General features: G+C 37.1%; 4 protein-coding genes across 5 annotated transcripts; 2 read left to right on the forward strand and 2 right to left on the reverse strand.

The window, feature by feature from the left end:
- Window positions 1-4,736: 4,736 nt before the first annotated feature.
- On the reverse strand, window positions 4,737-16,066 carry LOC128207537 (UPF0696 protein C11orf68 homolog). Of its 2 annotated transcripts, none has more exons than XM_052910516.1 (3): window positions 16,010-16,066; window positions 6,336-6,575; window positions 4,737-5,619 (listed from the first exon to the last, which is right to left on the reverse strand). In XM_052910516.1, the coding sequence occupies exons 2-3, from the start codon at window positions 6,554-6,556 to the stop codon at window positions 5,052-5,054; spliced, it is 789 nt and encodes a 262-aa protein (XP_052766476.1). In that variant the 5' UTR covers window positions 6,557-6,575; window positions 16,010-16,066; the 3' UTR covers window positions 4,737-5,051. The 2 variants fall into 2 exon arrangements, with proteins under 2 accessions (XP_052766476.1, XP_052766475.1); XM_052910515.1 differs by lacking the exon at window positions 16,010-16,066 and adding an exon at window positions 8,937-9,271.
- A 5,895-nt stretch (window positions 16,067-21,961) lies between these two features.
- Window positions 21,962-71,048, reverse strand: LOC128209486 (probable methyltransferase TARBP1). The gene is made up of 27 exons (XM_052913533.1): window positions 70,894-71,048; window positions 65,459-66,605; window positions 63,007-63,079; window positions 62,615-62,763; window positions 58,202-58,254; window positions 53,549-53,646; window positions 50,829-50,964; window positions 50,554-50,650; window positions 48,893-49,094; window positions 46,326-46,568; window positions 44,243-44,352; window positions 43,713-43,859; window positions 40,814-40,995; window positions 39,575-39,776; window positions 39,175-39,351; window positions 37,673-37,845; window positions 37,450-37,521; window positions 36,902-37,133; window positions 36,379-36,528; window positions 33,665-33,748; window positions 27,928-28,115; window positions 26,332-26,413; window positions 25,974-26,151; window positions 25,429-25,620; window positions 25,033-25,157; window positions 23,437-23,573; window positions 21,962-22,216 (listed from the first exon to the last, which is right to left on the reverse strand). The coding sequence occupies exons 2-27, from the start codon at window positions 66,548-66,550 to the stop codon at window positions 22,048-22,050; spliced, it is 4,743 nt and encodes a 1,580-aa protein (XP_052769493.1). The 5' UTR covers window positions 66,551-66,605; window positions 70,894-71,048; the 3' UTR covers window positions 21,962-22,047.
- Window positions 71,049-75,789: 4,741 nt separating this feature from the next.
- LOC128209201 (microtubule-associated proteins 1A/1B light chain 3C-like) lies at window positions 75,790-84,676 on the forward strand. Its single transcript, XM_052913133.1, has 4 exons — window positions 75,790-75,948; window positions 77,048-77,103; window positions 78,229-78,335; window positions 81,648-84,676. Exons 1-4 carry the CDS (start codon window positions 75,894-75,896, stop codon window positions 81,805-81,807), a joined length of 378 nt encoding a protein of 125 aa, XP_052769093.1. The 5' UTR covers window positions 75,790-75,893; the 3' UTR covers window positions 81,808-84,676.
- An 8,073-nt stretch (window positions 84,677-92,749) lies between these two features.
- LOC128209227 (membrane progestin receptor alpha-like) lies at window positions 92,750-94,711 on the forward strand. Its single transcript, XM_052913167.1, has 2 exons — window positions 92,750-92,866; window positions 93,629-94,711. Exon 2 carries the CDS (start codon window positions 93,638-93,640, stop codon window positions 94,613-94,615), a length of 978 nt encoding a protein of 325 aa, XP_052769127.1. The 5' UTR covers window positions 92,750-92,866; window positions 93,629-93,637; the 3' UTR covers window positions 94,616-94,711.
- The last annotated feature ends 34,103 nt before the right edge of the window (window positions 94,712-128,814 follow it).

Below are 128,814 nucleotides of genomic sequence, written 5' to 3' on the forward strand. Positions count from 1 at the left end.
TTCAAGACCCATAATCCAGGCATGCATGGGATGATCTGGCTGATTTTCGAAAGGAACCGAGCTCTAATGGATATCTAAATACTGTACAAGTTTCATCGAGATACAATCAAAACTGAACACTGTATCGTGTTCACAACCAATTGTTTACACAATAGCATTTTTTTATACTATCAAGGGCCATAATCTTTGGCCAGTAGAGCTAAAAACAGACAAATTATGTGTAAACATTGATGATTACAACTGTAAATCTATGAGTGAAGACATATATCAAAACAGGCAGAAATCAGGGGCGCTTAAGGGTTTGACGTTAGAGGGGTTGTAACTTTTTAAAGGGGCATAATTTTTTAACTTGCGACCCTCCCTATAATTTAATTGGTTTAAAGTGTTTGCAGAGGGGGGGAGGGTGGTGTCAGTGCGCTCACCCAAGAAAATGTTATCAATTTTTTGGGCGTACTCTATTGCATTGTTCTCTCATATTGAATTAAACAGTTAACTTGGATGATTATAGGAGGGGAGGGGAGGCACCCCACCTGGACTCGCTAGGGAAAAAATAACATTCTAGTTGTATGGAAATGTTTTTTGTTTCTCAGAAATTCAGAAATGAAAACTATGTGTGCAGAATTAGACATTCCATTTACTACCTTTGATATAGTTAAAGGCTTATCAGAATTATATCTAGGGAAACGTGGGAGCCCGAATATAATTAACAATGAATTATTGCATTAAGAAATCTTTTTAATAAAATATTAGAAGTTGGCTTACCCCTTAATCCTGGGGAGAAGGCCATATAGTGCCAATATAAAAGGAAGGACGTGTAAGTGAAGTTTGTGATTTTAGAGGAGAAATCTTATTAAGTGTTATAGGAAAACTGTACACAAAAGTTATTATAACTCACCTCACAGAATGTGATGGGAATTATTATGTGTACGTCGAAACTCATGCAGGTTTTAAAGCAAAGATGGACGCTGTTCACATTTTTTAAATGCATTGATAAATCACTTTTTAAATGATAATTACAAACTATATTGTTTTTTGTGAATAAATCAAAGGCATTCGATTATATTGTTAACCCAAATATTTGGCAAAAGATATATAAAGACTAGGTAGTATAGGAAAATTATTTAATATAATAAAGTCAATGTTTAATACTGTTAGCTCACGGGTTAAATTACTTGGTAAATCAGGAGAAGCCTTTGAATGTTAACTCGGTCTCAAGCAAGGTGAAAGTTTAAGTCCTTTTCTTGTTACGTATCTAAACGATTTAGAGGAAGAGGTTTTGACAAATGGTGCGAATGGCCTTGATGTAAACACACTACAATATTCTTGTTGATTTATGCAGACGATGTAGTTATTTTTTAACTTCACACTAAAATATGCAATCAAATTGAGATATTCTGCAGCAATACTGTAAACGCCGGATATTACTTGTTAATATAGATAAATCTAGAGCTGTCACAAGAGTGACGAATACCCCCAAATGCCGCCTGGACACAGGAATGGCAAACCATTCCTTTGAAAAGAGGTCATAACTCCAAGGTTACTGCACACTGCATCTTCTTTTATCATGCATGTATTGTTTGTCCGGAAACCGTTTTTCTATTTTCGTAACAGTGCACAAAAACCTTTACTCCACTGGCCCCATTTCCAATCACAAGCATTGTCTTCACAGAGGCTGCCTATACAGCAAGTTTCATCACAATATCTCATGCCCAATTAAAGTTATGAAGCAGAAACCATTTTTCTATTTTTAGTAACAGTGACCTTGACCTTGACCCCACCAGCCCCAATATCGAACTTGACCTGTATCTTCTGATGTTACACCTGTGTACCAAAAAATGTTCAAATCTGTCAAGCCTTTCATGAGTTATCGTCCGGAAACCATTTTTCTATTTTTAGTACCTGTGACCTTGACCCCACCAGCCCCAATATCGAACTTGATCTGTATCTTCTGATGTTACACCTGTGTACCAAAAATTGTTCAAATCCGTTTAGCCTTTCATGAGTTATTGTCCAGAAAATGTTTTTCTTTTTTTAGTAAAGTGACCTTGACCTTGGCCCCACCAGCCCCAATATCGAACTTGACCTGTATCTTCTGATGTTACACCTGTGTACCAATTTTTTTTCAAATCTGTCAAGCCTTTCATGAGTTATCGTCAGGAAACCGTTTTTCTATTTTTAGTAACAGTGACCTTGACCTTGGCCCCACCAGCCCCAATATCGAACTTGACCTGTATCTTCTGATGTTACACCTGTGTTCCAAATTTTTTTCAAATCTGTTAAGCCTTTCATGACTTATCGTCCAGAAACCGTTTTTCTATTTTTAGTAACAGTGACCTTGACCTTGGCCCCACCAGCCCCAATATCGAACTTGACCTGTATCTTCTGATGTTACACCTGTGTACCAAATTTTTTTCAAATCTGTCAAGCCTTTCATGAGTTATCGTCCGGAAACCATTTTTCTATTTTTAGTAACAGTGACCTTGACCCCACCAGCCCCAATATCGAACTTGACCTGTATCTTCTGATGTTACACCTGTGTACCAAAATTTTTTCAAATCTGTCAAGCCTTTCATGAGTTATCGTCAGGAAACCGTTTTTCTATTTTTAGTAACAGTGACCTTGACCTTGGCCCCACCAGCCCCAATATCAAACTTGACCTGTATCTTCTGATGTTACACCTGTGTACCAAAAATTTTTCAAATCTGTCTAGCCTTTCATGAGTTATCGTCCGGAAACAATGAAAACCGAAAGACCGACCGACCGACCGACAAGCTCACTCCTATATCCCCTCAAACTTCGTTTGTTGGGGTATAACAACGATAGTGGTGCTAAGGAAAGGTGTTACACTGCCTTAAGATTTTTACTTCCGTTATGAAGGTTGTAATATTGAGATTGTTAACAAAAAATGTTATCTGCATATTTTTTCACGCCTGGTGATCTGATGGTTCGTTTCAAAACATATGCAGGACATTAGCTTGCTTTTTTTCAAGTTAAAGAGATATTAAATCAATTTCACTAGATCTTGACAAGCTGTTAAAGTCTATCTAAATTTATGGTTATGAAGTTTGGGTTTACGGATGCATTATATATATATATATATATATATATATATATATATATATATATACTTTATATATATATATGCACTTTATTTTGCAAATCAATATTATTTAAAGTGGAGATGGAAAATCTACGTTTTATATCTTTTTCGGTAGATTTTAGTTTCATTTCATACTTAAACATTGTAAATATAGATAAATACAGAACTGGTGTGTCTCGGTTAAGACTAAGTTCCCATCGTTTACTTGGTCTTATGGAGACAGGAAGATGGTCAAATGTACGAAGAGAAAATAAGATCTTCAATTATTTCAATCTTTGACCTATAAATGACCTTGACCTTTGAAATACAGATCTGGGTCTTCTGCATGACACACAGTCTCATCATGGTGAAAAACTCAAGGAGTCTTTTTAAAATCCTAGTATGCATGGTAAAGACCCTTACTTTGACCTTTGACCTCTAAGCATGACCTTGACCTTTGAGGTGAAGATCTGGGTCTAGTGCACGTTGTGCCGCCTCATAATGGTGAACCTACATGGTGAGTTATATGAAAATCCAAGAATGCATGGTCAAATTACTGCCCGAACAAGGATCATTTCAATTTTTGACATCTTACCTGGACATTTGAGGTCAACCGTTGAGCTCTAAGCATTACCTTGACATTTAAAGTGTAGACCTCGGTGTTTTGCAGGACACGCCGCCTCATTATGGTGAACCTTCATGGCAATTCTTTTAGAAAATCCTTTAAATTATGGTCAACACAGCCTGAACAAGAATCATTTCAACCTTTGACCTGTAGGTTTGACCTTGACCTTTGAGATACAGATCTTGTGCTCAATACGCAACTGTATCATAGCAAGTTTTTGAAAATTATACTATGCACGGTCAAAATACTGCCCCGACAAGGATCATTTCAACCTTCTAACCTTGACCTTTGATGAACAGACCAGTGTTTTGAGTGTGACACGCCACCTTATCATGGTGAAACTTCATGGCATGTTGTTTGAAAATCCAAGAATGCATGGTCAAGATACAGTCCAGACAAGGACCATTTCAAACTTTCATCTCTAGCATTGACCTATGACATACAGACCTGGGTCTTGTGGGTACACGCAACCTCATCAAGGAGAACCTCCACTGCATGTTGTTGTTTTTAAAATCCTATAATGCATGGTCAAGATACAGCCAGGACAAATTTAGTCGGAAATGGCTGTTATGACAAAAAATATCTCGATTACCGCAAGCAGACTCGACAATAAACAACCAACCCTCTTTAACAAAGGCAAGGGGAGAAAAAGCAACTGCACTCTCTGATTACGGGATGTCTCTCTTAAACTATCAAGTTCACCTTTTTAACAAAGGCAAGGGAGAGTAAAACAAAAAAATAACTGCACAATCAAAAAACAGGTTGTTCCTCTTAGACTGTAATTTTAAAATTGGCTACAATAGTTATTTTGATATTTGAAAAAGCCAAAATCCAGTCATGCATTTGCTGATCTAGCTGGTTGAAGGAACCAAACTTGAATGGATATCTTACTACTGTGTATGTTTTATTGAGATGAAATCAAAGCTGAAGACTGTATCTCGGTCACAAGCAATTGTTTAAGAGACGAACAGTAATTCCCCTAAGCAAGTCGAACCAAATCTGAGATTGTATGGAAATAAACAGCGTTAAACAAAGGTATTTGCTTCCTGTTTTCTTACATGTAAAATAAATAACCAAAAGAATATTGTACAACAAGTTATTACAGTTTGTATATTTCTCTCTCTTTTTTCGGACCGTTTCTTTTGTGATCTTTGTATGTCAGAAAGAGTTTCCGTTTATCTTTTACATATTCTTTTTCTGCACACAATCCATTTTAGGTATTCAAAATACACATATCTGTGGGTGGAATTTCTTATAACGGGATATTTTCTTAACACTTCACAGTACACATTTGCTTATATAAGTTTAATAAGTAAGAGTTCGTATAGTTTCTGTTATAAAGTTACTCTAAACAAATGATTGGATAACAGACTCCTTTTTTAAGATGTCGTAATCACTGATAAAGATGTGTGGTTTTATGTTCCATGGGTTTTTCGCATACACTCCACAGTGGGTAAAAAGATCCGGTTTGTAGAAAAGCCGTCCTTTAATGCCCATTTTACGAATAGCTTGCTCCGAAGACATCACTTGTTCATAGTCTGTAAAGTCAATATTGTATATACATACTACATGAGTATTGGTGACTTGTTGCATATATTTTGTTTGGTAAGACCGCCTTGTGCTCACCTTAGCTTCAAAACATGGCAGCTGTTGTTTCATAATGCAAGAAGCCACTTTTTGCCACAAATGGTCGATCTTGCCCCCAGAGCTGGCCCAGAACATCCACTTTCCAGAGCATACATAGTGGTTATGTGCCAGCTCTGTCAGTGAAGCATAATTAACGGTTCTCCCAGACTTGATGAAATTCTCCCAGGAGGCACTCAGACCGTCCAAGTCTTTTCGTTGAAACCCAATGATGCTCCGTTGGGATAAACAGGCTTGTCTGTTGAACACCAATACCCACTGATATCCTGATCTACAAAAAAAAGCTAAATTTATGGCAGGAATAAAGTAAACTTAATTTTGTTCAAAGTAAAATAATTGAAGAAGTTATTAAATGAATTTAAAAATCTTCAATTTGCAAATGAGTTGTTATACTAGCACTTGACAATAACGGTTCGGTGAGTGAATGCTTTTGAGCCTTTTCAAAATATGAAATTTGCTCACAAAAGAATAATGCTCTAATATCAGACTCTCTTTTTTAAGATGAGTACAGTGAAACACACTTTACCATGCAAATAAGTTATCAATTCAATTTAAATTATGGCATTTCAAATGGTATGATCACATGTACAGTTATTTAAAATCTACATAATTACAAAAAAGTTCTGCAAAAAAGGTAATATTTCTCAGGAACAATTCACATAAAGCGTGCATTTTTAAATACTGCACATGGTGGCTGAAGTTAGTTTTTAATAAAGCATACATGGTTTGGTAATTGTCAAAAAGAGCTCATTATGACAATTACAATATTAAACTATTATTAAAACATTTTAATTTTACAAAACAGTTGGGGTTTTTTTAAATTGTGTATGGCATCGATTCAAACCTGCTATAAATTCGAACATTTCCAATGACCAGGTCTGAGACGGCCCATGACTACAATTAAACTACAATACACGTATAGACTAATATATAACTTGAATAAATGAAGGGAACAACTTAAGTGTTATCAAGAACTGGAGTACATACTCTATGGTGGTATTTGATGGCAACCACTTTTCGATCCAGTCATCAAAGCATTCCGTTGTTGATCCGTCCCCAAACACAATTGCTGGCTCATCATCACTGTCATCTTCATCCGTACTATCACTGTCCTCACTGTCCGTACTCTGATTGATAATGTCTTTGGATTCATTTACAGTTCTGTCTAAAGCTTCATTTTCGGCGGAGGTTCCAAAATCAATTTCCATATCTACTGTGACTCACGTGCTGCAACAAAGGCCACCAAAATTAAAGAGATTGGGAAAAAGAATAAAAAAACAAAGCACAATAGTTGACATTATAACCACCTCATTTAATACAAGTGCATCAACACCAAAACAGTAGTACCCTGCCAGTACTAGGCCTTGTCATTATTCTTAAATACTTTATACAAGAGGCCCAAAAGTGCCTATGCTCTACTGGCATGGCTCTTGTGGTCATTTTCAATCCAGAGCATGTACGTTTGAGTAATACTGGCAACAAATATATAGTTCACTTTTAGTGTTTGAGTTAGCTGAAAACGCTGCACGTTCAACATCTAAGGACAGGAAGTGTTGTAAGCAGATTAGTTGCATGAACTGTTTTAATATGTGCCAAGTAAAGGTAATCTGAGAGTAAAAATATTTGCTTTCAAAACTGTACTCATCGTCAACATTTCATTTCTGTAGCTTTAAAAATAAAGTCGGTCAAAGGTCAAAGTCAAGGACATCCGAGGACAACATTAATGCTTGTTTGCAAAACTGTTCACATGGTCAAAATTTCATTACTGTAGCTTTAAAAATTAATAAGTAAGTCAAAAGGGGTGGGGCCAACTTTTGCCGAAGGGGAAATATTTCAAATGTTTTCAATTGCATCATATGCTGCTCCACAACACATATCAAAGGTATGGGCCTTGTGGTTTGAAACAAGAAGGTTTTGAAAATATTTCTTAAATAAGTCTCTATGAAAATTGTGACACCAAGGGCAGTGCCAGTTTTGACCCAAGGGGCATAATTTGAACAACCATGGTAGTGGACCACTAAATGAAGCCTTGTTCAAAATAGCAAGGATTTGCATAGTGGTTTCAGACAAAAAGGTTTTTAACATTTCCCAATTCAAGCGGGTGGGAGTCCGTCCCTTACAAAGAAAAGAGAACTCTTCCCTGGGCTTCCGCCAACGTCGCCGAGGTTGTTTGCATTTGTCGCAGTGGTCCCTTGCGGGAAAATCTCAATGGGGGGAAGGGGGGGGCAATAATGACCCCAGGGGCATAATTTGAACAAACCTTCACAAGCAATTGTGACTTTACATGTAAACTTGGCTAAAAATAGACTTCGCTCGTGTAGACTTGGCTAAAAATAGACTTAGCTTAAAATAGCATTTTTTATACTTTCAAGACCCATAATCCAGGCATGCATGGGCAGATCTGGCTGTTTTTCAAAAGGAACCAAGTTATAATGGATATCTAAATACTGTACAAGTTTCATCAAGATACAATCAAAACTGAAGACTGTATTGTGTTCACAAGCTGGTATTTACACAATAGCATTTTTTTATACTATCAAGGGCCATAATCTAGGCAAGCATGGGCGGATCTGGCTGGTTTTCGAAAGGAATTGAGCTCTAATGGATATCTAGATACTGTACAAGTTTCATCGAGATACATTCAAAAATGAAGACAGTATCGTGTTCACAACCAATTGTTTACACAATAGCATTTTTTTATTCTATCAAGGGCCATAATCTAGGCATGCATGGGCGGATCTGGCTGGTTTTCGAATGGAACAGAGCTCTAATGGATATCTAGATACTGTATAAGTTTTATCCAGATACAATCAAAACTGAAGACTGTATCGTGTTCACAAGCAATTGTTTATAGACGCACGGACGCAAGAACGCACATACTACGTAAACATTACCATTGCATAAGCTCTTCTGGCCTTGGGCCAGTAGAGCTAAAAAACTGATACTCGTTTCAATAAGTTATCATAACTGACATTGACAAGAGACATGGTGTGTTCTATAGAATAATCTTGTTTGGCATTTTGATAATTTCCATTACCGGTACCATAGCAACCACATCTGTCCAAAGAAAAACATCAAATGATATGGAGTCTTCACCAAGTTCAATGAGCCTTACTGGTATACTTTAAGTGAGGTATGTTAAGTAATTTAGTTGCCATAGCAACAATATTCTTTCGTCAAACAATTCATTTGAAATAATGGACATAATCTCATTATAGTTCTCTTAACCATAACTACGGGAGAGTGATGAAGCACTCTCAGAGTATGTATGTACTAAAGCACCGAGTAAGTTAACATGGTCAATAACTTTGGTAATAAGCAAAACTGAGCAGAGAAGAATTATTGACTAATGTATGTACAGCTTCGTGCATAAATGCCACATACCGTAACTATGGTGTCAACGGTACTTCCTTGTTGAATGGACCACACTATTATTTCTAACAATTAGTAACAATGTGACAATTACTGTGATGAAAGATTTTCATTGGTAGATTTTGAATAGTATATATATTGTTTTAATAGGTCATCCAGTAAAACTTGTACAATACAAAATGGACTTGCATGAAATGATCATTTTGTCTAGATTACCTGGCTCTGTCGATCATAACAGACATCCATCGGAACTCCTCTGCCATTTTCCATCCAATACAACCTCAGATGTATGCCAGTTCATCCAAAGAAGTAGTTTGTAAAATTTTAAATAATAGAATTAATTGTAGTGTTCTATTTTGTATATATCTAAGTTTAAATTGCTTGCCAGTTAAGTGTTTTAATGCATAAATAATTCAGATTCACAAGAGGAAAGACATTAAGTTTAACTGCTAAATTTAATTCACTACACAATCTACTTGCTGAGAAGTTTAATATAAAGATATCTGACATTGTTAATCATCCATATACATTCAAGGTTGTTTTTGATGGAAAATGGCCGACCTGAAGTTCTGAATGAACAAACATACATTATAACTCATTGCATGAATGCACTTCACCGTCCTTCTGTCTGTATATCAATGATGACGATGATGATGATGATGATGATGATGATGATGATGATGATGATGATGATGATGGACACTGGAATGCTGATAAATAAAGAGATTGTCCACAAATACTACCAAAATGTATTCCGTTTGATTTTACACCAATGATATGTTTCACTGCAATAATTGGAGAGTGAATGAGCCATGCAACCCTGACCCTTTTAAACACTCTGTAATACCAAACAGAACTGGCAGGCCATGAGTATGCAGCACACAAGTAGCAGTGGCAGATAAAAGTCCTGATAACCCTTTGTTTATGTAGATAGATATCTAATTGATCTTATAGCAATGTGAATAGCATATGTGAACCTGATTGTCTTATCAGAGCAAACATGTATGAACCATTTTAGACTGAAATGAGGCAAATTATTCTTCATGGAGGACCCCCAATCCCCCTTCATATGTTTACAGCCTGTTTTGGGAGCTCCATGGTAAGGGGACACAAGCTCCCAAGGTACATCCATAATGTGCACCCCTTCTAACGTCAAATCTTCCACTTTGAAACTGTTTTCTTTAAAAGGATTGTCATTGGTGCATCAATTCCTGATGCTTTAAGACAATTTCTTTACTCAATTTTCCATAACAACAACGGCTTTCATCCTGACTTATTTTGCCTGCATTCATAGTATCTGTTTCGATTGAAGTACTTCAAAGAAACATCAAACTTTTTTATTTATGCTCCATAAATGTAGCTAGTTGAGATATTGATATGTTAACAAGCAAGTAATTTCAATAATGTACATGTGTTATGACACCATAATGGTATGACATAAAATTTAGTATTCAAATTGCCCAATACATGTTCTTCCTTGTATCTTACGCAATTTAAGAGATATCATCAAGACATTTTTAGTATTGCATCATGAAAGGTCCTTTAACTGGAACACCTGTGAAACAATTAAATCAAACGTATGTCCTGGCAGAGTCCCAAAATTACCCGGTGTGATTCATTTCATACATAAGAACAGAGATTTCTGTTCAATAAATCAATTGAGATTCACACTTAATGCTATATTGCATTTTCTCTCAAAAGCCAAATATCAGTGTAAAATGTGTATGAGAGGAATGGTAACCATGACCAGCCACAGGCGTGACCAGCCACAGGCGCAACCAGCCACAGACGCGACCAGCCACAGGCATGACCAGCAAATAAATGATATGCATCAAGAAAAATCTTAACTGTCAAGTAATATGTTTAAAGAAGATTTCAGATTTCAAAATTTGGTCAAGTTCGTTTTACTCTTTCAATGATGTCAAAGCGCAATGCATGCTCTGCCATTCAACTAATATTCAGGCGAGTAGCTAAGGCCAAATAAGGATTACACAGATCAATGTTGTCGGGGTTGGTGTGGGAGGGGGTCTTTTAAATTTATAATTTTTGGTATGACAAAAACTTTTGACCTGTCAAAACTTCATTACGCAACTGCGTGTTTGCTTACAGTCAACTACGCACCTGATATTATACCTGAGTAATGTTTAATTTCAGTAGGAACTATAAGATTTAATAGAAGTTATATACATCAACACATATAGATTACCTGTACAATATTCTAGAGTTCTGTGTAAAGGACACTTAGAAGTTCCCGTGTTTGCCAAACAGGTATGGCAGAAATTTCTCTAGCAGTTGTGTTTTAGAAGTAATTGAGAAGTGATACCTAGTGTTTTGTCATGTAACTGACGTTACAGCTTGATGATAGGAGCTAAACACATTTATAAACAAAACAGTCCATTCAGCCAAAATTCCTTGTTACGTATAATACCATAAAACATAAATCATCTCCATAATGCATCATAAAGATGATAAATGTGTTACGATATGTAAAAGGGGGGAGTTCAGGCTGGATGGACCATTTCGTTTTAACACTGTCTCTTAACAGCACTTATTTTAGTCTAATAAATCATTAATGTCTTTTTTGTGCAAGCTGATCAAACAAGATCTAGCAGTTTCAACATCTTTGGCCAGTGAACAAGATCCTGTGGGAGTTGATTCAACATATTTTCAACATGGGAGGAAAAATGATGTAGATTAAATGTGGTTCTAGTCTACACCTTCATCAAACGGTTAAATTCTCAAGTAATAGTAAGTAAAACATGAATTATTATAAATGAATGTATACAAGTTTATAGTTTGACAAAATAATGTGTAGTACATCAAATGTGAGTGTTTTTTCTTGGTGCAATTTACTGCCTTCTAAAGCCTATTTCCCTTTAAAAGTGTCCATACTTTCCCATATCTTTTCAAATATTTTCAAAATAGACGGTTCCTGTGGATCAATAAACAAGAGGATCATGATGGCCCTAAATTGCTCACCTGAGTGAAAGTGTTTGACCTTTGTATTCACTACAATTTGTTATTTGTTCTCAAACATGGGCCAAATTTCAAAACTGTAGCCTAAAAAAATAAGAAATTAAGTCAAAAGGTCACCTGACAATGTCAATATTGATACCTGTTTTTGAAACAGTACACATGCTCCAAATTTCATTACAGTAGCTTAAAAAATAAGCAAGTAGGTCCAAAAGCTGAGTAAAGGTCACCCAAGGACAACATTGGTATCTGTTTTAAAGCTGCACTCTCACAAATTGAACGTTTTGACTTTTCTTTTTTTTTTGTCTTGGAACCGGCCAATTTTTGTGAAAATCCATAGAAACCAGTTATATACATGTGTATGACTGCTGACAAAAAATTAGATTGCAGATTTTTATATTTAAATTCAAAAATTGATGTTTTATGCATTTTTCTTAAACTGTTAGTAACGGTTTACGCCATAAAACATTAATTTTTCAAACAGAAATATGAAACTCTACGATCTGATTTTTTGTCAGCAATCTTATATCATTGGTTTGAAGATATTTACACAAAAAATTGCTCTTTCCAAAACAAAAAATAAAAAGTCGTAAAAATAGTATCTGTGATAGTGTAGCTTTAAACCTAGTACAAATGGTTCAAATTTCATTGCTATAGCTTCAAAAACAAGAAAGTAGGTCAAAAGTTCACAGTCAAGGTCATCTGAGAAAAACATTAATATTTTTTTTCAAAACTCTACACATGGCCCTAATTTCATTGCTGTTGCTTCAAAAATAAGGATGAAGGTCAAAAAGTCACAGTCAATGCCATCCAAGCACAACATTAATATTTGTTTTCAAAATTGTGAAATGCTGCAAAAATAAGAAAGTAGGTCAAAAGGGGTGGGACCAGCTTTGACCGCAGGGGCATAATTTTCACACAATCTTGGTAAAGGACCACTATACGTTGAAAGTTACAAATTATTAAAGGTCTGGGCCTAGCTGTTTCAGGCAAGAAGATTTTCAAAAATTACCTACCATATTTAACTCCACAGAAAACCTCAGGGCATCCCAGTTTTGACCACAGGGACATAATTTGATGTTCATAAGCAGTTGTGTTAAGTACAGACACATGAACGACAGACAGTGCACCATCCAATAAAATCAACACATTGCTTTTGATTTGCAGGACTTGTTAGATCTACACAATAGTTAGATAAAAATATAACTGTACCTCCAACATACACAACAAAGTTTCATTATACATAAATTAACTTCTTGTTTATAATATAAGATGTATTAACTTTCAATGCAAATTATTAGATTGTAGCTAACAATGGTCTAGTTTAATGGAAAAGTCTAATTATTAAATTCATTATTGAGTAAAAAAAATTCTTTACCAAAATAAAGAAATATAATACTAACATTAACCAATAAACGTATAAAAAAACAATAATAACCCTAGAAGTGTCTTTTTTAAAATCTATTCCCTTGTTTCTTAAAACAGACAATAATTCATCTCCAACAGCAAGGGAGACAATATAGCAAGATTTGCTGCCCTTGCTTCAAGGGTAAACTTTACATAACTATCAGTTTTTAACAAGATGGGGTTGGGCCAATTTTGACCCCAGGAGCATAATTTGAACAAACTTGGTAGAAAGCCACTAGACAATGTTACACACCAAATATCTAAACTCTAGCCCTCATGGTTTTTGTCAAAAAGAGTTTTGAAGTTTTTCCTTTAGGTTGCCATGGCAACCAGAGTTCTGCATAAAAATCATTTATTTGAACAATTTTGCAAGAGCAGCACCCAAGGAATTTTCCTATGAAGTTTCATCAAAATTGTCCAAGCCGTTTAGAAGAAGATGATGTTTTAATGTAATTGTTGACGACAGACGGCAGATGTCGGACATAGACCAATCACAATAGCTCATCTTCAGCACTTTGTACTCAGGTGAGCTAAAAAGTAGTGTTCTCTTGAAAAACAAACAAGATTTTTAATCTAATTTTAATCACCAGTTTATTTATTTATTAAATCTTATATCATGTATCTATTCAACTTCATTTTACTTGACTATAAATTTACAATGGTTATGTACTGTGATAACTTTATAGTAGATTATTATTTTTCCTTAATGTATAAAGTAGATTGTTGACATGTATATATATCATGTATATTTATTCCTATGCAGTGAATGTTATCTATCGATCTTACCTTGCCTTTTATGTATTTGTTCATAGTTTTTAGTATAATACTAAAAAACATATGCATTATGGTAATCAAGGTAGTTGATAACCATGTTTCCTTTTGGCTTTTATCAAAAAAATTGTAATTCATGAAGTCATTTTCTCCCATGTACAGTAATTGTTGTCGCAGTTCACAGACTGTGGTTTCACTTTGTCATTATTGCCTGTTGTAAAATATTCCTAGATTCTTTTTGTTTTTTTGGCATTTTGGGATATGGCATGCATGACTATTATGAATATAAATATGTCAGGGACTACAAAAAAAGTCATGTAGCTCATGTTTTGAAAAAGGATTTTTTTATGACCAAATCAAGTGTGGCAAATCATTATGATTGTTAAACCTATGATACTGACAGGACGAAACCTTCAACAAAACCCTTTTCATTGTTGTCAGTTAATAATTTTTACATTTTTCCAATTTTTTCTTGACTACCTGCATGAGTTTGCTCCCCACTAAACCAGGTTGTTTTATTTTGTTTAATTGTATTTTTTTCTGCAATTTCGGTATGAAAGAGTCAAACAATTATAATATATTAAGTGTTTTCAGATGCATAACGGTGAAAAAAAATAATGATGGTCCAAAAACATGAGCAAGTCCCTTTTTGTAAAATGCACTTTTTTTGTATGATCAATGAAATAAAGTGTGCCACATCATTAGAAGCATTAAGACTTAGATACCAAAAGCTGGAACCCTTTAGCTAATGCTGATATTTGCTGAAATATGGTCTTTAAAGAGCACATTTTTCATTAGCATTTACAAAGCTCCTAATTATGACTTTGCTGTTGTGTGATTGCTTGATTTACATATCACTTGAAGTTATCAATGTTTTATTATTAATGCACCAGTTAAATGTACCATGGCCCCCGGGTCTGGGGGTAAAGTATATTCTATACTGAGGATAGTAGCGGAAATGGGTCGTATTTTTACATTCCAGGTGGCCCCGCAGTGCCTAATGAATGCAGTGGTTTTGTTTATGCTTAGAAGGGGGGGGGGGGGGGGGGGGGGGGGGGGGGGGGGGGGGGGGGGGGGGGGGGGGGGGGGGGGGGGGGGGGGGGGGGGGGGGGGGTGGGGGGGGGGGGGGGGGGGGGGGGGGGGGGGGGGGGGGGGGTGATTAAAATTTACTGGTGTATAACTTATCAAAATATGCACTAATTTTGTTACTGTCCTGGTGGCCTTGTGGTTAGGTTTAGGGGTGCGTTGGTTATCTAGTTATTCTTGACTTGTAACCGGCGCGAGTTCGCACCCAACTAAAACCAAAATACCTTTTAAACTAACACTGTATTTTTTCCTGCAATTTTGATATCATAGCGTTTTATAATATACACTACTCAAACAAAACGATAGACAATACATGTAAGTTAAATTGCATTACAATACATCCCTTTAATCATAAACTCTATAGCATGTAATGTTTATTATAAACTGATGTTGTACACTTTCATAGCACTTGTTTATCAGACTTCACACAGTAAACATGTAACTAAACCTTGTGTCTTTGTACATCTCACATCAATCCCAAGGAATACAACAATGGCAATACAACAAGTAAAATAATGATAAGATGAGTGTTAGTCAGATACATTACCTGAAAAACTAAGTTTGGTCCCAAGACATGAGCGAGTACCTTTAATATGTTTTCCTCTATCTAGCTGTTCTATTCATCTGTTGTTATTTTACGTAATGTTAAAAAAAGTCTGTTAAATAAAGTTCTGCAAGCTTATATACATGTATATATATAGATATGTTTATCTTATCTGCAAATTTATCCTCTCATATTTGATATATCATCTAGGCCACCTAAATGGCCATCAACGAGTCTTTTGACGATTTTTTACTTTTTAGTAACTCAAGACAGCAATACATATGAAATGCCAATTTTTTTCCCCTTATCGCTCATTATTATAGTAATCTATCATCTACACTAGTCTACAGTAGTACAACTGACTAAGTCAAAAACAGACTAGAGTCAAAAACAGTCCACACATGTACATTATTTACATTCCAAATATTGTCATAAATGTGTATCATAACAATTGAGAAGGCACAAGCAGTGTAGAAAACAATAATATACAGTGTGATTAACTCTGTACCTTATTAAGCTAGCTCAGCTTCCCCGTCTGCGTCTGCAGGTGCCTGCAAGCGCCTTCACGAAACAGATGTAAAGGCATAACGGACAATGGGGAAACGGGATACCAGTGGGAGCTTATACAATAATAATGAAGCCGAACGGTACAACAACATAATTAATCAAAGCGCGAGGCGCTAAAAGACTATCTCCGGGCCAAAATGTGAGAGTTAGTTGCAAATTTTTTTGAACTATGGGAATGGGTGAAGGGCACATAGATAAAAGTGAAAAATGTTTTGAGGGCCAAGAGCGCTTGTGCCCACTGGGCGAGGTAACAAACATGTCTATATCTATTTTATGGCGTCTTGTGTCATTTTGTTTATGTAAATGTCACTTCAATCGTCGTAATCCCCCATCTCCATGTATTTAATGTTACAATGCATGCCCCTTTCAATTCTTTCTAAAGGTTTTCGTTGCTTTGGTTAGATATATCATACGATAGGAAATACAATACATCATATAAATCATTTCCTTTTATGAACATACACGTTTTGTTTAAGGAAAATCATTTATTTACAAACAACTTCAGCAATAATTCCTTTAAAAAAGCACAGTTTATCACTTCAGTCGACGTATCCCCAAGTATTTAAGTAACAATGCATGCCTCTTCCAATCGCTTCTAAAGGTGTTTCGATGCTTTGATTAGATATCATACGTTAGGCAAGTTTTATGAACATACACGTTTTAAAAATGATTTTATTTCACGAGCAACTCATATAAAAATGCAGAGCTTATCAGATGGTAAGGACAAACATGTGGTCAGTTGAAACTATTTTTAGATTATCGGAAATTGTCTGTTTCTAAGAATGGGAATATGATTGTGCTTTTTCGAGTTTTATTGATAAAGAAATGTTATTAATGTTTTATGTAAGTATCTGTGTAAAAATAATACTAGTGCTGTTATGAATGCTTCATACTCTTTGGATGTTTTACAGGTTAAATCCGAACTACTTTGCTTCATCAAACGTATGCATAACTCACTGTCGTGTCAGGGCATGTGCGTTAGAATAAATTGAAAGCCTAATGTCCAAAACTATGCCAAGAATACACCGGAACGAAGCTTTTACGCAAACAATGAAAACATCTTAATAGAAAAGTATACGCCTAAAAATCAAAGAATGAATAGTTTTTTTTTGTTATTGTATAGCAGGCAAATAATAGCATTAGCATCGCGAAACCTAAGATACAACTATTTTGACTTTTAGACAATCATTTTGTTTCTTATCTCATAAAAGTAATATAAAAAATACACCATTACAAATAAGCGTGCTTCGGGGTCACACCAGGTCATAATAACAAACCCTGCAGGCGATGGGACAATTGTGGACGGAAATAATTTTAGAACATATTGGGCTAAACTCAGAGTGAATAAACAGTATGTTACGTTCCTACCAGAACCTCCATTATTTTGACCCACATTAATCTTATAAATATAACGATCTAAAAATAGTTATATTCTGCTAAATATTAAACGCCGGGATATAGAAATTAACATTCAGTGATGTCAGTTCACAAGTCAGTTTTACAAGGTGAATTTATTGTGTTAGTCAACAGTTCTGGTTTGTGTTTAGTTTTTCTCCTTTTAAATTCTTCTTTATTTTACATGCAGGATTTTTGTGATTGAACCCAATGTGCCAAATAACTTGAAACTGTTAGTTCATTTCTGGATTGAAACGCTGCTTTATGTCTAAGCAATATTGCTATACTTGAATGTGTAGATGCTCTTCATGTTCTGTTTATTAGAATTGTGCAGCTTTCGATGTGTGTATTATTTTAAAACACATTCGTTAAAGCATTCGGAGCTCCTCGGCCATTTTTATTAAAAACAACCTAGTGTTTTCGATAAAAATAGCCGAGGACCTCCGAATGTCGTTAAAGCATTTAAAATGTGTGTTCTATTACATGCAATTTTTAACAAGCTTTTTCAGTTTGACAGCTTTACTTAAGTGACAGATCATAAAAAACAATAAAACGAAGTTTAGACTTATTTTTAAGTTATTAATTAAATTCCCATGTATACATGTACTACATCTTTTTAGCTTGGTGTTGTCAAACCAAACTGAAAAAATATACAGCCCACATATACCATGTGGGACCCATATGGGTCCCATATCAAGCCCGGTTCAAAAACCCAGGTGGGGCACATATAGGTCCTAAATCAAACCCTGTTCCAAAACCCATGTAGGGCCATATGGGACCCACATTCAACCTATTTGGCTTGCCCATGGGACCCACATGGAGCCCTGTTGTACAACCCATGTGGGGCCCAGATGGGTAGCCCACATAGGACCCGTATGGTAACCCATGTAGGACCCATATGTTTTGCTGGTTGGGATGTTTATCATTATTAACGTGTAGATGTTCAAATAATGACCATTTCTATAAATATAAATAGATAACAGTGTACATAATTAAGCACATACGTAATTCCGTATGTTCGTAACCTCTTTGCCTAAAAGAACGGCAATTGTCTGAAATGTGTTATTGGGACCTTTGACAATTATTAAATGCCTTGAATAGGTCCCTTGAAGGTAAAACAAGCTGATTCGTTAAATTGATATCCCCCGCCTTATAAGGGAACGATAATCGGAATGTAGGGCAGTTTCTCCTTTGGGTATTCAAGATCACATTCAATAATAAAATTATCTTTTATCTTAAAGTATATTGGGTCTACCCTTCTAAAGTTACCTGTAGGGAGTGGTCATAGCCCATCCATATACATAATTTGCATCAAGGTACATTATGTACTTATTATCCTCATTCACATTATAATTACTCATGTACTTATTATTTGTTTTTGTATATCTGTTAGAGATGTAGCTTATGCCGCCGCGTAGTCCTTTTTCAATCATTAAATGCATGTCAATATCAATAATTAAATCGAGTTGCACATTTGTCATTTTTAGACATCCCAAGCAAGGCCAGGAGAACTGAACTAGTGACATGAATCTAATTAATATAACTCAATACAAGTCTTCCTAAAGTTTTAAAATACATCTGCTAATAAAAGAACATCTGTTTGTACATGTAGGTAAAGGTTATAATGATCTCCCATTGTCTTACAACTAAATAATCTCCACACATTATTTGCATGTTTGTAGTTCTTTATCGGATAGTTTGGAATAAAAAAATGGTGGAAAGTGGGTATTATTTAACTTTTTAAAATCATTCATATAATCATATGGGTAAACTCCTTTTCATTAATACAAAGTCATCTTGAAAGCACTGCCTTGTAAAAGTGAATGCCTCTGAAGCAAGGTGTCCAACGTGTTTTTTGTGTTCCGAATTTTAAGTGAGGGAAATGTGTGATGCGGAATGAAATGGCGATGTTCGAAGGGATTTTAAGTGTTGTGGGGGAATATTTTCACCTGGTAAGATAACTTTTTTTTGTCTTAGAACGAGTGAATTTTTGCGAAAATCCATGGAAACCAGTTATATAAGACTGCTGACAACATTAGATCGCATATTTTTTTATATTTAAGTTAAAAAAGTAATGTTTAATGCATTTTTCTTAAACGGTTTAAGCCATAAAACATTAGTTTTCGAACGGAAACATGCAAATCTGCGATGTGATCTTTTGTCAGCAATATTTTATCATTGCTTTGCAGATATTGGTAAACGCAAAAATTTGCTCTCTCCAAGACAAAAAATAAAAAAAAGTTGTAAAATGGTAAATCTGTGAGAGTGCACCGTTTAACAAAAACAATATTAAATGTATAACTGAACGATTACTTGTTTACAAAGTGAAAATAGAAAATTGCGCGACTTGAAACTGTGTTTTTATTCAAAGTGTACCATTTTTTTTACCTATTTTAGCTATTTTCATTGAATTTGTGCATTTTATTTTTTCGGCGGCTTGTGCCATACATGGGCACTGTACGGCCGATTTTTGTACGTTTAAACACATTTAATGTTGGGCAAGGAAGTTTTATGCAGTTTTTGTGTGATGCAGAATCAGAATACGCGTGCGTTAATAAAGGTGTACCGGTAATTAAGACGCAAGCTGTAAGACATGTTAATATTTATGAAAAAGGTATATATATATATATATATATATATACAAAAAAATGTTACCCAATAAGAATGTACCGCGTATTTGTTATGCAAAATAACCTACCAGATACACTTGTACACTATCCTAGCCATTTATATATATGTCTTCATTGTATTAATAATCTTTATATCAATGTACGAACTTTTGATGTAACACGAGCGTCTCGCAAGAGGCAAATAAATGAATGTAACGGTAGATTATAAACTGGCTGTGCAAGAGATTGATTAAGAAATTGTAAACTATCAATAACACTAAATTACTCACCATGCATGCCATGTATCTTTCTACTTTGTTTGGAATTACATTTTTTTATTTACTCCTTTCTCTCTTCAAACTTCAATTGTTTTATAATGTTATTAAGTTGTTCTGAACTATGTGGAAATTAAGTTCTTCTATTTATTATTTATTTTTTAATTGTTCTCTTCATTTTTCTTGATTATTTTACCTATCACATGCATAATAAAGTGACTATATCATATCCACGTAAGTTACGAAAAACTTCTTGGATCTTTTTGGTTAATCTGTACGATCTATTACAAAAACTGTTCGTAGACCCTCTGTATAACCCTATGGCATGACAGTGATCTCTAACTGGCCTGTGCTTATCACTCCCATAGTCTGATTCTTTGTACTTCTTTTTCCAAATATGACAAGGTGTGGCTTTCTTAAAAATAATTCTTGTTTGGTTATTATATTTCTTTATTAAAATGATCCTTCATTATTTTGGCACAATACTTTTCTTCTTTTAACATGTTCTGTATGATACGATATATTGACTGTTAAAAGTCCATGATACACTTTTACGGGCTAGGAATTTTTTCTCATCATAAATACAAACTAATTTTCATCCATATCCGCGAGCAATATTAGTTTGATAAGCAGTCGTTGAGTTTCCTGATGTTTTATTAGCTGGTTTTCGCCTCAAAATCAGGAAAAATGACAAATAAATTCATTCATTGCTTGTGATAATTCTCAAACCTTGGATTATTATTCCCTGGAGTTGGTAATTTGATCTTTTGCGTACCATTTACAGCTAAACAAACATCTGTATGAGCTTTAAGTATTCTTTCTTCTGTGAAGTGCTGGATGCAGTATTTACAAAAGAAGTTCCATGATGATTTCTTGACCGTGTATTCATTTAAGGAATGAATCGGGAATTATGAGAACGGATTTTACGAGGAGACCGGAAAATAGTATCGCCCCACATGTGAAAACCCCGTTGAAGTCACGTGATTCCTCACCCTGAATATGCTCACTGTCAAAAATGAAACAGCATGTTATACCAATTTGAATTTCTAGATCTATTTCAGTTTCCATTCTGCGTTTTAAATTTCATAATTATTCCCACCAGTAACTGAGTACCGGTTACCTCATAGGTGACCATGGGACAAAAATAGGGAATTAAAGTATTGATATCTTTTTATCATGAAAGTTTTAAGAGTTAGCCCTTAAAAACGTGGTCTATTTACTTATGCCCACAAAACGAGACCTCAGCTTTACATTGACGCCGATATCATGTTATCGTGTGATTGTATGACATGTTTTGGCAGTTCATGTTTATTTTCAATGTAACTTTGTTGCTGTACATTCACATTTTTTACAAATTTCATCAGCCATACATAACATGCAGATAACCAAAATTTATCAACATTAATTTAAGCACGTTTTGACATGAATTGGACAATTGTTTATTTAAATAGCAGGGTTTGGGCATCGTGTGTTTGAAAATATAATAAGTTAGGATAAGAAAAGGGGATGTTATATAAAATGTGGAAATGGCTCAAATACCTACTCAACTGTTTTCTGAGTATTCGGTTTTATTTGATAAGTTTGTAAATGAGGAATGACAATAAACAAATGCTCCAACATATAGCTAATTTATTATATCCAATGACCAAACATTATCCAAAACATTTCATGAAGCTAGTAAAACACTTAAAATATAAATATCATGAGGATGATGATGTTTCCTTCATGAGTTGCTGGCGGCGATACTCCCAGATGAGTATTGCCCCGCTGACATGCACATTCAGGGAGCGTATGACGCCTTGTTGGGGGATCTCCACACACACGTCCAGCTGTGAGATTAGATCCACAGGGATTCCCTCCTTCTCGTTACTGAAATAGTAAATGTACTTGGCAATCTGGTTATCTAACTTATCTTAAATGTTGACAGTCTACATGCACAGGAAATGCTCTTTAACTTTGATAACTTTAACAACATACATGTGATTAACTCTATACAAAGGATCACAATTTTTTTGCATTGCCATAAATATATCAGATTCTTACTTGCTTGCAAAAATCACACATGATCATTAAATGTTCAAGACAAAACCTCATAAAGCATTTTACCATAATAATTATGAAATAATTAAAAAACAAAAACACTGAGGAAGGAACACCAATGCTTGTTTGTTTTTTTGTGTTGTTTTTTTTTTAGTAAAAAAATGGGGCATAACAAGACAGACATTAGAGTCAGAGTTATGGGCATTGCTGCGTTGCTTCTCGTGCACATTGTCGTTAGTAATAAGTCTACAAGGTTTCATGTAATGACCTTGAATGGTTATTACTTTATTGCCAAGTTACAGTTTTTGCATGGTCACAAAATACCATATCCCCTACCGGATGATGTACAGTATCTCCTTCGCATTTCAACAAAGGATTGGAATCGAGGACAAAAGCTAAGTATGAACATGAACAAAGACCATTCACTAAATAAAAATACCTCCAGCACTGCGCTTCTTCACAATATGATCAATCTGTATATGAAGTTTGAAGAAAATAACTCATAAGACTCCTAGTCATGCTCCAGACAAAAATGCTTAGGACATACCCATGCAGGTACAGCAGGGGATAATAAAGTCAGAGATGTAAGCCAGAAAGATTGTATAGGGAATATGCCTGCCATGTTTCCATGGAATAACTTTTGACTGGAATGTATTGTCTTCAATATTCAATCAATACTATCCATAAAGCAAGTGTGTTTTGGGTAGGAATGGGTAGTCTAAAATATATATTAATATTCCCCTAGGTGCAGGTGTTATATGGTTGGAAATGTATAGAATAAAAACATGTTATGAAGGTTACCCCAGGTGCATAATCACACTAGAGTGTTTTGGTCTCAAACCAATGGCATCATAAGTGACATGATGCTGAATCACTCTGATATAAATGTTCATAACTGTTAAACCAATGGAGGAATTTTCTAGAATCATAATAATCTTAAATAAACAGAGGCATGTGGGTTTGAATTCAACATATTCCTTTGTTAAACCAAGTACATGTAGAGTAGACATGTAGGCTGGTCAATATCAGATTTCTGTGTCATCAGTTACCCTAGAAGCAAGAGTGTTTTTGTTGGGAATGTGTAGTCTGTGAGGGAGACACTGTTTGCCGTCTGCTCCACGCCAACAAGGGTGTAGCCAGCCTGTCTTCTCTGCTGCAGGTAATCACTCAGGTCGGTCTCGTGCACCTTGAATATGGGAAATGTACAGTATGTACTCCATTAACTATGGTGTGCCTTAACATTAAATCATTGAATGTCAAATATGGCAACAATTAAAATTATTGTAAATTTATCAAAAACAAAACCACTTGCAAGGTCATCCCTAAATAAATATTTTTTGTGGCTTGACCAACCATATAAGGCCCTGGACTGGTATTCATAAAAACACTTCAAGGCAATTCCTAACATATATTATTTTCCTGAATTAAGTATCTCACCTGTCATTGTATTTACTTTCTTAATAATATCTAAACTACTTTATTTTTATTTATTTTAGTTGATATACTTTATTTTAGTTGATATACTTTTATTCTAAAATCACTCATAATTTACATTCTATTTGAATATGAACATTTTAAGAAATTGACATAAGTTAAGAAATGACTAAAGATGTTTAATGAATACTGGTACTGGAAAGCAATATCAGGGGTATATATTGTAATAGGGACTCGTATCTAATGGGGATCCACTTGTGAGCATTGATAGAAAGCTTTGCAAGGTCAGAAATAGAGAGTGTAAATTGTATCTGGGACTCCTCTCAGTGATCCACGTATGGGCACTGACAGAGGCCCTGCAAGTTCAGTCCCAGGGAGTGTAAATTGCATTTGGGACTCCTCTCAGTGATGGGGATCCATTTATGGGTACTGACAAACAGGCCATGCACGGGTCAGTCCCAGGGAGTGTAAATTGCATTTGGGACTCCTCTCAGTGATGGGGATCCATTTATGGGCACTGACAAACAGGCCATGCAAAGTCAGTCCCAGGGAGTGTAAAATTGTATTTTGGCTCCTCTCAGTGATGGATGGGGATCCATTTATGGACATTGACAGAGGCCCTGCAAGGTGAGTCCCTGGGAGTGTAAATTGTATTTGGGACTTCTCTCAGTGATGGGAATCCATTTATGGGCACTGACAGAGGCCCTGCAAGGTCAGAACCAGGGAGTGTAAATTGTATTTGGAACTCACCACAGTGATGGGGACCCATTTGTGAGCTGTCAAGTAATGACACAGAGGCCCTGGAAGGCCAGAACCAGGTGTAAACTGTGTATTAGGATCTCAAATAAGTTATTTGGATCCAACTTAGGGGTGACTTGAAGGCCCTGGAAGGCCAGAGCCATATAAAGTGTATAAGGACCTAAAATAAGTGATTGAGATCCACTTGTTAGTAATTACATGGAGGCCCTGGAAGGTTAGAGCCATATAAAGTGTATTAGGACCTAAGTAAGAGATTGGGATCCACTTGTTAGTGGTGACATGGAGGCCCTGGAAGGCCAGAGCCATTGGTATAAAGTGTATTAGGACCTCTAACAAGTGATGGGGATCCACTTGTTAGTGGTGACATGGAGGCCCTGAAAGGCAAGAACAAGGGCTGTAAATTGTATTAGAATGGGTAGAATCAGAGGGTGTTTAGGGTGTAAGGGTTTTACCTCAGTGATGGGGATCCATTTGTGGGCAGTGACACTGAGGCCCTGGAAGCTTGTGTCCTCGACATACTGTAGCTTCCCCAACACATACTCAGACACACCAAATATCTCACTGGTTCGACACAATCCTTCACAGAAAATATACTTCATACTCATCAAGGAAATTGGTTGTATCAGCGAACATTTATATATATATATATGTCTTTCAAGCCTGTGAACAGGACTGTTGAATTGTTTGCATCATTTATTCTTACAGTAATGCAAGACACGGTCACTCCCTATATTATTTATTAATATTATGACATTTACTGTTTGAAATACCCGGTATATTATTAATGTTAATTGCAAAACAATTATATAATAAAAAAAAAAAAATAGAATACATAAAATTGGTAGTACCTCCCAGGTTGGGAACCTTGTTAATGAGGGACGTAACAACAACCAGCCCATCAGTAGGGCCAACCTTGACTCCGTGATCGACCTCAGACACAACCTCCTCCTCCAGCAGCATCTGTCGCCATGGCATTATCTTCTTCTGAACGTCCCGCTCCCCGCCACCCTCCTCAACCTCTGCCTCAGCCAACTTCAGGGCTGGAAACATATAACTTATAGAAATATATTTGTTCCAGTTTCAAGATGATGCAACACTCATTGGTTGTCTTGGTTCAAAATCACAAGCTAACAGTTTCATTTGCATATAGCATTCTTCAAGAATTAGGCTAATTAATTCATACTCTCAACAGCATAAAATGATGACAATATCCACAGAATGATTTTAGTTCTCTTATATAATTATCCAAGCTACCGTACATTAACTGTTATATCAGTAAATGAATAAATCTATATAAACTGATCTACATTCAACATTGATCTCATCGGTCTTTTCCAGCCAAATTGTCAAGAGGGAACTAATAAAAGCATACAGTTGCTTGTGTACTACTGACTTGTGTATTTCCACAGTGAAGGATCACACTTGTCAAACTGGTTAGGGGGGTTACGGATGTTGATGAAGGTGGGGCCACTCCCTAAGGCCCAGGCTGGGCACGTCATGGGGAACAACTCCGGGGCAATCCAGTCCTCTTCTGACAACCCCGTCATCTGGGGCATCACCTTATACAATGTCTAAAATGGGAAAAGTGCTCAACAGGTTCATTTTCATTTATCATATAACACATGCAAGCTTTACTTCAAGAAACAGATTTATATATATGTAAGACATAACATTCAAAACAGATGATTCCTTCCTCTTAACAGAAACAATAAAAACATCCTACATCTTAATGCACAAAAGTCAAACTTTACCTCGAGTGAAAAATCATCTTTGAAGTCTAGGAACTTGAAGAAAAAACTGTCCAGCAGTTTTCTGACATTTTTCGTAGAATTCCTGAATTATAACAAGCCAAGTAAAACAGGTGATTTAATAACACTACATATTTCTACCAATGCAATGAGAAAGGCTGAAGAAAACCAGCAATCAATGCAGAAGTACTAAAATTGTGAACAAATCACTCTTGATTTCTGCTTTACTGTCAAAAAATCTGTTGAAGACTTTTTTAACTCAATCACGCACAAGGGGAACACCTTATCAATGAGCATCTGAAAAAATATCGTAGGATCAAGAATTTCATTTAAATATAATGTTCATGTTACTAATTTGAACAGCAAAATCAAACAAGACGCAAACAGGTGGTATGCAGAGTCTGTCGAAAGAGCCTCTGACAAAGGCATATTTCAACCTTTGACCTATAAGCTTGACCTTGATCTTTTAGGTACAGACCTTGGTCTTGTGCGTTACACCTCATCATGGTGAGCATTCATGGCAAACGGATGCACGCACATACTCAGAACTGTCATTGTTGCAGCTATGTCTTTCTCACTGCACACAGACTCGACATTCATTTAAACTTTCTTAAAATGCATGGTAAAGATTGTTTGGAGAAGGTCCAGTCATCAACAGTAATCCTTTCAACCTTTGACCTCTAAGTATGACTTTGACCTTTGAGGTACAGACCTTGGTCTAGCGTGACACACCACCTCATTATGGCAAACATTCATGGCAAGTTTCTTGAAATTTTATAATTTGTGGTAAATATACATCCCGGACAAGGTATTCTGGACCCGAGTCCAATCAAGAGTATTCAGTTTGACATTTAGCCTCTAAGTGTAGTGTAAGCAAACAAATTTGGACACGCTGGACATTGTGTCTGACATCTTTAAAGTCCATGCAGGACATTTTCATGTTTCATAAGACATTTTTCAGTAAACATGTTAATACTAAAATTAGTTGCAGTACTGAGTTATTAAACTAACATATTTAAACATGTTCAATATCTTGACCTGACATCTATGGAAAAAAAAGGCATTAACCCTGAATCAATAAAGCTCATAAACCCTAGATGTTCGTGGGACAGACAGAAGATTCCTATATCAAGAGAAAGCTTACTTGAAGTTTGCAAGTAAAATTCCATACAATTTGCGATACTACCATAATATCCACATGAAATTCTTGACCTTACAACATTTTGTTGTTCATTCGTTTGTTGGTAAGATGGCCTGAAGATGATTAAGTAATCATCATGGTAGGATCATAACCTTTGTAAATGCATAAAAAATTCCCTCTTCAATGACTGTATTAATGTTAGTCAGTACTTACTACTAAAAACAAAACAAAACTGATAGGTTGTCACTCGTTAGTCAATCAATACAAAGTGGCATTGACAAATATGCAATTAACAATCAATATCATCAACATTTATTTAAAGGCCATGTCCACAGTTTAATGATCATAAATATTAACAACATTTATCTATTCACCATGTCCACAGTTTAACAATCATGTGTATCTGCTTATGGTTAATGTGTGTGTAAATGCCTGAGAATGTGATGTAAGGCTTTGACCTGTTCTCCTGGTTGAAGTCTACGATGGTCTGGAGGATGGGGTTGGCTGTGTGTATGGCTGTGAGCCCGAGGCGACCAGCCTGGGCCCACAGCTTGGAGAGGACAGCCTGGGAGTAGAGTCGTGTCTGAAAGTGGTGTGCCATGCACCACGGTAACACATTACCCAGGGCTTGCCTGTAGAACACCTCCTGAACAAACCAATGTACCAATAATGATATAAAGTTAACTGGATAAAACGAAATGATTCTTTTTTTTGTGTGTCTGGCCCAAAATAAACAAGAGCTGTCACAGAGACAGCGTGCTCGACTATTCGGCTTTTCAGTGTAAGGCTTGAAAAGTTTTGGCGAAACATGCATGGATCACTGTTAGATTAGATTTCAATGCAATACATGATGTACAGAGATATTAACATAAATGTGGTTACATGCAAAATTTTAACCAGAATTTTTAAGTGTAATAATAAAGTGCCATTATTTGCAAAACACAGTTAACTAACTTGATTATTCAATTAGGTTGGGTGGTTGAACACCATTGTATAAAGTCTCAATGCAATACATCAAGTAGTTGCTGAGATATTATCCTATGTGTGCTTACATGCAAGACCTTAACCAGAATTTCTAAGTCGCATAATAAAGGGGCAAAAATTATATAATATGAAAGATAGAGTTATCTTACTTGATTAAATAAGAAGGTTAAATGGTTGGGAGCCTGTGTGTAAAGTTTCAATGCAATACATGATGTATTTGCTGAAGCATTGACTTAAAAGTGGTTACATGCAAAACCTTAACCAGAATTTCTATGTTGAATAAAAAAGGGGCCATTATTTGAATTTAATGCAAACTATAGTTATCTTACTTGGTAATTTAAGTAGATTGGATGGTTGAGTACCATTTTATAAAGTCTTGATGCAATTCATCCAGTAGTTGCTGAGATATTAACCTGTGTGCTTACATGCAAAACCTTAACCAGAATTTTTGAGTCGAATAATAAAGAGCAATTATTTGCATTAAATGCAAACTAGGGTTATCTAACTTGGTAAATTAAGTAGGTTGGATGGTTGAGTACCATTGTATCAAGTCTCAATGCAATACCTCAAGCAGTTGCTGAGATATTAACCTATGTGTGCTTGCACACAAAACCTTAACCAGAATTTCTAAGTCAAATAATAAAGGCCTATTATTTGCATTAAATGCAAACTAGAGTTATCTAACTTGGTTAATTAAGTAGGTTGGTTGGTTGAGTACCATTGTATCAAGTCTCAATGCAATACCTCAAGTAGTTACTGAGATATTAACCTATGTGTGCTTGCACACAAAACCTTAACAAGAATTTCTAAGTCAAATAATAAAGGCCTATTATTGGCATTAAATGCAAACTAGAGTTATCAAACTTGGTTAATTGAGTAGGTTGGATGGTTGAGTACCATTGTATCAAGTCTCAATGCAATACCTCAAGTAGTTGCTGAGATATTAACCTATGTGTGCTTGCACACAAAACCGTAACCAGAATTTCTAAGTCAAATAATAAAGGCCTATTATTGGCATTAAATGCAAAGTAGAGTTATCAAACTTGGTTAATTAAGTAGGTTGGGTGGTTGAGTACCATTGTATCAAGTCTCAATGCAATACCTTAAGTAGTTGCTGAGATATTAACCTATGTGTGCTTGCACGCAAAACCTTAACCAAGGGGTGATGCCGACGCTTGGGTGAGTAGTATAGCTCTCCTTATTCTTCGAATAGTCGAGCTAAAAATGTACTTCAAGTCAATACTTATAAAGAAAACAAGAGCTGTCAAATGTGACAAACGCCCCTGAAAGGCAATGTTGGACTATATCTAGCATTCATTCAGCATCAAACCTATTTTCATGATGACCTTTCCTACCTTCCCATGATGTTTGAAAATATTGATCACTAACATTTTAAACGAGCTTGGAGATGTATGTACAAGGAGATGATAAGATGATGCAAGCTTGAGTGGATGAGAATTCAATAGGTATGTGTCTGTTTACATGTACTTTTAAATGCAATTGTTGAGCATTATCAAACATCTGTATATATGTGTATGAAATTTTTACATACTTTTAGATAATTTTTTAAAATGATTCAAGTTTTTAATGAAAACCTAGATTAGAAAAAATGGTTTGAAAAACACACATTTTTAGGTTAAAAGAGAATGAGGAAAAAACAACAAGCACTGGATAACTTTTAAGATACTGATGTGGATAAACGACTTGGTCATGTTCACCATATTGATATCCTAGTATCTTTTATCACGTTTTTGACCTGGCTTACCACATAATCAAAAAAGTTCATCTGGTTGTCATTACTAATGCAATACAGCAAGTAGTTGCTGAGTTAATGACTTATATCTGCTTACATGCAAAATCTTAACTGGAATTTCTAAGTCAAAAAATGAAGGGGCAGAATTCAAATTATATGCAAGATAGAGTCATCTAACTTGATTAATTAAGAATGTTGAATGGCTGGAAGCCCTTGTATAAATTTTCAATGCAATACATGATGATTGTATTTGCTGAAATATTGACTTAAATGAGGATCTCTAAGTAGAATAATAAAGGGCCATTATTTGCAAAATACAGTTATCTCACTTGGTTGAGTTTGGAACTGGTTGAGTATCATTGTATAAAGTCTCAATGCAATACATCTAGTTGCGGAAATATAAACCTATATGTACTTATTTTTCCATACAATACATGTTGTATTTGCTGTGATATTGACTTATATGTGGTGACATGTAAAACCTTAACCATAATTTTTAAGTTGAATAAGAAACGGCCATTATTAGCAAAATAGAGTTACTTGGTTATTTAGTGAGGTTGCATGGTTTAGTACCATTGTATGAAGTGTCAATGCAATACATCAAGTAGTTGCTGAGATATTAATATGTGTGCTTACATGCAAAACCTTCACCAGAATTTCTAAGTCAAATAATAAAGAATAAAATAAGTGTTATCTAACTTCATTAGTTAAGTAGGTTGGATAGATGGGAATACATATCTTAAATTTCAATGCAATACATGAGGTATTTGCTGAGATAATGACTTGAAGGTGTTTACATGCAAAACCATAACAAAGGTATGAAGCTGACCCTAGGGTGAGTAGTACAGCTCTCCTTATTCTTTGACTAGTCAACTAAAAACTATACAATATTGCAACAGTCAATTTCTCTTTTTTTAGCACAATTCAAGCTGGCTTGAGCAGTTCACAAGTCAAAATTGTCTTTATAATAACATTAGAGGATTTTATACATAGATATCAATGAACCGAATAAAATTTAATAACAATGCAGTTACAGTTCATTTAAGGTCTCTAAAAGGAAGTAAAGCTAAAATTTATATATTATATAACATATTTATACATAATTTTTGTTGGAGTGAGAATGGCAGGTGAATTGCTTTGATCATTATCTTTTGGTTGTATGAAACCTTAGATCAGCCTCGTTATTGTCTCCAAAAATTTTACAACTAAATTACAGCACTAAAATTTGACATTTGTAACATTTGTGCTTACAAGTTTTTTACGTTATATAAATTAGTTTGCTATCAACACATTGGTTATAAGAAATTACTATTGTACAACAGACTCCAGATACAACAAACTAATTTGAAAAGTCCCAACCAGTTCATAAATAACAGAGTTTACTGTTAACATATAACATACTTTATACTCTCAAACCCAAACTTCGAGGAAGATTATTTCACGGTATAAGACAATTTTGTTAACATTTTTTTGTAAATAATGAAATATGATGAAAAAACTAGAACTCCGCGAGTCAGATGTGTCGCCTGACAAATTATTTACTGTTGACATTATAGCTGTTAGATTGGCATTTTATTCATTTATAGACAATGATGTTGAAATTTAACTTTTAAGTGTAGGTGGCATTTGAACTGAAGGTAACAACGTTAAGCCTTACAAAAATTAACAACAAAAATTAACAAAGGGAAATAACCTTAACTAGAAATGTGTCCATAGGACACGGATGCCCCCACTTCGATTTTTTGTCACAGAAAATAAGCCATAATGATTATTCAGGATAATCTGAGGGCCCTAACTCCTAAATGATTAAAGCGATTTCCATGGCTATCGAACTTGATCAAGATATTATGGTCACAAACATGTGTTAAAAGTTTGGTGAGGATTGGACAAACAGTTTTCAAGAATTAGATCGGAAACAATCTTCGGGACGTATTTTTCAAGCCTTTTTTTGCAAATAAAGGGCCGTAACTCCTAAATGACAAAAGCGATTTCCATGGCTATCGAACTTGATCAAGATATTATGGTCACAATCATGTATGTAAAGTTTGGTGAGGATTGGACACATACTTTTCAAGAATTAGATTGGAAACATATATTTTTGAAGTATTTTTGGCAAAAAAGGGCCGTAACTCCTAAATGACTAAAGCGATTTCCATGACTATCGAACTTGATCAAGATATTATGGTCACAAACATGTTTTAAAGTTTGGTGAGGATTGGACAAACGGTTTTCAAGAATTAGATCGGAAACAATCTTCGGGAATTTTTGGCAAAAAAGGGCCGTAACTCCTAAATGACTAAAGCGATTTCCATGACTATCGAACTTGATCAAGATATTATGGTCACAAACATGTGTTTAAAGTTTGGTGAGGATTGGACAAACGGTTTTCAAGAATTAGATCGGAAACAATCTTCGGGACGTACGTACGTACGGACAAGGGCAACCCTATATGCCGCCACTTTGTGGGGGCATAAAAATATGGAAGCAAGAGTTACGGTTTTTGTGTACTGAACATGTCCTCAATGAGATCTATCTACCTATTAAGTTTCAGGTTGATACCTCTTATAGTTTATGACATATGCCCCTGACAACATTTAAGCTTGAAAATTAACAAAGGGCAATAACTCTAAACATATAGATGCAAGAGTTACTTCAAGATATGCATCGGACAAAACTTTAAGCATGAAAATTAACAAAGTGCAATTACTTTAAAACTAAGAAAGCAAGAGTTACTGTTATTGTGCACTGCACTTGCCCTCCATGAGATCTATCTACATATGAAGTTTTAAGTTCATACCACTAATAGTTTACAAGATATGCCCGGACAAGTGAAAACAGGACGTGGACACCAACAAAGGGAAATAACTCTAAAAATATGGAAGCAAGAGTTAGGGTTCTTGTGCAATGCACTTGCCCTCAATGAGATCTATCTAGCTATGAAGTTTTGAGTTGATACTTCTTATATTCTTTAAGATATGCCCCGGACAAAACTTTAAGCATGAAAATTAACAAAGGGCAATTACTCTAAAACTTAAAAGGCAAGAGTTACTGTTATTGTGCACTGCACTTGCCCTCCATGAGTCCTATCTACATATGAAGTCTCAAGTTGATAACTCTTATATTCTAAAAGATATGCCCTGGACAAAACTTTAAGCATGAAAATTAACAAAGGCAATAACTTTAAAAATATGGAAGCAAGAGTAACAGTTCTTGTGCTCTATACTTGCCCTCAATGAGATTTATCTACATATGAAATTTCAAGTTGATACCACTAATAGTTTACGAGGTATGCCCCTGACAAGTGAAAATGGGCCGCCACCGCCGCTGCTGCCTACAAAAGAAACCCCATATATGTTGCCTAGTCAGGCGACACATCAAAATGAATGACTCTGATTCCCTGGCTATATTTATAAGCTTTACACAGGGTTACTATCCACTGTAGTGTTGTTGAAGATTACCTGCTCTTCCTTGGGCAGTTTGGGTCCCAGATGTATTACAATGCACAGAAGTGAGCTCATGGTCAGGTGTTTGGTGTTACGGTACTGAAATAGACATACAAAAATTAATTTATGTCATCAAAAAAATTGAGTGACAGAAGACAGTACAGTCAAACCTGGCTGAACGGTCACCTGCTTTAAATGGCCACCTGCCTTAACGGGCCACTCCAAATTCCCCCCGTACGTTTTTACTATAAAGTGTACGTGCATTAAGCGGCCAACTGTCTAACGCGGCCACGGCCACTAATTTTTGTCCCCATGAAGCCATATTATCACTAATTAGCGGCCACTAATCCCTTGTCACTAACACTTCCGCTTATAAACTTTTCTAATAAACAGCTTTAATTGCGGATAGAAGTTTACGGAAAAGAACGACGGCCTCGGGTATCTCCGTCATCCAATAAAAATGAATATTGCATCACACGATTGTCATGCGTGTTTACTCATCAAGAAATCATGTTTATTACACGTCGGCGAATGTTTTGATCAGAATTGACACAATTAATGACGCAATTAATACGATAATTAAATAATTAAGAAGTTAATTGTTAAATACCGACAAAAACACCGGTTAATATGAATTCACAGTTTGCATTGTCATTTGACGGCGTGAAACGAGTTACGATTTTTATTCACTTCAATATTATTTTTCAAAGTGCATGGATTTATATTTTTATATTTACAATGCATTGTTCTTGATATGTTTTTTAACTTTGATTTTGGCTGAAAAAAAGACTAATCGAAAGTGTTTGACTCTAAAAGAACGTGTCGAGTGTATAAAGTTATTAGAAAACGGCCGTAGTGCAAGAAGTGTTGCCAAGGAATTTAACTGTGGACGGACTCAAATCAATTTCTTACTTAAGTGTAAGCGTGAAATTGAGGAGGAATATGAAAGCAATGGAAATTCAAACGCAAAAAGACAGAGAAAAATTACAGGAAATGTGTATGCACATGTAGTTGTGTAAATGTGTAGACTGATCTGTGGTGTGTTTTGTTTATGCTATGCATCAACATTTATTTAATGTACAGACTACATGTACTTTCAAAAGTGAACTAAAAAAGGTGTATGTACATGTAGTTGTGTAAATGTGTAGACTGATATGTGGTGTGTGTTTTTTATGCCTTGTATCAACATTTATCTAATGTATTTTATTTATAAATTTGAAATAAAGTTATTTTATCTATACAAAATTTATTTGTATTCAACCTTCTTCACTAATATTGATACAGATGTTATTGATTTTGGTGTGAGGTGGTGGTTAAGATACATACTCCATCTCTGAATAAAGCTAAAGTGGCGAAAATGCCAAATCTGGATTAAGTGGCCACCTGTCTTAAGCAGCCACTTTGATCATTTCCCAAGGGTGGCCACTTAATACAGGTTTGACTGTATTGCCTTCAACGCACCTTTTTACCTCATAACCCTAACTCAACTTATACAATTTTAAATTTTATATTCAAATTCTAATTGGGTGTGTCCCAAAATATTACAGACAAATGTGATTTTTAAAATTGTTGACGACTGATTTCTATAAAAATGCATCAGTATTATGTTCACTTGCTTACGAGTCAAACAGCCACTTATTTGGTGGATTGAAAGACAAATACAATGATATTACAGGACATTCTAAGGACACAAAGACCAAGACAAGGAAATATAAAAAACACAAATTTGACAGCAGTCAATGACTGACTGTTAGTGATGTAGTAGATCGCTGTCTTTTTTTTATCCCTGATATGTTCCTCATCTCATTCTGACATTGCAATATGGACATCTTGCTCTACTATGGATTTGACAGTATTAAAATAGGCCGACCTTTTTATTTCCTACCTCAAACAAGGGTACCCATCTTGCAATCTTGCAACAGTTCGGTGTGGAATAGCCAATTCACCTTCCACAATACCTAGATCTGTTTTAATTTCTAATGCGCTTTTACCCAGTAATTTCATAATATGCTCTATAAAAAGTACTACGTTGTCTTTAAAATTGCATTAAAATACTTGCAATGGACAACCAGTAAATTAGGATAGGCTTACAGAACCAACACTGTCCCAGGAAGGGAAAAGGCCTTGTTTGACAAAAAGCCATTTTGTGGCCTTCCCTACCTTCTCATGCAGTGTGGAAATATTGATCACTAACATTTTTAAAGAGCTTTAAAGTATTAACACAACGACAATAAGTCACTGCAAGATGGAGTGTATGTCAATCTGTGTCAGTACTTTTAAAGAAATTGCTGGGCATAATTAAACATATATGTCTGTTCACTATAATAATAATGTAATTTTGCGAGGATTCAAGCTTTTCATGAAATTATGAGGTAAATGGTTAATCAATAGTGAAGGAAAGTGTCAAACAGCTATAGCCTCTTTATATTTGGGTTTTCCACCAACAAAAACAAATGGCAGTAAAAAAAGGAAGCCAAAATCATAACATTTAAACTGTTAATCTGTCTATAAGTTACTGGACCACAAGTCCAGCTCTCAAAAAGTAAAAGATTCAACCTTCAGTACTCAGAGACCATGGTTTAGCAGCTAAGTAGCCACTTCTAATATAAGTTGAACTCTCATGATTCACTTGTTTTGCAATAACAACTTTATATGATACTATAACTTTTTGTGAGGGAGTTTGCTTAGCAGCTTCAGGTGACACTAGTTGTGTGACAATGGCCATGTACCTTGTCAAAGATGCTCCAGAGTTGTAGTCGCAGGTGCTGGTGTCTGTGAAGAGCCCAGATTATGACCCACTCGAGAATGTGGCGGACAGATGGCTGGGTCTCCACCTCCAGACTCACCCACATCTCTGCCCAAAGCTCATCTACATAATCCTTGAAAACATTGAACAACTTCAGCACATTACATATTAGTCAAATATCTAGACCAACATATTTTATTGACACCCTTGAGGCATATGTAATTTTATCATTGTTTGATTACTAAATAAATCTTGCCGTTGACATAAAATAGTTGATTTGGTATAAAATAATAAATATTAAATGGCTAGTAGAGTGATAGTGAAGGTGTCAACCTTGGCATTGCCTCATCAGCTGACAAATATTCATATAATCAGTTTAAAGACATCAAAAGTGCTCTCAGAGATTACCAAAAGTTAAATATACAATCAGTAAGACTGATACTTTTCCGCATTTATCCCATGAAAATCCAAGACAAACAAAGCTTTTGAAACATAAACTTCATTACCTTGGTTACAAGACCTTGGAGGAGCAGCACAGTCTGTATGAGGCGATGTCTTTGACGGTGAACGAGGCTGTTAGAAAACCGGTTAGCAGAGCCCTTAGACACAGCAACATACTTCTTCAGACACTCCTTGACAACGCTGGTTGCTAGGTGGCAGTGGGAAGGGTCACTGGGGTCAAGGTGACACAGCAGGGAGATGACCTTCACCTTTACCTCAATGTCTTCATTCTTCACTCTGGTGGAAAGGAAAAGAGCATTCTTCTAAAATGTTTATTGTAACATTTAAACATGACTTTTTTGTCAATTGATTTTACACTTAGTGGCAAATCAGTCATTGCATGTGCTGATGATCCTATGTCAAAATCTATAAGAAGCTGAAAAGAAGTGTCTGCCTTTTAGATATTTAAATTCAGCATGAATGTGAGTGGTGTCAATGTTTGAGATAAACACAATCTGCAAGCCCTGCAATGGTAAAATTGGAGAATAGTACACATTAATGCTTGTTGATCCAAAAGTCTGATTCAAAGACCAGGTTGTATGTATACACTTACATGTTGAGTCGTGGGTTGTCTGGGCAGTGTTCTCGGGTCATCTCCAGGGCTGCACAAATATCATACACCTGCCTGAAATACAGCATAACAAACGTAAATCCAACATTGAAAATAAAATGCATAATGATCAACATTTCAATTTCAGATGGACTGATAACTACTATTTCATTTTTCTTGTCATGTTACGTGGCAACTGTAATCTTAATAAAAAGTGTCCACTCACCTGACACACCTCTGGACGAGGTTGCCAAACATGCAAAGCTGGACGATGAGCGGGACAAACTTGCTGGCATTGATTATCATGCCAGGTCCAGTGAGGCCCGCGTACAGCTGGTCGCACATCGCGTTCACCACACCGTTCTTGTCCTGGCCCAGCTCTAGCAAACCCTCTGCATACTGAAATGTTTGCTTTATTTACATATGGGAATCAAACTTAAACTTCAATCAATTTTAAATACACTTTTTGCTAATCACCTGTAATAAATGTCAATCAATTCGATTTACCACATTCAACAGTGAAAATGCAGCAGGCATTAATGCAAAATCCCTCATATCACTCTATTGTTATGCTCTTATCCTGTAATATGCTTGAATCATTACTCTGAAGCTATTTTTCACAGCATTTCCACTCATCATGCTTGACCAAGGTATGTTGTATAGATAAAATCCATTGAGAAATTTAGAAGTAAGGCTTCTGTTAAGAAACAGTAACAATGTGCAATAACTCATTAGCTGAAATAAGAGTCATGGTTCTTCTTGTTCACTGGAATTCCTCTCATTGTGCTTTACCATTGTATGAAGTTTAATTCAATTCCATACAGTAGTTTTCAAGAAATGCTTCGGACAAAAATATATGAAAGGCAGTAACTTTGTAATAAGCTGAAATAGAGTTAGAGTTATTGTTGCTGTACACTGCACCTCCTCTCATATTGTTTACCAGTCTATGAAATTTAACTGAATCCTATCTATAAGTATTAAAGTTATGCTCCGGACAAGGAGAAGTTACAAAGGGTAATAACTCTGTAATTAGCTGAAATAGAGTTATAGTTCTTATACACTGCACTTTCTTGCATTCTGCTTTACCATTGATTGATGTTTAATTAAATTCCATCCAGTAGTTTTCAAATTATGCTCCAGACAAGGAAAAGTAACATAGGGCAATAACTTTGTAAGTAAAAATAGAGATATGGTTCTTGTCACTGCATTTCCTCTCATTATTAGATCATCGTATTAAGTTGAATTAAATTTCATCCTGTACTTTTTAAGTTATCCTCCAGACAAGGAAAATTGACATGGTCAGACAGACTGACCACAGGGTGACTCAAATATACCCCATTAAAACTTTGTTTGTCGAGTGTAAAAATAATCTATCCGCTAATTTGTGTTTTAGAAATTTAAGAAAAAGCACCAAGTCATTGATGTCATTGATTTTTTACGACTTATCCTGAAAATGTTGTGCAAAAGCTAAGTGTAGTTTTGTTGGTTGAATTAACAACAAAATGCTTTTAATTGATCAAAGAAATCATCTACCTCTAATAAAATATTATGAATGAAAGAAAGATTTTGTCAAACTGCATCATGTCTCATCCCGTAAAAACATGCATCAATTGTTAACGCACTCAACTCCACTTGGTACAGGAATTCAGAAAACATTGTAACATCCCTTTTATATTCTACTTGAGGGATTTTTAACTGGTTTAGCATGTATTTTGTAACAATACTCACAATGTTTAGTTTGGCGATGACAGGTGAGTTTTTGGGGCTTACAAGCAAGGCAGGGTGGAAGGCAAGGCAGGTGAAGGCATCCAGTACATCCCAGAACGTGATGGTGCGACGGGCCCCCTGCAGGCACATCCAGCTCCCATCCAGAATGTCACAGAGAGCTTCTTCACCAACAGTGTTCTACAGTACATGTAATAAATGTTCCTACAGAAGAATGAAGCTGACATGTAAGGTACTGGAAATGACTTAGTTGTTTTAACTTTAGAATCGCTTATGACCAGCATATCTATGATGACAATAGATCATTACCAATATATGGTTTTAATCAACAAACAACCAGTCCATCAAACAATAGCCAGATAAATTTAAATATCATTAAAGTTTCCTGAAGTACAGTATAAACCTTTGAAATGGCCAGCTTGAGGCACTTTAAGACAACAATAGCAGTTTCCTCCACCCCTACGGTGAGGGCTTCCCGTGCCAGGGGCAGTAACTCTTGGATGTCAAGACAGGGTCCACAACTCCTGTCCAACACGAGCTGCACCACCTGCCATTGGCTGGTCAGGAACTGGGAACTGAACTTGCCCCACTCCTGCTTATTCACACTGAAACACAGAAAAATAAACTGTTTTGGGTATTGATGTATTCTGTTTGTATGACAATAATTTCTTTCCGGGTATATTTGCCCTTGGAGCCAGATTTGATTTTCTGGTGTGATTTTTTCACGTTCAGCGCCAGGTGAAACTAATATATGTCCCATTCTATGAATGGGCTTATAAAAGGTCAATAATCTATGATGGAAAAATACATCATTAATATTGATAAAGTTCTTATGTGATATATTTCTATTTAATGCAATTATATTTCAAACAAATATAAAGAAATTAATATAAAAGTGTTGTGTCCTCTCATTTTATTTTGGTAAGACTGTCAGGAATATATACCCTATATAACAAGAGCTGTCACAGGAATGTGACAAATGCCCTCGAAAAGCCTTTTTAGACAGATAACTAATAATATTTGGGCCTGTATGGATAGATAGTCTTGAGTATGTAACATATTTTCATGATGACCTACCCGACCTTCAAATGAAGTTCAATATTCAATATTGATCTAAAACATTTTTAAAAGAGCAAATTTTGTACAAGAAATGATGAGTCACTGCTAGATGGTTTGGATGTCTATGGGCCTAAGCATTTTTCAATTATTGATTGGAAATGGATAGTCAGCTTAATGTCACTACATCCTTGACCATTGACCTACTAACCTCAAAAAGTTTTTTCTAGTGGTCATCTCCAACCTGCCTACAAAGTTTGAGGTCCGTGAGCCAGTGTTCTCCAGTTATTGATTGGAAATGGAGTTTCAGCTCAAGGTCACCACAACCTTCACCTTTAACCCACTGACCACAAAATGAATAGGAAGACGGACAGTCGGATTGCAATATGCCGCCCTTTTTTGGGCATAAAATAAAAAAAATACTGCTTTAAGACTTCAAAAGAACAAAGTAAATGTTGAATGGAGTTTGGTTACTTTCAACTTATTGCATACTGAAAGGGCTTTAAATCAAAGGAAAAAATCCTGGTAATCTTTAGAAGACATCCATGATCATTATAAAAATATGTATCAGTACCCCTGTATCTACCTTATGTCCATGGTGGGTTTATTGAAATTAGTAATAATTTTCCACTTCTTCATGAAGTCACTTAATTGACCAATCAGATCACTGCAAGCCTGTGTTGCCGGACTGTTGGACAGAAAATTGGCCACAGTTCCCAAAACGCCCATACATCCAAGCTGTTGCAGCTTCTCATGGAGACCAGAACTCTGCAACAAACAGTGGTTAGGATTACCGCCAATAATAAAAGTATTTTGTTTCCGTCAATTCAATATCTAAAAAAAATCAATTGTATGAATCTGATAATTAGCAGTAAAACATCTAAGCTTCTTTTAAGAAAAACAGTAAAAGCGCTGCAGAGTAAAAGCCAATGCTTTGTTGAATTACAGTCAAAAAAGGGGCATAAGTCAATAAGGATAAAAGTCTGATAGGCTTTGTCTTGCAGAGACTGGAAACATCTTTCATTTGAATATCTTGAATGGGTATTTAGTAATTGCTTAAGGCTAAATATTTTGCTGTTTGATGCTGACGATGACAATAACTGGACTTTTTTCTTTGAAAATCAGAAAAGCTTAACTACCGTACTTGAAATAGTCCAGTCATATTGTGAGAAAATTGTGCACATTGGGTTAAAATCTTGAAACTTGGTATACATGCAGAAAATGTGAATATGATTTAAAAAAGCTCAGGACCCACTTTGGATTCATCCAATATGGCCGCCAAAATCCAAGGCTTTATCAGAAAAGCACATGTGTTTGCTGGTTCTGAAATGGGATTATGGTTGACAAAAAGAAGTTATTTGGCACTGATTACGCTTCATTAGAGTTGTCCATGGGTTTGATTCGCTCCGAATGGTTGTCAAAATGTGGTCAAAAAGTTTTGCTCTGAATGGGCTTCATTGTTGCCTAAATGTGGTCCATTTGTTACCAAGGCGGCTGAATATACGATTTCTTTACACTAAAATGATCTAAAATGTAAAAAAATGATCTAAAATGTATCAAAACAATTATGTATTGTAAAATCGATAGAGCGCCATAGAGCCATCTTATTATATTAGTTGCAATATGGACTTTGAACACACAGTGTACGTAAAGGAGGAAATCTTGAGCTCTTATATGGTTTGAGGTACTCAGTGGACTAATAGAAACACATTTTGCTTTCTAAATACTGATTAGACCTGGGCATAAATATTCTTGTTGTTTTTTTGTACTACAGTATTAACACATTATGGTAAAAAAGCACTGGATAGACTTGAAAAGTGATATTCTCTGCTGGTGGATAAGCTTATTTGAAACGCAAATAAATATTTGTTTATGCAACTTGTTAAGCAGTGTATGGGCTAATTTAGGGACACATTATGGCTAACGTGACTTGTGTGTTGGAAAGAGGTAAACACAATTCATTTTGTTATTTTGTGTGTGTTTTTATAAAGTTTGACATTCAAAAGATTTTGACCTTAAAGTTTTGAAATGCTTATTTTTGCATGTCAAAGCAAAGTACATTATAAAACATCTACCATCTGTTCATATATATATATATATATATATATATATATATATATATATATATATATATATTGCATCCAAACAGTGTTACATGATAACCTCGGAAAGAGCACTTTTATGGAGATTGCCTTCGATAGTATTTATTTGGAGAAGCTCTAGTTGCTTGGAGCTTGCGTACTATATAAGAAAACGTTCATTGATTGGGTAAATTGAGGTAAATTGTGATAGACAAAAATAGATAATAGTATACAATTGCTTGTCTCATGCACTTTAAATAATAAATTATTGACCCGACTGTCACTCTACTATCATTTCTAGTCATTTTAAATGATTATTATAAGCATGAGATTAATAAGCTTTTCGTTTCTATGGATTTTTTTTAGGATTCTTTTCAACAAAACACACTTAAAAGAATGTTGAAAACATTTACATTTAACTTGTACATATGTACAAACTGTTTTCACAGAAAAATTAAAGAACATCAAGAAGTTTACAGGTTTGGGTAGATTAACTGGCGGACAAATTTGACTTTTAGGGGAAAATGGTTGCCATGGCAACAAAAAGCTAATTCTGTATGAAAAAAATGTTTTTGTTTTATAAAGTTTTTTCGTAAGATTTAATGAAAAAGTAAATACTATGTAAATTATGTATTTACTGAGGTCATGTCACAATTTATTTACTAATAAAATTCCTCTTTACAATATTAAAGGTCATGGCGGCCATTTTGGATTTTGGCAGCCATCTTGAACGAAATTGAGATGGGTCCTGAGCTTTTATTAACCTGAACATTCATATGTATCATTTGGTAAAGTTTCATAATTTTAACCCAAAGTGCACAATTTGGTGTAATTTTGTCACGATATGACTGGACTAAAATGCTACCAGAGAGTCTAAGACAATTTTATAGTAAGACTCAATCAACTCATGTTTAAACTTCAGACAGGCTTGTTTTTGAAAATATTGGGAATAACAGTTTGTTCAAGTATCTCTTTGGATAATCTTAACTTCATTCTTTTGGATTGTCCATAAGGACTAGTGTATAAAAATAAAACACATAGATTGTGTAAGCCAAGATATAAGCACAAGAAAGCCAAACTTCATACAAGATCAACAATAATAATCATATTGTATTTGCAAGTTACAGTAAGAAAGTACATTCTAACATTATACTCACCAGTGCTGTGCCTATGATATAGATGTTGTTATGGAGGAATAAGGTTACGAAAGAATAATTTAAATTAGTCTCATTTATTCTTAATTAGTGCATTACTGTATTTCATAAAAGTGTGTCTTTGCTCATTTAGTTTCTGTTGCATGAAGATGAATAATGGCCTGTTATCTGTCCAAAAGACAAAAAAATAGTGTCACAGAAGCTGTGGTTTGGTAAAACATGACAATGTTTTGTCAGCTTGTGTGCTGACCTGAGTGAACTGGAGATTAAGGAAGGGTGTTATACAGGTTTCCAGGAGACGATAGAGATCTGCGCCCTGCCCTGGGTGCCCGCCTCCAGCCTTGCCCAGCATTGACACACTGTCCATGTACAACTGTATCCTCCACACATCTCCCATCTGAAAAATGAAGTACATGTTAAAATGAGAAATGTAAAATGAAGGTTAGTTCTTGCATACCAATAAGTGTCACATTAGCGACAATAAGTGCTGGAAATATCATGCTTACCCAATGAGACAAGTGCAAGAATGCGCCGAGTAAACATATTTTTACTCTTGACAGTTTTAAACTTTGATTTCTAACTTTGTGAACTTTGAAAAATCATGGTTTGCTAGGAATCAATCATGTGTTACTATTAAGGACACACTGAATAGTAGGTCACTTAGCTTGCCTCTTAACTTGTATTTGCAATTGCCCTAAATGGGTCAGATTTTTCTATTCAGACAAATACAAGTAGATCTCTCACAACTGTAGCAGTTAGACATTATGAAGTAAAGAGTACCTGTGTGCATCCTTGGATGATCTGTGTTGAGATGTACCTCACCATCTCCCCCTTGCAACGATCCACTGTTCCCTGCAGGATCACACTCACTGGATCATCACTACTCCATGCTGATTTTAATAAGAGGTCACAGTAAAGCTCAATGTCTTACTTTTTAACATTAGAGGTTTATTATTATGCGTGTCTGCAGGAACAAATAGTTTTTAAACAATATGTAACAAAATTAAAATGAAGGCAGATGAATGCACACATACACCACCTGAATCTTTGAAGTAAAAAGTGTTGTTAAAGGTATGCATTTTTTCTCTTCAAACCCAGACCATTTTTTGCAAGATTGCATACAGTACAAAAAGGGGTCCCTCACCAGTAAAGTAATAAAATGTTTTGGGCATTTTTCTCTCTCCAAAACTTGGGCCCAAATGATGATATTCTTAAGTCTAAGTTTGCGACTCAGACTCAGAAATGCAAAATCTAAAAATTGTTGTAAAAACTGCAATTATAGAAGCAAAGATGCTAAAAATTGCGGAACCTTCAACAAATTATCTCAATCTTAGATTCAAGACCCTGGTCATTCTTTGCAGTGATTCCTTACAACTTTGTAAAACATATGCAACTTTTCTCCTTTAAAAACCTTGCCAAACAACTACCATGTAACACCTTGTTGTTTGTTTATAACTAAAAGCCAAATTTGCTTATTTTTTTCACTTATTTTGATCCACATCCCCCTTTTGATGATTTGGGTTCATGAGTAACGTGTAACAAGGGGTCCTATGATAGCCAGATTTTTCATTTTGACAAGGTGTTTGTTAATAAGATGTATTGTTAGTGGGCAGTAATTAAAGTTGCATTTTACTACTATTCACTGTACCATTGGAACAGTACTATAGGTAATTTTTTATCTTCAATTCAAATGTATGTATAATACCTATTTATTATATAATATAGGTATTATATGTGTCTAAAATATCATGCAAAAAAACACTGTACAATTAAGATTTATAAAAAATTGACAAAAAAAGTTGAATATATGATGGGGATCTTTCTTCTTTTAAGATTTGACCTAGTGACCTAGTTTTTGACCAAGGTGACCCATATTCATAATTGTTTTAAACAACATCTTTGCTAATTAAGCATTCGTCAAAAAGCCTCCATTTAAAAAAATAAATAATATCATTCCCCCCCCCACCATTTCCTGAATTTCTTTTACCTAGAATGAAAATCTGCAAAGTTAATTTCGCATTTTTATTGAAGTTACTTCCATTTTACACAACCTTTGCTAGAAAACTTTCAGAGAATATCTGTCCTTGCATCTGGTAAAAACCTGATCTGGGTAACCGCAAAATAGCTGATATTTGTTTACAGTTGTTGTTCACCTTTCAGTTTTAATTTTCAGTTTACTTACAGTTTTTAGTATTGTAATATACATGTACACGTTACATGACAATTAGTGTCAGAGTCAATGTAATAATGTTCTGACAGTAATCAGCAGGCCCCAATTTCTCGAAACTTCTTAAGCTTTACAGGCTTAAGCCGCTTATTTCAAAAAGCCAAAATACATACTGAAAATGGATTTTGACAAATGAAAAATGGTTCATTCTGATAATCATACAGAATATTCCTACATAATTTCTAAAAATTCTTGAAGAAGTAAATATAACACATTTTATAAAAAAACAAAAATAGTAAGATTAGCTTAATCCTGTAATAAGGGACTTAAGAAACTTCGAGAAATTGGGGCCAGCAGTGTGTCTTGAATTTATGACATGGAATGAAAACTTAAACACAGAGTTGTCTTTAGCCATTCTATAACCCATATTTTTTCCATGAAAAAATCTAGCTAAAAATTGTCTACAAAAGTAATTGTTCTGTCAATTGTATTTTTTGACATTGGACATGTAAAAAAACCATCTCAGCACTCTCAAATAAGATAAGTCTGGTTTTAAGAAGTAAAATGTGCAAGGTTTTTTTATGCATCAGGCTTTTCCTACATTGAGGAGAGTTAATATGCGTATGTCATTTACTGGTATGTAGCTTGTACATATTAATTGTTCAGCAGGATTCAATAAATACAGGGCATGCCTACCAGAGAGACCCATTTCATCAGCGAGCATGTTGAGGAGGAGTAGAGCCTTGTCTGCCAGGTGTGGGGACATATAGACGTGGGAGTTGATGGAGTTGACCACAGAGATCACCTGCTCACACACTTCTGCAACTGTCTTACACGGAGACTCCTCCATTTTGGTTGCCATGGTGTCTGTGGAAGTCAACATCACCAGCCTGGCAACTGTCAGCGCAGGAACACTATCTGCAGTGCTATATTTGGAATCTGAAATCAATATACATAACTATCTACTAAAAAAATATGAAATGATACAAAAAAACAATGTCTTTATCTTTCTTGCATACATTTGAAAACAATGTCTAAAACATCTTAATAATAGATACTGTAACGTGCGAAAGATGCAACAGATCCCTTTAGAGAAAAGCATGCTGGACCCTAACATACATGCCATATTTTCTGGAGACCATTCAGGGGGATTTGTTATGAAAGGCTGAAAATTCAGGGTGATTTTGGTAGGATTCAGGGGGATTTTTTAGCAAGTTTAAGTTGGCGAAATTTCAAAGTAATTTTAGATGCAAGTACGAAAAAATGTATTCACATATATTTTACTATGAAAACTTTTTCATTTATTTCATGTCATGATTTATCATATTCTTATGATACACTGTCATGTCATACTGTTAATTAAATTTAACTTCCTCCAAAGTCTTTTAAAAAATTCTGCTTAATACCATCAGCTATGATGATGCTCAGACACTAAAAGCATGGAATAAAAATTATTAATTTCTTCCTTTTCCAAAATAGTAATATTTCTTTGCTTTTGATCATTACTTCAAATTAATTTAATCACTTGTTATTAGGGATGGCAACGAGTACCCGAGTACTCGATCGAACTTCCGAGTACTCGAGTACCAAATCACTACTCGAGTACTCGGAAAAAAAATCAAAAAAATCTATAGAAAAAAACAAATACACGATTTACAGACAAAATATCAGATCTGGTTAGTTGCCAAGAGGACAATTTACGGTCCCTCTAATCCCCTGCGTGTACACAATTGACCTCAATCAAATAGTTGACAGTTTTTTGTAATAGTTGCAATCTGTCAACAAAAGACCCCTATTTCAAATTAGCACTGATGTCAATTAGCTAAGTTTTGATAGTGGTACATTCACCTACACAATTCTATTGTATACCAATTAGAGACCTTTCACCAAACAATGGACGCTAACGAGCGAAATAGTATCGACCGTTACGAGAATTGATTTGTTAATGGGCGTATTTTAACTATTTTTGCAATTATTATCACAATTGATTGGTTGATATTTTAAATCAAGAATTATGAATATTAATGAGGTAAACAACAATTACACAGTACGAAAAACTATCATTTTAAAAAATAATTTGTAGAGTAAACAACTGAACTTCGTATTGAATTTCGTTCACTATTTTTACGTATGCTATTAATTTTCGTTCATTGTAATTCTGATTGTTGTTCATTTCTGCAGTGCATACTTCTATAAAATGAAACGAATAAGACAAATTAAAAGCCTGAAACAACATTTGTTTTCTTTTTATATCATTTTTTGTTAAAATACGTAATGAACGTTTACTTTAAAGGTGAAAATGACCAATAATACGACCAACGCACAATAAACGTCATTAACGATACATGTATGTATACACAATCTTGTCTTCGCGAACACATATTCAATTTTTCCGAGTAATCGAGTACCCGAGTACTCGATCGAACGATCGTCCGAGTACTCGAGTATTAATTTTACTACTCGTTGCCATCCCTACTTGTTATTAAGGTTTCCTTTTGGCATTTATCAAACCTTTTTTAAACAGTCATTTCACCCTTGCAGAGTTGTTTCAATACATTCAGTTTCACTCACCTACTGTGGTTTCACTTTGTCATTATTGCCTGATGTAAAATATCTTTCTTTTTTTTTTATTCTGGGGGATTTTTTATCTCCCGCCGGGAGACCGGGGGATGGTTTGAAATTCCGGGGGATTTTCCCCCCGCAGGGGGATATGGCATGTATGCCCTGAAGGGGTCCGCTGGTCTTTATATACAGTAAATTCTCAATCCACACAGAGCCCGGGCTTTGCTAATTTGCATATTACCAACCTAGTAAACATACATACTATGAACATACTTCCCTCTATAATGGAATGTTATACTATGAATGCACATCTGCCACCTACAGCTGACCGTTACATTACTTTCCCATCCAAAAAGACATGTCTTGGCCTATGAAACTCATGGGTAAGGCAACTCCGATTCGGCAGTTGTCAACATCCCACCGCTGCCACCATTTGTAACGTGTGACATCAAAGACACAACAGTTTCCTTCAGAGAAAAGCATGCTTGACCCTGAAGGGGTCCGCCGGTCTTTATATACAGTAAATTCTCAATCCATACAGAGCCCCGCATTTGCTAATTTGCATATTACCAACCAAGTAAACATACATACTATGAACGTTCTTCCCTCTATAATGGAATGTTATACTTTGAACGCACATCCGCCGCCTATAGCCGACCGTTACAATACAATGTAAAACCAATGGAATAAAATGTTCATACCAATGCTAGTCTCAAGGTATTGTTTCAGAATCTTGTGTATGTACATCTTTATTCCTCTTCCTGACCACCCTGATGTGTCATCCTCCACTGGCTGTGCCAGGAACTGCACACAGTCCTGCCAGACTACAGATCCCCTCACCAGACATTCATCCCGCCCTACAAGGCTCAGAATCTGGAGTACCTCTTCCAGTGGCACCAGTGTCTGCAATTACATTGCTCTATAATAACATATGAGAATAAAATTAAAGTTAGTCTTAACAAGTTGTTTGAAATGTCAAAAATGTTTAGCATGCCACTGTCACAATAATGAAACATATTGAGAAGTTGTTCATTGACTTGAATGCTACCTATTGATGGATAATTGTATGACAGCGATGTCACAAAAGTAAAAAAAAAAAATCTGACCAATAAGTGTGATCTTGACATTTTAACTTGTTTTAATGTTCTAGGATTGTGAACATTTGTAAAAAGTTATTTTAAAATCCCTGATGCATGGGTAAGAATTGTTTTGGACAAACGATATCCAAAGAATTTTGACAAATGAAACTTAGGAGTAAACTTGATCATAGCAATCTTAGACTGACGGATATTGGTCTTACAAGCGTTAAATGATGCTGGGAGATATGAAAATTTGAAGTGGAATATTTTAACAAAAGTTTCATAAAACCCCAAAGAGTTTGGGTGATATGAAGCCAAAATGAAATCTATGGCTAAAACCTTTTACCTTAAAATGTGACCTTGATTCTGAGCTAGTGCACCTGAGGTGTTAAGTAGATATGGAGTGGACATGAAATCTTTTAATTTTGTAAATATTGATTAATATTGGGACAAGTGTGAGGTTATTGCCATGATAAACGCTTGAAACAAAAACAGCAGGACATACAAAAAAAAGTACCTTGTGTGATCCTGACCTTGAACTGAGCTGGTTGTAACATGCCTTATGCACATCTCAATATTTGATGAACATTTGTGGGTACCGGTAGTCAGTTCAAATTCCTTCCAGCGGTTCCAGAGATATGGAGTGTACACAAAATATAGTCACATTATAGTCACACATCCTTTGACCTTTAAGTGTGATCTTCTCCTTGAACCAAGCTGGTTAAAACATGCAAAGTTCACATCGTTTCAATATGGTGAACATTTTTGGGCATCTATTTCAAAAACCTTCAAGCAGAACACGAGATATGGACAGACATGAATTGTGTTGGACAAATAACTTGGACAAAAACAACATGTATCTCAATTCATGTGGGAAGACCTTATAATAAACTTTTGACCTTGATCTTGAGCCAGCACCCCTCTACATTTGTCATTATATAGTGAACATTTGGCAAATAGTTTCATTAAAATCTTTCAAGGGGTTTATATGAAGCAACACAAAAATTTTGCTAAAACCTTTGACCTTGAACTACTATAAGTGGAGATGGCCGTGTGTGAATGTGGTTTCTGTCATCTCGATGTGGTGAACATTTTAACTAAATTTCACGAACTCATTCAAGGTGTTTTGGAGATATAGAGAAAGTACAAATGCGTGACAGACAAACGGACATACATTCACACAAAAAACAAATTTCTTCCCTTGCACAGCTCTAAAGGGGAGACATAACTATTGACAAATGAAACTATTATGATATTAAATTCTGTATATTTTCAGTCTGTACCTTGTCAATAAGTTTGGTGAGAATTTTAACGAAGAACACCTGAATCATTCCTCGGTAGAACGAATACATGGAAACAAGGTCTGCTGTCAACCACTTCCTAGAAAAGATGTTATAATTAAGGCACACATAAAAACTCTGCAGGTTATCACTGATGCTATCAAAAGACTTTGGAAAGGATATAATTTAAATTGCTAAAAAAAATTCCAAAGTAAACTCATATTTGAGACTAAATTTGCTATCCATATTAGACTGTATAAGTCACAGTTAATGACCACCTGGTAGCACGTAGCGTGTTGGCATCGAGGCAGGGTGCAGGGGGCAAGGCAGCCAGGGCACGTAAGGTGAACAGGAGCGGGATCGGACCCCAATCCCCCCCACAAAGCGTCTCCACTGTTCCACAGAAATACACACCTGAATTAAAGATACTTTGTGCATGCATCAAGTTTCACTGTCAATGTTTCAATGGCTTATTCCAATGTCAACAGTCATATATTCTGAAATGGCCTGCCACAACAAATAAATGCCAATTAATTGTAAAATTTAGCATAAAATAAATCTTTGTTTCCTAGGAATACAACCAGAATAAACCTATTTAGACACTCAGTCCGGCTCATCCCAACCCAAACCCCAGCCCAAATCCAAACATCTTTATTGCAAAAAACTATATACATAATAAGTGGTCAAAAATCTGGAAAACATCCTAACATTCAACATAAATCCATGTGAAAACTGAAAAAATCATTCAAAAACAAATAAGAATTATTACAAAACAGAATCACTATTGCAATGGTAACAGAGCACCAACTATCATAAATACGCCAGGACCGAATTTAACTACTTAAAGGGAAATAACTCTTAAGTGTCCCAAGCAATATGGCTGGTTATCAAACTTGTTCATGCCAATAAACAATGGTGATGACTGGACAAAGGCTTCTTAAGTTATTGATCAGACAAGACTTATTTTAGGTTATTTCTTGAATTCAAGGGGTGATAACTCTTGAGAAACTAAAGTGATATGGCTGGTTATCAAACTAAAAAAATATTATACTTGAAAGATAATGGAATTCATTCAAGTGTAATATTTTTATGAAAAAAGGAAGAAACATGTTCATATGCCATTTTGTATTTTGCCTTTGTTGATTACTCCAGTACTCCCTTTCATAGATTGGATGTATTAAAGATTCACAAATCGTCTTTTATAACTATACAATTTCTACAAACTCCTTTATTAGTGGTGTGCATTTCCAGTAACCAGTTTCAATGTGGGATCTATGGTTTATTGTTCTGAAATAATCTACAAAATGTAATTATCTGTTTATTTATTAATGCAGTGCAAGTTTAAGTTAAATTGATATATCAGTCACCAATTTAACCACATCAATATGAAATCAAACAATCAAGCTTGTAATAAACTAACAACTATTCACTACCTATTAAAATTCAATCACCTTAAATCACCATTTGTGTCAAGATAAAAGAAACTTTTGTCAGTTTTAATGATCACCACTGTATCCAGTACACAGTTTGTCTGTCTGTACTGTACCAACAACCTAGGTGCGACAGACAATACCAAGGGTAGCAGAGAACAGGTGTGAAAACATACAAGATCAAAGTGTACTTCAAAGACCCAGTTGAAATAAAAGATCAAAGAAATGGTAAGATGCCTATATTAAGAAGAAAATTTCCTAAAAATTATGCCATTTATGAATGTCATGTAGCAGCACTAAGGAAAACACATGTAAAAGTGCTATTTAAGAGCTTAACCAAATAAACGCATAAAGCAACTTTAAAAAATTATTCTATCATTATTATTGTATACACATAGACATAACAACTAAAGTGGATTGATATCTGTGTAAACATTTCATATCGGGATATATATATGACATCTGAGATTGTGTCCACAATGACAACTACCTGGGAGAATGCGCGCCGGCTACAGGAGATGCTACGAAGACATGACTGGTGTGCTTCGCAGATATTCTTGCTTGGTAAGTACTCTCACAAATTTTTATTTTAATAAATAATTAATGTATCAAATTATAGACTCATTCATGTGCATCTGTAATACAGTTGTTAAAATTTGCTAGGTATTATCTCATAATACTAAATCATATTACTGTCTGTTACTGTAGGATGGAAATTTTCAACAGTGATTTTCAATTGCAGATATGTCCATCAACAGACTCAGCATTCAAGCATTCAACAATCAGACAGTGGGTAACACAGCTGCTGCAGCCAGTGTGTTTGTCCGTCTGTCTGTAACCAAGGGGGTGCGAATATTGCTGGAGAAGTCTCGAGTCACACTTGTGGAGCAAGTACAGAAACTGTCTCGGGATATCATTGCATACCTGACCGGAGAGGAGCAAGACTCCACCAGTACAACAGAGACCCACTCTTGGATCGCCATGGATACTGCGGCCACAGAACTGACCAGTTGTTTGGAATGTTCTACACGCAGCGAATGACTTAAATCAGTGCTACAGGTTTGCCATAGCAACCGTGTCTAGGTTACTGCGTAACCTTTCTTCATTGCTACATAATGCATGAAAAATGTGCTAATTTATCTTTTTTTGTTTTCAGAATTGTTGAAAAGACTGTCTTAGCAGTATTTTGTTGTTTAAAGTCATTACCTCAGTCAATGTTTTTCATATCTTTAAGGATCCTAGAATCTATATATTGTGTTACTTGCACAGTCATTCTGATTATATATACTCATGTAACATTTACATTAATAACGCATTCTTTTATTTTGTAACATTGAATATCATGTTGTCCAAATTATGAATGTAACAGAAATGTACCAAAGAAAACCAATAATATACTGTAAAAGAAAGAAGTTGTTTTTATTAACTTTTTATCAACAATCACAAAAAAATAAAATGTCAGTGTACTAGACTGCTAGTGCAGAAATGAATAGTGTTTTAAATCAGACAGATTGATATATAAAGTCACTCTAAAGGGTAAACTATAGTAATAAACGGTTGACGTTTACCTCTGTGAGAGGATGGTAGAGCATGCCAGCATCCCTGAAAGAAAGTGACGAGTCTCTCAGCTATCTGCGGCATTGACCCTGTGCCAGACCCAACCTCCCTGAATATACACAACAAGAGGCACATCAGTGCCTGTGCTCCACTGGCCAAAAGGTTCAAGCAAAGACCACCTAACGAACATTTTCGTCAAGTTTCATAGAAATACAATCATCAATTTTTGAGGAGAAGTTATTTAAAAAAATTTTTTTACTTTAATAGCTCTGGCTGCCATGTTGTGCAGTGGACCGAAATGATTTGGGCAATTTGAGTAAAGGAGCACCAAACAACATTTCTGTCAAGTTTTATCGAAAAAAGGTCATCGGTTTCGACGACAAGTCGTATAAAGTTTTTTTTAATTTTTTAGCTCTGGCAGCCATGGTGTGCAGTGGACTGGAACCATTTAACAAATTTTGGTTAATGACCACCCAAGGAACATTTCTGTCAAGTTTCATCAAAATCTGATCATCGGTTAACATTTAATCTGAATAGATTATGAAGCAAATATCTAACCTGAACAAGAGCTGACGAGATAGAATCGACTTGGTGTTTCACTTACACTTTTCGGCCATTTAAGTTACTAAAAATAGCTGTTTCATAAACTTTCAGAATGTCACTTAAACGAAAATTAATGTTCAGTCTATATATACTTTCCTATGTATAAATGTAAGGTTTTTAAATTGATCTTTTTGTGAGAACTTTATGCTTATATGTTTACTCATAAATTATTATTGTTTAAAAATTATTTAAAGATGCTATACGTGAAAAATTAAGACATTATTTTTTTTTCTATTAAAGGGAGGTAATTCAGTAGTAAAATGTAATCAAAGCTATTAAAGCATGGCATTTCTTTTCTAACCATGTTGATATTATTACAGTCTATTCAAGCAAGATGCCTTTTGTTTTTACATAGTACCCATAGGTTCTGAAAAACAAGGAGCACTATTCCCAACAGAAGGATGTCACTCCCTATCACTGCATGAGCATCATAATAAAGAAATGTTTACTCAAACTGCAAGCTGCTCAATTGAAATAGGTATTTTCGTGAAGACTGCGGACGAGAAGTCCTTAAAGGTTTTTCTATTTTTAACTCTCGCAGCCATGTTGTGCAGCGGACCGGAACCATTTGGGCAATTTTGGTTAAAGGGCATCCCGATGAACATTTATGTAAAGTTTCATCAAAATCTGATAATCGGTTTCTGAGAAGATGTAGTTTAACGTTTTTTTCTATTCTTAGCTCTGGTGCCCATGTTGTGCAGCAGACCAGAACTGTTTGGGCTATTTTGGTTAAGGACTACCCAAGTAACATTTCTGTCAAGTTTCATTGCAATACGATCATCGGTTTTTGAGGAGAAGTCGTTTAAAGGTTTTTCTATTTTTACCCTCTGGGGGCCATCTTGTGCAGTGGAACGAAACCATTTAAGCAAATTTGATAAAGGACCATCCAAGGAACATTTCTGTTAAGTTTCATCAAAATCTGATCATCGGTTTCTGAGAAGATGTTCTTTAAAGGTTTTTCTATTTTTTTGCCATGTTGTGCAGCAGACCGGAACCATTTGCGCAATTTTGGTTAAGGACCACCCAAGGAACAATTCTGTCAAGTTTCATCAAAATCTGCCTATCCGTTTCAGAGGAGATGTCGTTTAAAGATTTTGCTATTTTTAGCTGTGGCGGCCATATTGTGCAATGGACCAGAACCATTTGAGCAATTTTAATAAAGGACCACCCAAGGAACATTACTGTCAAGTTTCATCAAAATCTGCCGAACCGTTTCAGAGGAGATGTCGTTTAAAGATTTTGCTATTTTTAGCTCTGGCGGCCATATTGTGCAATGGACCGGAACCATTTGAGCAATTTTGGTAAAGGACCACCAAAGGAACATTCCTGTGAAGTTTTGTCAAAATCCGCTTATCAGTTTCAGAGGAGATGTCGTTTAAAGTAAAAGTTTACACACGCACGCACGCACGCACGACGAACAATCTATGACGACATAAGCTCCATGGCCTTCGGCCAGTGGAGCTAAAAATGGAATCACTTAGTCAATAGGTCTGCAGCCAATTGGGTAGATAACTAAATAAATATGCGAGGTAGGATTATTTTTCTTGGGTACAGCCCTTCCTGTTACTGCCATATATCTGTATTTCAAGTTTCATTTCAAACCCATTAGAACATTCCAAGATTATGGCTAGGATAACTATACATTTTCAACAAGAGCAGTCACAGACTGCCATTATGAACAGTATTTACTTCGCCTTACAATAACAAAGGGCAAAAACTCAACAAGAGGCCCAACAGGGTCTATGCTTTACTGGCATGGCTCTTGTGGTCATTGTCATCCAGAGCATGTACGTATGAGTATTAGGAAACAAATATATAGTTCATGTTTTGTGTTTGGGTTAGCTGAAAACGCTGCACGTTCAACATATGAGGACAGAAAGTGTTGTAAGCAGATTAGTTGCATGAACTATTTTAATATGTGCCACGTAAAGGTAATTTGAGGGTAAAAAATATTTGCTTTAAAAACTGTACTCTTGATTAAAATTTCATTTCTGTAGCTTTAAAAAAAAAATTTGGCCAAAAGGTCAAAGTCAAGGACATCTGAGGACAACATTGATGCTCGTTTGCAAAACTGTACACATGGTCAAAATTTCATTGCTGTAGCTTTAGAAATTAAAAAGTAAGTCAAAAGGGGTGGGGCCAGCTTTTGCCCAAGGGGCATAATTTCAAATGTTTTGCTAGACGGACATCATATGATGCTCCACAACAAATATCAAAGGTATGGGCCTTGTGGTTTGCAACAAGAAGATTTTGAAAATATTTCTTAAATAAGTCTCTAGGAAAATTGTGACCCCCGGGGCAGTGCCAGTTTTGACCAAAGGGGCATGATTTAAACAACCATGGTAGTGGACCACTAAATTAAGACTTGTTCAAAAATAGCAAGGATCTGCATAGCTGTTTCAGACAAAAAGGTTTTTAACATTTCCCAATTTAAGTATACCAAACCTGTGAACCGGGGTAGGGGTGGGAGTGGGGGGTGGCCAGTAATGACCCCAGGGGCATAATTTGAACAAACATTCACAAGCAATTCTGATTTTACATGTAAACTTGGCTAAAAATAGACTTCCATCATGTAGACTTGGCTAAAAATAGACTTAGCTAAAAAAAGCATTTTTTTATACTTTCAGCGGATCTGGTTGGTTTTCGAAAGAGAACGAGCTCTAATGGATATCTAAATACTGTTCAAGTTTCATTGAGATACAATCAAAACTGAAGACTGTATCGTGTTCACAAGCAATTGTTTACACAATAGCATTTTTTTTATACTATCAAGGCCCATAATCTACTCATGCAAGGGCGGATCTGGCTGGTTTTCGAAAAGGAACCAAGCTCAAATGGATATCTAAATACTGTACAAGTTTCATCGAGATACAATCAAAACTGAAGGCTGTATCGTGTTCACAAGCAATTGTTTACAGACGCATGGACGCATGAATGCACAGACACACGGGTGCACATTCTACGTACACATTACCATCGCATAAGCTCTTCTGGCCTTTGGCCAGTAGAGCTAAAAAATACAGCAGCAAGAGCAATGGTTCATGTGCATTGCACTTCTGCACAATCAGATCTTTCTGTAAATAAAGTTTGACATGAATAGAAAATAAACAAGTGGGCCATGAAGGCCCTGAATCGCTCACCTGAGTGAACTTTCAAACCTTTGTTACCTGTGACTAGACAATTTTACATATCAAAAATCTTAGATCTAGGCCTTTTGGTTTAAGACAAGAAAATTTCTTTATATATATCCCTACATAACACAGGTGACTTTTGTGGCCAATTATTAACCCAGGGGCGATCTTGGTAGAGGACCGTTAGACAAAGCTACCCACCAAATATCTAAGCTTGATATTTGTTAACTGTTCACCTATTCAAGTAAGAAAGTAGTTCAAAAGGTCACAGTCAAGGTCATCCTAGGACAAAATTTATATTTGTTTTCAAAACTGTACACATAGTCCAAATTTCATTGCTGTAGCTTCAAAAATAAGGGAGGAGGTCATAAAGTCACAGTCAAGGTCATCCAAGCACAACATTGATGTGTTTTCAAAATCGTGCACATGGTTCAAATTTCTTTGCTGTAGCTTCAAAAATATGAAAGTAGGTCCAAAGGGGCGGAAGTTAAGTCAATGCCTTAAAGACTTCAAGTTTATGCTCAAGAAAAAAAACACTATGAAAATCAACAAAGGGCAATTACTCAAAAAGAACTGCACCCAGAGTAATGGTTCCTGAGCATTGCACTGCTTATCAATGAGATCTATCTATTTATGAAGTTGAAAGACAATACCTCAAGGACTTTTCAAGTTATACAAAGAACCAAATATAAGCATGAAAATCAACAAAGGGCATTTTACTAAAAAAAAATACTGTTGCCAGAGTTATGGTTCCAATACACTGCCCTTCACTTCAATGATATCAGTATATGAATTTTGAATTCAATACCTCAAATACTTTTATGTTATGCCCCAGACAAAAAATAAGAATGAAAATAACTGAAGCCAGAGTTATCCAGTTTTCCAATTTTTCAGAATGGTTGTTGAGTAGCTATGTAATGTACAGCCTACCTGACATAGAGCTTGGGTTCCCGGAGAGAAAGCAGCATTTCCCCGGACAGGTACTGGAAAGGAAGCGATGCATGTGTAATCAGACAAGCATAAATGTCTTTGAGGCCATACATCATTGTAAGAAACTGATAAGGGAGAGATGGCTGTGTACACACAAGCATACATGAGACCATACAGCATGGTCAGGTACTGGTAAAGGGAGACATGGCTGTGTAGACATAAGCATACATGAGACCATACAGCATGGTCGGGTACTGGTAAGGGAGAGATGAATGTGTACACACAAGCATACATGAGACCATACAGCATGGTCAGGTACTCGTAAAAGGAGAGATGGATGTGTACACACAAGCATACATGAGACCATGCAGCATGGACAGGTACTGGTAAAGGGAGACATGGCTGTGTACACACAAGCATACATGAGACCATACAGCATGGTCAGGTACTGGTAAAGGGAGACATGGATGTGTACTCACAAGCATACATGAGACCATACAGCATGGTCAGGTGCTGGTAAAGGGAGACATGAATGTGTACACACAAGCATACATGAGACCATACAGCTTGGTCAGGTACTGGTAAAGGGAGACATGGCTGTGTACACACAAGCATACATGAGACCATACAGCATGGTCAGGTACTGGTAAAGGGAGAGATGGATGTGTACACACAAGCACACATGAGACAATGCAGCATGGTCATGTACTGGTAAAGGGAGAGATGAATGTGTACACACAAGCATACATGAGACCATGCAGCACGGTCAGATACTGGTAAGGGAGAGATGGATGTGTACACACAATCATACATGAGACCATACAGCATGGTCAGGGTCTGGTAAAAGGAGAGATGGATGTGTACACACAAGCATACACGAGACCAAACAGCATGGTCAGGTACTGGTAAAGGGAGAGATGGCTGTGTACATGAGACCATGCAGCATGGTGAGGTACAGGTAAAGGGAGAGATGGATGTGTACACACAAGCATACGTGAGACCATGCAGCATGGTCAGGTACTGGTAAAGGGAGAGATGGATGTGTATACACAAGCATACGTGAGACCATGCAGCATGGTCAGGTGCTGGTAAAGGGAGAGATGGATGTGTACACACAATAATACATGTTACCATACAGCATGGTCAGGTTCTGGTAAAGGGAGAGAAGGCTGTGTACACGAAACCATGCAGCATGGTCAGGTACTGGTAAAGGGAGAGATGGATGTGTACACACAAGCACACATGAGACCATGCAGCATGGTCAGGTACTGGTAAAGGGAGAGATGGATGTGTATACACAAGCATACATGAGACCATACAGCATGGTCAGGTTCTGGTAAAGGGAGAGATGGATGTGTACACACAAGCATACATGGGACCATACATCATGGTCAGGTACTGGTAAAGGGAGAGATGGATGTGTACACACAAGCATACATGAGACCATACAGCATGGTCAGGTACTGGTAAAGATGGATGTGTAAACACAAGCATACATGAGATCATACAGCATGGTCAGGTACTGGTAGAGATGGATGTGTACATACAAGCATACATGAGACCATACAGCATGGTCAGGTACTGGCAAAGGGAGAGATGGATGTGTACACACAAGCATACATGGGACCATACATCATGGTCAGGTACTGGGAAAAGGAGAGATGGATGTGTACACACAAGCATACATGGGACCATACATCATGGTCAGGTACTGGTAAAGCGAGAGATGGATGTGTACACACAAGCATACATGAGACCATACAGCATGGTCAGGTACTGGTAGAGATGGATGTGTACACACAAGCATACATGAGACCATACAGCATGGTCAGGTACTGGTAGAGATGGATGTGTACATACAAGCATACATGAGACCATACAGCATGGTCAGGTACTGGTAACGGGAGAGATGGATGTGTTGACACAAGCATACATGGGACCATACAGCATCGTCAGGTACTGGTAAAGGGAGAGATGGATGTGTAGACACAAGCATACATGGGACTATACAGCATGGTCAGGTACTGGTAAGGGAGAGATGGATGTGTACACACAAGCATACATGGGACCATACAGCATGGTCAGGTACTGGTAGAGGGAGACATGGCTGTGTACACACAAGCATACATGGGACCATACAGCATGGTCAGGTACTGGTAAAGGGAGAGATGGATGTGTACACACAAGCATACATGGGACCATACAGTATGGTCAGGTACTGGTAAATGGAGAAATGGATGTGTAGACACAAGCATACATGGGACCATACAGCATGGTCAGGTACTGGTAGAGGGAGAGATGGATGTGTAGACACAAGCATACATGAGACCATACAGCATGGTCAGGTACTGGTAACGGGAGAGATGGATGTGTACACACAAGCATACATGAGACCATACAGCATGGTCAGGTACTGGTAAAGGGAGAGATGGATGTGTACATACAAGCATACATGGGACCATACAGCATGGTCAGGTACTGGTAAAGGGAGAGATGGATGTGTAGACACAATCATACATGGGATCATACAGCAAGGTCAGGTACTGGTAAAGGGAGAGATGGATGTGTACACACAAGCATACATGGGACCATACAGTATGGTCAGGTACTGGTAAATGGAGAAATGGATGTGTAGACACAAGCATACATGGGACCATACAGCATGGTCAGGTACTGGTAAAGGGAGACATGGCTGTGTACACACAAGCATACATGGGACCATACAGCATGGTCAGGTACTGGTAAAGGGAGAGATGGATGTGTACACACAAGCATACATGGGACCATACAGCATGGTCAGGTACTGGTAAAGGGAGAGATGGATGTGTAGACACAAACATACATGGGACCATACAGTATGGTCAGGTACTGGTAAAGGGAGACATGGCTGTGTACACACAAGCATACTTGAGACCATACAACATGGTCAGGTACTGGTAAAGGGAGACATGGATGTGTACTCACAAGCATACATGAGACCATACAGCATGGTCAGGTGCAGGTAAAGGGAGACATGGATGTGTACACACAAGCATACATGAGACCATACAGCGTGGTCAGGTACTGGTAAAGGGAGACATGGCTGTGTACACACAAGCATACATGAGACCATACAGCATGGTCAGGTACTGGCAAAGGGAGAGATGGATGTGTACACACAAGCATACATGAGACCATACAGCATGGTCAGGTACTGGTAAAGGGAGACATGGCTGTGTACACACAAGCATACATGAGACCATACAGCATGGTCAGGTACTGGTAAAGGGAGACATGGATGTGTACACACAAGCATACATGAGACCATACAGCATGGTCAGGTACTGGTAAAGGGAGAGATGGCTGTGTATACACAAGCATACATGGGACCATACGGCATGGTCAGGTACTGGTAAAGGTAGAGATGGATGTGTACACACAAGCATACATGAGACCATACAACATGGTCAGGTATTGGAAAAGCCTGATCGAATAAGATTCTCCAGATTCAAATATTAATCTTATTCATTTTCTATAAACGAAATGTGATAAAAATTATAATTAAAATGCTGGATGTAAACTGGAAGTGTGACCTCATAATGGGCAAGAATTTAGTATAGTTTTACATTGAATGCACATGGTCAAATGAAGACTGTTTAATCAATTGTATTTTGAATGTTGTAGATAAATCTTCATGGAATTCAAGAAAATATATGACAAATTAGTAATTTTTAAAATCTGTTATTTCTTTCAAATTAATTATTAAAATGTTTTTAATCCTATGTTTTTTTTTAAGCCTGTAACAGACGATCTGGTTCTTGATTTCTTCATAAATAAATCGTGTAGCAGTTAGTGGCCAGGACTATGTAAAAGAATACTGTTACAATAATTGAGCATATATAAGTTTATCGTCTTTGAAAGTAAATTTAAATGGCTGCAAAACTAGCTACTAAATGTGTGATCAGTGCAACCTGATTTTGTTCCAAAATTTTGTTGAAAATGTAGGTCGAGAATTTATCTGCAGGGCGAGTAGGATTCGCTGGCCCTGCAGAGCAAGTGACCCAAAACAATGGCTGTGTACACACAAACATACATGAGACCATGCATCATCAGAGTTTTGAACACAAATCGTCATTTTGATTAATGAAAATTTATCAGATAATGTCAATGATTGAAGTCTCAAACTGACTACCATAACCCATTGTTCCCTGACAAAACTAGTTCCATAAAAAACACACCAGCAGCAGGTAGATTTTTCAATTAAGTATACAAGTATTTTCAAATAAAATGCAGTTTAAAGGAAAAACTGTACACAATAAATTTCATATTGAACACATTACTGTTGATAATACATGTCATGTAAATGCAGTTTACCTGAACACTACAAACAAAAGAAGCCCTTTTAACTTAAATGGCTACATGGACAGTTATTACCTTGAGAAAGCCCTGTTCAATGACGGGACAGTGCCTGACATCCAGAGCGAGGGCGGTGTTTGCCCCCCAGCGTATCACCTGTAGACTCTCATGGAGCGAGCAGCGTAACAGCACCACCTTCAACCATGATGTGTGCAGTAGTGCACGCCCTATAGTAACAATAGTACAGTACAAAATCAATACCAAATGACAAATAACTATAGCTTAAAGGGACTAATACCGGTACATGACAGTCTTGCAATGCATTATACACGTTCATCATGTTTATAATACATGGGCATCTTGCAGCTTAATTTTACCTCATATTTGAAAGAAATTGGGAAAAAACAAACCAGTAACTTGAAATACAACTGTTTCATAAATGTTACAAAAAAAGTTTAAATAAGTGCTACCAGTTTCTTTTGGCAGTGTACAGGCTTTCAGTAAGGTGTCCATGCGAGGCAAAAGTGGCTTGATCACATGAACCTGGAAGAAAACATACAAGCAATGTGTGTAAACATGAATATATTAAACAATTAAATCATATCAAATCATTGATAATCAAAAATATCAAAGAAGAAATAATTTGCTACATCTTTGTTCATAAGCATGTCATGAAGTCCTGATTTTCATGTACAATTTATGATTTATTAAGATTTTAAATGTGTACCTGCATATGATAATAAACATGAAATACCTTTAAACAAAAGTGATAAACCAATTTATGATGCAAGAATGGATTACAAATTTCAGTCAATTATTATACAAATATACATTAGACTATTAAGAGACTATATAACCTTACTGCAAGACAGCATTTCATGGACATTATGGCTACCGGGTATTTGACAAGTAACTATAAATTTGTATACAACCTTATTGCAACACAGCTTTCCATGGACAACATGGTTACTTGACAAGTGACTATACATTTGTATATAACTTTATTGTGACACAGCTTCCCAGAGACATCATGGATATTTGACGAGAGATTATATAACCTTATTGCAACACAGCTTTCCATGGACAACATGGTTACTTGACAAGTGACTATACATTTGTATATAACTTTATTGTGACACAGCTTCTCAAAGACATCATGGATATTTGACGAGAGATTATATAACCTTATTGCAACACAGCTTTCCATGGACATTATGGCTATATGACACGTGTGTAACTTTCCATGGACATTATGGCTATATGACAAGTGTGTAACCTTTTTGGGACACAGCTTTCCATGGACATTATGGCTATATAAGAAGTGTGTAACCTTATTGGGACACAGCTTTCCATGGACATTATGGCTATATGACAAGTGTGTAACCTTATTGGGACACAACTTTCGACAGACATCATGGCTATATGACAAGTGTGTAACCTGATTTGGACACAGCTTTCCATGGACATTATTGCTATATGAAAAGTGTGTAACCTTATTGGGACACAGCTTTTGACAGACATTATGGCTATATATGAGAAGTGTGTAACCTTATTGGGAAACAGCTTTCTGCGGACATTATGGCTATATGAGAAGTGTGAAACCTTATTTGGACACAGCTTTCCGCGGACATTATGGCTAGTATATGAGAAGTGTGTAACCTTATTGGGACACAGCTTTCGACAGACATTATGGTTTTTTTGACAAGTGACTATATAACCTACTGCAACACTGAGCCAGAGATGCTTTACCTTTTAAACAGGAGTCCGTTTAACAAGTACATCAGCCTTTGACCTTTATGTCAGGGGAAGTAACTCAAATACACATGGTTGTAAAATTTGAACTATAAGCTTAAAGGCTGGCCTCATAATGGTTGATGTCCAATGCATATGAAGCATTCAAAAGTGATTACCGGTACACTCTAATTTTAACTTTAACATTAAAGCAAGGTTGTTTGTCTTGCACCCAACACATCACCTTCATGTACAAAACACATCTGCCAAGTAACTTTAAAATCCCTCTGTTCATAACAAAGCCAAGACAGGACCAACTTTACTGTAAAAGCATATTATATATATACAGCACCCTATAATGATCGATTTGTAAGAGTAACCTTGACAACTGAGGTAGGGAAGTGGGTCTTGCACATGACATGTCGTCTTTATGTACCAAACACATGTGCCAATTAATTTTAAAATTCTTCAGTGCATGGCAAAGTAACAGCAAGGACACGACCAACTATTCACTATGAGGATACATGCAGAATTCCATAATGATTACCCTTTAAGTGTGGCCTTGACCTTTGAGGTGGGGACGTTGGTCTTGCATGTGATATATCACCTTAAGTACCAAACATGTGCCAAGTAATTTTTCAAAAAATCCCTGCACAACAGTTACAGCCCTGGCACAAACAACTGTACTCTATGTGAATATATGCAGAATTCCATAATGATAAAAAAGTGTGACCATGAACTTTGAGATAGGGTCATGGGTCTTGCACGGGACCCATTGCAAACACATGTACCTTGTGCCATTTTTGTTTTAATCTCACTCACTGTGCATGACAAAGTTACAGATTGGACACAACCAATTGTACTGATTTCTATATGTGCGCATATATATAAGGCATTCCATAATGATAAAACTCCCAAGTGTGACCTTGAACTTTTGATTTTGATTAGGGTCGTGGGTCATGCAGGCAACACATGTTTGTCACCTTAATGTACCGAATACATGTGCCATTTATTTATAAACCCCTTTGTCCATGACAAAGTAACATCTTGGAAATGGAAAACCGAACGGATGGTGTGATTTGTATTTGCATTGCAAAATGTTTGCCTGCTCAAAGGCCCCAGACCCCTTCCCAAAAAGAAGAACAAACCTGACATGTTTCTATAGACAATATAGCTTTATGGCAAGGGTACCTGTTTTTCCTCCAGGACCTCTGCCAGCAGGATGAAGTCCTCCCAGACCTTGGACAGTGCTTTGCTCTGCCCCCTCTCCCACCAGAACACAGGATGTCTCCCCTCACTATGCCCCACATGTTGACCGGAACCACTGTCACCCTCACTGCTGACATCAGCCCCATCTCTCTCACAGATGTCAACAATACGCTTCAACAAGTATAATGCCCTTTTTCTGTTCAATGAATCCTTACTATGAAGACCTGCCTGTAAAATTGTCCAAAATTGAGTGTCTCGACGTATATCCAAGTTGCATACATTTCCATCTACTGGGAAGAATTGATTGGCAAATCCACAAAGCAGAATGAATGGTTTCCTTTTATCTTCAACAGAGGAAGTAGAAAATAGCAGAATTTGTGACCACACTTTCCTTACATTTTCAGTGTATGATATTTCATTTATTTTCAAAATCTTCAACAAAACAGGAATACACAGGGTACCTATCACATTCACAGTTAGAATGTCCAATGATGTCACTAGTTTTTCAAACAGGGCATCTAGTTTTTCATTCTGCTCCTTGGTCCACTTGAAGTCAGGTCTCTTACAGACTGCACTTACGATATACTTCAGAACCTCAATGACTGTACGGAAGTCTACCAAACCCTTGTCACTTTCAAAGTTTGACTTTGAAAGTTTCTCATTCAGGAAGATGTTAATATGTCCTTCTAATCTGCACAAAGCATTCTTCAGTGTCTCCTCATCTACCAGAGCACATTGTGAATACAGCTGGCCAAGAACACCAAGGAGAACCTGCAGGTTTGTGCCGGAGTCAGTTGAGGGAAGGACAGACTGCACTAGTGGCTCACAAATGTTCCCTATTATTCGGTCAGAAGTTGTTATCAGGTAATTCTTGTTCTCTTTATTAAAAAACCCTTCACCAGAAATCAAAACTTGATTGATTGTTGCTAATTCATGAATGTATAAATTTATGTCTGCCTGTTGGAACCCAGCTTTCAATCTACTTTCTGTGGCAGAAACAAGTTTAGATAGTGTTTCTTTTAAATCAAAGTTGGAATTGATAACAATCGTCTTCAAAAAGTCATCAGTATCCATTTTAATACCTTCTGCAGCTTCCAATTACCATCACATCGGTATAACTGCAACTTGACTGAAATAAATCAAGCGTTTAACTCAAGATTTCTTTTTAAAAAAAAACACCTTTGTCTCCCCCATTGTGTCATCATAGGTGAGAAATAATCAATGATGGACATAAAATTTGTACTTTTGGACTGGAGACGAACAAACATAGGGGTCATCTGCAGGTCATGACCAATCTGCATACCAAGTATGAAGTTCCTTGGTCCAAGCCTTCTTTAGTGATTGAGGGGAAAAAAGTGTGACACAGATGTGACTGTGACATTGACCTATTGACCTTAAAATCAATAGGAGTTATCTACAATTCAAGACCAACTAGCTAACCAAGTTTCTGGGCCCAAGAGTTCTTTAGTTATTGAGCCAAAACGGTTCTTTTACCTAAAGGTCACTGCAACCTATACAGTAACCTTGACCTTTGACCTACTGATACCAAAATCAATAGGGGTCATCAACTAGTCATAACCAACTGGCTTACCAAGTTGTTAAGCATTCTTAAAGATGCACTCTTACTCCCACACAAGATTTACCACAATTAATACTATTGTTTTATTATTCCAAAAAGGATGAATAAAAGTCGAAAACAATGGTTTTAATGAAGGATACCTATTTTCATTTGAAAGAACGGTGCATAAAACACAGCATTTCTACCTCATGAGACTTTAGTAGATCATAGTAAATCTTTTAGCATTCACCAATCATTTAATAATTTTGCATTTTCAGCTATTAAATACACAGTTACAATCTTGTTATCAGTAATTAATATTTTCCAAAAATGCATTATCTAGTAAGTAGTTAAAGGTTTATCACTTAAAATAGAAGTTTGTTATACATGTGTATGTATTGATTTTTGAATAAGAAACCATTTTTTCACCTTTCAGTCATCACAACCTTGATATTTGACCTACTGATCTAAAAATCAATAGGGGTTATGTACTGGTCATGCCCAACCTGCATACCAAGTATGCAGTTGCTTGACGCAAAGGATGTTCAGTTATTGAGCGAAAAACGTTGTTTTCTTTTCAAAGTCACCTCAACCTTGACCTTTGACCTGGGTAATGTACTGGTCATGACCAACCTTCGTACCATGATTCAAGTTCCTTTGTCTTATTGTTCTCAAGTTATTGAGCTGAAACGAAGTGTGACGTACAGATTGACTGATGGACATGTACATTTGTTAGTTAAGGTAGGGGAATTTTTGCCCAAGCAAATACTAACACTAAATTATCAAAAACACAGCCCAGACAGCCGACATATGATACATGTTAATTTCCAATACTTAATCTAGCCGGGTCATCCAGACACTTGCAAATTTGCCAAAAGATAGTTTGTTTACCTGACCTATTTCACGACTGGAATCATGCTGGACATTATTTATCATTTATCATTTATTTATGGCAAAAGTGAACTGACATAATCTATTGGCTGATTTACGCATCAATGGTTTTGGGGAATCCTGGGTTTTTCATTCTTGGCCAGGTGCCATAGTACGTCACAGTGGAAAAATACATTTGTGATTGGCAGTATGAATAAACACCTTTAATATTTACTAGGTGGTATTTCCAATGGAAATTCAACACCCATAATGCTTACCTTTATATACTTTTAAAAACATCTCAGTTATTGTTTACAAATATTTATTTGAACTTGCAAAATTATAATGACCCTTTTGAAATAGAGGTCATGCGTTTACATCCAGGAGTCAACAGAGTCAGCCATATGTGTATACATGCGCTCATGGGCAATGTCAATCAAACTCGTATTCATGCGCTAATGCACCAGTCTCCTCCCATTGAATTTAACTATCATTAGATCAGGTGAACATGGACTATGATTTGGATCATAACATTTCCAATATTTGATGTTATGCAATAAGCTGACAATTCCTGGTTTGTTTTTGAAATATTTCCTATTTTAGTTGTTTATCTAAGTTTAATTTTGCTATAATTGTAAACAACTATGACACTTGTCCACATTATCATAAACATTAAAATGTAGTATTTGTAGTTTTAAAACTCTTTAATGATGCACTTGTTTATATAGGTGGAAAAAATAAACTTAACCGCGCTCGACTACGCCACTTTGACTTAGAAGTGAATACAATAAGGATGTAATATGTGCCTGTCAAAAGCAATAAAACAATCAAATTAAAAAGTGACCCAGAATCGCGATGTGACAAGACTGGGTTTTTAATGATTGGCAGAAGAGATTCAGTTTCAACTGCTTTCTTCTATTATGCACCAAACACAATCCCATGGAAGTCCTCCATAATCTCTTCCTACATATCAAGTTTGGTCACAGTATGTCAACCACAACTTAAACAGTAATTTATTTTTAGTAACAGTGACCTTGACCCTTGGGGGCCAAAAGGCAATCCAATGAAAGCTCTGCATAATCCTATATACCAAGTTTGGTCACACTATGTCAACCCTTACTTGAGTCATTCAGTACTAACCATATACCTATTTTTTTAGCAACAGTGACCTTGACCTAGACCATAACTGTCGGGGCCCAAAACACAATCTCAGGAAAGGTCTCTATAAACTCTTCCTATATACCAAGTTTGGTAACAATATGTAGATCCTTACTTAAGTTATTCAATACCAACCCTTTTTCTATTAATAGTAACCTTGACCTTGATCCTACGGGCCTCAAACGCATTCCCATAAAAGGTCTCCATAAAGTCTTCGTAAGGTGACTTTGATGCTGCCCTCCTACCAGCCAGCCCGAACAATGACGCAAGTCATTCAAATAACTTGTTTTCCCTTTATGAAAATGTGGTTAAGAATATAAAAATGTGCCTGTCAAAAGAAATTAAAATAAAAATATAAAAAAACAAAACATAAAAAAATCAAGGGCCATAATTTGTATTTAGGGTTAAAATGGAGTTGTGTGACCTTATTGTAAGATGGTTGTCATTAATTATGCGAAGTAATAAGTGCATTGAATGAAGGGTATAGAAGTTTTTCATTTAAATCCCAACTTACCCTAAAACTTTAACCTGCCCTAAAACTTCAACCTAAGTCAATCAGGGGCCATAACTTGTATTAAGGATAATATGGAGTATCTAATCTCATTATGTGATGGGCCTGAACAACTGTGTGAAATATTAAGTCCATTGAATGAAGGGTATTGTCAGGGGGGTACACGTATTCCGAATCTTGAAGGGTTTAAGTGAGGTTTTGGAGCTTGATATGCAAGATGGCAGCGAAACCATGACGAAATAGGATTTTTGGAACCTGTTTTCGCCTGGTAAGTGGTATAAAGTATATATTTCAAAAATATCATGACGCACATTCGGCTCTACAATTACCATGCCTCACTAGGCTTTTTATTTCATGCGTTTAGGTTACGGAATAAAAAAGTTATTGAAGGAAAACCTTTGGCCAGTCTGTTGTTTACAAATGTGGGAAGTGAGAATTTGATACTTATTTTTTAACAGTTCCGTGCACAAAAAATAAATATCCAACAAATAATGATGAGTTTGACGGGTTTTCTTCATTTCATTCAGTCAAAGCATAACGATATATACATGAAGGGCACCTGCACAATTTTAAAACAATCGGAACATTTAAGCCATGGCCGAGTTGTTACGATTGTATTTACAAGGTCTATCTTGAAGCTTGTCGGGGGTGGCCGAGTTATTCGATTGGGTTGAGTTGTTCTGCTTGGCATAATTGTTGTCTGTGTCAGTCAACTTTCATTTTATTGGAAAGGTAAATAATGTGTTTTAATGCATTAAATGCTTGTTTTGTGCAAAATAACTTTTCACTTACATGGTAAAATATGAATATTAACCTTTATGATCAATTTCAACCATAAAATACTTCACTTAATAAAATTTCAATATTTTTCAAACACTCCTGGTATTTGCACATACACGTTTAGCATTAGGGATTGGAAGAATCCCGTATAACTGCATGTCTATTATTTTAGACTAATTGTCAATCATGAAATATTGTCTATAATGAAACATATTTCTTATTTTCTGTCATGAAATTTACTTCTTATTGTCTAACATGAAATATATTTCTTATTGTCCATCATGAATTTATTTCATGATAGATTCCTAAAAAAATCTAAAGAAAGTATTTAAATAGGCTTATAATACGGTAATATTATCATTCCTTTTATAACATAAAAAATTAAAATAATAAAAAAAATTAGTATAACGACAATGTGAACGCCATTATTAATGGCGATGGCCTCGAAACAGGTCCGATCGACAACTGGGCTGACCTGATGCTATTTGCAAAATTAGACGAAAATCGCGACTGTCCGAAAACTGCTTCAACTGTACTTGCCTAGTTTCACAATGGCTCATATTTTCGTCCCTGGTTATTATTTTAAGCTATTTATGGTTAGGGGAGAACGGTTAAGTTAAAAGCATACAAGTTGTAGCGGACCAATTGTAAAATCGCTTTCTGAAACAAAGCCAAAAAATGCACACGCAGTCAATCCAGCAAAATCTCCATTTAAAGAGCTCCTTCTTTGAGACATATGCCAGGGCCCGGGACTGCCGGGACCCAAATCTCGATTTAGGAATCATTTTAAATTCGGGATGTTTTTAATTTATATTACATGCGATTTTGTTTATTTCTTTCCTGATCATTTTTCATGATTCCTCCTGGAGTAAGTATAAGGCGATTTCAGTTCGTTTAACGTTAACGCAATGCGTTTAATTCGTCCTTAAAATTTAGAATGTAATTATAAAATATATATTGATTCATTTATAGTTTCAGGAATGTTTGGCATGATAATCCCCTACTGTACATCCCTTGTTTAAATTGCACTGCATGGTGTCACAGAAGGGGGCCAATTTCCTGTGTATTTGTTTATTTGCAAAGGGCCATTTATATTAGGCTGACACTTTTAGAGTAGATAATTTCAATGTCTCACTAATATATGTACAATTAAGTTACCAACATGCATAGCTAATGTATTTATTAATAAAACCGAATGGAAATAAATAATAAACAATAAATTAAGCATGAAAATTGTTTTAATAGTAATATAACATATATATTTTAATCCATCTTAAATGCATGGTCACATTTATTATTATTATTATTATTATTAATTATTATTATTATTATTATTATTATTATTATTATTATTATTTGAACAAAAAACAACAAAAACTAAAAGACAAGATGTTTTGTCCAATTCTATAATAAAACCTCCAGAAATGCACAGTAGGATACTCCGTGAGATTTAAGACCTGATAGACAGCGCAAAGCAATGAAGATTAAGATCAATACACAGAAGTTGTGTACTATACACGGATGGGGGGGATCACTCATTCGGAGCTCCTCGGCCATTTTATCGAAAACAACAAAAATGGCCTAGGAGTTCCGAATGGGGATCACTGACAGTCATTTACACCGAGGTCCCGGCTTGTTGTTGTTGGTCTGCCCGAGCCCTATGGCTGCATTATGGCTTGACCCCGTCACATCCACCAGTGTGACTGAAACATATTTTTGAGGCCAAAGGAGGAGTTTTATTCCCACCGTTTTGTGGGGTATTCGCCAAACGAGTAATTTTGATCCCCAAATGCCGCGGGCCCTACATTGAATGGCACCTAGAGTGGTCATATATAATATTTATCATGTTATTTTGATATAACACCTATCACTGTAAAATAATGTTAATTGAAAAAGTAAAAGTCGTCACACCTAAGCAAAAAACATGCCGAAAGAAAAACACAAGTAGCTGTATGTGTTCGACAGATATAAATTTGAAACAATCATAAATATATACACGCCCATGTTATTTAATTTAATAAGTTGTTGTTTTATTCAATAAGTCCGCTGGTTTTTGAATGCCATATTTTGACAGAAATATACTTCAATGAATGAAAAATAGAATTGAGAATGCTCAATAACTAAGGACTCATGGCGTAAGCTAAGCAACTTTTGGAAATAAAATGGTATTGGTATTGGTTTTACGAGACGTGCAGCTTTCTTTGGCGAATTTAAGCATAAATGCAAAGAAGTTATTAACTTTATGATAATTTTATTGAAACTTGCATTTCAATATGAAACACAGGAATACTCAACCATTTTAATGCATATCTTAACTATTAAAAAATCGAATCAAGATGGATGCACATATAACACACTACCATATCTATATCTGTAATAATATACCACAAAACACTCTTCTTCCTCTCCATAAACTCTAGCCTTGTTATGTTTGTGCTTGTTGGAATTGATAGTCGCCTGCTTGCATGCGTGTGTTCTCGTTTACCACCCACCTCATAGATGTGTTATATAGTGTATAAAAACATGGAAATGTTTCTTCTCTATTCAACAATGCTTGTATGTGTTGTTTCGTATTTGTAGAACTTTTTACGGGCAGTACAGGCTGACCAGAAGGCTGACCATATAGAAATAGGCTGATCAGCTTGAAAAAAGGCTGACCAAGAAAATGAAATGCAAATATTTTGAATTTTTTTTAAGTTGTATGTTTTGTTGTGTACTCATTTTACTAAGTAAAGTTTGGTACTTGATGTGTTTTTTTGAAAAAGAAAAACAACAACAAACAAACTATTGTTAAAAATTACTTTTATAATGATTTTGAATAATATAAGAAATCAAGTCGGTATAGTACATTATATTTTATTTCAAGTGAATGACATAAACTCGAAATAAAATTGACGTGCATGATGAAATTGACGTGCATGGTGCAGGTTTGGTGAGCGTGTGAGTAATTCACACGCATTTAAGAGTTATGACTTAAATAGCGATATTGGCAGTCTAGTGCAAACATGGTTATTAAGAACAGAACAGAACATAATTTATTAAACGTAAACTATACAGTTTCTTTGTCTGTTGTATACATATATAAATACATTACACTTATACAAGGTATTGTGAACTATTAAATCAATGTTATAATCAATCTATGTTTAAGGAGGAACTGGAATAGTAAAACACAAATCTATCAAACTATAATAGTATACAATACAATACAACCAATATAGTTTGCTTTTTATATACTAGTATAGGTTGGAACAAATGATATTCAATTGATCAATCTCTTACATTAAAACAGAATAACATTGTATACATAAACATAAATGGTAACACATAGTTACAAATGTCAACAAAGTATACTCCTGCTTGAGATAAATATGTGAATCAAGGCTTATAATTATAGATTCATTAATAAAGTAGAACGCATCTTAAATGCTTCCGATATGTATAATAAACATTTCCTGGCATAATTTGCAATCGAATTCCTAAAATTATATCATCATCAATATTTAAAGGTACAACGAAATTGTCCAGACGTTTATGCCATAAAATAGATACTCCATCTCTACCAAAGTGTCGTTTGTGTAAGGGGGTATTTTCACATATTGTATAGTGTTTATAATAATAATAATAATAAGTCACATGAGATTGAATCCATGAAATGTAAATTGTTCAAGGTTAGCCAATATTCTGATATTCCACGGATGTCAATACCATCTTCTGTCAAGATATCACTTAGATGGGCGACACTAGACATAATACCAGTGATATTCCACGTTCGCATGTTTTAACATAACGTAGCCATGAGTAGGAAAGCACAATGTGTAACTGCCATTTTCAATTCTACTATGATTACATTTCTGTATATATTGTCACCAATTAATCTACATTCATTGACAGCATACTTAAGCGGTTCCCGGGTAGCTCCTCGACGTATTGCCCGCTGTCAAACGTCTGTACCATATCCGCCTGCCGTCCGTCCGCCGTTTACGGACCGCAAGTCGCTCCTCCGCCTGTCGTCGAGCCGCAATCTGGAACCTAGGGGGGATCTCCCGGTGCGTTCGTACCGGTGTGTTCACTGGCGCTCTGTTTCCCCGCGTTGTCGGCAGGTTATCTACCCTACTACGATATGATGTCATCTGACGTCCAGAGTGGCGTAGTGTTTCACGTGATCGTCATGGCTCCCACGTTACGTAATCAGGCCAGAATCCCTCTTTTCAATCTCATTAAAATCAGATCCCCAATACACGCTTCACGACGTTACGTAATGAAATGAAGTGAACGTCACGATATGATTTTAATGAGATTGGATATGATTTTAATGAGATTGCCCTCTGTTAGAACAAGATCCATCATCTTAAATTTATTTTAAGTAAATGTGTGTAAACAATATATGGGAAAGCCAATTAATACTTGAATAAAAATGATTGAAGTCAACGGTTAAGCAAAAGTTAAAAGATCTTTTTATAAATGAATTGTTTGCATGTTTGGTCTAACTGAAACATCCAATAAAGCAACGTTTTACAGAGTATTCAAAACTAAATTCGGCATTGAGCCATACATCTAAGTAATTAAATCAACAGACTAAAAACATACAATTTGTAGTTGAATTTAGAACAAGAAACCATGGACTCCCAATTGAAACTGGTAGCTGAAATAGAACGTACGCCACTAAAGGAAAGAGTTTATAGAAATTGCGATTAATTAGGCGATGAATTCCATTATCTGCTTCTGTGTAATATTCTTGATGAAGAACGAAAGATATATTTGAAAACATACTTTTGCAGATACCCAAATATCCTTAAACAAGAGAAACTTAAGAATACCCATTATAAAAGACAGATGTTTAACTTAATATACTGTTTGTTAAAGCAATTTCATTGAAACGGTGGCCAATATAGTTGTGTGACATGCCTGTTTATATATTAAGAACATGTGCCAATTTGTTTGTACATAATTGTTATTATATTTTATTGACACTCCATTTATTTATTCATGTATGTGGCAAGTATTTAACAAATTGATTACACTGGCAATTTACTATTTATAAAATATATTGTAAAACAAAATAATTCACCATACAAAATAAGGTATTCTTGATTTCCAAATTATTGCATACAGGAAGGAAAAGTTCATTTGAACACTAAATAAAAGGTAATCGTCTGGTTTACAAACTGACTAATTATATTTTTTTCTGTTTCTGATTCCAAATAGTTATACACCCCTAAAATATACCTGGAATGACAAAGTTGAATATAATCTTATTCTCAAATATCTAAAAAAAAACTAACCATAACCCTTAAATCCTGCAATGCAAAACTAAATAAATAGCGACGAACGGGTACAGATAGATTTTGGCGTGCTGTCCCTTCAGTTTTTTTACCGGTATCCTACAATTTAACAATCCGGCCATTAAACCAATCATGTGGCATACGTTCATGACGTCATTTGTCACAATAAAGTGACACTACTCCGTTACGATTTGACATAATTTACAGATACACAACACCACAGACCGTGCCATTGAATCTCAAATACACACAACAATGCCGGAAAACAAAGAAGGAACAGCTAAATCTTTCAAACAGCGTAAGAGTTTTGGTAAGTGGTAGATGTTTTGTTTATTATCCGCAGTACTGTACAGTTGTTCAGCAAAATTTTATGAATGATTTTTTCTTGTGTGTACTGGATATTGGTTAAAAAATATAAATTACATTTATTGTAGTGTGTGTTGGTAAGAACCAGCCATCCAATAAGCTCAGTCAATAAAGCTGACTGTTGGCATGTAGTGGTCATGAGTGTGAGTCTGCAACTTCCACTCAAAATATAATTACTCATGCAATGCGTTTTGTAGGGCAAGCATTTACAAAACCAAAGTAAACTGTTTTGTTTTGTATCCCTTTTGCAACACAGTTCATACACTGCAAGCGTGGAACCAAACACAGCGATTACTGAAAGCAAGGTGTCCGTCTAAAAACAAATGAGCATAAACAAATAATAGTTTAATAGAAATCTGGTGTGCTGCCAATTCATTTTTAATGTAAGTCAGTCTGAAAACATCTGGTGTTTGCTGTGGGACCAAGGCCTAAACATAGCCACAATAATAAATGTTCAGGGATACTTATTATTAATTTTGACATTTGTCAGTTATCAAATATTTAATATTTTCCATACACTTTTTAAAGGTTGCAGTGCTTTCTTTAGGAAATGTATCCTAAATTGATGGCAGGCTGATCTAAGTTGTGTAATTTGGATAGCTTACTGTAACCCAGAACAGAAAAGGGACAAGTGGGTTGCATTGCTTTTTGTATTTTATGAAAGCCATATTGAAAACAAGTTATGTTACATTTATATAGTTTAATGTGTTACCTTCAATAAATAAAGTTAATATTATTGTTAATAATGTGGGGTACTTATTTCCCTTGATCATACCAATAAGAGTGATTTATATAATGTTGTAAATTAACTTGTTGTAAAATAAATTAGTTTAAAGTATACATGAAGGGACTTCCATTGTGAGCAATCTGATCTTTGTGCCATCCAGATGGAGAGGTAGCGTGATTATCCCCTGAAAGTGTTCTTTATGAATTACCATGTCATTTCTTCCCTTGTATTAGTGACAAGTATCAAGATTTAAGGATAATAAAGAACAATGCCAAGAATACCTTTGGTGACTGCTTCTTACTTCCTTATATTTCAGCCACTCGGAAAGAAGAAGTAGCAGGAATCAGAGCCAAGTTTCCAACCAAAGTACCGGTATGTTGCATTACTCAGTGCTATAAGTTTTCAACTGAAGAACTGGTATGTTGATTGCTCATTGGTATAAGGTTCTAACCATAAGCAGCTGTGAATACTTTATTTTAAAAATTATTTATTAAAAAACACCCTGGTATTAAGATTTCACAGTTTACAAACTATGAAGCACGTCAGTGATAGACGGTGTGTTCATGTTTTGTCTCATACTACCCATATAAATGTAGCATTCATTTTCATACGTACATGTACTCTAAGAGAATGATCGTAATAATAAGGGAAGACGATCATTATCTGTTTCAATGTACAAGTGAGGAAAGTGGCATATGCTCTAAATTTTGGACATCATTTTAGAACGTGGTGATATAGTTTGATAACTGTTATCATAGTCATATATTTCATCAAAATTATCAGAGTTGTACTATCCACTATAAGTTAATAACCTCATTGTTTTTCAATGATATTAAATGATTACGCACTTTGTAATCAGCTATTAAGACGGTTACAGTACAGAGACAATTTTGAACTATAATTTTACTTAAAGCCAACCAGCCTAAAGTACACATTTATAAGGTCTCCAAGCTGTTGAAAAATATTTTCTAAATAATTTGAATTTCCCAAATCGCTATATATAGCTCATCCATAAAAAATTAAATATGTACAACTGACTGAGAGTTAGTTATTTTTTTAAAAGAACATAGGCTGCACTAACATTACACATTTTTATGTAATACATGTATACACCTACAACAGTTCACTTTTAATTTTTAATTAAAAAATAATTGACAAAAAATAGTGATGGTTTAATTTCAACCTACATCCCAGGGATTTATGAGTTAAAGGTTAACTTTTCTGTTTAAGTATTAAATCTCTCAATCAAATTTTGAATCATAACAAAACATCAGCTTAATTAAATTTCTTTGGGGGTACAAAGCTAACACAAATAGCACCCTGATTGGCTGACGGAAAGTTTTCCAGAACATAACCAATGGGTGAGCCTGAGATCCAAATGGCAAAACAATTGTTTTTAAATGATTTTAAAAACATTGACCAATAGCAGACATGGATCTTTTCAACTTTAACTGAACAAACTTAAACAAACTAATTGCATTGACTTTGTGTTTGAAGGTGATAGTCGAGCGTTATTACAAGGAGCAGAGCCTGCCTATACTGGACAAGACCAAATTTCTTGTGCCCCAGGAGCTGACCATGTCTCAGTTTGCTACTATTATCAGGTACACCTATTGGGCCACATGCCCAGTTTGCTACTATTATCAGGTACACCTATGGGGCCACATGCCCAGTTTGCTACTACTATTAGGTACACCTATTGGGCCACATGCCCAGTTTGCTACTATTATCAGGTACACCTATTGGGCCACATGCCCAGTTTGCTACCATTATCAGGTACACCTATTGGGCCACATGCCCAGTTTGCTTCTATTATCAGGTACACCTATTGGGCCACATGCCCAGTTTGCTACTATTATCAGGTACACCTATTGGGCCACATGCCCAGTTTGCTACTATTATTAGGTACACCTATTGGACCACATGCCAAGTTTGCTACTATAATCAGTACACGTGCGTGCCACATGCCTGGTTTGCTACTATCACCAGGAACATGCGCAGACCACATGCCCTTTTTAGCTCAACAATTCGAAGAATAGGTGGGCTATACTACTCGCGTCGGCGCCCGGTTAAAGTTTTAGGGCAAGTTGGTATTTTCACTTTTAAGTCCAATACCTTTCATTCAATTGAGTTAATACTTCACACAGTTGTTCAGGGCCATATCATGATGAGGTTAGATAACTCCATATTATTCTTTACACATATTATGGCCCCTGATTGACTATGAAACTTAGGTTAAAGTTTTAGGGCAGGTTGGGATATTTATAAATAACTTCTATACCCTTTGTTCAATTGACTTAATACTTCACACAGTTGTTCAGGACCATCACACAATGAGGTTACATAACTCCATATTATCCTTAATACAAGTTATGGACCCTGATTGACTTAGGTTAAAGTTTTAGGGCAGGTTAAAGTTTTAGGGCAAGTTGGGATTTTCACTTAAAACTCCAATACCATTCGTTCAATTGACTTAATACTTCACACAGTTTTTCAGAGCCATCACATAATGAGGTTAGATAACTCCATATTACCTTTTATACAAATTATGGCCCCTAATTGACTATGGAACTCAGCTTAAAGTTTTAGGGCAGGTTGGGATATTTATTAATGACTTCTATACCTTTCATTCAATTGACTTATACTTTACACAATTGTTCAGGACCATCACCCAATGAGGTTACATAACTCCATATCCTTAATACAAGTTATGGCCCCTGATTGACTTAGGTTAAAGTTTTAGGCAAGTAAAAGTTAAGGGCAAGTTGGGATTTTAATAAAAACAACTTCTATACCTTTCATTCAATGCACTTAATAAAATTCAAAATTATTTACGACCATCTTGCAACAAGAAACGTAACTCCATTTTAACCCTAAATACAAATTATGTCCCTTGAATTTTTATTTGTTTTAAATTTCTTTTGACAGGCACATTTTTACATTCTTAACCAGTTTTTACTTAGGGAAAACAAGAAGGGCTATACTATATGGCCCTTGATTTGTTTTTTTTTAAATTTTATTTTAATTTCTTTTGAAAGGCATATTTGTTTATTCTTTACCACATTTTCATAATGGGAAATCAAGTTATTTGAATGACTTGCGTCATTTTTCAGGTGGTGGGAGGGCAGCATCAAAGTCATCTTATGTATTGAATAATTTTAGTTAGGTTTTACATAAATAGACCAAACTTGGTAATATTACATTGTTATTGTATTCACTTCTAAGTCAAAGCGGCGAAGTCGAGCGCGCTGCCTTACGACAGCTCTTGTTGCTATTATAATCAGTATACATGCCTGCCACATGCCCGGTTTGCTACTATCTTTAGGTACACCTGCAGGTCACATGCTCAGTTTGCTACTATTAGCAGTACACAAGCCAGCCACATGCCAAGTTTGCTACTATTATCAGTACATATGCCAGCCACATGCCCAGTTTGCAACTATCATCAGATTCACCTGAGGTCCACATGCCCAGTTTGCTACTATTATTAGATTAACATGTGGGCCACATGCCCTGTTTGCTACTATTTTCTGGTACACCTGCAGGCCACATGCCCAGTTGGGTACTGTCATCATAACACAAGCAGGCCACATGTCCAGTTTGCTACTTTCATCAGATTCACCTGCGGGCCACGTGCCCTGCTTCCTTTTATCATAAGGTTCAAGTGCAGGCCACATGCTAGGTTAACTACTATCATAAGGTACATCTGGGGCCACATGCCCGGTTTGGTACTATCATAAGATACACATGCAGACCACATGCCCAGTTTGGTACTATCATAAGGTACATATGCTGACCACATGCTCAGTTTGGCACTATCATAAGGTACACCTGTGGTACACCAGTGGGCCATAAAATTATGCTCAATTTTGGTACTATCATAAGGTACACATCAGGACCACATGCCCAGTTTGGTACTATCATAAGGTACACCTGTGGACCACATGTCCAGTTTGGTTCTATACCCAGTTTGGTACTATCATAAGGTACACCTGTGGACCATATGCCCAGTTTGGTACTATCATAAGGTACACAAGTGGACCATATGCGGATGATATGCCCAGTTTGGTACCATCATAAGGTACACCTGTGGACCACATGCCCAATTTGGTACTATCATAAGGTTCACCTGTGGACCATATGCCCAGTTCGGTACCATCATAAAGTACACCTTGGACTATATGCCCAGTTTGCTACTATCATAAGGTTCATTTCAAACTTTGTTTATCGACAAATTGATTTAGTTAACTTACTTTTATGAACAAACACTTAGTGGCCTTGGCATATACTCACTGAACAAAACTTTGTATATAATTATTATCTTAGATGAAATAAATTTGATTTCTAATAGCATGACTTACGCTTTTCAACAACTTAGAACATCTTCATTCATACTTTTAACTAATTAGTTAACAACAGAGATCTTATTTGAACTTTTGATTATGTTTTATCATTTTGGTGCAGCATGGTCACATTTCGTACAAAATATAATTAAAAAAAAAATGTTTGACTTCATAAAACATAAGTGAGTCCCTTTAAGAATGGACTTACAATTAAAAACATAAGGTTAATAATTATGCTTCTCATAATATTGCTTAAGGACCTTTTGCCAACTTAGGCTTTCGTATCGTAGATAATACATTTTATTAAAGAAATTTACCTTTATATTATGAATACACTTTGATTGTAATTTTTGCCTATTTCAAATCATACATAAATCTTTGCATAAAAAAGCTATCAAGTATTTTAGTGTTTACTCTGTTCCAGTGAATTATGCTATTTGTCAATAATTGAACTATTTTTTTCTGAAATATAAGTACACAGTGAGGTCTTGAAGAGTATTTATTTTTGTTGCTTTTTAATTATCTTCTGTATAGGTAATGTGTTAATAATTTTTTTGTGCAATTAACTTCCAGAAATCGGATGTCCTTGAATGCAAACCAAGCGTTTTACCTGATTATCAACAACAAAAGTATCTCCTCGATGTCTCTGACGTTGGCTGAGGTTTACCGGGACGACAAGGATGAGGACGGCTTCCTGTACATGACGTACGCCTCGCAGGAGATGTTCGGATAGACCCAGTGTGTTCCATGGTTACCATGAAGTCCCATGGACTATACCTGCTGCTGTAAATGCAGGAGAAATGTCATCCACTTATGGATTCTGTGATCTGAAACTTTAATTTGCCTGTACATCTGTGTGTATGTCTCTTGTGATGTGAACTGTTCCTAGTTTATTTTGCCATTGGTTGTTCAAGTTCTGAATGCAAGCGTTGCTTTATTTCATAACAGTTGTTTAAATACTGCCATTAAGAAGCCATTAATTTCATATTTGCATCATGAATATTTGCCACATATACTCTCATTGTTGATGCATGTTGCATCTGAAATGATATACAGTGAGTGAGTGTTGGAAAGGAATAGTTGATTACTAGTGTACGTGTGTTTCACACCAATGATATATAACACATTGTGTTTATTATACAATATACATGTATTTTTGAATTAGTACTGTCACTGTGTTACACAATCAGTTATTTAATTTGATTAGGATTTTGCTAATGTTTTTGTTGGGTTTGTTTTTTTGACATGGCCCCGTTTTCCTTTATCTTTCCCTTAGAAGGGTGAATATTATTCAGATTTTAATCATAAAGGAAAAGATAGTTTTGCCTGGTTAAGTTTCAAAATAAATGAGGAAATGTAGTTTTAATCCCTTGCTTCAATTTGTTTCAGCCCAAATCAGTAAAACAAAAAAATAAGTTGAGAGTGGCCAAGCCTCTTTTGTAAATGGCATGTCATCTTTGGGTATTGAAGTTATATAAAATGTAGTACTAAATGAGACATATTTAATTTGTAAAAAAAAAGTTATTGCCTATTTTGTATGCAGCTCTAGAAATTTCAGCATAAGTCAAACTATCACTTGTGAAACTGTCTGATACATATAATAACAGTGCAAAGGCTTTTTACCATCAGTAGATATTCATTTTGAGCAGTGGGGTATTGCACGTTCTGTTACCAACATAGTTTTCTTTTTGCCTCCATGCTTGTTAAACTAAAAGTCTCAATTGACTCAATTTCATAGCAAAGTTCAAAGACAAAAGAGTGTCAAGCAGCTTAAAACTGATATTCTGCATAGTTTCAGTTATACATGTATCGTTTTATTGTTACCTTTTTCCTCGTACACCTAATGCTGACATTTTATATGGGAACAATGAATATACATGTGATTTCTTCATTTTTCTCCTTCTTGATGATGGACAGACTTTGGAATATGGTGATTCTAATATATATTTATTATATATTTTGTAAAAAAACTCAGTTACCCTCTCCCTGTGATCTTTATTTCAAGTTAAAGAATTTGAAAAGGGCAAACTATTAACATTTTGGTGCAATATATGTTGATTACAATAAGGTTGTTTATTTTTGTTTGTTTGTTGATTGTTTATATTTTGGACATTGATGTGTCCTGAGCTTTGTAAAACATTACCCACCAAGAACAATTTCAAATGTGACAGTTTATTGAAGGCCATTGTGGATCAAGTTGTTAACCCAACCAAGAAAATTCAACCTTGCAATATTTTTAACCCAACCAAGAAATCCCAAACAAGAAATTGCAATCTTGTAATATTGTTAGTCCAACCAAGAAAAGGCATCCTTGTTTCATTTAAACCTGACCAAGAAAGTGCTACCCTGTTATATGGTAAACCAATCCAAGGGATCGCAACCCTAGAAATGTAATGTTTTTGCTGACATTTATCTTTGAAGGTTGTATACTTTGTGCTTTTGACTAAAACTAAGATGTGATATTTAATTTTTATTTTACGGATCTATTTGTTTGAAAAATGAATCCAATTTATTAATTACCTTCTGTGAACAAATTTTAAATAACATGAAAACCCATTTATCATATAATCATGGAGAATCACAGACAATTTATTGATGAAGTGCATGTGTAGTTTATTATTGTATGTTGGTGTTTAATCATTGGTCTTAGGACATGAATTAATGTTATGTTAAGAGTTTGGTCACTGAAACAAAAATAGTTTTAAATTGCACATGTTGGTGATATTAGAAATTATCATATTAGTGCTAATGTTTATAATGTATTTTGCAATTGCTAACTTGTGTGAGGTACATGTATACCTTTATTTGCTTCTTGTGGCTATGATAGGTAGAACAAACTTTTTGTTCATATTTTACTCACAGCTTCTGTGATAGAATTGCAATAGTATGGAATTGGTTTTGAAAACTGTTCATCTCTTGCTCAGTATGTCAAGGTTGTATGCCATAGTGGTATTTCGTGAACAATGTTCTAGTGCCTCTATCCAATAATGTAGGATTATTGTTTTGTCATCACAACATAATTTATCTGTTACTCTTTTAAGCTGGATATAAGCAAGTTTATGTATTAGTGTTACTGAAAAGCATTGTACTAAAAGTACATGTTTGAATTCTAGATAATTATGTTTGTAGAGGTCAGTCACCAAAATAGATTCTTTTTCATCTGGACATTTAAGTTAAGTTCTCAGTTATGAATGTGTGTATATTCATTATTATAATTAACATTTGGAAAAAAATAGAATATGCAATCAGATATTGGCTACTTGATAGTTTGTTGTGTCAAATTTTATTTTTGTCTGGTAAGTATTTCATGCATACCCTTAAGACATTTTAACAGCGTTATGTTACAATATTTTTAGGTTCTGCTTGTTCTCTCATTAATACCAATTTTTTAAGGCTCTTCTAAAGGCTTGATGTCAATCATGTTCATAATTATATTTTAGTTTAAATTAAAAGATAAAAATAATTAATTTAATTATTGATACAACAGTAAACAATTTTGTTGTTTAATTGTATCAAAACTACAAAACTGTCACAGTACAAGTGGGAACAATCTTATCAATATGGTTTGTCTTTACTTGCTATTGAATAAAGATTATTTTGTTTTTCGTTGTTTAGTTGTGCTAATTACAAGTACTATTCAAAGGAATAAGAGCTGCCACAGTCACCATTACGTAGGAATTTTAATTAAAGCTATAAGCTAATTGAAATATTTAGAGCCTCTTGACCGCCGCTATTGGAGTTTAGTGATAAAATATGGAATGCAGGTATATTTCGTAGAGGTACGTTTGGTATTGCCTTTTTATTGCCACATAGTTTGTTTTGCAAGTAATTTTGAAGCGCAATCATAGACTTATGGCGGAAAAAAGCCTTTGCTTTTGTGACAAAAACAAGAAGAGGGACAGCTTTGTCCTTTTGACACATTTTTTTCTATTTTAAGCTCGCCAGAGCACTAAGTGCTCAAGGTGAGCTATTGTGATCGGTCTTTGTCAGACGTCCCTCCGTCGGTCGGTCGGTCAGTCAGTCCGTCTGTCAACAAATGCTTAAAAAACTTCTTCTCTGAAACTACCTGGCCAAATTCAATGAAACTTCACAGGAAGCTTCCTTGGGTGACCATCTACAAAAATACAACAAGGTGTCACGATTGATCAACAATAACAACAACAAAATGGCCGACTTCCTGTTTTGCTTTTAAAAACATCTCCTCTGAAACTACCAGTCCAAATTCAATGAAACTTCACAGGAAGCTTCCTTGGGTGATCATCTACAAAAATACAACAAGGGGTCACGATTGATCAACAACAACAACAACAACAAAATGGCCGGCTTCCTGTTTTGCTTTAAAAAACATCTCCTCTATAATTACCAGTTCAAATTCAATGAAACTTCACAGGAAGCTTCCTTGGGTGACCATCTACAAAAATACAACAAGTAGTCACGATTGATCAACAGCAACAACAACAACAGCAACAACAACAAAAATGGCTGACTCTGTTTTGCTTTAAAAACATCTCCTCTGAAACTACCAGTCCAAATTCAATGAAACTCTACAGGAAGCTTCTTTGGGTGACCCTGTACAAAAATACAACAAGGGGTCACGATTGATTAACAACAACAACAGCAACAACAACACAATGGCCAACTTCCTATTTTGCTTTAAAAAAAACATCTCCTCTAAAACTACCAATCCAAATTCAATTAAACTTTACAAAAAGCTTCCTTGGGTGACCCTCTACAAAAAACAACAAGGGGTCATGATTGATCAACAACAACAACAAAATGGCCAAAATGTTAAACTCTGATAGTTATGTAAAGTTTACTCTTGAAGCAAGGGCAGCAAGTCTTGCTATTTGGTCTCCCTTTTTGTCTGAGATTCCACTACTTTCTATTTGTAGTAACAAAGGAATAGATTTTAAATTTTATTAAGTCTTCAACATAGTCACTTCTTAGGTAATTATTGTTCTTTTTTTAGGTTCATAGATTCAAATAATTCTTATACACTTTATTCTTTAGAAGAAATTTCATTTTTACTTAATAATAAATTTAATAATCAGACTTTTCCATTGAACTTCATGTAGATTATTGTAAACTTCATGTAGATTATTCTAAGCTACAATCTTATCTTCTGTGTGGATAGTGAATAAGCCTTAATGTATTTAAAGAAAAAAATGATTTTGAACATGTGAAGGAAGGTGATGTTGACCTAGATGGAAGAAGCAATGATATTAGTGGAAGGTGCTGAATGTGTTCTGATATTTGATGGTTAGAGCTTTAGGCAGTTTATTGATTTTATTGGATGGTGCACTGTTTGTTGTTTGTGTATCTATACTAAATGTTCTTTCAGTGTGCAAGCAATTTAACATAGTTGTCTCAGAGTGCAGGCAATTGAATGAAGTCATGTGTGTGTGCAGGCAATTGAACAAAGTCCTGTCAGTGTACAGGCAACTGAACAAAGTCCTGTCAGTGTGCAGGTGTGAGAAACAAATTCTGTCAGTGTGCAGTCAATCATCATGTCCTGTCAGTGTGCAGGCAACTGAACAAAATCCTGTAAGTGTGCAGTCAATCACCAAGTCCTGTCAGTGTGCAGGAAACTGTGACAAGTCCTGTCAGTGTGCAGGCAACTGTGACAAGTCCTGTCAGTGATTATCCAGGCAACATGTTTGACCAGTATGTTTTTCAATATTCTTTGTGAACAAATATCAAGCTATATTGATTATAAAGGTTAAACTCTTTTACTTGAAGCGATTTAGGGCCATCATGGCCCTCTTGTTTAGTGAACTTTTCTAGTTATTAAAAGACGTTTTGAAGAAAAGTGGTAAGAGTGTAAACTAAGTAATATGAAGTCGCCACCAATCTTATACAGTTTATGGTGTGTAAGAAGTAATATTCCCCACATATGCTCACCCTAATCCTTCCTTCTTAATTACCTTTGAGGAACAAGCATCGTTAACAATTATAGTCTGGTTTGTTCTTCTGTGAATATTTAGTTCTACATGTTTCAACAATGAACCTATAATGGTAGTCACTAGGTAGTTAAAAGTGTGTATTTACCAAAACAACCCAACACGTTTTCAAAATAAAAACTGGTGAAAAGTTTACATGCAGCTGCTGCTTCCCGTGACCCAGTTATCAATGTCTTCACCGTACATTGATGGAGTTGGCATACTGTTTTGAAATTTGATAAATTTGCTATTAAGTGGCTACTGGTATCGCAATGACCAGTGCTGTAACTTTTATTTCGTCAATATTTTAAGCTCATGAAATTATGAAGTGCAATGTGGTCACTTTGAGCTTTTAGGAGTGTTAGAAGGCTGTCGTTCGTTTATCCACCATATAAGATTGGTTCGTCAACACTCTATAGTAGCCACAACTTTGGCCCCAGATAATGTAACTGTCAAAATTAGGTTAAATATGTATGCTAAAATCAAGTTCATTAGGTCGCATGAAAGGGCATTTTAGTTAACACTTTAGAAATTTAAAGTGAATGAATCTTGTTCAAAATGTTTATTTCGACAAAAAACTAGGTCAAATCAAAGATGCTATTTCTCTACAGGCCAAACGTTGGTCCATAGTCAAAGCATTTCGATATTTGTATCTATAAACTACACATCAGGTTCGATTATGATGTAACGGACCGCTGTAGTCGGCGGATGTGCGTTCATAGCATTCCGTTATAAACGGAAGTACGTTCATAGTACGTATGTTAACTTGGTTGGTAATATGCAAATTAGCAAAACCCGGGCTCCATGTGGATAGAGAATTAAGAGTATATAACGACCAGTGGACCCCTTCAGGGTCGAGCATGCTTTTCTCTGAATGGAACTGTTGGCCTTGTTGTAGTCGCACGTTACAAAGGGTTATGTGAGGTCCCGAAACTAAATCACAGAGTCAACGAAAAATGTCTTACCAAATTATACCATAATCACAAAATCAATGAAATATGGTCAACATGTGTCTGAACATGTACTAAAGCTCATAATTTATGTTGAGTAAAAAATAAGTATATAGTTTAACGAAAGAAAAGCCTTCTTAACGCTTAAGAGGCCACACATTGGCCCGTACCCAAAGACTTTATGAGTTTGTTTGTCGTTACATAGTTGAGGTCAACCTCGATATTGGGTCATGTGGGTCGAACAAAAATCACTATGTTAAGTTCAAGTTTAAAGTGTAATGAAAAAAGCGGCATACAATATATATGGCAATTCAAACATGTTCATGGCAACATACATATACATATATACATGTGCTTACAACACAAAGAGTTATTTTAAGAGTGAAACAAACATTTTAAAACTGAAAACATATATAATTAGATTTTAGAAAAACAATTAAACTTCCAGGGTAGTGTTACTTCATTTAATTGCAGTGTTGATACATCTAGCTACATTTAACAGTTTTCTCGTATTTATGGATTCTAAGATAGACTTAAGCATATATATTGAAAGCTAGTATTACCTAGATAGTTAGACTCTAGTCCATTGTAAAGTGTACACAAAATCATAAAGTGATACTCATCTAGTAGAATATTAGAATAATAAGATTTACATGTTCTATCAACTCTTGAAATACCTGTATATCTGCCAGTTTTAATTTCCTATTAAAGTGCAGATAATCTTTAACATATTATATATTTTCTTTTTCAAATACGGGGATTATACCACAATACACTAAATAATTATCAAATCTAAAAAAAAGCTTAAAAAAGCGGTCACATTTTTGGCCAAAAATGAATGAAACCTGTGAATTGTTTCCATTATGTCTCAAATCATTTATTGTGTCATAATGTCTGTTGGACTTAAACTAGACTCGATTATAAAAAAAAAACATATTAAATCTATGAACACTCTAAACACCAAAAATCACTAGTGAGGCTCATATAACTCGTGCGAAAAGCCAAAAAATAAATTTCAAGATATATAGACAAATTGCATTCGTTTCAAAAGTTGAACATGTCTTAATCAAACATGCGAAATTTCAACCATGAATATTTTCTCTGTTGAATGTTATGGTTTCTTATATATTACCACCGTTTTATAAAATAAAATATCAAAATACATACGTGATTACAACACTGTTTTAAAGTATATAGTTGTTTTTAAACAGTGGTGTAAGTGAATGTCTCAAACTTATTCAGGGGGATGGATAAAATGTACCTGTATCGAAACTAAGTATTGATTTCGGCCAAAATCGATATATTTTCCTGGCAGCATTATTTAAACAAACACAATAAATTGAAACAAACTTTTATTTGAAACATTTTAACCTAATGCAAAGAACAGTTTTGTTTCATACATTTATAATTCACCATCAACAACATTTTTATTTCTTAAGGAGAAGGTCATCTTATTTTAAATTCATTTTAATATCGTTATTTATATATTATGAAGTATTCATTAAACATAGGACAAACCAAACGCCAATGTTAATAGTAACGTATGTATCCATGGCATTCGTATACATGTAACTTGGATGTATTACTTTATGTATGGTAGCTATGCATAGGATATGCCTCTATATAACGTGTATTAATAATATTAATGTGTAATAATATGTCTATGAGTATGTAATCGTGTATAAAATTGTACTGATATTTGCATATATATGTCTAAAATTTCTGAGAGTATGTACAGACGCTTAACACTAGGTTAGATCAAACATTTGAATATGGTTTAAGAAAACTATCATGATACTAATTCACATTATGTGAATTGCAGACGCGGTACTGGTACATATGCAACACGATTAAAACTTAAAGTTATCTGTCAATGCAGTGTGTTTTGTGTAACGTATGTATCGCTTTACATAATAATTCGAGGGGTGAAAGCGAAAAGGTTCTATCTGCTTCTTTATTTAATGTCACTTAGAACCTTTTCGCTTTCACCCCTCGAATTATATAGGGCATTGTGAACTTTTTAAACATTCATGAATTGAACGCAGTTACATTTATATGTTCAAAACGTTAACTAATAGTTAAAGAATAAATATCAAACAAGCAAAAACTTCCATAAAGTACGCTTAACACATGTTCCAACGGCTGATAGTAACGTAAATATCACCAACAGTTAATCAGCAGCCTTACATCTTTCGAAATTGAAACAAAACTTCGATGTTTTCTTTCTCATCAGGATTCAACTTAAAGAGCCGCATTGACTTTCCAGATGGCTGTAGTGTTTTCACTTCACACAAGATGTCATCAGCATCGCACCAGACACACTCTTTCGTTTGAGGCCACTTGAACATCTGTTTAGCATTTTCCATGAAATTTATTTGAACGTCCCCGTCATCATCATCTTTGGCTTCAACTTGTCCAATGTACCACGCTTTTTCATACACCGCTGCCACAAAACTACCAACTTCTATATCATTTAGCACGGACATGTTCTCTTTGTTTGAATCAACTGCCTCTGTAGAAATCTCTGCAACTCTTTCACAAATGCAATCACTTTTAACCTGTTTATTTGGTTTTGTTGAAGTACATGGTGTCAAACTGTTAGTTCCCATATCGGTAACGCATCTGAACTCTTCCCTCTTCCATGTGTCACAATACGACCCAGATATACATACTTGGCAGTAGCATGATGTTTCTCTTGTCATAATCACATCAGCATCACCAGTAGCGCCTACTGCGTGAAGTTTCATTGTTCCCTTCAGTGGTTTGGTTTTGATCAGGTTCATTTCATCATGCTTTCGTTTGGTCTCTTGCATGTTCACATAAAGAAACTTCACCGACATACTGGAGTTCTTTCCCCATTTGTAAAAATCTTCGGCATTTTGGATCTGAACATGACCTTGTCTTATGGCCATGTCCGCCATTCTCTTTGTAGTTCCACCAGGGCTGTCGCATGGTCCTTTACCATGGCCCACCTCAAAATAGTTCCACCGCGCTCCCAAATTGTAAAGTGTTTGGTGTTTAGCCAGCGTGGAAGATGTATCTATTCCTGTATTGGGACGAAGGCGAGTCTGTCCAGTAGTGTATGAAGCGTAAGCTGTGATTTTGAATTTTAAGTTCAGGTATTATTCGATCTAGAAATGCACGTACAGTGCTGGAACTATGCGCCATCTCATCATTGATGACAACATAACTTCTATGTTTCAAATCGCCATTTTCTCTGTAATATGCTACTGCTGGATGAATAGTCACGACGGTTTGATTCCAGTACTCCGTTTGTACTTCATTTAAAGACCTGCAACTATAGTTTTCTGCAAAATCCATTTGCAGCATAATTTCGTTTTCTGGAAGCTTTTCCTTCAACAACCTAACTTGCTGGTATTGTTGTCTAACTCGTTGAACATGCTGTTCAAACACGTCAGTATGTTTCTTTAGATCTTGTCTGAACTTTTGAACCTCTTCTTCCCTTTCAATGATTTTCATCTATGTCTTTCCATTTCCAATATCAACCTTTTGCCATACACGGTAAATAATTTTATCAGGCAGACTTTGTAATAGCTGATCCATATCATCTTTGTGTAAAAGAAGGTTTTCTGGGTTTTCACTGATACGTACGCCTGCTTTTCTCAATGACTGCACTTTCAACGCCATGTTCTGATGGTGTATACACTGGCACGTATTCCTTGATATGAAGGAAGCTATTAAAACGTTAGTAGGTCTCAAACGTGAAAACGTTGACAGGGACATTGTATTCTCTGGATACTCAGCGTTATATTTGTCATGCAGATTCTTTAAGTAGTCAGTCAATACTTTAGTCTGTTGTTTCTCTTCTTGGTGTTCAACTTTCTTTGCTTCCGATTTCCCAGGCTGGGTACGACTGTTATCTTCCCTGTTGAAAAAAGTAACCACTGACTTATGTACTACCTTTGATAACGAATGTCGTTGTTCCTTTCTACACACAATGTTTTTATAATGTGTATGTGCCAATGAACGCCTGCTTACACGTGTGCCACTGCTTATGCTTTTCAAACATCTGTACTTTTTAGCGACTCTTTCCGAGATTATTCTGTGAATGCTGTTATCCTTCTTTTGTCCCGATGATTTCTTTGCCTCATGAATTTCATGCATTAATACATTGCACGTTAGCAGTTGTCGTCTAGCAAATCGTTTTCTTTTTGGCGTTAGACTGAGTGCTTCAAAGTCAGCTAATGTTAAAGCGATTTAAAATGTATTTGAAATAATTTCAATTAAGCAATAACGTCCTTCGACAACGCACTTGATTGAGATTATTTCAGTGTAAATATTATTCTCCAAAAGTGGTATTCATTTTAACCCTTCAAGAAAATCCGGTCGATTTCTGTCAAATAACGCATCGCAAACCTGAAGGTTTCGCCTTATAGGAAATGTAGTTCATGGACATATTTACATCAATAAGGTTGAACTATACCACCCTTTAAACTTGAAAAAATAAACACTGACAAGTGTTATAGAAACTAAAATACAAGATAAATTTCAATGTAAGTTGGATATTTAGTTATATCAACGTGGTTGATTTTTGACAAGCAGAGTTCAAGATACATGCACTGTATAACAAATATCGTATTGACTATTTCATATCACTACACCCCTTAAAGATTGATTGCAAAACATCAAACGTTTATACTTTCATTAATTTACACATTTCTCGTTCAGTTTCATCGCCGTTGCGACGCTTTAATTGTCGTTATATACCTCTTAACCCGATGGTATATACTGTAAATAAGTTTATGCATATCCAAACCACTTAGAGATCTACAGTGCAATAAACCAATGCATGGTTTATTGGGTTTGCCTATTGATACAAACATGTAGTGAAACTTCAGTTAAACATTAAATGTTGTGTTTATGAACAGGATATACGTTCGAAGTAAGATTTTAACCTCATATATCTGTTTTCAGTAGTGTACATGATCAGGATCGGACGATGATTTTCGTCACGAATTAAATGTTTACTATATACATAAGGAAGTTTATTCATTAAAATATTTGTATTAGTATATTGTTTTGAACTGAATAATATATACTGAATTGCGATTGTATAGAGTATTTAAATGTTAGACATAACGTTCAATTCTATGCTTGATAATCATTGGCATACACTTCATTTACATGTAAAACTTCTTTAATATGCTTGTGGTTAAGCAAACTGGACGCAATGAATACAATGCGGTCGAAGGAAACTCGAGTTAATCGAAGGAAGGATATGCACTTTAGACAGAGACATCTTTACCGGCATGATCGAGTTTGTCAGGCTCCCTTTGGCCTGTATTCCATCCATAATGCAATGTTGTTCATAACGTGACATTTTACAAGGTCTGCTCGCTGATGTGAAACATGTGAATTTAACTACCAGTTTAAAAGCTCTTCCTGGAAGCATCTGGAGTGAATGTGTACAACGACATCAAACACAAATACTCCTCGTACCCTTGGCATACTTATACATAGTTACGTTTACCAGTCATATTATGAATGGGATACTCTGTAGAAGCGACAATAAACCACTTAAACAGTTAATTAAAATATTGTGTTTTGGAGATTTTAACTGTTTATTTCAACGAGGTAAAACTAGTATAGCTACAAGGTATAAATGCTGGAAAGCTGTTGCAGAAAATATGTCACTGTTTTTCAGAGTGTCGCAATGAAACACCGCCATCGAACCCTGGCCGCGGAACAAGTTCCAAAGGAACTAAGAGTACCGCATGTGAAATCAGGATACAGACTGCTAAACCAGCCGTGGATGTATTATATTGAAAGCCTAGTTCATATACACAACGAAACTTTGAATGTATGGACTCATCTCATTGGATGTGTACTGCTAATTATTCAGATGACGGTTTATTTTTATATATATGCATCAGACAATGCTGTAATTCGTTGGACGTTGCTAGGCCATGGCACATGTTGCTTTATCACGCTATTTAATAGCGCTGTTGCACACCTGTTACATTCCCGTTCGTGTTACTCTAACTTCATGGTGTTCATGTACGACTATGTGGGTGTGGTGAGTTGGGGGTTCGGTACTGCCATCCTTGCAATGTACGGCGTCTCAGACAAGCACATGTACGAGGAACTCGAACCAGCGTTTCTTACCATTCAGCTAATATGGACATACTTGACGTTTATTATAATATGTATGTCCAAACTTTGGTTTGGTCATGATCTGGAGATAAGCTCGAGAAAAAAAATGATTGTCGTGTCAATTTTTATACAAGCTCTGAGCAATGTTATTCCATGGTTTCCAAGGTATATTAGCTGCTTTAACGACGTTGACTGCAGCCTCTCTTCGCTCAACCACATAACCGTGGTCTGCGTATCCTTCACACTGATGACCATAACGTTTGTTCTCCACCAACCCGAGAAGTCCTGGCCAGGCAAGTTTGACATATACGGTCAGAGTCACCAAATCTTCCACGTTATTGCTACAGTGACCCAGTCTTTACAATTCTACGCTTTATATATTGATTATACGCATAAAGTAAACTCGCACTGCCAACCGAACTTGAACAAGCTTGGCGCACATATTTTATTATTAAATATATCATGTATACTCACTTTAATATATTTTAAACCCAATGTGCGGAAAAAGTTGCAAGACAGAAAGTCCAAACACGACTAGAGTGATACATTTGAATGTAAACTTGCCATATAGATGACATGCATTGTTATTGTATTTTTATACCGATTATAAAATGTCATTTCCATGACCCAAATACCTAGGTATTTCTTTTCATTTTTCCCCATTTTAGTAAACCGAATACGAAAATGTAAATCTGTCGACATTGCATTACACTTTTTCCATTTCGTTGGTCGAAATTGCATTTCATCCACAGAAAACAATTCCGTTCAGATTGGGACTCGATATAATTGAATCAATATTACCAGTGATCGGGAAATAATGAGATTCCGCTTAAGGCATAAAGACGTCCATTTTTCGTTAAGCTAAGTGAGTTGTCATGTGCATAAGGATATAAAGTTAAGGAAAATCTTAATTATACTATTAAGGTAACTGACTCACTGGAGGTTCATTAATACTCGCCTGAAAAATAAACCAGGCATGACATCGATGGTCATGGTATGAACACATTTACTGTAGTCAGTGTTTTATAAATGTTTCAAACAAGAACATGAAGTTTCATAAAAATTTAAATAAACAATTGAGGCATGGGAAGGGGTATTTTTTATAATTTCGTTATTTCGTTACAGGTGGATTACATTGATATCGAAAGTACGTGATGCCTAGACGAATAATATCAAAAGATAAAGGGACTTTTCACTTTTTTTTGTTGGTAGGATTATATGTATGATTCGAGATTGTAGCAACTGTAGGAAGATGTATGTCGTTAAATGCCTTGAATATATGTTTCCATTCAGATGTATCAATAGACAACTCAAACTCCCATTGGGCTTAGCAAGTAGGTATTTCGTCATTTTTTAAAATTAAAACCGAATAAACCGAGGACTGTCCTTTGCATTTAAAGATAATACTACAACTAAACGAAAACCCAGAGTACAGTAATATAACAAATCCGAAATGACAGGACAAAAAATCAATAGAATTCACTCAAAACATAGGCATGCACAACTTTGCAACCAACAACATCTCTGAAATATTTAACGAGTCTGCACACAAAACCTTTACTAAAAGAGCAAAATATAATAACAATACTAGTAGCAAACCGTGGTTTGGACCAATCTGCCAAAATGCAAGAAAATATGCAACCAAGCCAAAAAGAAATACCGATTAAATAAAACTGAACATAACTTAACACAGGGAAGTGAATATTATGAAATGATAATGAATAAATTTAACCGTAATAAAAACACAAACAAGAATGAAATTAGGCTAATACGACTGAACTCAAAGAACTCCAAAGACTATTGGAAAGAGTTAAATAGTTTAAATAGAAAAACGATATTAAATATCCGGAGGTCAATAAAATGTACGAACATTTTAAAACAATTGGGGCAAACGATAATGAAAGCAGCGAAGCAAATCCCATTCTTTTAGACGAAAATGACATTAACAGTGACGAAATATTGTGAACTCCACAATTACAAAACAAGGAATTGAAAAGGCAATCAGTAATATAAAAAATTGGAAGACGTATGCAAACGATCTTATTCAAAATGAATACAATGAATCGACTAAAGAATCTATGCTACCAATGTATGAAGCTCTATTCAATGCCTTTTTGACAGTGGAATAATCCCACAATCTTGGCAGGAAGGTATTTTTAGACCCATGTACAAACATTAAGGGTCAACAGAGAACCCGGCTTATTACAGACACATCTATATCTTAAAATGCCTCGGTCGGCAAACTATTCAGTTTTAACAGATATCTTAAAACTAGAGATGGAAGCGAATATCCGAGTATCCGGTTAAGTTAAAACCCAGGAATACTTCGTGCAAACCAAGCAGGTTTCAGATCATCACACTCCACGACTGATCACATATTCACTCTGAATTTCCTTTTCGACTACATGAGACGCTCTATAAAGATCAGCTATTTATAGCATTTATAGATTTTTCCAGCCTTTGACTCAGTCTGGAACGATGGTCTCTACCAAACTCCTATTTAACCAGATTAACGGGAATTTTTTTAGAGCCATTAACTCTATATATGAAAACATCAAAACATGCGTACAATAAAAAGTCATGTTATTTCAAAGGTACATGCAGAGTCAAACAAGCGATCAAATCACAGAGATTTAAAAGTATGATGCAGACCCCAACAGCTGCCCCTGGCTTACTTTAAATAGTTTTCTGTGAAGAGAAGAAACTTTCCAAAATACAATTAGTCATGAAAATGATAAGCGTCCAGTTCAGACATGAATTTTATAAAAAAAATGGTATCATCGAGATCATTTCAGGCGCTCATGGCAATAGTAGAATTAATCGAAATGTAGTGTGTTATGGCGAAATTTAGTCATTAGTGAGTATAATTTTTTCATCGGATTCCTGCTACAATATGGTATTACCGGTGCGATTGGTGTGTCATTTCGATATAAAAATGATTATTCTTAACGCAGAATGCAGTGATATGCATATGATTGGTATATTAGCTATAAAATATATGTGAACTGGACGTTTATCTTTTTTCATGACGTTTTGTCAAAGTAAGCCAGGGACAGCTGTTGGGATCTGCATCATACTTTCAAGTCTCTGTGGATCAAAGAAGCCCAGTGCTGTTTAGCCTATACTTAAATGATCTCGAAACATATATACGCTTAAAGATTTTTGTTGCAAGAAAAATAGATAAATTCCGTTTTAGGATCGACAATGATAATATTGAAATTGTTCTAGCTATAAATATCTTTGAACTCTGTTCTCCAGTAATGGAAGCTTTAAATCAGCAAGACAACATACATCCTTGGCACCCCAGCGTATCTTACCCTTTATGATACCCTGGGCAAATTGGCTAGGGAAACTTCGTAAATCTTGAATATTCATCAGCATTTTCCGACTAATGAAATAGCCGATAACAAAAAGGAAAGAATCTCCTTTGTGAAGATATCAGCATATTTAACAATATCCTGCGTAAGACGATTTGTAAGCCGTAATCTCATTGGACATTTCGAACCGAGATTACATCCGAAACTTCTCGGCCATTTTCGCACCACATGAGGTGTGTCTCATGCGACCAATCAAGCGACTGGATTTCACCTTATTAATTTTATAAATTATTCATGAGTACGTGATTTTTACAGCTGATTTACCCAGGGTATCATATAGATTATGAAACGCTGGGGTGCCGAGGATTGATAACATATAGCTACCGAAGCAAACAAAGCAATGCACTTACTATTATTAAGAAAACATTATCTTGATATTCCATTAGACTTACAATGCAAACTTTTTGACAGCACTATTTTACCATTACTTACATATGGATCGGAAATTTGAGGATTTGAAAATATCGATATCATTGAGAAAGTACATAATGACTTTTTAAAGGTAAATCACTAACTCCAGGAGAAGTACACCAATGTATATTCTTTAAGCAATATATGTCTGGCTCCAACAAGCATCTAAAAATCTTAACTCGATTGACAAATTGGTAAAACACATTATAATGGACCAATTCAAACTGTCCTGCAATGCGAGCATACATTATACAAAAAAGCAAATGTGTTAACCTATTCAAAGAAGACACTGAACAAGCCCCCTACCTAAAGATCTTAAACAGAAATGAGTCTCTTACTTCTTTTAGGTTCAGATCTGCAAACCACAAACTAGCTGTTGAAAGAGGTAGATGATAAAGCACATCCAAGGCTTATAACGAAAGAAATGTAATTTTCTTTATTTGAGTTTACGAATTAGAAGAAAATCAATTTCCTTAGTCACATGTTACGAACACTAGATGGTGCTGTAAGTCAGCACGAGGAAATGTAGTATTGGTCAGTGAATGGGTCATTCAGTTTTTGGCAGCCAGACTGGCAAGACTTGGATAATATTTTAGAGTTGAAAAACCGGTTTTATCTAATTGTGCACGACCACGTGCTAGGTTATGGCTACGGAATCCTTTATGATAATGAACTTGTAGATACCGTGAAACATTTACAATGGGCTTTACAGCACGGGAAGATTGAATATTGCAATGTCGGACAAATTACACAAGAGAAATAAGTGGATAAGTATCGCAGATAATTCCGAGGGCGTATGGGAAACATTACGTCAGTACGAGTCCAACCCAGTAGCATGCGGCACTGAAAATGAAATTAAAATTCACAGGGCTGAAAGCAAAGCCCTTAAGAAGAAACGCTCTTCAAGGATAAGGGCCGTGACTTATCTAGCAATCGCTCGCCTGTGCAGCCGTCATTTAATGTGGGAGTGGAACGAGGTCGTTTTAGTCCCTACGGACCAATTAGCATTATGCTTCTGGTTACGGTCCTGGCTTTGCGTCCGATTAAGGCTACGGTAAAATCCCAGGCTTTGACAGACTCCCTGCTCCCGGTCCATGCTTCGCGTGCGGAGAGACCACCCACTTCCGGTGGAATTGTCCCCACGCCCGTAAATGTGCCCAGAGCGACCAGCAAGCCCAGAAAGCGTGATTTCTGACGATATGACTATGAAAGATGAATATGATTCTAGACGTTTTACTCATGATTTTTTTTTCAAGTATGAACTGGGTCAGAAGCATATGATTGGTAAGGGTAGGCTCAAAGATCATTTAAATATTTGGCAAAACAATGACGCTTATGGTTTTATTTTGGATATTAAAAAACATGATTATGAGATTCCTTTCTAATCGGAGCCATAAAAAACTTTTTTGTAATGCCAACAAGTCAGCTCTTTCAGAGCCAGAGTTTAATACTGAGGCAATACAAGATTTATTAGATAAATGTCTAACAGAAAAATGATGTAAAGCTTCATATGTTGTCAATCCTTTGACCGTTTCGGTTCAGATACCGGTAAAAACGCTTGATATAACATTTGGAGCGGTAATTTTCGAAGTATATCTTACAAGTGCATATCATTCTGTGCAGATTTACGAGGTATTTAGGGGTTTCATGGTACGACAAGGGGGGGGGGGGGGTAATCCTGTATAGCATAAATTTGTGGTTTTGCCACTCGGATTATCGTCCGCTTGTTATTTATTCAGCAAATTATGCCGATCATTGATACCAGATCGTAGATTGAGCAAAGCATATTCAAATATCAAAGAGTTAATTGTTTCAGCTGATAAAAGGTTCGTGTTCCTGTTAAAAAAGTTGCTACTTTAGTAGGACAGTTGATTTCGATGGCAGTTGTTATTGGGAATATTTCTCAAATTATGACAAGATACTTGAACGTACGGTATTGGGATTCATATATTTGTTAGAGCCATGAGAGTCAAGAACAGTTGTTGTTTTAGCGCTTATGAATACCAAAACGTTTGAGGAGTCAAAAGCATGTACTAAAGTATTTATTGAGATGCTAGTGATATTGGGCCCGCACAGTATGAGGTAATGGAGTTTCGTAAGGAGGCTGGTCAAATGAAGAAGTGTAATGCCGTTTACATGGCGAGAGTTAGTTGCCTTGTACAGAGTGTTGTTGGCGGTACTTATTGTATGGCACCAAAAGGTTAACTGGTATACTGATAATTAAGGTGTCCGATCAATTGCTGTTAAAGGTTCCATAAAAAGGGAACTACAGGAGGTTGGGTTCAGTATTTTCAAGGTTTGTATGGCAAATTTTATTTCACTAGAAATGGAGTGGGTATAAGTTCGTAGCTCAGTGGATACGACGATGGACTGCAATTTTGGCGACATTGGTTAGAACCCGGTCTCCGACACATTTTTTTTAGATTTTGGTACTTTTTTACAATTATGGTATCAAAGCGAAACACATTCTATTAAATAATTGTCTTGAGATTCGTTACAGAAAAAAACTTTTTTTGGTGCCAATCTGGTGTACAGTCCCTTTAAAGGTTGATTTTAGTATAGCGAAAACACTGTGTTTTTAAAAGATTGTAAATATGTCTTGCACAGGGGATAATCTCAGTTGAGAGATGTGTTTGATATTTGCAGTATTACTGTCAAGAGGCGGTATCGCCGTAATATTTGCACCTGACACTGCGTTATCGCAAGGGTGACGTTACAGTATTGCTACATAGCAGATTTCTTATCAATAATCATTGAAAACATAGAAAGAAGCATATGCTGGATTAATTTTGATATAAACAACTTTAATATTGCAAACATACAGAGGAGCATAATTCATGTTGTTTTATGTGATGAATATTTGTTTACGTTTTGTAAATACTAAATAGGCAAGTTATATTACTAGTAAGATAATTGTTATTGTGATTTTTATATACATTCATTTTTTTCAGGTTCACGAACAAGAAATTTACGGACTGCCTTACGTTTTAGCGGAGAGGGTGACCCTGCTCCCGGACCTGCTTCGCCAGTCACTCGCATTCACCACGGACACTAAATATCATGGTGCATATATGGGTTTTTAACTTTTTATAAAAGGGCGTTGTGTTATGGGCTAGGGAGTAGGGACACTTAGCCCGCTAAGTGTCTTTAATTCAAACCGTTTAAACACTAAGTACTGTAACTGCTGCCTTTTATGCTATAAAATGGTTTCATGAAATGTTTGGTTTAGTTTCTCCGATTCGAAATTAGAAGTGAATATTCTAGAGTCCGCAAATCGCATATTGTCTAGACCAAATATTAAAAAACAACCAATATATATATTTATTTTAAATTATATATACGACAGATTGTATACAGCAGAAAACATTTCAAGTCAGCGTATCCTTTGCGCATTTTTGGTAGCCTTTGTAGGCTTTTTGAGAAATTCCGATTTATTAAACATTTTATGTAACATTGTTTTTCAATAATCTTATATGACTATATTTATTAAAGAGAGTAAGACTGATAAATTTCGCCATGGTGCTTGGATAATGATTGCGTAAACAAATACCAAGCTATGTCTAGGTGAGAATTTTAAGAAGTTGATTATTTGGAGCGAACTAGTAGATATAAGGGGTATTTTTTTTGCAACATATGTTTAAATAAAGTCGGTTACAAAACTAGAAAGGCAAATACGAAAATGCCTCCAATCAAACAGAAAATTTTCTAGGGGCTTTAACGTCTCATGTAAAAGATGTACTAGTATATAGATATTGCCATAACTCTTTAAGATCAGGTGGTGCTACTGTTGCTGCAAACAATGATATTAAAGACAGATTATTTAAAAGACATGGCCGTTGGGTCCGTGAATGCGCAAAGGATTGTTATATCAAAGATGATATACATGAACGTTTATCAGTTTCAGGACTGTAATGCGACTTGTTGATGTTAATAAACGATTGTATTAATGTATGTATGATTTCAAGGCGTTTCTGTATAGATCTAGGGTCCATCAAATTGTTTAACAAGTGCCCGCTCTTTTTATTCAATTGACTGTCCTAACGCTTACTCAAAAACAGTAAATGTATTTCTTAGATTGATGTGCGTTTTTATTCATTAACATACTACATTATATAGTTAGTTAGTCATAAATCTTAAGGCATATACCAGGGTCATGTGGTCAAATTGAAATAAGTGAGAGAAGTTGTATGTAAGGAAATAAGATACTAGCTAACACAGCTCGCATAATAATAAAAATGGTTATATTGATGATTGAGCGTAAAGTTGTAACTTTAAATTATTTAGTCTAATAACAATAGTTATAATCGTAACAAAAACTTGTATAAAGGTTTTATATTTCGTTGTTCAAACAAAACAGTATGCATGCTATCAGATTTTTAAAGGCAGAAAAAAACATTTATATAATGATCCTACTGAAGTTGAATATCAGAGAAAAATGTATTAAAAACGGCAATTTTATTATTCTTCAAAATGAATGAACACAAAATAAGTTTCTCAATGGATTATTTTAATTAATTGATTGCCGTGTCAATTGTGTTAATAATACAGGTAAAACGGAGGAGATGAGAGCTCGCCTGTACGGGTCCAAGACTGACAATAGCTTACATTCAGATATGAACAGCGACAACAAAGACATACCGGCCAAAAGACTCAAGGTCAGAGCAATCAATCTTCTAGTTTTCATCAATGATTTTCAGTTTTAATATGTCAATATTTGAGAGAGAAAAAATAAATACACCAATATTCACCATTTCACACTAGCATTGCCCTGACATTTCCATACTTGTACCAAATGTATTTCGGTTCTGTGAGATAAGCGCATGAATTGTTTGTACTTGTTTGTGTTCTCAATAAAGACCATGAGGTCGATAAAAATACCAACGGTTCCCGAACTGGAAAACAAAATTGTTCAAGTTCGAAGAGCACCAGGCTAAGTCTCAACTGGAACGTTTTGAATAAAAAAAATATTCTGCATACCGATTGGGTACACACTTTTATTAACGTCTTGACCTAATGGAGTTTATTTCTCAAAATATACATGCTTCACAATTTGAGAACTAAATGTAATAGGGTGGTTTCTTATGGCCAACGACTATATTAACGGTCTGACTCAGCAGTTAGGGTTCAGTGTAGTTGGATAACACGTCGGAAGTCTTTAGGGGCTTTATTACATGTATTATAAATCCACAGCTCTGAAAGTATATAAACATCAACTTAAGCATATCACACAAGAGTTAACAATTAATTCAGTATTTTTTCTATAATACTTTGAGAATCAATTTTCCTCATAATTAATACTATTTTCTAGCGGCCATACTTTTACATAATATAATCATATTAAAACAATACAAACATCATATACAAAACAGGTACAAACACATTTCACATCACATTACATATACTCTAACTCACCAGCTGTAGCCCAAACTGCCGTTATATTCTCCCTGACACATACATTCAACTGGTGCCGCAAATCTTAAATAAGTGGTCTTATTAATATTACTTGTAATATTAACATGCAAGGTTGAATCACTATCTTGACCTTTTAGAAATATTATAACTATCATATTTCCAACTTACTAAATACTAAGATACAACTGCTCAAATGTAATTAAAACAATTACACTTTTTATTAAATAATATTCTAGAAATACTAGGTTCTAGAAGTATAACTATTAGACTAACCTTCAATATCTTTTCTCGCCAATTCCAACAATTACAGATATAGTAAAATATGATGTGTTCGCCTTGAAAACAAAGAACCGAATGATCCAGTGTTCCCACCAAAAATGTCAATTTAGGGATTATAGTCACAGATGACCACACAGCAATTATATTTTAAAATTACTAAGAAAGACAACTCTGTACATAATATCAAAGCTGATTTGCTTCTTTTCTCCCTTGCATTACATCAAACTCACTTTAAAAATAAAATATAATAATTATGAAACTTGGACTTTGTTACATAAATATAAGAGTTTTGTTAAGTATTTTGAGGAAGGTCTTACTTTAGGATCGAAACTAGTATAAAAGTAAGATGAATGATTTGCAAACATTATCTGTTTCCTTTTTATTTTGGGATGAATTACCCACTTTGTCACACAATCTGGTTTCAAGACAAACTCGATCATATTGTTTTGTTTTATTGTCAACGTTTTAAGACAAGACACGGCTTATGGGCGGGTAACATATTCGTTTATTAGAGTTTGCCTATTACTATCTGATATTTATTTTGTTATCTCGAGGAAACCTTTGGTTACGAAGCCTGACTCAAGGCTAAAATCGTATGTAACTCTTTTTTTTGACAGTGAAATATAACAATACATTTCCATTCGATGGTGGTATTATTACGTACGTAGATTTTGTAAAAGAAGACCAAAAAAAAAAATAAAAAAAAAAATGACTGAACTACGAAACAGCTAAATTCTTGTTTACAATTATTCCTTTTCTTCATTACAGGATTCGCAAAAAGCAAGAAACGCCAAAGCGTCCAGATCAAAGACATGCACTCTGTAGCTTAACGTCGCCTCAACGTTCCTTAAAGAGGCACACTTTGTCTCAAATAAGATGCACAGTAAATAAAATTAAGAAACGTGCAGAAAACACGGTATTTTACCTTATGAGACGATAGTAAAGTACAGTAAATCTTTAAGCAGTCACCATTCATCATTTTAATGTATTTGCTTTTTCCGCTTTTTAATATTCGGTTTAAATCTTGTTATCAGTAATTGATATTTTCTATAAATGCATTATTGAGTAAGTTTTAAAAGGGTTATCGCTCAAAAAATGAATTTGTAATGGATGTGAATTTATTGAATTTGATAGGAGTGTCACTTTACCATTTAAAATTAAATTCTCAATATGGTATCGGCGAAAATACCTAACACCCCCTTATTTGAATTTTGTCCTATGATTGTATGGTCTTTTTTAGTCTTTGACGAGTATAAAGTGTTCACGTATACAAATGAGTAGTGAAAGATACTGGTGTCGTAAAAAATAAACAACAATTGACCAAATCGATTACATTCAATAATTTTACTTACTGAAGGTGCGATTGGCATGATTCTGATAAAACACTAAAGTCTGTTCCGACAAATCACTTTCTACTGCAATTCCAGGCTACGGTTGTGAAAATAACAGTGGCAATAACGAAGAACCAAAACAGAAGAAAGTCAATGGAATCTAACACATCGAGCCAGTTGACTGAGAAATCGTTTTCATCCTTATCAACATCAGTATCATCGTTTGGAATTTTTGATCTGTAAAGGGACGAATTTGTCACGTGTTGCACTGAAGGAATATCAAGAGCTTGTTTAGCACTTGGTAGAACTTGTTTATAGCTTGACTGGGAATGGTTCGGACGGAGAGACGTACTTCAACCAGTGTAAGCATCACGATCATGGTACTAAAAGTTGTCATCGTCATTAAATATACTGAAAATATTAAGGTGTTTTCTGAATTATTTGGCATAATAATAAGCTAAATAGGAAAACGCAGTGAATATTAGGCAGAACTACTTGTACTGGTTTATACATAAAATGACATCACAGCCCGATCAGTATTCACATCAATGTCATAGCAATCATTCGGCAAGAACTTTTCTGTTTCATTTCGTTTCATTCCGGCTTTAATTAAGAAGCAATAACTCATGTAGACTGGTACCCTCTTTCTCTTTGTTAGGAAAAGTAACTAAGGTACAAGTCTCTAACCCTTGCTGCATTCCTCAGTAAGTGAGTTTGGTTAGTTGTAACCAATCGGATAAGTGTTTTTCTGGTACTTCGGTTTGATATTTATGCGAAAAGCTACAGAAACAAGCCCAGTAGCAAAAAGTTTAAACATAAACCCGGTTTAATTGCACTGGGCAAACGCCAAAGAACATAAAAACAGAAATTCACAAACAAGAAACACGGAAGAAAAGCACAAAACACCATAAACAGCACAGTGCATACATACTATATATACTTCACCCCAGATATGTATTTTGGGAAATGTTATTATACACATGCTATTGACTCTTATGTTTTATTTTACGATATTTCGTAAAACACTTTTATGGCATTAATAAATGCCCTATTTTCATTCAAAGCTTGTGTTACGTTTTCCCTTCATCATGAGTTCGACCCGGCCTGTGACTTAGTACCTTGACGTTGGATAATACATAAATACTGTATTCATAATTGTTTTGTAAGTATAGCCAACTCCTTTATAGACACGTTGCAGAACATTGCCAAAAAAGCTATATTAGGGACCACCAAAAATCCACGTAACAAACTTTACCCCACACTAGAAGAACACCTTAATGTTTTAAGTAAATGTCTTCCGGACTCACTGACATAGCTCATTAAGGTTTTTGTTATCTTTTAATTCTTCCGCGTACCCAGTTATCTTCTACGGATGTTCTACCACTCATTTGTGCTATTTGTATACAAGTGCACGACACACTCAATGCTTTCAATCGGCTTTCTTCACCATATTTCCCTTTCTAAAGTCGTTGTACCGAATGTCACGCACACTTATACCATTGCGCTCTGCTTCGTAAATTATACTTGAAATCATTGAAAGTAAAGATAAAAACCAAATAGTCTTTTGAGATAAACAATATCTCAACAGCGATTTCAAGAAGTAACTCACAATTTTGCATAGAAGATAATGTAACGTTGGTACGTGCATATAAGAATTTTCGGGACGTTATCCAGCAATTTTCGAATAAAGAACGTATTGGTTGCGTGCGCCGTATTACCCGATCGGGAGATACTATAGCGACCGTATATACAAAAACTATTTGAACAGATTTTTACAAAAGATATATTTTACAATTATATTTATTTTTATAAATTTGCAAGCTTTTGTTTATACAATATTATATACAATAGTAAATTAAATATGGCATTATTATTAGCAGAACGTGCTCCTGACGAAAGTTTGCGATGCCCTGATATCCAATGGTGCATCAAACTAAACATGGACACAGCATAGTAATCTTTTTTATATGACTATAAGATCTTGGTTCTCTTCCATAAGCAGCAGGATACGGTTATTCATGCCATAGTAACAGCTCCTGAAACGGCCAAAATTCAGTACTTTGACCTTGTGACCACAACTGAAGCCACTTTTTTTCTGAATTTCATCAAAACTGAACAAAAAAATGTATCACCATAAGAATAAACTTTAGATGGATTACCACAAACATATGATCAAGTCGTGTCGGTTTGTTGTTAAACAATAACCATTCGTTCATTTTTCAAAAAGACATTACTGTTGTCATTGAACATTATCATGTGAAGAAGGCCTTAGCTTAGCAGTATGCTATCTATTCAATCAATTGATCCATCTAATTTTGTGCTTCTGTTTCGGAATATTTTTTTCTATGAATTTATATGGGAATATGATATTGCAAAACTTGTTTAAACTAAGATTAAAAAAGTTTCTGAAGGCAGTGTTACTCAGGTGAGCGATTATATTTGTTCCTGGTTTTGCACTGCTGTGTGTAAGTAAATCTTACTAAGGAGATTCCCATTTCATGTAACAGACGGCACTGGTGAATCTTGTTGAAAGCAGCGATGACGACGACCTGCAAACAGCGATTGTAGCAAGTCTCACTGAAACCGTAGCTCAAACTGAAACTGCATGTACAATTGCATCCAGTCCTGAAGAACAAGACATTTTTTATGTTGTATGTATACATATGATATCTCCATTTACGGCATTTGACCAATATAGGACACGTCTAGCGTTATTTCTGTTTCCACATTCTATAAGCTCAGTCGTGTTCGAAGAAAAAGTTGTGGTATTGTCATAACCATCTTGTCATCATTTGCATGCAAAAACACTACATAATCATTTCTTCAAACTATGAAAAGTCGTTAATAGTGACAATATGTATATGAAAAACTACACAAACAAGCTTAGTAATCGAAAGTTAAAAGATAAAGCCCTTTTTATTTATTTTAGGTCAGAAAACTGCTGAAAAAGGCAACAGTTACGATTATTCCGAATAACGTCACAGGTACAGCGAAAATTGCGCCACGTAGGTATGAGCAAACCCTACACGGGCATATTTGTCCCAACTTCGTCACGCACGTGCAGGGATGCTTAGCTATACTCGGCACGAGGTACCCCATTTTACGGCATTTTCGCGCAATATAGATCTTAAGCGAAACATTGCATGCGTTAGGACACGTTGACGCCGGCAGGTCAGAGATGCGCCGACGGTCGTGTCACGTAGAGACTGGAGATACCTTAACGCCAATACCGGTCCGGACCGCCCCGCATATTTAGTTCCGGAGATATCGTCGGCACTTACTTTACATTATAAGGTATGGCAAAACTGCGGAAAAACTACGGTTTTGCACGAAAATTGCGGCCTTAGAAACCGGTGACCAAATAATGTCCCAGGCACAACGAAAATTGGGCCAAGTAGGTATGAGCAAACCCTACACGGGCATATTTGTCCCAACTTCGTCACGTGCATGGATGCTTAGCTATCCTTGGCACGAGGTACCCCATTTTACGGCATTTTCGCGCCATTTAGATCTTGAGCGAAAAAGTTGCACGCGTTAGAAAACGTTGACGCCGGCAGGTCAGAGATGCGCCGATGGTCTGGTCGCGTCACGTAGAGACTGGAGATACCTTAACGCCAATACCGGTCCGGACCAACCCGCATTTTAAGTTCTGGAGATATCGTCGGCACTAACTTTACATTATAAGGTATGGCAAAACCGCTAAAAAACTACGGTTTTGCACAAACTTTGCGGCCTTAGAAACCGGTGACCGAATAACGTCCCAGGCACATCGAAAATTGTGCCACGTAGGTATGAGCAAACCCTACACGGTTATATATTTGTCACAGGTTAGCCAACTGTCGTAAAATATGCAAAATGACCAGAGCCTTTAATCGATTCAAATCGATTACAAAAATCAATTACATGTGGTACAGAAATTACGCGTTTTGAGCCCAAAATGGAGCTTTTTGGTACGTAGCTGTACGCCCTGGAGCTCGACTGATCCGGTTCAAACCGGTTTGGTTGTCGAGTGTGGATGTCCCTCGAGCGAACCGAGCTTTTAAACTGGTTCCAACCGGTTTCCAGAAGCGATTTTTTGGGGAGCCTAGGTTAGCCAACTTGGCAAACTTTGCCCATTTTAGTGCGAGCCTAGAGGCACTTGTAATCGTCTGAACCGATTCAAACCGGTTTTGCTGTCGAGTGTGGATGGCCCTCGAGTGAACCAAGCTTTTAAACCGGTTCCAACCGGTTTCCAGAAGCGATTTTATGGGGAGCCTAGGTTAGCCAACTTGGCCAACTTGGCCCGTTTTGGTGCGAGCCTAGAGGCACTTGTAATCGTCTGAACCGGTTCAAACCGGTTTTGTTCACGCGAGTGGATGGCCCTCGAGTGCACCAGAGCCTTTAATCGTTTCAAATTGTTTACGAAAATCGATGACATGTGGTATTGAAATTGCGCGTTTTGAGCTCAAAATGGAGCTTTTTGAAACGCAGCTGTACGCCCTCGAGCTCGACTGAACCGGTTCAAACCGGTTTGGTTTTCGAGTGTGGATGTCCCTCGAGCGAACCGAGCTTTTAAACCGGTTCCAACCGGTTTCCAGAAGCAATTTTATGGGGAGACTAGGTTAACCAAATTGGCCCATTTTGGTGCGAGACTAAAGGCATTTGTAATCGTCTAAACCGGTTCAAACCGGTTTTTTTGTCGCGATTGGTCACAGCCTGATCACGTGTAGGGATGCTGAGATATCTTCGAGATTGCAAACCCCATTTTGCTGCATTTTAGTGTATGAAATAACGTTATAGGCGAATGGAAATTGTCACGTAATAACGTCAGCGATGCGCCGACGTGGGCGCCACGTAGGGTATGGTGAGACGTAAATTTCAATACCAGAACCAAGCTCCTATCATTATTGGTTCCGAAGATACCTTCGAGATTAGCTCCCCCTTAGTAGCTATATGGGAGCGCGTATTGTTTACGAAATGTCGCGAATTTGCGTATACTTTGACGCTCTTGAAACCAGTCAAAAACTATCATCCTGCACACCCCAATGGCTGCATCTTGAAGGGTTTAGCGTCCACTACATGGAAAAATTGGTCCCAGCCTGATCACGTGTAGGGATGCTGAGATATCTTCAAGATTGCCAACCCCATTTTATGGCATTTTGTGCTGCATTTTAGTGTATAAAATAACGTTATAGGCGAATGGAAACTGTCACGTAATAACGTGAGCGATGCGCCGGCGTGGGCGCCACCTAGCGTATGGTGAGACGTAAATTTCAATACCAGAACCAAGCTCCTATCATTATTGGTTCCGAAGATACCTTCGAGATTAGCTCCCCCTTAGTAGCTATATGGGAGCGCGTTTTGTTTACGAAATGCCGCGAATTTGTGCATACTTTGACGCTCTTGAAACCAGACAAAAACTATCATCCCGCCCATTCCAAGGGGTGCATCTTGAAGGGTTTAGCGTCCCCTACATGGAAAAATTGGTCCCAGCCTGATCACGTGTAGGGATGCTGAGATATCTTCGAGATTGCCAACCCCATTTTAGGGCATTTTGTGCTGCATTTTAGTGTATAAAATAACGTTATAGGCGAATGGAAACTGTCACGTAATAACGTGAGCGATGCGCCGACGTGGGCGCCACGTAGGGTATGGTGAGACGTAAATTTCAATACCAGAATTAAGCTCCTATCATTATTGGTTCACAAGATACCTTCGAGATTAGCTCCCCCTTAGTAGCTATATGGGAGCGCGTTTTGTTTACGAAATGTCGCGAATTTGCGCATACTTTGACGCTCTTGAAACCAGTCAAAAATCTATCATCCCGCACATTCCAAGGGGTGCATCTTGAAGGGTTTAGCGTCCCCTACATGGAAAAATTAGTCCCAGCCTAATCACGTGTAGGGATGCTGAGATATCTTCGAGATTGCCAACCCCATTTTAGGGCATTTTGTGCTGCATTTTAGTGTATAAAATAACGTTATAGGCGAATGGAAACTGTCACGTAATAACGTGAGCGATGCGCCGACGTGGGCGCCACGTAGGGTATGGTGAGACGTAAATTTCAATACCAGAACTAAGCTCCTATCATTATTGGTTCCGAAGATACCCTCGAGATTAGATCCCCCTTAGTAGCTATATGGGAGCGCGTTTTGTTTACAAAATGTCGCGAATTTGCGTATACTTTGACGCTCTTGAAACCAGTCAAAAACTATCATCCCGCACACCCCAAGGGGTGCATCTTGAAGGGTTTAGCGTCCCCTACATGGAAAAATTGGTCCCAGCCTGATCACGTGTAGGGATGCTGAGATATCTTCGAGATTGCCAACCCCATTTTAGGGCATTTTGTGCTGCATTTTAGTGTATAAAATAACGTTATAGGCGAATGGAAACTGTCACGTAATGACGTCAGCGATGCGCCGACGTGGGCGCCACGTAGGGTATGGTGAGACGTAAATTTCAATACCAGAACCAAGCTCCTTTCATTATTGGTTCCGAAGATACCTTCGAGATTATCTCCCCCTTAGTAGCTATATGGGAGCGCGTTTTGTTTACGAAATGTCGCAAATTTGCGCATATTTTGAAGCTCTCGAAACCTGTCAAAAACTATCATCCCGCACACACCAAGGGGTGAATCGAAAAGGGTTTAGCTTCCCCTATATGGAGAAATTGGTCCCAGCCTGATCACGTGTAGGGATGCTGAGATATCTTCGAAATTGCCAACCCCATTTTAGGGCATTTTGTGCTGCATTTTAGTGTATGAAATAACGTTATAGGCGAATGGAAACTGTCACGTAATAACGTGAGCGAAGCGACGACGTGGGCGCCACGTAGGGTATGGTGAGACGACGTAAATTTCAATACCAGAACCAAGCTCCTATCATTATTGGTTCCGAAGATACCTTCGAGATTAGCTCCCCCTTAGTAGCTATATGGGAGCGCGTTTTGTTTACGAAATGTCGCGAATTTGTGCATAATTTGACGCTCTTAAAACCAGTCAAAAACTGTCATCCCGCCCATTCCAAGGGGTGCATCTTGAAGGGTTTAGCGTCCCCTACATGGAAAAATTAGTCCCAGCCTGATCACGTGTAGGGATGCTGAGATATCTTCGAGATTGCCAACCCCATTTTAGGGCATTTTGTGCTGCATTTTAGTGTATAAAATAACGTTATAGGCGAATGGAAACTGTCACGTAATAACGTGAGCGATGCGCCGACGTGGGCGCCACGTAGGGTATGGTGAGACGACGTAAATTTCAATACCAGAACCAAGCTCCTATCATTATTGGTTCCGAAGATACCTTCGAGATTAGCTCCCCCTTAGTAGCTATATGGGAGCGCGTTTTGTTTACGAAATGTCGCGAATTTGTGCATACTTTGACGCTCTTGAAACCAGTCAAAAACTATCATCCCGCACACCCCAAGGGGTGCATCTTGAAGGGTTTAGCGTCCCCTACATGGAACAATTGGTCCCAGCCTGATCACGTGTAGGGATGCTGAGATATCTTCGAGATTGCCAACCCCATTTTAGGGCATTTTGTGCTGCATTTTAGTGTATAAAATAACGTTATAGGCGAATGGAAACTGTCACGTAATAACGTCAGCGATGCGCCGAAGTTGGCGCCACGTAGGGTATGGTGAGACGAAAATTTCAATACCAGAACCAAAGAACCAAGCTCCTATCATTATTGGTTCAGTTGATACCTTCGAGATTAGCTCGCCCTTAGTAGCTATATGGGAGCGCGTTTTGTTTACGAAATGTCGCGAATTTGCGCATACTTTGACGCTCTTGAAACCAGTCAAAAACTATCATCCCGCACACCCAAGGGGTGCATCTTGAAGGATATAGCGTCCCCTACATGGAAAAATTGATCCCAGCATGATCATGTGTAGGGATGCTGAGATATCTTCGAGATTGCCAACCCCATTTTAGGGCATTTTGTGCTGCATTTTAGTGTATAAAATAACGTTATAGGCGAATGGAAACTGTCACGTAATAACGTGAGCGATGCGCCGACGTGGGCGCCACGTAGGGTATGGTGAGACGTAAATTTCAATACCAGAACCAAGCTCCTATCATTATTGGTTCCCAAGATACCTTCGAGATTAGCTCCCCCTTAGTAGCTATATGGGAGCGCGTTTTGTTTACGAAATGTCGCGAATTTGCGCATACTTTGACGCTCTTGAAACCAGTCAAAAACTATCATCCCGCCCATTCCAAGGGGTGCATCTTGAAGGGTTTAGCGTCCCCTACATGGAAAAATTGGTCCCTGCCTGATCACGTGTAGGGATGCTGAGATATCTTGGAGATTGCCAACCCCATTTTAGGGCATTTTGTGCTGCATTTTAGTGTATAAAACAACGTTATAGGCGAATGGAAACTGTCACGTAATAACGTCAGCGATGCGCCGACGTGGGCGCCACGTAGGGTATGGTGAGACGTAAATTTCAATACCAGAATTAAGCTCCTATCATTATTGGTTCACAAGATACCTTCGAGATTAGCTCCCCCTTAGTAGCTATATGGGAGCGCGTTTTGTTTACGAAATGTCGCGAATTTGCGCATACTTTGACGCTCTTGAAACCAGTCAAAACCTATCATCCCGCACACCCCAAGGGATGCATCTTGAAGGGTTTAGCGTCCCCTACATGGAACAATTAGTCCCAGCCTGATCACGTGTAGGGATGCTGAGATATCTTCAAGATTGCCAACCTCATTTTAGGGCATTTTGTGCTGCATTTTAGTGTATAAAATAACGTTATAGGCGAATGGAAACTGTCACGTAATAACGTGAGCGATGCGCCGACGTAAGCGCCACGTAGGGTATGGTGAGACGACGTAAATTTCAATACCAGAACCAAGCTCCTATCATTATTGGTTCCGAAGATACCTTCGAGATTAGCTCCCCCTTAGTAGATATATGGGAGCGCGTTTTGTTAATGAAATGTCGCGAATTTGAGCATACTTTGACGCTCTTGAAACCGTCAAAAACTATCATCCCGCACACCCCAAGGGGTGCATCTTGAAGGGTTTAGTGTCCCCTACATGAAAAAATTGGTCCCAGCCTGATCACGTGTAGGGATGCTGAGATATCTTCGAGATTGCCAACCCCATTTTAGGGCATTTTGTGCTGCATTTTAGTGTATAAAATAACGTTATAGGCGAATGGAAACTGTCACGTAATAACGTCAGCGATGCGCCGAAGTTGGCGCCACGTAGGGTATGGTGAGACGTAAATTTCAATACCAGAACCAAAGAACCAAGCTCCTATCATTATTGGTTCCGAAGATACCTTCGAGATTAGCTCCCCCTTAGTAGCTATATGGGAGCGCGTTTTGTTTACGAAATGTCGCGAATTTGTGCATACTTTGACGCTCTTGAAACCAGTCAAAAACTATCATCCCGCACACCCCAAGGGATGCATCTTGAAGGGTTTAGCGTCCCCTACATGGAACAATTAGTCCCAGCCTGATCACGTGTAGGGATGCTGAGATATCTTCGAGATTGCCAACCCCATTTTAGGGCATTTTGTGCTGCATTTTAGTGTATAAAATAACGTTATAGGCGAATGGAAACTGTCACGTAATAACGTGAGCGATGCGCCGACGTAAGCGCCACGTAGGGTATAGTGAGACGACGTCAATTTCAATACCAGAACCAAGCTCCTATCATTATTGGTTCCGAAGATACCTTCGAGATTAGCTCCCCCTTAGTAGATATATTGGAGCGCGTTTTGTTAATGAAATGTCGCGAATTTGAGCATACTTTGACGCTCTTGAAACCGTCAAAAACTATCATCCCGCACACCCCAAGGGGTGCATCTTGAAGGGTTTAGTGTCCCCTACATGGAAAAGCTGGTTCCAGCCTGATCACGTGTAGGGATGCTGAGATATCTTCGAGATTGCCAACCCCATTTTAGGGCATTTTGTGCTGCATTTTAGTGTATAAAATAACGTTATTGGCGAATGGAAACTGTCACGTAATAACGTGAGCGATGCGCCGAAGTTGGCGCCACGTAGGGTATGGTGAGACGTAAATTTCAATACCAGAACCAAAGAACCAAGCTCCTATCATTATTGGTTCAGAAGATACCTTTGAGATTAGCTCCCCCTTAGTTGCTAAATGGGAGCGCGTTTTGTTTACGAATTGTCGCGAATTTGCGCATACTTTGACGCTCTTGAAACCAGTCAAAAACTATCATCCCGCCCATTCCATGGGGTGCATCTTGAAGGGTTTAGCGTCCCCTACATGGAAAAATTGGTCCCAGCCTGATCACGTGTAGGGATGCTGAGATATCTTGGAGATTGCCAACCCCACTTTAGGGCATTTTGTACTGCATTTTAGTGTATAAAATAACGTTATAGGCGAATGGAAACTGTCACGTAATAACGTCAGCGATGCGCCGACGTGGGCGCCACGTAGGGTATGGTGAGACGACGTAAATTTCAATACCAGAACCAAGCTCCTATCATTATTGGTTCCGAAGATACCTTCGAGATTAGCTCCCCCTTAGTAGCTATATGGGAGCGCGTTTTGTTAACGAAATGTCGCGAATTTGCGCATAATTTGACGCTCTTGAAACCAGTCAAAAACTATCATCCCGCACACCCCAAGGGGTGCATCTTGAAGGGTTTAGTGTCCCCTACATGAAAAAATTGGTCCCAGCCTGATCACGTGTAGGGATGCTGAGATATCTTCGAGATTGCCAACCCCCTTTTAGGGCATTTTGTGCTGCATTTTAGTGTATAAAATAACGTTATAGGCGAATGGAAACTGTCACGTAATAACGTCAGCGATGCGCCGAAGTTGGCGCCACGTAGGGTATGGTGAGACGTAAATTTCAATACCAGAACCAAAGAACCAAGCTCCTATCATTATTGGTTCCGAAGATACCTTCGAGATTAGCTCCCCCTTAGTAGCTATATGGGAGCGCGTTTTGTTTACGAAATGCCGCGAATTTGTGCATACTTTGACGCTCTTGAAACCTGTCAAAAACTATCATCCCGCACACCCCAAGGGGTGCATCTTGAAGGGTTTAACATCCCCTACATGGAAAAATTAGTCCCAGCCTGATCACGTGTAGGGATGCTGAGATATCTTCGAGATTGCCAACCCCATTTTAGGGCATTTTGTGCTGCATTTTAGTGTATAAAATAACGTTATAGGCGAATGGAAACTGTCACGTAATAACGTGAGCGATGCGCCGACGTGGGCGCCACGTAGGGTATGGTGAGACGACTTAAATTTCAATACCAGAACCAAGCTCCTATCATTATTGGTTCCGAAGATACCTTCGAGATTAGCTCGCCCTTAGTAGCTATATGGGAGTGCGTTTTGTTTACGAAATGTCGCAAATTTGCGCATACTTTGAAGCTCTTGAAACCAGTCAAAAACTATCATCCTGCACACCCCAAGGGGTGCATCTTGAAGGGTTTAGCGTCCCCTACATGGAAAAATTGGTCCCAGCCTGATCACGTGTAGGGATGCTGAGATATCTTCGAGATTGCCAACCCTATTTTAAGGCATTTTGTGCTGCATTTTAGTGTATAAAATAACGATATGGGCGAATGGAAACTGTCACGTAATAACGTGAGCGATGCGCCGGCGTGGGCGCCACCTAGGGTATGGTGAGACGTAAATTTCAATACCAGAACCAAGCTCCTATCATTATTGGTTCCGAAGATACCTTCGAGATTAGCTCCCCCTTAGTAGCTATATGGGAGCGCGTTTTGTTTACGAAATGCCGCGAATTTGTGCATACTTTGACGCTCTTGAAACCTGTCAAAAACTATCATCCCGCACACCCCAAGGGGTGCATCTTGAAGGGTTTAACGTCCCCTACATGGAAAAATTAGTCCCAGCCTGATCACGTGTAGGGATGCTGAGATATCTTCGAGATTGCCAACCCCATTTTAGGGCATTTTGTGCTGCATTTTAGTGTATAAAATAACGTTATAGGCGAATGGAAACTGTCACGTAATAACGTGAGCGATGCGCCGACGTGGGCGCCACGTAGGGTATGGTGATACGTAAATTTCAATACCAGAACCAAGCTCCTTTCATTATTGGTTCCGAAGATACCTTCGAGATTATCTCCCCCTTAGTAGCTATATGGGAGCGCGTTTTGTTTACGAAATGTCGCAAATTTGCGCATACTTTGAAGCTCTCGAAACCTGTCAAAAACTATCATCCCGCACACCCCAAGGGGTGCATCTTAAAGGGTTTAGCGTCCCCTACATGGAGAAATTGGTCCCAGCCTGATCACGTGTAGGGATGCTGAGATATCTTCGAGATTGCCAACCCCATTTTAGGGCATTTTGTGCTGCATTTTAGTGTATGAAATAACGTTATAGGCGAATGGAAACTGTCACGTAATAACGTCAGCGATGCGCCGACGTGGGCGCCACGTAGGGTATGGTGAGACGTAAATTTCAATACCAGAACCAAGCTCCTATCATTATTGGTTCCGAAGATACCTTCGAGATTAGCTCCCCCTTAGTTGCTATATGGGAGCGCGTTTTGTTTACGAATTGTCGCGAATTTGCGCATACTTTGACGCTCTTGAAACCAGTCAAAAACTATCATCCCGCCCATTCCATGGGGTGCATCTTGAAGGGTTTTAGCGTCCCCTACATGGAAAAATTGATCCCAGCCTAATCACGTGTAGGGATGCTGAGATATCTTGGAGATTGCCAACCCCACTTTAGGGCATTTTGTACTGCATTTTAGTGTATAAAATAACGTTATAGGCGAATGGAAACTGTCACGTAATAACGTGAGCGATGCGCCGACGTGGACGCCACGTAGGGTATGGTGAGACGACGTAAATTTCAATACCAGAAACAAGCTCCTATCATTATTGGTTCCGAAGATACCTTCGAGGATAGCTCCCCCTTAGTAGCTATATGGGAGCGCGTTTTGTTAACAAAATGTCGCGAATTTGAGCATACTTTGACGCTCTTGAAACCAGTCAAAAACTATCATCCCGCACACCCCAAGGGGTGCATCTTGAAGGGTTTAGCGTCCCCTACATGAAAAAATTGGTCACAGCCTGATCACGTGTAGGGATGCTGAGATATCTTCGAGATTGCCAACCCCATTTTACGGCATTTTGTGCTGCATTTTAGTGTATAAAATAACGTTATAGGCGAATGGAAACTGTCACGTAATAACGCCAGCGATGCACCGACGTGCGCGTGACGTAGGGTATGGTGAGACGTAAATTTCAATACCAGAACCAAGCTCCTATCATTATTGGTTCCGAAGATACCTTCGAGATTAGCTCCCCCTTAGTAGCTATATGGGAGCGCGTTTTGTTTACGAAATGTCGCGAATTTGCGCATACTTTGACGCTCTTGAAACCAGTCAAAAACTATCATCCTGCACCTCCAAAGAGGTGTATCTTGAAGGGTTTAGCGTCCCCTACATGGAAAAGCTGGTTCCAGCCTGATCCCGTGTAGGGATGCTGAGATATCTTCGAGATTGCCAACCCCATTTTAGGGCATTTTGTGCTGCATTTTAGTGTATAAAATAACGTTATAGGCGAATGGAAACTGTCACGTAATAACGTCAGCGATGCGCAGACGTGGGCGCCACGTAGGGTATGGTGAGACGTAAATTTCAATACCAGAACCAAGCTCCTTTCATTATTGGTTCCGAAGATACCTTCGAGATTATCTCCCCCTTAGTAGCTATATGGGAGCGCGTTTTGTTTACGAAATGTCGCAAATTTGCGCATACTTTGAAGCTCTCGAAACCTGTCAAAAACTATCATCCCGCACACCCCAAGGGGTGCATCTTAAAGGGTTTAGTGTCCCCTAAATGGAGAAATTAGACCCATCCTGATCACGTGTAGGGATGCTGAGATATCTTCGAGATTGCCAACCCCATTTTAGGGCATTTTGTGCTGCATTTTAGTGTATGAAATAACGTTATAGGCGAATGGAAACTGTCACGTAATAACGTCAGCGATGCGCCGACGTGGGCGCCACGTAGGGTATGGTGAGACGTAAATTTCAATACCAGAACCAAGCTCCTATCATTATTGGTTCCGAAGATACCTTCGAGATTAGCTCCCCCTTAGTTGCTATATGGAGCGCGTTTTGTTTACGAATTGTCGCGAATTTGCGCATACTTTGACGCTCTTGAAACCAGTCAAAAACTATCATCCCGCCCATTCCATGGGGTGCATCTTGAAGGGTTTAGCGTCCCCTACATGGAAAAATTGGTCCCAGCCTAATCACGTGTAGGGATGCTGAGATATCTTGGAGATTGCCAACCCCACTTTAGGGCATTTTGTGCTGCATTTTAGTGTATAAAATAACGTTATAGGCGAATGGAAACTGTCACGTAATAACGTGAGCGATGCGCCGACGTGGACGCCACGTAGGGTATGGTGAGACGACGTAAATTTCAATACCAGAAACAAGCTCCTATCATTATTGGTTCCGAAGATACCTTCGAGGATAGCTCCCCCTTAGTAGCTATATGGGAGCGCGTTTTGTTAACGAAATGTCGCGAATTTGAGCATACTTTGACGCTCTTGAAACCAGTCAAAAACTCTCATCCCGCACACCCCAAGGGTGCATCTTGAAAAGTGTAGCGTCCCCTACATGAAAAAATTGGTCACAGCCTGATCAGGTGTAGGGATGCTGAGATATCTTCGAGATTGCCAACCCCATTTTACGGCATTTTGTGCTGCATTTTAGTGTATAAAATAACGTTATAGGCGAATGGAAACGGTCACGTAATAACGCCAGCGATGCACCGACGTGCGCGTGACGTAGGGTATGGTGAGACGTAAATTTCAATACCAGAACCAAGCTCCTATCATTATTGGTTCCGAAGATACCTTCGAGATTAGCTCCCCCTTAGTAGCTATATGGGAGCGCGTTTTGTTTACGAAATGTCGCGAATTTGCGCATACTTTGACGCTCTTGAAACCAGTCAAAAACTATCATCCTGCACCTCCGAAGAGGTGTATCTTGAAGGGTTTTAGCGTCCCCTACATGGAAAAGCTGGTTCCAGCCTGATCCCGTGTAGGGATGCTGAGATATCTTCGAGATTGCCAACCCCATTTTAGGGCATTTTGTGCTGCATTTTAGTGTATAAAATAACGTTATAGGCGAATGGAAACTGTCACGTAATAACGTCAGCGATGCGCCGACGTGGGCGCCACGTAGGGTATGGTGAGACGTAAATTTCAATACCAGAACCAAGCTCCTATCATTATTGGTTCCGAAGATACCTTCGAGATTAGCTCCCCTTAGTAGCTATATGGGAGCGCGTTTTGTTTACGAAATGTCGCGAATTTGCGCATACTTTGACGCTCTTGAAACCAGTCAAAAACTATCATCCCGCACACCCCAAGGGGTGCATCTTGAAGGGTTTAGCGTCCCCTACATGGAAAAATTAGTCCCAGCCTGATCACGTGTAGGGATGCTGAGATATCTTCGAGATTGCCAACCCCATTTTAGGGCATTTTGTACTGCATTTTAGTGTATAAAATAACGTTATAGGCGAATGGAAACTGTCACGTAATAACGTGAGTGATGCGCCGACGTGGGCGCCACGTAGGGTATGGTGATACGTAAATTTCAATACCAGAACCAAGCTCCTATCATTATTGGTTCCGAAGATACCTTCGAGATTATCTCCCCCTTAGTAGCTATATGGGAGCGCGTTTTGTTTACGAAATGTCGCGAATTTGCGCATACTTTGACGCTCTTGAAACCAGTCAAAAACTATCATCCCGCACACCCCAAGGGGTGCATCTTGAAGGGTTTAACGTCCCCTACATGGTAAAATTAGACCCATCCTGATCACGTGTAGGGATGCTGAGATATCTTCGAGATTGCCAACCCCATTTTAGGGCATTTTGTGCTGCATTTTAGTGTATGAAATAACGTTATAGGCGAATGGAAACTGTCACGTAATAACGTGAGTGATGCGCCGACGTGGGCGCCACGTAGGGTATGGTGATACGTAAATTTCAATACCAGAACCAAGCTCCTTTCATTATTGGTTCCGAAGATACCTTCGAGATTATCTCCCCCTTAGTAGCTATATGGGAGCGCGTTTTGTTTACGAATTGTCGCGAATTTGCGCATACTTTGACGCTCTTGAAACCAGTCAACAACTATCATCCCGCCCATTCCATGGGGTGCATCTTGAAGGGTTTAGCGTCCCCTACATGGAAAAATTGGTCCCAGCCTAATCACGTGTAGGGATGCTGAGATATCTTGGAGATTGCCAACCCCACTTTAGGGCATTTTGTACTGCATTTTAGTGTATAAAATAACGTTATAGGCGAATGGAAACTGTCACGTAATAACGTGAGCGATGCGCCGACGTGGACGCCACGTAGGGTATGGTGAGACGACGTAAATTTCAATACCAGAAACAAGCTCCTATCATTATTGGTTCCGAAGATACCTTCGAGGATAGCTCCCCCTTAGTAGCTATATGGGAGCGCGTTTTGTTAACGAAATGTCGCGAATTTGAGCATACTTTGACGCTCTTGAAACCAGTCAAAAACTCTCATCCCGCACACCCCAAGGGGTGCATCTTGAAAAGTGTAGCGTCCCCTACATGAAAAAATTGGTCACAGCCTGATCAGGTGTAGGGATGCTGAGATATCTTCGAGATTGCCAACCCCATTTTACGGCATTTTGTGCTGCATTTTAGTGTATAAAATAACGTTATAGGCGAATGGAAACGGTCACGTAATAACGCCAGCGATGCACCGACGTGCGCGTGACGTAGGGTATGGTGAGACGTAAATTTCAATACCAGAACCAAGCTCCTATCATTATTGGTTCCGAAGATACCTTCGAGATTAGCTCCCCCTTAGTAGCTATATGGGAGCGCGTTTTGTTTACGAAATGTCGCGAATTTGCGCATACTTTGACGCTCTTGAAACCAGTCAAAAACTATCATCCTGCACCTCCGAAGAGGTGTATCTTGAAGGGTTTAGCGTCCCCTACATGGAAAAGCTGGTTCCAGCCTGATCCCGTGTAGGGATGCTGAGATATCTTCGAGATTGCCAACCCCATTTTAGGGCATTTTTGTGCTGCATTTTAGTGTATAAAATAACGTTATAGGCGAATGGAAACTGTCACGTAATAACGTCAGCGATGCGCCGACGTGGGCGCCACGTAGGGTATGGTGAGACATAAATTTCAATACCAGAACCAAGCTCCTATCATTATTGGTTCCCAAGATACCTTCGAGATTAGCTCCCCTTAGTAGCTATATGGGAGCGCGTTTTGTTTACGAAATGTCGCGAATTTGCGCGTACTTTGACGCTCTTGAAACCAGTCAAAAACTATCATCCCGCACACCCCAAGGGGTGCATCTTAAAGGGTTTAGCGTCCCCTACATGGAAAAATTAGTCCCAGCCTGATCACGTGTAGGGATGCTGAGATATCTTCGAGATTGCCAACCCCATTTTAGGGCATTTTGTGCTGCATTTTAGTGTATAAAATAACGTTATAGGCGAATGGAAACTGTCACGTAATAACGTCAGCGATGCGCCGACGTGGACGCCACGTAGGGTATGGTGAGACGACGTAAATTTCAATACAAGAACCAAGCTCCTATCATTATTGGTTCCGAAGATACCTTCGAGATTAGCTCCCCCTTAGTAGCTATATGGGAGCGCGTTTTGTTTACGAAATGTCGCGAATTTGCGCATACTTTGACGCTCTTGAAACCAGTCAAAAACTATCATCCCGCACACCCCAAGGGGTGCATCTTGAAGGGTTTAGCGTCCCCTACATGGAACAATTGGTCCCAGCCTGATCACGTGTAGGGATGCTGAGATATCTTTGAGATTGCCAACCCCATTTTAGGGCATTTTGTGCTGCATTTTAGTGTAAAAAATAACGTTATAGGCGAATGGAAACTGTCACGTAATAACGTCAGCGATGCGCCAACGTGGGCGCCACGTAGGGTATGGTGAGACGTAAATTTCAATACCAGAACCAAGCTCCTATCATTATTGGTTCCGAAGATACCTTCGAGATTAGCTCCCCCTTAGTAGCTATATGGGAGCGCGTTTTGTTTACAAAATGTCGCGAATTTGCGTATACTTTGACGCTCTTGAAACCAGTCAAAAACTATCATCCCGCACACCCCAAGGGGTGCATCTTGAAGGGTTTAGCGTCCCCTACATGGAAAAATTGGTCCCAGCCTGATCACGTGTAGGGATGCTGAGATATCTTCGAGATTGCCAACCCCATTTTAGGGCATTTTGTGCTGCATTTTAGTGTATAAAATAACGTTATAGGCGAATGGAAACTGTCACGTAATAACGTCAGCGATGCGCCGATATGGGCGCAACGTAGGGTATGGTGAGACGTAAATTTCAATACCAGAACCAAGCTCCTATCATTATTGGTTCCGAAGATACCTTCGAGATTAGCTCCCCCTTAGTAGCTATATGGGAGCGCGTTTTGTTGACGAAATGTCGCGAATTTGCGTATACTTTGACGCTCTTTATACCTGTCAAAAACTATCATCCCGCACACCCCAAGGGGTGCATCTTAAAGGGTTTAGCGTCCCCTACTTGGAAAAATTAGTCCCAGCCTGATCACGTGTAGGGATGCTGAGATATCTTCGAGATTGCCAACCCCATTTTAGGGCATTTTGTGCTGCATTTTAGTGTATAAAATAACGTTATAGGCGAATGGAAACTGTCACGTAATAACGTCAGCGATGCGCCGATGTGGACGCCACGTAGGGTATGGTGAGACGACGTAAATTTCAATACAAGAACCAAACTCCTATCATTATTGGTTCCGAAGATACCTTCGAGATTAGCTCCCCCTTAGTAGCTATATGGGAGCGCGTTTTGTTTACGAAATGTCGCGAATTTGCGCATACTTTGACGCTCTTGAAACCAGTCAAAAACTATCATCCCGCACACCCCAAGGGGTGCATCTTGAAGGGTTTAGCGTCCCCTACATGGAAAAATTGGTCCCAGCCTGATCACGTGTAGGGATGCTGAGATATATTTGATATTGCCAACCCCATTTTAGGGCATTTTGTGCTGCATTTTAGTGTAAAAAAATAACGTTATAGGCGAATGGAAACTGTCACGTAATAACGTCAGCGATGCGCCAACGTGGGCGCCACGTAGGGTATGGTGAGACATAAATTTCAATACAAGAACCAAGCTCCTATCATTATTGGTTCCGAAGATACCTTCGAGATTAGCTCCCCCTTAGTAGCTATATGGGAGCGCGTTTTGTTTACAAAATGTCGCGAATTTGCGTATACTTTGACGCTCTTGAAACCAGTCAAAAACTATCATCCCGCACACCCCAAGGGGTGCATCTTGAAGGGTTTAGCGTCCCCTACATGGAAAAATTGGTCCCAGCCTGATCACGTGTAGGGATGCTGAGATATCTTCGAGATTGCCAACCCCATTTTAGGGCATTTTGTGCTGCATGTTAGTGTATAAAATAACGTTATAGGTGAATGGAAACTGTCACGTAATAACGTCAGCGATGCACCGACTGGGGCGTTACGTAGGGTATGGTGAGACGTAAATTTCAATACCAGAACCAAGCTCCTATCATTATTGGTTCCGAAGATACCTTCGAGATTAGCTCCCCCTTAGTAGCTATATGGGAGCGCGTTTTGTTGACGAAATGTCGCGAATTTGCGCATACTTTGACGCTCTTGAAACCAGTCAAAAACTATCATCCCGCACACCCCAAGGGGTGCATCTTGAAGGGTTTAGCGTCTCCTACATGGAAAAATGATTATGTGTAGGGATGCTGAGATATCTTCGAGATTGCCAACCCCATTTTAGGGCATTTTGTGCTGCATTTTAGTGTATAAAATAACGTTATAGGCGAATGGAAATTGTCACGTAATAACGTCAGCGATGCGCCGACGTGGGCGCCACGTAGGGTATGGTGAGACGTAAATTTCAATACCAGAACCAAGCTCCTATCCTTATTGGTTCCGAAGATACCTTCGAGATTAGCTCCCCCTTAGTAGCTATATGGGAGCGCGTTTTGTTTACGAAATGTCGCGAATTTGCGCATACTTTGACGCTCTTGAAACCAGTCAAAAACTATCATCCCGCACACCCCAAGGGGTGCATCTTGAAGGGATTAGCGTCACCTACATGGAAAAATTGGTCCCAGCCTGATCACATGTAGGGATGCTGAGATATCTTCGAGATTGCCAACCCCATTTTAGGGCATTTTGTGCTGCATTTTAGTGTATAAAATAACGTTATAGGCGAATGGAAACTGTCACGTAATAACGTCAGCGATGCGCCGACGTGGGCGCCACGTAGGGTATGGTGAGACGTAAATTTTAATACCAGAACCAAGCTCCTATCATTATTGGTTCCGAAGATACCTTCGAGATTAGCTCCCCTTAGTAGCTATATGGGAGCGCGTTTTGTTTACGAAATGTCGCGAATTTGCGCATACTTTGACGCTCTTGAAACCAGTCAAAAACTATCATCCTGCACATTCCAAGGGGTGCATCTTGAAGGGTTTAGCGTCCCCTACATGGAAAAATTGGTCCCAGCCTGATCACGTGTAGGGATGCTGAGATATCTTCGAGATTGCAACCCCATTTTAGGGCATTTTGTGCTGCATGTTAGTGTATAAAATAACGTTATAGGCGAATGGAAACTGTCACGTAATAACGTCAGCGATGCGCCAACGTGGGCGCCACGTAGGGTATGGTGAGACATAAATTTCAATACCAGAACCAAGCTCCTATCATTATTGGTTCCGAAGATACCTTCGAGATTAGCTCCCCCTTAGTAGCTATATGGGAGCGCGTTTTGTTTACAAAATGTCGCGAATTTGCGCATACTTTGACGCTCTTGAAACCAGTCAAAAACTATCATCCTGCACACCCCAAGGGGTGCATCTTGAAGGGTTTTTCGTCCCGTACATGGAAAAATTGGTACCAGCCTGATCACGTGTAGGGATGCTGAGATATCTTCGAGATTGCCAACCCCATTTTAGGGCATTTTGTGCTGCATTTTAGTGTATAAAATAACGTTATAGGCGAATGGAAACTGTCACGTAATAACGTCAGCGATGCGCCGACGTGGGCGCCACGTAGGGTATGGTGAGACGACGTAAATTTCAATACCAGAACCAAGCTCCTATCATTATTGGTTCCGAAGATACCTTCGAGATTAGCTCCCCCTTAGTAGCTATATGGGAGCGCGTTTTGTTGACGAAATATCGCGAATTTGCGCATACTTTGACGCTCTTGAAACCAGTCAAAAACTATCATCCCGCACACCCCAAGGTGTGCATCTTGAAGGGTTTAGCGTCCCCTACATGGAAAAATTGGTCCCAGCCTGATCACGTGTAGGGATGCTGAGATATATTTGAGATTGCCAACCCCATTTTAGGGCATTTTGTACTGCATTTTAGTGTATAAAATAACGTTATAGGCGAATGGAAACTGTCACGTAATAACGTCAGCGATGTGCCGACGTGAGCGCCACGTAGGGTATGGTGAGACGTAAATTTCAATACCAGAACCAAGCTCCTATCATTATTGGTTCCGAAGATACCTTCGAGATTAGCTCCCCCTTAGTAGCTATATGGGAGCGCGTTTTGTTTACGAAATGTCGCGAATTTGCCCATACTTTGTCGCTCTTGAAACCAGTCAAAAACTATCATCCCGCACACACCAAGGGGTGCATCTTAAAGGGTTTAGCGTTCTCTAAATGGAAAAATTGGTCCCAGCCTGATCACGTGTAGGGATGCTGAGATATCTTCGAGATTGCCAACCCCATTTTAGGGCATTTTGTGCTGCATTTTAGTGTATAAAATAACGTTATAGGCGAATCGAAACTGTCACGTAATAACGTGAGCGATGCGCCGACGTGGGCGCCACGTAGGGTATGGTGAGACGTAAATTTCAATACCAGAATTAAGCTCCTATCATTATTGGTTCCGAAGATACCTTCGAGATTAGCTCCCCCTTAGTAGCTATATGGGAGCGCGTTTTGTTTACGAAATGTCGCGAATTTGCGCATACTTTGACGCTCTTGAAACCAGTCAAAAATCTATCATCCCGCACATTCCAAGGGGTGCATCTTGAAGTGTTAAGCGTCCCCTACATGGAAAAATTAGTCCCAGCCTGATCACGTGTAGGGATGCTGAGATATCTTGGAGATTGCCAACCCCATTTTAGGGCATTTTGTGCTGCATTTTAGTGTATAAAATAACGTTATAGGCGAATGGAAACTGTCACGTAATAACGTCAGCGATGCGCCGACGTGGGCGCCACGTAGGGTATGGTGAGACGTAAATTTCAATACCAGAACCAAGCTCCTATCATTATTGGTTCCGAAGATACTCTCGAGATTAGATCCCCCTTAGTAGCTATATGGGAGCGCGTTTTGTTTACAAATGTCGCGAATTTGCGTATACTTTGACGCTCTTGAAACCAGTCAAAAACTATCATCCCGCACACCCCAATGGGTGCATCTTGAAGGGTTTAACGTCCCCTACATGGAAAAATTGGTCCCAGCCTGATCACGTGTAGGGATGCTGAGATATCTTCGAGATTGCCAACCCCAATTTAGGGCATTTTGTGCTGCATTTTAGTGTATAAAATAACGTTATAGGCGAATGGAAACTGTCACGTAATAACGTGAGCGATGCGCCGACGTGGGCGCCACGTAGGGTATGGTGAGACGACGTAAATTTCAATACCAGAACCAAGCTCCTTTCATTATTGGTTCCGAAGATACCTTCGAGATTATCTCCCCCTTAGTAGCTATATGGGAGCGCGTTTTGTTTACGAAATGTCTCAAATTTGCGCATACTTTGAAGCTCTCGAAACCTGTGAAAAACTATCATCCCGCTCACCCCAAGGGGTGCATCTTAAAGGGTTTAGCGTCCCCTACATGGAGAAATTGGTCCCAGCCTGATCACGTGTAGGGATGCTGAGATATCTTCGAGATTGCCAACCCCATTTTAGGGCATTTTGTGCTGCATTTTAGTGTATGAAATAACGTTATAGGCGAATGGAAACTGTCACGTAATAACGTCAGCGATGCGCCGACGTGGGCGCCACGTAGGGTATGGTGAGACGTAAATTTCAATAGCAGAACCAAGCTCCTATCATTATTGGTTCCGAAGATACCTTCGAGATTAGCTCCCCCTTAGTAGCTATATGGGAGCGCGTTTTGTTTACGAAATGTCGCGAATTTGCGCATACTTTGAAGCTCTTGAAACCAGTCAAAAACTATCATCCTGCACACCCCAAGGGGTGCATCTTGAAGGGTTTAGCGTCCCCTACATGGAAAAATTGGTCCCAGCCTGATCACGTGTAGGGATGCTGAGATATCTTCCAAATTGCCAACCCCATTTTAGGGCATTTTGTGCTGCATTTTAGTGTATAAAATAACGTTATAGGCGAATGGAAACTGTCACGTAATAACGTCAGCGATGCGCCGGCGTGGGCGCCACGTAGGGTATGGTGAGACGTAAATTTCAATACCAGAACCAAGCTCCTATCATTATTGGTTCCGAAGATACCTTCGAGATTAGCTCCCCCTTAGTAGCTATATGGGAGCGCGTTTTGTTGACGAAATGTCGCGAATTTGCGCATACTTTGACGCTCTTGAAACCAGTCAAAAACTATCATCCTGCACACCCCAAGGGGTGCATCTTGAAGGGTTTAGCATCCCCTACATGGAAAAATTGGTCCCAGCCTGATCACGTGTAGGGATGCTGAGATATCTTCGAGATTGCCAACCCCATTTTAGGGCATTTTGTGCTGCATTTTAGTGTATAAAATAACGTTATAGGCGAATGGAAACTGTCACGTAATAACGTCAGCGATGCGCCGGTGTGGGCGCCACGTAGGGTATGGTGAGACGTAAATTTCAATACCAGAACCAAGTCCTATCATTATTGGTTCCGAAGATACCTTCGAGATTA

The sequence above is a fragment of the Mya arenaria genome, chromosome 11 (genome assembly GCF_026914265.1).
Source record: "Mya arenaria isolate MELC-2E11 chromosome 11, ASM2691426v1".
Taxonomy (NCBI): domain Eukaryota; kingdom Metazoa; phylum Mollusca; class Bivalvia; order Myida; family Myidae; genus Mya; species Mya arenaria.

What these genes read in the sequence shown, in the direction of transcription:
- LOC128207537 (XM_052910516.1), bottom strand. Translation starts at nt 6,556, where the DNA reads ATGGAAATTGATTTTGGAACCTCCGCCGAAAATGAAGCTTTAGACAGA. An exon ending in CCATCAAATACCACCATAGA is followed by an intron (nt 5,620 to 6,335) that starts GTATGTACTCCA and finishes TTTTTTTTGTAG; the next exon opens with ATCAGGATATCAGTGGGTAT.
- LOC128209486 (XM_052913533.1), bottom strand. Translation starts at nt 66,550, where the DNA reads ATGGATACTGATGACTTTTTGAAGACGATTGTTATCAATTCCAACTTT. An exon ending in GAACCCAAGCTCTATGTCAG is followed by an intron (nt 53,647 to 58,201) that starts GTAGGCTGTACA and finishes GTGTATATTCAG; the next exon opens with GGAGGTTGGGTCTGGCACAG. An exon ending in TTCACTGTGGAAATACACAA is followed by an intron (nt 25,621 to 25,973) that starts GTCAGTAGTACA and finishes ATATGTTTCCAG; the next exon opens with CCCTGAAGTTGGCTGAGGCA.
- LOC128209201 (XM_052913133.1), top strand. Translation starts at nt 75,894, where the DNA reads ATGCCGGAAAACAAAGAAGGAACAGCTAAATCTTTCAAACAGCGTAAG. An exon ending in CAAACAGCGTAAGAGTTTTG is followed by an intron (nt 75,949 to 77,047) that starts GTAAGTGGTAGA and finishes CTTATATTTCAG; the next exon opens with CCACTCGGAAAGAAGAAGTA. An exon ending in AGTTTCCAACCAAAGTACCG is followed by an intron (nt 77,104 to 78,228) that starts GTATGTTGCATT and finishes TTGTGTTTGAAG; the next exon opens with GTGATAGTCGAGCGTTATTA.
- LOC128209227 (XM_052913167.1), top strand. Translation starts at nt 93,638, where the DNA reads ATGAAACACCGCCATCGAACCCTGGCCGCGGAACAAGTTCCAAAGGAA.